This window comes from Mustela lutreola, chromosome 13 (genome assembly GCF_030435805.1).
Source record: "Mustela lutreola isolate mMusLut2 chromosome 13, mMusLut2.pri, whole genome shotgun sequence".
Taxonomy (NCBI): Eukaryota; Metazoa; Chordata; class Mammalia; order Carnivora; family Mustelidae; genus Mustela; species Mustela lutreola.
The window spans coordinates 73,564,744-73,708,922 of record NC_081302.1 but is presented as its reverse complement, the minus strand read 5'-3'; the positions used below and the strand labels follow the sequence as shown (position 1 = coordinate 73,708,922).

The following is a 144,179-nucleotide window of genomic DNA, read 5'->3' as shown; positions in this document are numbered from 1 at the left end:
TCCAAACTCAGTAGATTCTGCCACGCACTCCTGGGCCGCTCCTCCTGGAGGAGGAAGGGGGGGGTCTCCCCGGATCTGCCATTTCTGGGGTCCCCGCTTGAAGAGCCATGGTCCGACTGTGACTTGGATTACAGTTTAAGTTAATCCAGAGCTGAGTGCCCCTCCTTAGCTCTGTCTGTGCAGCCAGCTTCCCTGCCTGATACCTGGGAGCTCTGCCACACTCAGTCTCCTCCATTCTTTCTGTGACCCCGAGGGACCTGGGACCACACTGTTCCTCTGAGGGCTCCATCCCCTGCTTAGCCTCTGGAGTGATGTCCCTCAGCAGGGCCAACTTCTAAAACCTCCTATTTTGTGCTTCACTGCTTTACTGCTTGTCGGGAGCCAGGCCCTCCCCTTACAGTCTCTCTCTCCATATATCACCTCGGGTTCACTTCTCCACACATCCTACCTTCCTGAAAGTGGTCGATTTTCTATTCCTAGAATTGCTGCTTTTCTTCTCTTCAGTCTCCTGTTGAGTTTGTAGGTGTTCAGAATGGTTTGATAACTATCTAGCTGAACTCCTGGAACCCAACGATATTTAAGTCTCCTACTCCTCCGCCAGCTTGGTCTGGTCTCTAAAAAATGATTTTCATGATTCACATGTCCTCTTGTTTTGGGATACAGCTAAGGGTGCACCCAAGGGTGCATCTAACCATCACTTGTTTTGCTGTTATCTAACGTGGGGTCTCCAGTCTTGGCTGGAACTGACCAGGGTGGAGTGGGACCTTCTGGGAGCATGTGGACTGAGAGATAAAAAGTTCATGCTGATTAGGACTCCATTTCAAAAATAGATGTTCTAGGAGCCCCACTCTCTCATGAGGAAAGAGTGGTAGTGTCAGCACACTGAACTCCAACTCACAGTCCTATTAATGTTTTAAAACAGGCATTCCAGAGACCTTTGACTATTATGCATTGTAATATGAGATTCGTAAATTGGAAAAATTAAGATTTCCACTCCTTCTTCATCTTTGCCCCCAACAACCTAGTGAAGAGTTTTCCCCCTATGCTGTCTATAAATAGATTTATTTTTTTCCTTTCCAGAATATTGAACAAATACAACAACTTTTCATGAAAATAGACTATGACTCAGTGGGCAGAATTCAATGGGTAAGCTGGGTTATGTTTTGTGAATCAAATTAGTCAGGAAAACACATAAAATGTGGCTGTTCCTTTCTGGAGTATGCTCTGTCCTTCATTGCTTTGTCAACTTGAAACTGAACCAAGGGGATATGCATGTTCACAGTTTTCAAATTTTATAATGTCAGATTATTCTTGGAATAGTTTAACTAGGGATTTCAGTAGCTAAGGCAAGTTCCAAGAAGGGTTTCCTAAAACTAAGAAGTAAAGGATACACTTGTCATCTTACCCCAAAGCAAACATGAAACACCAGGGAGCAAGAAATTCTATGAGCAAAAATCACCTGATGATATTCAGATCAGTTAACACATGTAAAGTATTTAGAACAGGGACAGTCACAAAGTAAATTCTCAACAGATATCATCATCATTATTAATAATCCCCAATTTGAGTTGTGAATAATAATGAGCTGAGACATTGGCTTTAAACATTCTCTGCCATTGCGTCTGTCAGTGCCCTTCTACTGTCCCAGGATGAATTAATTTCTAAAATGACAACTTGAACAGTAAGATACCTCTATTCAGACCTTGGGTCAATTCCCCAGCAAAATCAAATGGAAGCATTTACATTATCATCTGACTTGAATAGGAAGTCAGGATGCTAGAGAAAAGGGGAGGCTCTAATGAAGTGGGGCTTTGGGGAAGTGGAGAGAAAAGAAATGTTCCAGACCCTTCAGTATCCCCACCCCTTCCCTCCAACCACAGACTTCTTTTCCCTAGAAGTACTGCTGAGATTCTAAATGAGGCATATACTGGTGGGTGGGAACTGTGCAGTCAGACTGATAAGGACTTCAGTCTCTGGCCAGCCACTTACTAGCTGTTTGATCTTAGGCAAGCTATTTAACCTTTCAAAGCTGGGGTTTCCAGATATGTAAAAGAGAAGAACAATAGTATCTATGTCATACAGTTATCATGAGAATTGAAGGGAAAGTCTATGTTGCATGGAATGTAGTATACTGTCAATCACAACCCCACTGCTATCATCATCATCATCATCATCATCATCCATCACCATCATTGTCATCACTATCACCACCACCACCACCACCACCACCATCTCCTTTAGAGAGAGACACCCTGGGAGTGGGGAAGGGAGCCCAAGTCGGTAGCAGACTTCCAACCCCAGCTGAATGGGCACATCCCAGTTATTACCCTTACATTTTTGGCATACTGATGAGCTGGTGAATAGTAATAATTATGGCATTTCCAGGGAAGGAGTTACCCTTACTTTGATGGTAAAGAGAAATTTTGAAACAAAGGAACATAGTAGATTTTTAATGAATTTTCCTTTATCCTCCAGGATGGCTTGTGCACGTATCTGCAGCTAGAGTATTCAGAGCAAGCGGCTGCTTTGGCCCGACAGAAAGAGGTTTCCTTCCAGCTGCCTGCTGTGCTGCAAGGGCTGTCATATGGGGGTCCCGTGCTGCGCATTCTCTCTATGCCTGACGACACCTTAATCATGATCAGAGAAGATGGAGCGATTTATTTCTGGTCCCTGCAGCTGAAGTTGAAAAGAAGAAAGAGAGTTTTTGTATGTGATTTTCATTTGATAAGGATGCTGAGTGCTCCAGTTTGATTTTATTTGCTATTTTAAACTGCTCTTCAAGTGGCATGATTACAGAAATTGTGTCCTTGAATGTAATATATTCATGTTGGCTTTTGCTAGTCTATAGAATGCAAATAAAATGTGATCTCTATATGTAGTACAAGATAATGCTTCATTTTGCTTCTAAAATCAGATGGAGTAATGAATTACACATGACTCCATCATGTAATTTATCATATGTCTTAATGAATGACAAATGGAAAAGAATTTTTTATTGTTTTTTTCCAGTTTTTTTCAGTTTAGGCAGCTATGCTAGGGTTTGGCTTCTTATTGAATCACAGAATCAGAAATTCAGAAGGCAGAAGACATTTGGGAAGTAGACTTAGGATAGGAATAAAAATGCCTCACCTGAGCCTGTCTTTAAAATCATTTCTTTTTTTATTATATCATTCAACAATAGTTGAGCCCCTGACATAGCCTAGGCTCTCTGCTGGGTACTGGAGATATAGAAGCCCATCTCAGCCCTCCAGAAACTTACCATCTACACTAGAAGTTACAGCTATCCTACATCCCTCAGGGTGCCAATATAAGCCCTCCCTAGAGAGAGGAAATAAAAGTCTATGTAGCAAGTTCTTTATACTTGAAGGACAGCATCATTTTTTTTAAAAACCTATAATTTTAAGCATGCTTACTGTCAAACTGTCTTTTCATTAAAAGACATATTTTTGTTTATTTCCACTCTTCAACACATTAGGACAAGTCCACAAGTCGGAAGCCCAGGTGGGTGACGGATGTCATCAGCATGCCACAGTACAACAAGCTGCTCATAGGGACTGGGTGAGTGTCTGCAGCTCTTCAACTGGGAGTAAACAATCGTTGTGTTATGAAATTCATTGCCATGTGTGAGTTTACACAGACACAGACACATCTGTGGTATTTAAAAGTCATGAAGCCCTTTTTAAAACATGTTAGAACTCATAATATCAGTCAAAGCTACTTTGCAAAAGTTAAGGCCTTGTTTGGCCCATTGCAGTGATGTCATTGTCTCCAACACCGAAAGAGGCCGTCTTCTGGAATAATTCCAGAGTGACAGTATGGGCCAGATGAGGGGGGGGGGGGGATCAGTCTTGTGACCTCTTAGCACATTTTATTTTATATTGAAAATAATATGCCTATTTTATTATTTACCAAAATTCAGTCCAAAGTGCTTTGGACTCATTCAAAAAATAAAATCTACTGTAAAAAGATAATGCTCACTGCTGAAGATCCTAAAGGTTTTGATCATGACAACAGGAGGAAAATGAACAGGCACCATCCCGGGCTGCTTAGTTAACCTCAGTAATGGGCCACAGAGAAGGGCGTGTGGCTTGGTGGGAAGGAAATTTGGAAAATTTCAAATCAAGGGTAAAGCAAAAAAATTCAACACAAGGGAATGGTGCGGAGGCAGGGGTGTGAACCGCAGTCCGGGGTTGGGAGACTGAGGAGTCAAGCTGCTAAACACAGGGCTCTCCGGGCATGGGTAAGGGAAGCGGCAGAGCTTGAGGGGAATTCCCACAGCCCTGCCTACTGGGCTTCCCCTGACTCCCCCTCCCAATTTAGGGGTTTCTCTTTTCTATTTAGTCTCCTCCAGTGGCCCCTGGTTCTCTAGTCTTCAACCACTTTAATGAACCAACAGTTACTCCAACCTCAGATAATAGAAGCTATTAAATATAATCAAATTTAATGTTAAATCTAATAATTAAAATATATTTCTTAATATATTAAAATGTATCAATATAATTAATACTAACTACTGAAAAGCAACAAGCCTGGGTGTGTGCATTCAGCCCAGTTTTGTTTTAAAAGCTGTGCCCAATAATTTAATTATTGTGTCTTTTGTGCACACAGCAGTTCAGTGATTGCTCAGGAGCCTACTAGAGACTCTCTGAGCTGACAAATCAGAAGATGAGGCAAGGCTTATGATACCTGGAGGCAGGGAACCACTAGAGCTACATGCAGGTGAAAAGAGGTGGGAAAAGAAGACATTTCACACTGAGGGAAAAGCAAGACTTTGGAATTTAGAGAGTGACCTCTATTTGTTCTATGCCAACAGGTCAAAGCAGTGAGTTGTGTTTCTCATACCCACAGACTTGTTCTTCTCTCAATCAGCTGCAAGGTGGACAAGCTAACACAGGAGGGAAGGGGTCAAGAGTGCAGGCTGGAAACGGGAAATTAGCGGAGCACTGAGTTAACCCCTTAGTTTCTAGAAAGAGGCCTCTGCCCTCCACTTGGCAGATCTAACCATCTTTAGTATCTGCAATAAACAACAGCTCACATCTATGGGCCCTTAGCAAGTCCCAAGTCCTGGACTAATCACTTTCTCAGGCGTCCTTTCAATCCTTGTAACCCTCCTGAAAGACAGAAGATCCCCATTTTACAGATGAGGGGACTAAATAGTGAGCTGGGATCTGATGACCCAACTACTGGCATCCAGAGCTCATATTTCTGGAACCTGTGCCAGCCTCCTGATGGAGAATAGGCCAGACTGATTTAGAACCAGGCAGAAGAGATGTCCCCAAATGGAAGAATAGGGGAGAGAGACCTCAGGTTCAGCCAGAGAGGTTGCTCAGTAGTGCAGGTGTTTCACTGGCCCAGTGTCTCCGCTTTGTGAAATCCATGAAATAGAAAAACTGTTCTACAAAAGTGAAGTGGGGAATTTAATTTACTCCAATGGTACTTGATCTTTGAACAGAAACCGTGAAATCCAGCTGTATGAACTCTCCAACCTGGAGCCTTACTGTCAGATTGGTGGCCTGGAAGCTGTTCCTTTGAAACTGGATTACTGGTAAGAGCATCTCCAGGGCCAAGCAGGCCTCACAAGGCACTTTCCCCTGGCCAGTGGGGCCTTCTCTCCTCTCTCTCCTTGGACAGTTCCATTCATGTTCAATCAGTAAATGTCAGGGCTTCCATGCAGCCTGTCTCCACCGTGTCGCACATCACAGTTCTACCCAGGAAGGAGGGACCTTCCTGCGTGTAGTCGGGAAAGGGAAGCCCAGAGAGGTGAAATGATTTTTAGAGTCATATAATTATGAATTCATCTGTTTAAATGTGACTGGATTAATTTTCCTGTAATTCGACTTTGACCATGCTACTCTGCTTTCTAATGGTTGCTAGTTCCCTCTCCAAAAACATCCATACCTTCAGAGAGCATCCAAACTCCCCTCTGCCTTTTCAGCTTTCATCCCCTCTGAGCCTTCAGGTCTCCCAAGCACCAGCATAGCTAAACCGAGGCCTTCAACTTGGGCCAGGCATTGTCACCACCACAGTATTCCCAGGGCTGCCCCCTTCCTCAAACATCTATCCATCCTGTTTCTTGAGTACCTACTGTGCACCCTTATTGTTGGATGTGGGACACAGACATGAATGAGACAAGATTCTTAGGGGCTATCCCAGTATCAAAGAATGAGTGGTTCCTGCTGAAATCCTACCATTCTTCATGAGCCAAACCTCCGTGGATTCCCCTGAATCTCTTCCATACCCAAAAGCTGACATCTCCTAGGAGTCTCCCCAACCTTTGGCATTGATGGTCCTGCATGTCACGGGGCACAGGTCCTGAGTAACTCTCAGGCAGTACCAGTTCCTTAGTCATTGCTGTGTGTTCTCTGACACCTACATACTGACTGGCAGGCTCACAGCAGGCTCTCAAGAAATGTTTGTTGAATGACCAAAACAGAAAACTCTCATGTAAGTTGACAAAAGGAGGCTCCGGTTTTATTTTGCCTTTCCTTCCCTGCTCTTCCTTTTTCTTCTGTGTGTGTGTGTGTGTGTGTGTGTGAAGGGCTAGGGATTCAGGAATTGAACGTACAGGACACCTAGCCCAAGAGGAGTACTGTCTGGTGGATATGAATGTGTTGGTCTGCTTGGGCCACCATAACAAAATATTACAGACTGTGTGGCTTCGACAACAGAACTAATTATCTTACAGTTCTAGAGGATGGGAAGTCTAAGATCAAGGTGCTGGCCTGTTCTGTTTCTGGCGAAGTCTCTCTTTCTGGCTCACAGATGTCCACCTTCTCACTATGTCCTCAGGTGACCTACCAGTGATACTATACATGGAGAGAGGGAGCATGTGCAATGTCTGGTGTCTCTTCTTACAAAAACACCAATCCTATCATGAGAATCCTCCCTTTACAACTTTATCTACCCTAATTACCTCCCAAAGGCCCCATCCCCAAATGCCACCACCTTGGGAGTTAGGGATCCACATAATGAATTCTGGGGGACACAAACATGCAGTCCGTAACAGTGAATATTTACGGACGTGGGTAGTGCTCTCTAATCATGTTATCTGTTCCTTGCTGAGGTGTCTTCTGGGTTGGCCATTCACCAGTCCCATCAGCTAATGGGATTGTCTGTCGATGATGGCATTCTCTGAGCGCCCCTCCTCTGTTGAAGGGCTATCCCAGGAGAGTAGGGGTGAGGTTTCAGATACATCTCTGCTCCTGTGATGTGGAGACTAGTTTTCTCTTTCTTCCTTTCATCTTTTGGTGTTTAGCTTCCAGAAACACCCAACACAAAAACAATGTGAAACAGCACTTGTGAGCCATTATAGTCCCCACAGACTGGGTCTGGGCCTGTATTTGAGGGAGATGACCCTATGTCACCTGAAAACCTCACTTAAGATTTGCTGGCTTGATTCCTTACTGATTTCTTGCTAAGCAACCAGAACATAAACTTTGCATTTTATCTCTATTTCATCTCACCACTCCCTCACACCCAGACCTAACAGCTTAGAGCAATATTAGAACCAACATGGTATTTATCACAATATCCTGGGAGAGTAGGTTTCTGATAAGTACAATGAGAGCTAGTTACAGGGACGGAATGCTCCAGGGAGCATTAATCATGGTATCTGAGTGCATTTGTGGGAGCACATTGTAAACTAATTGCCATGTATGGAGCTCACTCTATCATTACCTTTAATATACAATTTCACATACAATACAACTTCTGTTTTGTTGCTTTCACACTACTGTAGACACACTCTAAGGTATGTTTCAGCTTTAAAAATGTTAGATATAAAAGTAAAAAAGACAGGCAAGAGAAATATTTTTGATGAATGATAAATGTATCTGCCTAATAGAACCTTTGGATCATAGGAGATGTTCAATAGCTTTTTCCTGACTAAACAAATATGGAAAAAATAAGTATTTTTAAAATTCTGGCTTGATCTACTGCTAATTTGCCTGCTAACCAAGGGCAAGACATTGCCCTCCTTAAACATAAACTGACAAAAGCAGCAGCAGCAGGAGGAGGAGGAGGAGGAGGAAAGAAAGAAGAATAGGAAGAAAGGAGAGGGTAGGGCTCGGGGAGCAGGAGGGAGAGGGAGAAGGAGTATGAGGAGGAGGGAAAAGCTCCACTTTGCTCAGGATATAACATCAACTTACCTCAGAAAATTTCTTGGAAGAAACTCTTAAGTTTTTCTATTGTTAAAACAATATGTCAGTAAAAGACCAAGTAGAGATTAGCTTCACTTCTCAAATTAGAAATTCCAGCTGTTATGTTTAAAAAAACATGTTCGTCTCTTCAACACCACTTCTCCATGAAATGAGCTCTGAAATGTAGATTAAAAAAACACTCCTTTCTCATAATGTTTGCACCCCAGTGGGGGAAGTAGACAAGCCAACCAACCAATCTTTCTAAAATGAGAATGAAGTGCTGGATAGAGATGTGCATGAGGTGTGAAAGCAGGGTCCCACCGGTTAGACTGGAGGAGAAAGGGCAGCTGAGAGCCAAGGCTCCACAGGGAAGTGACCTTTGAACTGGAGAGCAAATAGGTAGTGGGCCAGAAACAGAAAGGCATTCCAATCCATGACAACGGTATGAGTACAGGTGGGAAGAGGAAGGAGTTGAAGATGTTGAAGTTTTTGGAGAAACCAGTATACTTTGGAATGAAGAACATCTTTTAAGGAAAGAGAGAAGAAAAGAACATCAGGAAAGACAAGAGGTTTGCTAATGAAGAGTCACTTGGGTCCTGCTAAGCACTTTGTCTCGCATCCTCAGCTCTATGTTGATTTTATTTTATTTTAATAAATATTTAATAGTCTACTTTAACTTAGTCTTAGAAAAAGAAATAGAACATATATTGTATACTACAGCCAGCAATGTATTTTCAGTTTTTAGGTCCAGCATAGTCAAATAATGGCAATTTCTTATCATTCAACCTGATCTATAAAATACACATGAAGGTCACAAAACAGAATTTTGGTAGATTATAAGTTTGGTCCCAAGAAATATATTAGCTCAAACATGTCTCTAACTTTTTATTTAATGACCACATTGCTTGCCTACTTTAGAAATGCTCTTTGGGATCATTTGGATGACAGTTTTAGAAGGTTTGGATTACATATTTTTTAAAATTTATTTTATTTATTGTTGTAAGAACACTTAACATGAAATCTAACCTCTTAACAAAATTTTAAATGTTCAGTAGGACTCTAGGTACAATGTTCTACAGCTAGATCTCTAAATTATTCCTCTTGCTTAAATGAACTCTATGGCCATTGATTAGTAACTTCCCATTTTCTCCTCTCCCCAGCTCTTGGCAACCACTGTTCCACTCTTTGATTCTGTGAATCTGACTACTTTAGATGCCTCATATAAGTAGACTCATGCAGTGTCTTTCTGTGACTGGCTTATTTCACTTCGCATAAAACTTTCATTTCCTTTGCTATTGGTATCCATGAACTCACTAACAAGACCAATGTCATGAAGCTTTTCTTCTAGGAATTTTATAGTTTCAGGGCTTATGTAAGTCTTTAATCTATTTTGAGTTGATTTGTGTATGACATAAAATAGAAGTTCAATTGAATTCTTTTGCTTGTGGATATCCAGGTTTCCCAACACCATTGGATGAAGAGACTACCCCTTCCCCATTGTATATTCTTGGCACCCTTTTTGAAGATCGGCTGACTGTTTAAGTGTGGACTCATTTCTGGGCTCTCTATTCTGTTCCATTGGTCTGTACATCTGTCTTCATGCCAGTACCATAATGTTTCAATTATTATAGCTTTGTAATATAATTTAAAATGAAGAGGTATGATGTCTCTAGCTTTGTTCTTCTTTATCAAGATTTACTTGGTAACTTGTGGTTCCATATGAATCTTCAATTTGTTTTTTCTACTTCTGTTAAAAAATGACATTGGGATTTTAATAGGGATTACTTTGAATCTATAGATGGCTTTGGGTATTAAGTCTTCTAACCCATGAACACATATCTTTCTTTGCATTTGTTTGTGTCTTGTTTAATTCCTTTCATCAATGTATTATAATTTCCAATATATAAATCTTTCGCCACCTTAGTCTTACTCCTCGGTATTTTATTCTTTCTGGTCTATTTTTTATTGCATTGTTTTCCTAATTTCCTTTTCAGATAGTTCATTTTTAGTGGATGGAAACACAACTGATTTTTCATGCTGATTTTGTATCCTGCAAATTTACTGTTTGTTATTTCTAGTAGTTTTTTGTTTTTGTTTTGTTTTGTTTTTGTTTTTAGTAGAGTGTGTAGGGCTTACTATATGTAAGATCATTATGTTTGCAAACAGGAACAATTTTAATTCTTCTCTGATTCAGATGTCTTTTATTTCTTTTTCTTGCCTAATTGCTCTGCCAGGTCTCCCAATACGTTGTTTTGTAGAAGTGGCAAAAGCAGGTATCCTTACCTTGTTCCTGATCTTAGAGGAAAACTGTTCAGTTTTTCAGCATTGAATGTGTTGTTAGCAGCAGGTTCTTCATAAATGGCCTTTATTTTATTGAGGTACTTTCTCTCCATTCCTAGTTTGTTCAGAGTTTTTAGCATGAAAGGGTGTTGAATTTTGTCAAATGCCTCTTCCGCATGTATTGAGACAATCATGTAATTTTTAATCCATATTCTGTTAGTGTAATGTATTACATTAGTTCATTTTTATATGTTAAATCATCATTCTATCACAGGGATAAATCTCACTTGGTTATGGTATATGATCCTTTTAATGTGTTGTTGGATTTGGTTTGCTAGTATTTTGTTGAGGATTTATGTGTTTACATTCTTCAGAGATATTGCCCTAGTTTTCTTTTCTGGTGGTATGTGTCTGGCTGTGATATCGGGTAATTCTGGCCTTATAAAATGAGTTTGGAAGTGTGCTTTCCCTTTCCTTTATTCAGAAATGTTTAAGAAGGATTAGTATTAAATCTTTTAAAATTATTATTATTATTATTATTACTATTATTATTATTATTATTATTATTATTATTTTAGGTTTGGTAGAATTCACCAATGAAGTCATCTGGTCCTGAGATTTTCTTTGTAGAAGTTTTTTGATTACTGGTTCAATCTCCATACTAATTGTACGTCTTGTCACATGTTCTATTCTTTCATGATTTAGTCTTAGTAGCTTTTATGTTTGTAGGAATTTGTCTGTTTTTTTCTAGGTTATCCAGTTTCTTGGTGTATGATTGTTCTTCGAAGTCTTTTATGATCCTTTTTATTTCTGTTTTATCAATTGTGATATCTCTTCTTTCATTTCTAGTGATGTTTGAGTATTTTCCCTCTTTTTAGTTAATCTAGCTAAAGATTTGTAAATTTTGTTAATTTTTTTGAAAAACCAATTATTAGTGTTGTTTTGTTTTATTTCTGTTCTAGTCTTTCTTATTTCCTTCCTTCTGCTAACTTTGTGCTTAGTTTGTTTTTCTTTTTCTAGCTCCTTTAGGTTTAAAATTAAGTTGTTGATTTGAGATTTTTCTTCTTTTTAAATGTAGATTGGTCACTATGAAGGTCCTTTTTACTACCACTTTTACTGCATCCCGTAAGTTTTGGTAGGTTGTATTTTCATTTTAATTTTTTCTATTTTCTTTTTTGATGTTTTTTGACCAGATGGTTATTCAAGAATATGTTGTTTATTTTCCAAATATTTGGGAAGTATTTTCCTTCTGCTCTTGATTTCTAATTTCATTCTGTTGTGGTCAGAAAATATACTTTGTATGATTTCAATCTTTTAAAGTTGTTAAGACTTGTTCTGGGACATAACATGTGATCTATCCTGGAGAAAGGTCTGTGTGTGTTTTTTTTTTTTTTTTTTTTTCTCTGTGTGTGCTTTTAAGAGGAATATGTATTCTGCTGCTCTCGTGTCAGATGTTCTGTATAGGTCTGTTAGGTCCATTTGGTCTACAGTGTTACTCAAGTCCTATATGTCTTTATTGATCTTCTGTCTCAATAGTCTGTCCATTATTGAAAGTGAAGTATTGACGTTTTTTATATAATTGTATTGTTATCTATTTCTGCCTTCAGTTCCAGCAATATTTGTTTTGTGCATTTACATGCTTTAAGGCTAGGTGCCTATGTATTTATAACTGTGATATCTTCCTAGTGGATTGACTGTTTTATCATTATAAAATATCTTTCTTTGTCTCTTGTGACAGTTTTTGACTTACTGCCTGTTTTTTTTAATGTATATATAGATAATATGTCTATCCCAACTCTTGTTTGTTTACCATTTGCATGAAACATCTTTTTCTAGTCCTTCACTTAAGCCTATGTGTGTCATTAAATCTAGAGTGAGTTTCTAGCAGGCAGCATATAGTTGGGTATTATTTTTTTGTTCATTGATGGAAGAGTTTAATCCACTTACATTAAGATAATTATTATAAGGAAGGGTTTACTATTGCCGTTTTATTGTTTTCTGTTAGTTTAATAGCTCTTTTGCCTGTCTTGTCTTCTTGCTGTCTTCCTTTGTGTTTTGTTGCTTTTTTGGTATTGATATGCTTTGACTCTTTTTTGTTTTTCTTTTGTGTTACTTCCATAGGTAATTTTTGTGTGTGGTCACCTCAGGGTTTACATAAAATATCTTATAATCATAACAATTGCTTTTTAGCAGATAACAACTTAAGTTCAATCACATACTAAATCTCTACACTTTAACATGGCCCTACACACAAACTTTGTTATTGCTACAAATTTGTTTTACTTAATACATTTTAGTTATAGTTATTTTAATAATTTTGCCTTTTACTTTTTAAAATATTTTATTTATTTGACAGAGAGAGAGCACAAGCAGGGGGAGTGGCAGCCAGAGGGAGAAGTAGGCTTCCCCGTGAGCAGAGAGCCTGATGAGGATCTCAAGCCTAGGCTCCTGGGATCATGACCTGAGCCAAAGGCAGACACTTAACTGACTGAGCCACCTAGGCACCCTTATCTTTTACTTTTATATTAGAATTGAAAGTGATTTACCCACCACTATTATAGTAACTCAGTATTCTGTATTTGTCTACATATTTACCTTAACCAACAAATTTCCATTTCCTGGATCTGGATGTCCATTCCCTTCTCTAGATTTGAGAAATTTTTAGCCATTGTTTTTTTTAGATAAGCTTTCTTTTTTTCCTTTCTCCCTCTCTCTCACTTCTCTTTCTGGAACTCCTATAATTTTTGTATTAGTCTACTTAATGGTATCTCATAAGTCCCTTCAGCTTTCTTCATTCTTTTTTATTTGTGTTCCTCTGACTGAATTATTTCCAATGACCTATCTTTGAGTTTGCTGATCTTTTCACCTGCTTGAGCTAGTCCGTTTTTGAACACCTCTAGGAAACTTTTCAGTTTAGTTTTGTTCTCGTCAGCTCCATGATTTCTATCTGGTACTTTTAATATTTTCTGTCTCTTTGTTGAGATTCTCATATTGATCTCTTGACTTGTGAGCACCTTAATGACAGCTATTTTGAATTCTATCAGGTGAATCATAGAATTCCACTTTGTTAGGATTGGTTTCTGGGAACTTATCTTATTCCTCGGTTAGGACTAGCTTTGCCTGAATATTTATTTCCCTGGGCTCTTTGTGTTGGTGTCTGCTCATTAGACAAGGCAGACTTCGTTCCCAACCTTTATAGACTATCTTCATAGGGTAAGATCCCCCTTAATCAGTCCAGCCAAGGATTCTGACTCCCTAGAGGGAAGCTGAGAGCTGAAAAGTTGGGATACTGGACACACTAACAAACCCTTTCCTCCCCTGGATGAAGCTGGGAGCAAGAGGGACTCTTCCTGATGATATGGCACTGTACCAGTCAGGGGTTCTTGTGAGAAGATGTCTTAACCTCCCTACCAGCTTCAGGGAGACTGCTTCATACTCTTCCGTGGTGCTGGAGGATTTCTGTTACTTTTTAGATTTCTCACAAAGGAAATTTGTCTGTGGATTGTTGCTGAATTAGTGTGCTTGTGGGAGAAGGAAGGCCCAGGGCTTCCTACTCCACCATTTTGCTGGCATCCTTTCAATGCGTATTTTATTTTATTCTATTTTTAAAGATTTTATTTATTTATTTATTTATTTGAGAGAGAGAGAGAGAGAGCAAGCGGGGAGAGGAGCAGAGGGAGAGGGACAAGCAGACTCTGCTCTGAGCTCAGATCTCATTGTGGGGCTCAGTTTCATGACCCGGAGATCATGATCTGAACTGAAATCAAGAGTCAGACTCTTAACCAACTGAACCTCCCAGGCACCTCCAATGCATATTTTAAATCAATATCTAAGGAGAAATAGATAAATGAAGGATGGATTAGTCTGGGTTCAGAGAGACTGGTAGAGTATTGCAGAAATTCAGGTGCCTCAAGATAATCATCTGTAAAATGAGTTTGTTTTGAGGATTAAATGAATGAATAAGTATAAAGTCTTTGAACTTGAACTAGTAACTAGCATATAATAAGCACTCAATAAATAGTAGCAGTTATTATTATCCACAAGACAAATGCTAAAGATAACCAACAAAAGCTGAAATAACAGATGGGGTGGAGAAGAAAAATAACTCCAGTTTTTCAGAAGACCATGTAAACTGGGCTTGTTATTGATTGGAGATGCACGCCTGAGAGCACCTGAGCAGAGAGGTCACTTCAAGTCTGGGTAGTTGATGGAGTCTTTCACCACTCAGGAACTAACATAGTTATTTGGTTTTGCTCAGTTTAAGAAGATGATTATTAAGATGTCTTGCATTCTCTCCTTACCTGCTCTTCAACACCATATCTGTCACAATAATAAAGAAGAACCAGGATAAGGGAGGGGGACAGAGAAGAAGGTCTCAAAAGTGCCCCCTGCTTTATCTCTCAGCCTACTTGGGAATCTCGGATATCCTGCCTTTGCCTGTCAGGCTTTCCTCTAAGTACTTTCCTTAACTACTGAAGATCTCAGTTGCAAATAACAAACATTGATTAAGCTTGTTGTATGCATCAGTCCTTAAAGAAGTCAAATGATGAGTAGGGAATGAAGATGAAAGGAAGTGAAGGAGTTAGATATGAGTATAGTGAAGAAAAACACACTCCAGTGGAGCTCACTTTAAATTCATGACCACGAAGCTCAAGTGATCCCTTGAGATCCCAAGTAGTCATCTACACATCCCAGGGGTACTCCAACCTTGTTCCAAGTCTATAATTTCATTCTTTTTCCTCTCTCCTCAAATCACCTTCAGCCCATCTCTTATCCTCATCTCAGCTAATGACCTTGCTTCTTACCTTACTATGAAAACTGAAGCAAATAGGAAAGAAATTTCACCAGCTTCCATCCCATCACATCCCCTACCAGCGTCTATACTCTGCCTTCTCACTTGCTATACCAAATAAACTTTCCATGCTCCATCAAAAGCAAATCTCTGTATTCAAATAACAGAGTTATTCTCTTTCTCAAGATATCCCTCCTACAAATCTCTCCTTTTTCTACCAACTTTTTATTCTCCACTGGATCCTTCGCATTAAGTAATAAAAATGCTATTTCTCCCATTGTAAGCAAACAAACAATGTCCTGCTCTATATCCCACAGGTACCGCCAGCTCATATCCTATTTTTTGGCAGCAGAACTTCTTTTTTTTTTTTTTTTTTAAGATTTTTTAATTTATTTATTTGACAGACAGAGATCACAAGTAGGCAGAGAGGCAGGCAAAAAGACATGAGGAAGCAGGCTCCCTGATGAGCAGAGAGCCCAATGCAGGACTTGATCCCAGGACCCTGGGATTGTGACCTGAGCCGAAGGCAAAGGCTTAACCCACTGAGCCACCCAGGCGTCCCTGCAGCAGAACTTCTTAAGAGAATCAATCTAGGGCACCTGGGTGGCTCAGTGGATTAAGCCTCTGCCTTCAACTCAGGTCACGATCCCAGGGTCCTGGGATCAAGTCCTACATCGGGCTCTCTGCTCAGCAGGGAGCCTGCTTCCTCATCTTTCTCTGCCTGCCTCTCTGTCTACTTGTGATCTCTGTCTGTCAAATAAATAAATAAAATATTAAAAAAAAATCCTTTAGTCAACTCAACTCATCCTTTTGAGCACATCTGACATAACCCATCAGCTATACTTGATCTAGCTGATCATTGATATATTTTCTTCACCTGCCTTTCTGGACACCATACTTTGGGCTTTTCTTCTATTTTACAGGTAATTCTTTTTAGTCTCCTTTACTGGTTCCTATGCTTCTCCCTCACCTCTTATACTTGGAGCATCCCCAGCTTCCATTCTTGCTCCTTTCCTCTCTATACACTCATTCCCTTTGGAGATCTTTAGTCTCTTGGCTTTAAACACCATCACTATGTTAATGGCTCAAATTTGTATCTTTGGACTGCTTTCCATCAAACTCCAGAGTCTTACATCCAACTACCTACTGAATGTCTCCACCTTGAAATCTGGTTGGCAGATGCACACACCAGAGCATGTTACTTTGGAGATCCCTTGACTACACTTACCCAACTCTCCCACAGCCCTTCTCTTAGACATCATGTTCTAGCCCACTGGGTGGCTTGCTTTTTCCTGCATGCATGAACTGTTTCCCACCTAGGAGCCTCATCACAGTTTTCTTCACCTACACACCCATTCAGTATCACTTATGACTGCTGATATCCTGCCAATTCCTGGGATCCAACTCAAAAATCACTCTTCACAAAGCTTTTACCAATCCTCTCAACCAGAATTAATTTCTTTTTCTGGGCTTCCATTGTATTTTATTTATATATCTATTCTAGGCCTTAATCATTCTCTGTGTTTTTTTTTTTTTTTTTTTTTTTTATAGTCCACTGTGTTCATTCACTCAACAAATACTATAGAAAGACTGCTGTGGGTCAGACACTATTGTGGGTACAGGGAACACTTCAGTGTACAAAATAATAAGATTTTCTGCCCTTAGGATGTATCCATTCAAGGGGAACCTTGGTGGTGCAGTTGTTTGTGTGTCCAACTCTTGGTTTCAGCTCAGGTTGTGGTCTCAGGGTCATGAGGTTGAGCCCTGTGTTGAGCTCCATGTTTGGCACAGATTCTCCTTGAGGTTCTCTGCCTCTGCCTTTCCCCCCACTTGCACTCTCTCTCAAATAAATAAATAGCCTTTTAAAAAATATGTATTCTGCAAGTTGGTACAACCACTTTGGAAAACAGTATGGCGTTTCCCCAAAAAGTTAAAAATAGAGCTACCCTATGACCCAGCAATTGCACCACTGTGTATTTACCCCAACAATACAGATGTAGTGAAAAGAAGGGCCACATGCACCCCAATGTTCATAGCAGCAATACCACAACAGCCAAACTGTGGAAGGAGATGAGATGCCTTTCAACAGATGAATGGATAAAGAAGATGTGGTCCATATATTCAATGGAATATTGATCAGCCATCAGAAAGGATGAATACCCAACTTTTGCATCAACATGGATGGGACTGGAGGAGATTATGCTGAGTAAAATAAGTCAAACAGAGAAAGACAATTATTGTATGGATTCACTTATATAAAAAACATAAGGAATAGCTTCGAGGACATTAGGAGATGGAAGGGAAAATGAAGGGGGGAATCAGAGGGGGAGGTGAATCATGAGAGACTATGGACTCTGGGAAGCAAACTGAGGATTTCAGAGGTGAGGAGAGGTAGGGAGATGGGGTAGCTTGATGATGAGTATTAAGGAGGGCATGTATTGTAACAAGCACTGGCTGTTATATGCAAACAATAAATCATGGAACACTACATCAAGAACTAATGAAGTACTGTATGTTGACTAATACAACATTTTTAAAAAGATGTATCCATTCAAGTGGGAGGAGTGAATTTACAATAAATAATAAATATTATAAATACACAAATAATATAGTATTGTTAGAAGATGATAGGTGCTATGGGTGAAAGAAAAGGCGATGCCGAGTATGTATGTGTATGAATTGATAGGGAAGGGGGCTGCCAGTTGCAGTATTAAGTAAGGTGGTCAGGGACAGCTTTGACATTCAAACAAAGACCCAAAAGAAGCAAGGCAGTGAGCCAAGGAAGCCAGGGGCATACCTGGAAGACAGCAGCCCAGACAATGGAACAACCAGAGCAAAGGCCTATAGTGGGACATGTCTGCTCACCCTGCATGTTCAGGGACTCACAGTAGCCTGTCCCTGGTCCTCTGCTATGTGCACATGACACCATCACTGCCAGGCTTCACAACCTCCCTATTTCTCGCTGGTCCTAATTCAATGACCTCCTAACAGGTGAATCTTTTCCCTCTTTTAAGTCTTCATTATATCTGTGACATAAACCATTTCTCTCTCCTTGACCTCTGCAATAGTGGCCTGTCTCCGGTTCGCCTCCTCTAACTGGTCCTCCTTCTCCCTTCTTCATCCTCACCCCACTCACATGTTGAGAGTCTCTCAGGTGCTACCTTGGTAGCACCCTTGGTTTTCTCCTTGTACCACATTCCTTAAGTATTGTCTTTCTTTTACTGGCTTGACCATTATTTAGAATCTACTTCTTGACACCTGCACTCAAAATGCTAGATTAAATTCCATCTGGATAGCTTGTAGGCCTTTCAGATTTGAAGTGTCAAAAGACATGTGCACTCTCTTCAAATCCTGCCATGCTCCCTATGTGTTCTGTCTTGATTTCCAGCTCCATTTCATCACTCAAACGGAGAACCTTGGGAATCCTTGTGGTCACTTCTCCTCCTCACCTTCCGCTTATAATCACTGGCCAAGTCTTGTCCCTTTTCTCCTCTCATTTCTGTGATCACTGCCCAGTGTACATCCTCTCAGTTTCTTACCTGTGCTAGTTAATTGGACCATGGCCTGCAGTCTCTCCCCTTTGTAACTTGGCCCACACACTCTGGGAAGACTGGATTATGCTTTGCTCAATCCTGAACAAAACCTGAATGGTATTTGGCTCCTATCCTATGGGCCAAGGTCGTTTGGAATAGTGATGGTTGCCATATAATCTGAACTCCCTACAACTTCCTCGAGGCACAAAAGTATGAACATCACTATTGTTTTCTGGTTTTCTTCCAAGATGACATTAAGACTTTGTCTGGCTCTCTCAAGACATGGTTCATCCCATAACAGCAATCTCCACAATGCTCCAGACGAACCTTCTCATCAAGTGACAGAATCACAGCTACCTTTCAATGCCTTATTGTAATCAGCTTGTTTCAGGTCAAGTATGTGCTAAGTAAAAATGGCCTGTATTCTCTTCCTAGCTGAATTATGAATTGGGAGCACTGCTCATCCATTCACTGTATTTCTGGAAGGCTGATGTCTAGAGAAGAATCCAACATCATAACTAGAGACATATTTTACCACCTAAAGGAAGGCACTTGTTGGCGCCTTGTGGACAGTTGTCATCAGTTTCAATCTCCTAGATCACCTTTCTTAACTGGGAGTCTGTGATTCTCCCCACTTTAAAGGGGAAAACCAGATTTTTTCTTTGCTTTATCCTACTGCACTCCAGACAGAAAAATATATGGAGTTGGTAAGATCGTTAGGATTTAGAATACCAAGACTCATCGGAAATTGACTCACTTATCGTTATACTTTGCAATTTAGGAAAGTTCAAAGAAACAAAATCTGGAACCAATCCCAGCACTGTGGGGGTACTTCCTATTTCCTGGCTCCCCTGTTCTTTCCAGGGACATATGCTGAGCTTGCCCTGGGTCTGGGGCCCTGTCCTAAGCACCAAATGAAAGCTGAAGATTATTAGATGTGACAAAATGTTCTCATGAATCTCTCAGCAGCAGCTGGTTGGATAAAACTCCTCTCTGTCACCTCTAACTCCCAAAGGAGATTGAGAGCTTTTGCTTCTTTTAGGGAGACTCCGATACACCCACACTGATTAGCCAGAGAAATTTCTGAAGAAGGAAGGAAATTATCAATCTTTGCATCTTAAAAAGAAATCAAAGATACCCTCTTTGTAAACACCATCTTTTTGGATTGTTATCACCGGTGTCTGTTGCTGTTACTGCAACAATGAAATGCTTCAGATGCCTTAATTCCAGGAATCTGGTCTCTTGCCAGAGCTGCAGAGTGATATGAATAATTTCTGGGCTCTGATACTCAGGATTGATGTGTTTCTGGGATTTTTTTTTTTCCAGTAATACCACTGGGGTCTATCTCTCTTAGAGAAGTCAGGGATTTCATGCCACAAGGCAGGCTCCTCGGCTCCTTTCAGGGTGAGCAACAGCAGAACAGAGATCTCCACTTGAGGCAACTCTTCCCATTTTTCCCAACTGTCTTGTTGTCAGAAAAATAGGTCAACACCCAGGTGCAAAAATTGTGAAAAAAAAGCCAGGATACACCCATAGTATATTTCCCCTTATTTTTAACGTACTTGTGATAAGGTAGCAAGTGTGAATCTCATTCCATAGCTTCGGGTGTGCAAGAAACATCACTTATTTTGTTTTCCGAAACTTGAGCTTAGTTCTATTTTGAGTTCCTACCACCCACAATAATATCAGTCACTTCAGGGGTTCCCCCACCAACGTCGTGGCACAGTTGGCGGGCCCGCTGGTGGGAAGTGCCATCGAGGCTACTCAGGCTCTGTGGTTGGGTGTCTTGGACACAAGACCCTATGGGACACTGCACACGGCCACTTCAGTCACGAGGAACCACTGCTCCCCCTGGCAGCCCTTCTAGGATGTGGGGCCTGGTACCCACTATGGGAGACCCTCAACCCTCTCTTCCTCCCCTGCTTGTGGTACTTCTCCTTTCCTGCTCTTTCCCCAGACTGTGGAGGCTCTCTTTTGTTTGTGGAAGAAATCTTCTTCCTCCCTTTCTGCTTCCTCCACCCCATTCCATCCCTCCTCTGACCCTCCTGCTTGCTTGGCCTGCTCCAGACACCAGACTCCCGGCTGTTTGTTGAGCACACTTGTGCCTCAGGGCCTTCCCCACTATCTCCTCCTGAAGCATTCTTCTCTGCTGAGATCCATGTGGCTCAATCCCACGTCACTCACTCAGAGAGGCCTCTCTGACCACAGTCCTTGAGAATACACTCTCCGTACTATACCACCCCCCAGACCCAGAATTCCTTATTGCCCCTACCCTGCTTTATTTATCTCCATAGCAATTACCATCACCTGACATACGATGTCCTGATTTGGTTATTTATTTATTATTTGCCTCCTAAATAGACTATAAGCACTATGATGGTGAGAACTTTATCTATTATATCCCATTGGCTAGAATAGTGTTAGGCATATGGTATATACTTAATATATATTTATACTTGAAGAATGAAGGAACAAATGGTTTGGGGAGAATACTTAGACTATGACAGACAGTGTCCTTGACACCAACATTCATTCAACTGGAAGACAAAGCCCAGAGTGGGTGAGGTGGCCCCTGAGTTTGGCTGAGGTTCAGAAATCAAAGAGGCCACATGTAGTGGGAACACTGGGACTGAGAAGGGAAGTCTTGTGACATCATCAACAGGCTTTGATATTGGCTAGGGCTGGTCACAGCATGGAACTTGGAGGCCAAGCAGCCAAGGCTGGATGGAGGTCACCCCGAGGAATCTGAAGAGAGTGTGCAAGCTAGACACAGGGCACCCAGCTAGTGTGGACTGTTTTCCAGTCACACACAATGATAACTTTATAAAGGATGTTTTCGAAGTAAGTACTTCCGCAGAGGGATGCAAGGCATGTTTGGGCTACCAGGACAGTAAAAGAGGCAGGTACAAGCTATGCTCTCAGGGAACTTCCACCCTAGTGGAAGAGAGAGGCTATATGCAAAACCAGTGGGTAGTATGTTAAGGAATAAGGACTAAGGAGAGCAAATGTAGCACAGAGGGGACTAAAGCATGGGGCAGGGGCAGGGCAGAGCTTGCCAGGTGCCAGTGGAGCAAGGACTTGAAGGTAGCATGCCAGTGAGCCACAAAGTTGGTTCTAGGCAAGGCTGTGCAGTGGGACACACCTGGTGCATGCAAGGACTTTGTGTGGCCAGCCTGGAAGTGTATGAATGCATCAACAACAAAGATCAGTGTTGCTCATTATGGGCCTAGCACTGTTCTGGGCAGTTGGGATATATTAATGAATAAAAGAGGCAAAAACCCTTGCTCTAGCAGAGCCTGGCTTTTAGACAATAAACAGTCAATATCTGATTACTTAGGGATGCTAGGAAGTGGTAAGTGTTATGAAGAAAACGGACCAGGTAAGGGCATCAGAAGTTCAGGGTGGTTGCATGTGTGCATGTTCTGTGGACTCAGATCATTGGCATAAAGAGACAGAGGTAAAGCCCTGAGGTTGATGGGCGTGCTCATTGCTGGCACACAAGCAGGTAGCAAGGCCCGAGCCCGGGGTACCCAAACCCAGGTAAGCAATGTCAAGTACAGCTGCTGGAAAGTTGAGGACCCAGAATTTCCACGAGAGGTCATTGCAGTTTTGCGAGGTGGGGCAAGAGCTTGATGGGAATGCCTTCACATAGGCACAGGAAGGGAAACAGAGGCAGCAGCATGAAGCCGTGTCTCAAGCAACTCTTTCGTAAAAGGATGGAGAAAACTGGGGTGATAATTGGAGGGGCAAAGCGATTAAGACAATTTTTAAAAATTTTCCCCAATGAGAGAAATAAGAGCATGTTTGTGTGCTGATGGGAATGATCCACAGCATTGATAAACCAGGGGAATCTGGTAGGATTTGGTGGAGGGCCTCTGTAGAGCATTTCCATTTTCTCGGAGACTTAGAAAGCAAGATCTTGATCTGATAATGGGAATTGGGAGCTGTCGGAGATTTTCAGACAAAGGAGGAAGTGGAAATGGTCTCGGAGAGTGGGAGACGACGGATGGCTGCCAGGAAGTACTGAGAACTTATCTGTGGTTTGTGGTCATGACGTTGAAGTCAGACCACTCAGCACAGTTGTGTGGTTTGTCTCCAGCCACATTTTCATGCATGGGGTGGGTGGAAAGTCAACATGAATCAGGGGTGTTCTTGTGCCAAGAAAGAACAACAAAGGAGAAAGTTGAGGGCACACATGAGGAAGTGGTTATCACTGACAGAGGAACCTAAGTCACCCGGGAAGGAAAGTGAGGCATGAAAGGGTCTTGGACAGTGAAAATGTGTTTGAATCAACAGATGGAAAGTCCTGGAATTAAATCTGTAGTACAATGTGAATAAGCTGGAAAGACTGGAGGTAGAATGTTTGAGATCGGAGTTTTCAACTGAAGGTTGCAGTTATTACTAATGACAATATCAAGGGTGTGACAGTGGCCGTGAGTGTCTGCAGTATGGTAGAAAACAAAACTGTTGTAAGGAAATGAGAAACTGGTAGACTGAATGGATTATTTATGATTGATATTAAATCCCAAGAATTATGAAAAGAGTAGTGTGGGGAGAATGACAATGTGCAAGGAGCTAAATTCTACATTTTAAATCTTTTATATAAATATGAGGGAGAGAGAAATTTGGTCCTAACAGGTCTTTTTTTTTTTTTTTTTAGATTTATTTATTTATTTGAGAGAGAGAGAAAGAGAGAGAGCAGGGGGAGGGACAGAGGAAGAGGGAGGGAGAGATGATCTCCAGCCAACTCTGCACTGAATGTAGAGCCTGATGTGGGGCTTGATCTCACAACCTTGAAATCATGATCTGAGCTAAAACCAAAAGTTGGATGCTTAACCAACTGTGCCACCCTGATGCCCCCAAACAGATTTTTTTGATATCTTAGCAGAGAGCCTCAGATCTTCATCTTCTTGAGGGACATGTATGACTTTTTTTTTCTTTTTGTAGTTTACTTTACTGGCCAACTGTTCTTAGCCAGTATTTCCAACATTGTATGTGGGCTCAACTGGTCTTTGCTGCGAAATTGTATGTCAGGAGAATGTCTGCATAATAAGTATACCTTGGCTATGGGGAACTTGAATCCTGACTATTGTTCTTATTTCTTCTCTAAGGAAGAAACTGACTGGCACATAATTGAATATTCCCAGAAAAAACCTTTAAAATATGTTAAGATAGAGAGATAATCTTCTAAAAACATGAAAGAAAGCCCAAATAAATGGGAAGCGACTGACTACCTTCCTGGATGAGAAAATTCAGTTTCGTGAAGGTGTCACCTTGCCCCAAGTTAAATGTCAGATTCAAAGGAATTCCAATCAAAATCTCTATGAGATTGTTTTGGAGCTCAACAGGTTGATTCCAAAGTTCATCTAGAAGAGTAAATATGTGAAAATGGCCAAGAAACTTTGAAAAAGCATAATGACTTAAGCTACCAGATATCAAAGTATGCTGCTAAGTTACAGTGAGTGAAAGAGATAAGATACTGGTATGAAGAAGAGACAAATGGATTAATGATAGACCCATGTTTATGTGCAAAATAGTATTTGATAAAATAAGCATTTCAAATTAGTGGGAGAATAGTCTAACAGAAAACTGCTAGCGATTTAGGGGGAAAAAATTAAGTCCTTGTATCACAATATACATAAAAAAAATTCCAGAGAAAGATCTAAGAGAAAACAAGAGAATATCTTAACAATAATTAGGGTTAAAAAAAAAAAAAGTCTATTGTGGGGTGCCTGGCTGACTCAGTAGAAGGAGTTCTCAACTCTTGATCTTGGGCTAATGAATCTGAGCCCCACTTCAGGTAGGAATTACTTAAAAATAAAATCTTTTTAAAAAAGTCTTTAGCAAAAGCAGGACTCTAAACATAGGTGTCAAGAAAAGATTAATAAACAGTTTTGACAACAAAACTCAAAGAACATTTCTTTTACTACAGATTATGGTAGAAAAACTTCAGGAGAGACAAAAATGCATTTATTGGTATTTTTGTTTATTAAAAACCACATGGTCTAAAAGAGGATTTGGAAACACTTATAGCAATGAGTATAGAATTGGATAAAAGATAATACACATGCACATATATGAATGGGGGTGAAGACAAAAAACATATATAGAAAGATAAAGTCAATAAGCAAAATATATTCTATAATACTCTAAACAATTTTTAGAAATGAATAACATATTTATTTTTGGACTTCCTAGAAGCAAGAAAAAAGAGGGAAACAACATCCATTAGCAGCTTCATATTGTCTATAAGATAATAATTAAGATGTTTAAGAGACACACAGATTTCTGGTACTGACACAAAACAGAAACGTCTCTCTAGGTCCCTTCTTGTCTTTGGAAATGAAAGAGAAATAAATCCAATATAAATGGACAAATTATTTGCCAGATTTAATGTGGCCACATAATGTCAAACAAGTCTTGCAGTTGTAACATTGATGCTTCCCAGATATGGGCGGGTGTCCACATCTTGCATCCACATAGCCATTTCACTGGTTTTGATAAGAAATCCAACTGCAGGACACCTGGGTGGCTCAGTCGGTTAAGCGTCTGCCTTTGGCTCAGGTCATGATCTCAGGGTCCTGGGACTGAGTCCTGCATGGGGGTGGGGGTGGGGTGGTCCCTGCTCAGCAGGGGGCCTGCTTCTCCCTCTGCCTGCTGATCTCCCTGCTTGTGCTCTCTCTGACAAATAAATAAATAAAATCAAGAAAGAAAGAAAGAAAGAAAGAAAGAAAGAAAAGTAGGAAGGAAGAAATCCAACCACACCAAGCATTTTGTGATTTTTGTAGATGAAGCTGAAGATTCCGGGGGTCACAGGGAAAAGTGGTCCACTCGGGATCTTGCTAGTTTCTGCCCACTCTCCTCACTATCTCCTCCTATTCGGCTTCTTCATCCCTCCTCCCTGCCTCCCTGCCCCTCCTGCCAACAACACCCATGCTCAAGCCTTCCTCCATGGGGCAGTCATTACCCTTTTCCTGGTACCAGCCAGTGTCACCCAGACCATTAGAACCAGCCATCTCAAAGTGGGGAGTTGCCACATTTTCCCATAAAAACCTGGCTCCTCTTGTAAAGAGAATGTCCGCACTCTTCATCTCACACACGTGGACTGGGAAGAGCCAATAGTCCCTCCATCCTTTCTCCAACTCCCACCTGATGGGAGGGATCCCTGCCACCACGGGTGTGCCTGCCACGCCTTCTAGGCTGGCCAACATGATTTAGCATCAGCTTCACAGAGGAGCACCTCCTTACAGTTATCTCTCAGCTCTGGCACTGACTTCATAAATAAGTTTCTTATTTTAATTACGAAGCTGCACAGGGGAAGTAGACAATTAAATGAAGAGAATCTGAAATTACTTCTGATCTGGGCGAAGTAAACAAGTGTCTACTTCCAAGACAGTTCTACAAATAGAACACGGGCATGACATAAAGGACACTTGTCAGATTCTCCCCACCCCCACCCCCATCCCTGAGCTTGTTCTTGATGTCTGAAGATGTTTTCTCTTCATGTTCTTTGCTTTAGTTATGAAGATCCTGACAAGTGCCTGATTCTCTATGGCGATGATCAGGTAGGTACGGAGGATTGAAGGAGAGCGGTAGGCGTTTACTCAAGGGTCAGACGGCCACCTGCCATTCTTCCAGGGAGAAGCAAGGGGGAGAAAAGGAGGGTGGGAGCATCTGTGTCTTAAAGCAGAGACGAAGAAGAAATACAACATGATGTCAAATAAAATAAAATACGAAGAGGTAACATGTATGAAGTGATGGTTCGTATGCCTGGCGTTGTGCTTAGTGCTTTCCATTTGACCCATTTAGTTCAAACCATGAGGTGATGTTAGATGGCCATTTGTGAAAATGGGGAAACTGAGGCACGGAGCAGTCATGCGATTTCTGAGTGTACATGCTCCTGGGAGGTGATGGACTGAGGCTGGAACCCAAGCAGTTTGGTCCAAGTCTGTGTGTTTCACCACGATGCTTTACTGGTTTCGAAGTAAAACAGAAGGGATGTTCTAGGTCAATGTGTGAAGAAACAGGGCCTGAATGAAGAAGCCAGTCTGAAAGCAGTGACATCGGAGCACCGGGGGAAGGGCACATCTGATTTGCCCCACATTAGGCAGGAGAGGGTCTGGCAAATCAGGGCCAGAAGGGAGAAGTCCCTTCTCTGTACTCTGTTTCCCAGTTACAAATAAGATTTAAATGCAGTTTCCAGTGGGAGAGGGGACGGAGTGCTGTAAACAGAACTAAGGTTGAATGCTCTGGTAGCCTAGGATCTGCCTGAAGAAAGTATTAGCACAGGGCAAAGACAGACCACCAGGAGGGCACTAGCTCCTCGAGGGAATGGAGGAAGCCTGGCAGAAGAGGAAGGAAGATGGAACCATCGCCGACACTGAAATCCAACAGGTTCCAATTTCTAATTTTGCTCTCTACTTCCCCTAAAGCCTTTTAATGCAAATTTAAAATGCACGCGCGCGCACACACACACACACGCATACATAGATACATACACATATATTTAAAAAAAAAAAAAAAAAGAAAAAGAAAGAAAGAAAGAAAGAAACGAGCAGCAGGGGAGACAGCTGACAGGCTCTTGTGCAATGACCTGGAGCTCAGAGGCCCCACGCAGGGGGAGCAGGCAATGACCTGCGCACTTCCCAACTGTAGGGGGCGCCGTTCACACAGACGACGAGGTGAATGGTGTCCTTGGATTTATGCAGCACCGCTTCCCCGCCTGGAATCTCTCAGATGGATTCTGGTCCGGAGATGGGATGGAAGAGGGAGGCATCCCCACCCCCACCCCTGCCGCGGGGCAGTCGTGCCCCTGTGGTCACCAGCCCCAGGCGCCTGGTAAATCGGGTCCCTCGGCTCCGCCTGTCTCCCTTGCTGCAGTCCTGGGTGCGGTGCAGCCGGGTGCCGGGGGCGGCGGCCCCGCAGAAGCCGGGAGGCGAAGCCGGGGCTGATGCGGGCGACCCTGCCTGTTCATTATCACGCAGGTTCATTGGTAAAAATGCAAATGCTCCGTTTCACTTCATCCTTCTGGCAGACTGTGCTGGGAGCAATAACTGGCTGCTCCCTACACCTGTCATCGCCGCAGCGCTGCTCACTTTGTGTAAAAGGCCTGCCACACTTCAGGTGTACATATAGCAACCAACCGGCGCGGAAGCCCGCCTGCTGGAAACTCGATCATTCACTGCCCCCTAGTGGGCTAGATGTGAATGAGCCGGTACACCCTGTGTTCTTTTGATTTCGCCTCTAAGGAAATCAGAGTCGCAGCTTAGGTCAGGAGGAGTTTGTGAGAGTCCTGCTTTGGTCATCGCTGCTGGTTTCTGTAGTTCTTAACAGCATTTTAATAACATAAAATGTCAGTCGTGGGGGACTCTTTGTGGAGCTGTATTTGAATGTTAAAAAGCCAGGACATTTTCCATCAGTGTTTGAGTCCTTATTTGATGTTTCTTTTTTTAAAAAAATCAAATTTTCTTTAGGCTAGAAAAAGGCTTACAGTGAATGCAGCATCTACGAGTTCATGGTGCCAACCTGGCAAAGCCATCAGTTGTGCCTGAGAGAGAAAGAAGTGTATTTTGAGGCAGAAACACTGGCTGTGCCTGTCTTGTCACCTAAGCATGTTCTGGCAGACTTCAAAGTCTTCACAATTTGCATACTTCTTGGAGATCACACACTGATAACCTGGAATTGAGGACCCAGTGACATTCAGCAGAAGGGAAGCTACATTTATAATATGCCCACGAAGGCCAGGGTACTGGGTTCACCAAAGTCATACCACAAAGGTTCTCTTGATGAGTGATTATCCTTGGGTTTCATTAGATGATTGCGTCTAGCCCAGGATCATGCACTTTCAGATCATTTGATAATATTCATCAGTGCTACTTACACTCGGCATACTGAGAAACTTGTTTCTTAAAATTAATAGTCTACTTTCATACTCTTTCTGAGCTATTTGCTCATTGCAAGGACTTGAGCAGACTTGTAATTATCTCAGAGTTGAGTGACTTCATTGCTCTGACCTTTTGGAAATATCTACTACTAGAATATTTTAGACAATAGAATAACTCCCTTCCCATAGCCTGGACTCTTGCCATAAAGACCTCCATTGATAGAGTCTAGGGCGACCACACCCAAAGGCTTCCCTTGTGTATGGATTAGCTTCTCATTTATGCATCTAGAGTAATGCTAGTTCAGTACCATCCTTAGGAGAACTGAAAAAATCATCCCACAAACCATTTTCTGGGCTTTGTGGTACAGATGAGGAAATTGGACTCAGACGGTTACAGAAGTGGAATCTAGGTGAGACAGGCAGAGAGATGATGCTATACCCATCTCTAGGTCAGCCCTGTTCGTTTGATGCATTTATTTCAGGCTGACTGTAGGATCAGCAGAGCCCTGATGAGAGGAAACTTCCAAGAGAGAAAAATGTTGGTAAGAAAGCTTTGGTGGATAGGCACAGAGCAGAACTCAAATTTTTCCACCCCATGTACATCAGAAACAGCAGGAAGTGAAATGCTTCAGAGTTCTTCCGAAGCAGACTGTAGTTTTCCTCAGACGATCACAGGAAGTGCTGCTGGTGATTCACCAGGTTAAACTTTTCCTCCCAGTCAGAATTAAGTGGAAGTTGCTGTGCACAGTGGAGGCTCAGAGGGCTAATGGGCATGGGGCGGGGAATGGGGAGGCTTGTTTACTAACTGGTCAGAGCTCCTAGCCGTGAAACTCAACGAGCCTGCTAAAGAATATGGTGAAACTCTCACCATGGAAACTTCCAATACAATTATAAAAATTAAATAGGCTTAGGGGATAACTTACCAGGTAGAAATAGGTCAATAGCGCTGCCTTCCTGTAAGTCCCCATTACAGCCCAACGAAGTCCTCTGACCGACTATTTTATTCAAGTTGGGCAGGCTGCCCATCGAATGGCTCCATTTTACCTGGCCTAGTTTCCCCCTGGTCATTCAACACATGTCATAGATCCGGAGGCCCCAGAATGGGGCGATCATCTACTCTATCCCCGGGCCTCCCCAGCCCATAGCTCCGAGATATCATCTCTAAAGAGGTGCATCTGCCTGGGGAATTTTACAACCTAACTGGGAGAATCAAGACGGAGCATGTGTGAAAAGCTTTAAAAAGTGCACATAAAGGAAACACATAGAGCGCTGCCTGTCTTTCTGCTTGGGAAGCTCAGCTGCTTCCGATGATGAGAATCACCTGGGTGCATGTCCCTTGTAGGCGAGGGGAGTGCTCCAGCAGGCAGACGTGTCCAGGGTCCCTGATCCGAGCTGGTCATCCTTCAGCAGAGGAGCTGGCTTTCCCCGAGGCTTCCCCCATGCCCTGCTGCTGCAGCCTCCCCTGCTGGTCTTTGGCCAAGCTGCCTCGGGGGTCAACAGGAGTGGGTTTTATCTAAGGGGTTCGGAGCTGTTGCAGCTGTGGCTGCGGGCCGCTGGGGCAGTGGCTCTAACCCGGCCTCTCCTGCGGCAGTCTAGACAGATTCATGATTGAATGAAAGATTCGTCCAAGTCCTGTGTCACATTGGCCATCTGGAAAGGAGCCAACCACTCATTTAGCAAATTGCTCTGTTTAAATGCAGCTGCTGTGTCTCGGCGTTTACACTACCAAGACAGATCGCGTGATTCCTCTTCCTTCATTTATCTAAGCCGTTCCTCTCAATCCACCAGGAACTTAAAAAGGCTGTTAATGCATGACAAGGCACTTGACCCACATGATTTCCAAACCGAGGAGGAGCATCGGTCTTGTGCCGGGTTGTCTTTCCCTCAAAAGCAAGGGCACCTTGCCTGTGCTCCCTGTCTTAATGAAAGCTGCCTTTATTAAGAATCCCATTAAGCTCCACAGTGTCCAGCTATCCAACACTGTAAATATTATCCTTTAGAAACACATCCAGAGGCCCCGCGCAGACTGCTGGCTTGGTCATGCGCGCTTGCCAGACAGTCTGACCTCGGACCTCAGCACTCCGGACAGAGCGTGGTGTTTGGCCCTCTGGTGCCTCTTTCCATTTGGAAAGATGGATTCCAGTCCTTAGCACAGAATGTCAACAAAGCCTCTGAGATGATTTGATAAGACTTGGAAGCAAAATGATTTCAGACTAGCAATCAGCTCTCCATTTTTGTTTTTTTGTTTTTGTTTTGTTGTTTTGTTTTGTTTACCTTGATTTCCTTTTTTCCTAAAGAAAATGGTTTAAAAAAAAAAAAAAAAGGTACTCCTGAGGCGAAGCAGTTTATTGTCTGGCTTCCACTGGTCCCCAGCACCTACTACTGATTATGATCTGTTATTTATCAGGCAAATAATCCTGATATGACCACTGGCTTCATCAACTGCTTAGTTTAATTGGGGTCGCGGTATCATTAAGTCTGGAAGCCAGAAGCCAGAATAAGTGAGTGTTAATTAAATTAAATAACATCCGATCAGCCCTTAGCTAGGCCCACTGGAAGAGAAACTAAGTAGTACAATAAATGATGTTTGCAGTTAAGTCCTATGGGGGACAGGGAGCAACACATACAGGCGTATTCAGCACAGGGTAGCTGTGAGGCACACCGGCTTGGAGCCCTATCAGGTGCAAGGAAGTTACCAAGAGGGACAAGGCACCAGCAAGAGCTGAGGGAGAGGGGATGTCTCAGAGGAAAGAGCTGCTTAAGAGCCGAACATCCAGGGAACTTGAGGAACACGAGAGCCCGAGAAAATTCCATTTGATTTATTAGAAATGGAACCAGTGGTGAGAAAAATGTCAGCGGAAGAACACGGAGACAGATTGCAGGGCTCTAAGGAGGGAGTGGGGAGTGAGAAAACAACACATTAACTAGGAGAAATGTGGAGAGAGGGGAACTGTATATGGTGGTTTCTTGAAATGAATCAAGGTTCTAAATGATACTATAATCATATGGAAAGTGACGGGACCTAAGGACGAGAACATAATTCTCATTAATAGATTATACACTGGAAAGATATTACATAAATCCCATGCCACAGAATTTTGGGTGTATGTCATACTAAGGTTAATAAAAAAAAATTAAAAAAAAAAAAACCAGCATAATGGGAGTCCAGAGATTTCCAGAGATGTGTATCCAGACCGAACAAAGAAATGACATTACAGAGCTAGGCATGCCACATATTGTGAACCCAACTAAGACCACAGCTGGTTCCACTGCTGATTCACCTGGGCTCAGAAACCACATGAAATTTAGCAGTTCAGTACCTGTGCCCCTTAACACTTCTGGTACTCTGGGTACACAGTTCAACCTCTCTCTGCCTCCATCTGCAGAATGGAAAGAATCAAAATGCCTACCCCCCAGGATTATTGTGAAGATTCAATGAGATGAGGCATAGAAAGCAGTGTGTGCAGGACCTGCAACTTGTTCGAGGAGATATTCTTTAGTCACATGGATCCCAGAGAATACTGTAGCAAGCTCCCATCCCCAAACCTGTAGCAGTTAGTTCCTACAAGAAAGCGCGTGTTTTGCTACTTTATACACCTGCTATAATGCCACTGTTTTCCTCTGTATCTAATGCTGTTCCAAGTGCAGGTCACTATGAGAAATGTCCTGGAGTGAGCAAGGTCCTCTGTGTGCAGTCACTCACAACACCCTGTGACCTAGGTCCGGGCATTTGGACCGTGTGGTCTGGCCATGCTTATGTCCCATTCAAGGTTATGGCAGTTGCACTTGCTAAATATGAAAGCCCATCTGCTCAGAAAGAGACAGAGAAGCCTGAAAAACTCTCTATTCCCTTTTAACTGGAAAAAAACATTGCTTGTTGATTCTGCCAAGAGAGCACAGCTATTTATTAGAGCATGGGAAATAAATGGAATGTGTTGGCTTCTTACTTCGGGAGAGAATTTATTTTTCTTTTCTTTTTTAAACTGTGTTGCAGGGATGTGTGAACATTCTGTCTTTGGCTTCTGTAGGTGAACTATTAAGGTAAATATTGAAGTTTAAATCTAATTCTGAAAGAAGGGGAATAATACATTTTTAAGCAAGGACATAGCCTCTTTATGTAACTATTGACACTGGGTAAAATAGCAAATGGGAAAATGTTCTTAAGACAGCTTAGGGTTTGGATTAGCTTTTTCTTCCTTTCTTAGACTGTGTCTTCACTTTCCTACCCCCTGATACACTCAGTTCCCTGCTCCAATCATGGATCCTCTATCATAGCTACAGTACCACTATGGCCCGCCAAAATTGGTACATTTATTCATTCCCTCAAGATACGCTTCCTAAGGGTAGGTCCAGCCATTTTGCTTGGTTCCGGGTAGAGAGCAGTGAAATCCAAACTAGTCACAGACAAAGCCAGGATGAACAGTTCAGCTAAACAGAAAATGTTCAGAGGCTCAGATGAAATACAACCAGTCTGCCCTATGTAGGCAAGCTGCTGAAACAGACAGCCCCCCCCCCCACCGCCCCGAATTCAGTGGCTTCTCACAATAGGAACGTATTTCCTGCTCACCTAACAGTTCACGGCATGCATTTGGTGAGTGGCCTCTGTGTGGTGGTTCGAGGACGCAGCCTCCCCCAGGACCTTGGACCCTCTACATCCAGGCAGCAGATGAAGGAAGAGAGCTGAGTGAGGGTCAGACAGGAGGATTTGGGGACCACACCTAGAAGTGCTTGGATCGCTTCTGCCCATAGTCCAGAAGTCAATCACATGGTCACCTTAATTGCAGTGGAAGCTGGGACAGGTGAACAGTCACCAAGATGACAGTGTGTGTGGTAAACGACCAGCCAGGCTTTACTACAAAGCCTGAAACTAGGGCCACCTGGGTGGCTCAGTGGGTTAAGCCTCTGCCTTCGGCTCAGGTCATGATCCCAGGGTCGTGGGATCGAGCCCCACGTGGGCTCTCTGATCAGCAGGGAGCCTGCTTCCCTTCCTTTCCCTTCCTCTCTCTCTGCCTGCCTCTCTGCCTACTTGTGATCTCTCTCTGTCAAATAAATAAATAAAATTAAAAAAAAAAAAAAAAAAGCCTGAAACTAAAGTACCAAAACCCCAACACACCGGGTGTCTCCCATGATACGTCTCCAGGGGGCATGGACCCCCTCCCCCATCCGGGGAATTCTCTCTCCCTTTTGCCCCTTCTTTACCTTCCTCTTTGCCCTGCCCAGCCTGCCGAACCCATCTCCTCACAGGCTCCAGTGTGGGCCATGCCAGAATCTTGCGTGCCTCCAGGTCTTGGCTTACAAACCACACATTCGAAGTATGCCATTCCTTCCATCCTGGCTTTTCAAATCCCTCTCCCACCCTCAGTGCATGGATGGAATCCTGTGCCTTCTGGAGCCTGCCCGATCACCACGTGCAGCCCTCCTTCTGGAAGTCTCACCGTCTGCGCTGCCCCTGCGGCTTTCTCACTTACCACCTAGTTGGGAGGCTCTCGAGCGACACCTCATCTTTTAGTAGAATGGATGCTGTTAGAGAGGACAGCACCCGTCCTCCAGACAGGAGAGCCGGGGGAAGGAGGCTGAGGAGATGGGAGATGTGCCGGCCTGCGGATCTGGTCTCTGTCCGTGTGTTCCCTGCAGTGTGGCTGTCTCCAGATCCTGACTTCTCCTCCCCTGTCCCTACTCATAACCTGAAAACACCAATACCCTCCCCACTTTTCCTCCCCGAGGGGTTTTGAGATTCGAATGAGGTAATGCAGGTGTTTCCGGTAGGAGGACAAGGAAGATGAGTGCCGGGGCTCATCTGACTGAGAGGCACAGCCCGTGAGTGTGTCCTGGGACTGGGGCTCAGGTGGCGGGCTCCCAGCACCTGCCAAAGGGCCAACAAAGCCCTCGCTGTGTCAGCCGGACAGAGAGGGGAAGGAATGACCACCCGGTGCTTCTTGGAAACTGGAGAAGTTTCATCGGAAGAGAATAGGAAGGGGTATGTCAGGAATGAACACCCCTGGCTTTTGGCTTTGATGTTCATCAAACACCTTCCTTCAGAAGAAGCTGGCTAAGATCACTCTGTGGTAGCTACTCGGAGGGACATTTAATGCCCCCACGATAAGTGTGCTGTACCGCTCAAGACCATCACGTAAATAAGCCTGTTCACCTGCCTCCCTGCAAGCTATTGCTTTGCTTGGGCTGGGTTCGCTCCTGGAATATTCCCCATCGCCCCCGGAGTGATCACAGGAGGGCCGGGGGAGGCTCGCTGAGGGAGGGCCTGGCGAGTCCCACACGAAGAAGAGCATCTCTGGGACCTGGGCCACGAAGGGGCTCCGGCAGGACTGCGACCTCCTTCCGCTTTGCATTCCCCATCTGCAAGCCCGGGAGCCAATGCAAGACGCATCGTGGAGCTACTGAAAGGACTTCATTGTTAATGCCGAACACCATTGCTACAACCATGAAACATAAATACCGCTTTGCCAACAATGGCCTCTTGATGAGGAGATGCAGGATTCCTCTGAATGGACGTATCATCGGGGAATTTGAAGCTGGCTGGAAAAAGTGAAAAACACTATTTCTGTAGGACATCTCGTTTTCTCCCTTTGGAGAAAAGTGGGTTGAAATTCAAGTGTCTCTTGCACTTTTACATCATTTTTGGAAGATGGCTAGAAGGAAGGATGTTGGACATGTGCCCTCTTCTATAGCTCCAGTTAGTCCTGGAGGTGACAAGTTTGTGCTCTTATCAGCTGAGGCCTCCCTCAGTACAAGGAGGGTGCCCTGGGAACAGGGTGAGGACGGCACAGCTATGCACACCTCACAGGAGAGAGCAGGAACTCACAGCTGGTCCTGTCAGGAGAGAGGGATGCCCAAGCCATGTTGTGCCGTCATAGGCCAGCTGTGTAAAGGAAAGGCGTTGGCAAATCACGGTTGGTGACAGGAGCGTCCCAACAAGAGCTGCCCGCTGTGGTCAGGGAACTGGGTCTGTCCCAGTCACACACTGGGGTCAATGAAACACTAACATAGGATAAGGTGTGCTTCTGGGGGAATTTTCTGAGGTCATTTTGCCTTCACGTATCATATCTTCCAGACACACATACCCGTCGAGGGAGGCACAAGAATCTGAGGACACCCCCACACCCAGCCACGCCATCCCAGGAACTTGCCCACAGATATCCCCACAAATATTTCCTAAGGCAAATGGACAGACTCTTCACAGATGCCCCCAAAATCCCCCTTCATGCTGCAGAGTAGGATACCCCTACCCACTCCTACCTACTCACATTCACCCCACAGATACCCGAGATACTCTACAGTCACTCTCACACACCCCACAACCCCACAGACACCCCACTGGCACCACATGGACTTTTGCTGTCACCCCCAGCATCCTCCACAAACATCTCAAAATATACCCTCCAAACCCTTGCAGACACCCCTTCACACGCCTGCTGCAGATTTCCCTTGCTACACTCAGCCAAAGACATCTCCTAATTTCACCCCACAATTTCCCACCCAGACACAGCTACCCGGACAGAACACCATCCGTTACCCTCTGACACCCACACGGGCATGACAGAGTTGTGCTTCAAAACTCCATCTAGAAATCCAGAGGCACACACACACACAGTCACTACCCCACATCGATCCCCTGTGAGTCACACACATGGATCCTGTGTGTACATACACACATACATGCACAGTCACACACAGATCTTGTACACACACACACTCACACATGGATCCTGTGTACACACACATACACACACACGCATGCACGGTCACACACAGATCCTGTGCACACACACACATAGTCACCCTGCACAGGTCCTTGTGTGCACACAGAGATAGACACAAGCCAGACATGCAAATATGTCCACCCCTCCACTCCTCGGCAATACTACCCACACACACAGACTCACACAGAGACTCATCACCTGCAGAGGCCTTTGCCAAGACCTCACAGAAACTCTCCCCCAAACACATGTAGCCCAGCCCCTCACAGGTGTAACAAACACAGATGAAGACACGGACACATTAGCTTCACTTCCTTGATTTGTCACTTCAGACAATCTGCCAGCTATAATCTTGGAAATCAATAAAAGTTCTGTATTGCAAACCACTGGGCATAGGGTGCACCCCTCCCTGGTCAAGGGGAATTGGAACAAAAATTTTCCATTGCCCTGGCTGGCCACTGAGAAAGCCAGGAAGGGGACCAGACATCTCGTTGTGCCCACGAAGAGTGCCGAGCGCAGCTGGAAGACCAAGGTGTGGCTTCTGGATCATGCCAGATGCATTTGTCCCCCTACAGCCCTGTCAGGGAACAAAGTCAGCTCTGACCCCTTTCATGCAGGAGGTTGTTGTCCTCCCCTTGGAGATAGCTTTTCTTCCCACACGTCCCTGCAGCTGGTTTTCCTTATAATACAAAAGCAAAAGCAAAAGCCAAGAAAAAAAAAAAAAGGTAATGCTCCAAAAAAATCGTCAATTTCTCTTAGAAAATAGGTGCTTCCAAAGAGGGGTATAATAGTATGGTGGCTGTTAGACGGAGGAGGGGCAAGACACGGAGATCAAAAAGAAAACCAGGAGGACGGATAAAGGGATTAGAATGCAAGAAATAGCCCAGACCAGCTGGTGGCCATCTGGGAACTATGAAGAAAGGGAAGAACAAAGTTGTTGAGTTTCTAGCAAGTGGGTACAGTTTTATCATGAGAGGAGGTTACTGCTTTGAGGAACTGGAGAGAAGCCAGAGCCTTGCCAGCCATTAAAAAAAAAAAAAAAAAAAAAAAATCTAGTGGTTTCCCTAAGGCTTGGATTACAGTGGGTTTGCTCCTGTTTCAAGTAAACCAGCTAAGGACATGATCATTTCAGGGAAAGTTAGAGAGTGTCTGAGGGTAATTGGGAAATTGAGAATTAACCTCTGGGTGTCAGTGTGGAAATGGACAATAGAGAAATGAGGAAAGGTACTCGGCTGTGCTTCATACAGAGGTTGTTTTTAAAGCATCAGATAAGACGTCTGGGTGGCTCAGTCAGTTAAGCGTCTGCCTTTGGCTCAGGTCATGATCCCAACAGTCCCACATGGGGCTTCTTGCTCAGCGGGGAGCCTGCTTCTCCATCTCTCTCTGTCCCTCCCCCCAGCTTGTTCTCTCTCTCAAATAAATAAAATCTTACAAAAAAAAAAAAAAAACCAACCCTCAGATAAGAATGTAGGGAAGGACAGTGGCTATAGGATAGGCTGTCTGGAGGGGAGAGAGACCATAAAACCCATATGTACACCATAATACATAGAGATAGGAAGCATCCACTCATCTTTGTCTTTGCCATCCACCAAAAGTTACCATCTCTTCTCTCTTCCTGGACCTCTGCGAATGGCGTCCCTAGCCCGGTGTGCCTGCTTCAGGTTGGTTATCCCAGTCACTCAGCTCTACATTCAAATAATTGGTCACCAAGTCCTGAAAATTCTCTCTCCTTAGTAACTACCACCTGTGCCCTCCTTTCTCTACCCTCAGCCACTTCTTGCATCCAACCTATCATCACTATCACAGAAACAAATTTCCCGCCGACCTCCCTAGCCTCCAATATCAAACCGCTGCAGATCATTTCTCATATATTTTTATAAAATCTTTCACTTATTCAACAAGGATTTATTGAGCATCTACTGTGTGCCAGTCTTCATCCTAGTTGCTTGGGACACAACAGTGAACACAACAAAGATGTCTACTGGATACCTAGTCAGATAACTTCTAGTGGGAGGAGAAAGACAATAAACATAATAAATTATATGATATCCTTGAAGGCGATAAGTGCTGTGGAAAAAAGGGAAAGACAAAGCAGGGCACGGGATATCATCAGTGCCGAGGGCGTGTGTGTGTGCATAGTGTGTGTGTGTGTGTGTGTGTGTGCGCGCGCACACACATGAGTGTGGGTTAAAATAGGATAACCAGTGTAGTCCTCTTTGAAAGTCTGGTATTTGCGCAAAGGCAATGAGGGAGCCACAAGGATATTGGTGGGGAAGAACGTTCCTTGCAGACAGAACATCCAGAGAAGGGTTCTAAGGAGGCACAGCAAGCGTGCCAGTGTGGCTGGAACAGAATATGTGCAGGGGGTGGAAGGCATGAGGTCAGAATTAAGGGAAGTTCCCTGAGGTCTTGTTGCAGGATGGAGCCATGGCAGGATTTTAAGCAGTAGGGGACATGCTCTGACTTCTGTGTTGAATGATTGCTTTGCTGCTGATGGTGACTCAGACCAGGGGGAAGCAGAGCGGACTGTGAGAGATGGTGATGTCTCTGCTCTGCAGAAATTCCTTCAGTGACTTTCTTTAGTCAGATAAAATCTGAACGTGTCAATGTAGCCACCAAACACTTCAGGATTTGGGCCCTGCTTATTTATTCAGATTCATCTCTTCCTGGTATTTCCACACTGCAATGGCCTCCATGTTCTAAAGCAGGTGGGCATTTAGTAAGCATCCTCTTCTCTTCTCTCATGGTCCCATGAGTCTGTGTAGATGACTTCCTCTGCCTCAACCACAGGGTCCTTCTGGGCTTTCACTAAACCTCTTTTCCTCAAGGAAGACTTTCTCTTCTCTCCATACGATGCATCCCAAAGCAGTCAATGGTTGGGAATATAGCTCTGAGACAAAAGGTTCTGTCCACAATCTGTCTCTTTCACTAAACTGGGAACTCCTAGAGGGTAGTAATTTATTTTTGAGTCCTTCGTAGACATTAAATAGACAGATGGACGACTGGTGGATGCATGGATAGAGGCAAGGATGATGGATGCATGGATGGATGGTTGCTGGCTCTTCATCAGGTCTTGAATTTAAGGGATTTTATTTTTAGTCAAAATTAGTTAAACATTAGAAAATGCACAAAAATGAATTATAAGACATTAACTTCTTCATTGTTGAAGAGATGGCTGAAGGAGTGTGCTCAGGTAACCACTTGTGGGCATATGTACTCATCAACTGCATGCAACAGCTGTGTTGCTGGAAAGTTGAATATAAGAGGAATTTTGATAAATGGCCTCTAATTTGTCCATTGATCAAATATAATTTCAGCCATGCTTTATTTTCTTGACACGCTATTCAGTTAGCAGTGGTTCACACTATAACTTTATGTTCCTTGATATTCAGCTGTTCTCTACCAGCCTCCATCAGACTCTATCATTCAGCTGAACGGATCCATTTCTGTTTGGCAAAATACGGAGGAGAAAACTTTTAGAACAGGAGGGGCCTTTTTGCAACACATAAGCATCTCGTAGTTCATCTGTTTTTCTAGTGTTGTCATCGCCCAGTTAGGGCTTCAGCGTCTTCTTCTCCTTTTTTTTTTTTTTTTTTAAAGATTTTATTTATTGACTGATTTGTCAGAGAAAGAAAGAGAGAGAGAGAGAGAGAGAGAGAGCACAAGCAGGTAGAATGGCAGGCAGAGGCAGAGAGAGAAGCAGGCTCCCGCTGAGCAAGGTTTTAAAAGATTTTCTTATTTATTTGAGAGAGAGAGAGAGAGGGAGAGAGAATGTGTGTGTGTGTGGGGGGGAGATTATGAGAGGGAAGAGGGTCTGAGAGAGAAGCAGACTCCCTCCTGAGGATGGAACCCAATGTGGGACTCGATCCCAGGACCCTAGGATCAGGACCTGAGCTGAAGGCAGCAGATTAACCAACTGAGCCACCCAGGTGTCCCAAGGGTCTTCTTATCTTGAGAAATGCTTTGACATGTTGGTTGTAAGGGTTATACCACCAGTGCATTCCTTCCCCACCTATTCCCTTTAGGAAGGCAGAGGAAACAGTTCCCTGACAGTGGCTAGAGACATATTTCTCATTCCCTGTAATCTCTGGAGGACAGAACCAGAAGGAGAAAATTCTCCCTCCAAGTGTCACTTCTTCACCAAGGCCACCGTTCTACAAAAGTACACTGTAGGCTGTATGGAAAATGAAACATCAGCACATTTTCTTAGATTTGAACATTGGAACATTATTCCAAGCCTGGAGTAACTGTAATGTAGTCAGAGGTTTAAATAATAAATGTGAAGGATTCTGAGTGAGGTCTCAGGTAGGCATCATATTTAATTTGTGACCTTCCAAATTGGCTTGCCCCCACCCCCAGAAAAAGGGAACTTCTATCTCAAGGCAGTCCCCCAAAATGAGGGTTATTTCTAAATATTAGAAGGCAAACCCTTCATGACTCCAAATAGACTTTACACCCTTCCAGGAAACAGGATAGGTTGAACCCAAGCCTCTACTTTTACTCCCATCTAAACAAAATTCGTCTGGACTGCAGGAAAGGGATTTTCCCCCCTTTGAAGGCACAACCCCACAAAGATAAGGTGAATGGAAACAGCAGCAGCAAAATCTGGAATTTGGAAAGTGGATAAACACATGGTAAGTAACTTAGGAGACCCAAAAGCTAAATGCTTAGGTCAGCCAGGGAAAAGCTGAGAGCCAAAAAACCATTCTGCAAGGAAGAACCCTATGCCCCTCCAGCGGCCCCAGGTTTGGCAGCACTAGCAACTAGATCACTGATCCCATACTTTCTCCTTTTAGGCAGGAAATAGCAATCCAATGTAATTATTATCTTTGGAGAGACAAGATAAAATTCATTAAACAAGAAGTTGCCATTACAGAGGAAAACTTGAGGAGTAAAAAGTTCTTGGAATTTAAAATTGCGACATTTTTTTAACTCAATAGAACAGTTAGAAAACAACATTTTCCCAAAACATAGAACAAAAAGACTAAAAAATGTGAAATAAAAGAGAAAAGATAAGAAAACCATAGGACTAGTCCAGGAAGTACAATATCCAAGTATTGGGCACACAAAAAAAGGGAAAAGAAAGGAAAGAAAAGAATCAAGTAAACAGTTTGAGAACATTTCCCAAAACTTTAAAGGCAAAAAGAAGATTCTAGAAGTGCCAAGAGGAGGAAAAAGTCAGTTCACTATGTACAGGGTTAATACTCACAATGGATTTTAACTTCACCACAGCAGTACTGGAAGCAAGAAGGCAATGGAGCAATCTCTTCAAAAAATCTAAAGGAGGTGGGCCTGGCTGGCTTGGTCGGTAGAGCATGTGATGCTTGATGTTGGGGTTGTGAGTTCAAGCCTCACGGTGGGTGTAAGGATTACTTAAAAATAAAATCTTCAAAAAAAAAAATCTGAAGGAAAACTATCTCCAGTGTTGGATTCTACACCCAGATAAACTATTATGGAAATGTGGGACTGGAGCAAAGTAATTTTCGACGATGTAAAGTTTCAAAATGTACTTCCCACATATGGATACTTTTCAGAAAAGTCCTGAAGGATTTTCTCTATAAAATGAGGGAGAAAACTGAATAGGGGAAGAACCAGGATACAGCAAACAGGAGACACAAAGAAGAAGAGGAGCAAATGGTATCCCCAGGATGACAGGAAAGAGAGGGCCCAAGATGGCAGCTGTGGACCAGGTTAGGGCAGCCAGAGCAATTCAGAAGATGAAGCCAATGAAATGAATGTTTTGTGGAGCTGGATGTCTTGAAAGAAGATTGAGATGGCGGGTAAAAAATGCTAAGTACTCAGAAGTCTAAGCAAGTGAAAGCAGAGAGTCAAAAGATAATACCCCAGTCTGAGAAACAAACAAACAAAAAAAAATGCAATGAAGGCATTTTATTTAAAGACATGGAATAGATACCAAATTATCATCAAAAATAATGTGGAGACCCTTGGGGATGGGAACAAGGAGAAGAGTTAAGCATCTCAAATTTGCAGAACTATTTTACTTTTTAAAGCAAGTATATACAGCTTAGATAGAGATAATAACTTCTAATAGGAAAAGAAAAACAAAATATGATTACTCACCCTGTCTGGAGTACTTGGACTGGACACCACAAGGCACCATTCCTCCTCGCACATTACCTCCTGCATTCAAGCCATGTATTCCTCATCTTTTTCTTATAAATTAATGTTTTGAACCTAAATCCAGAGCTTTCTTTCTTGCTAAATTTCACCTGATTGATTTTTTACATCCTTAATCCATTTGGTTAAAATAATTTTAAAGGCTGACATTGACATCCAGGAGATTCTCTCTTTTAGCTTTGTGCAGTCAATAAATTTAATAGTACTTCAGTGAATTCTTGCAGGTCGTAGAGAAGACCATGGAACAGGGCACAGTGAGAAGTGAGTCCTAGGGCAGGCCACTGAAACCTTCCCGTAGGGTGGGATTTACCTTGTATTTTTCATTTCACTTTGACTAGAGGTGTTCACTCATTTGCTCAAAAGATATAATCCAAGAACACCTTTGGGGGAACACCTTTGGAAAAGAACTGGTAATAACAATTCCAGGAATATTTGTTTCTCTCAAGTCACAGCAGGACAATTCACAGTATTCTTCAGTTGCACCTGGGTAAAAAAGAATGAATCTCCTGGAACTTTGCCCTGTAATGGATGAGTCATCTCCCCCAACATGCACAGGAATGTATGTACACACACACACACACACACACACACACGGTGAAACAACTTCTCAGTGTACCTACTGGGAACCAGAGAACCAGAGTCCCAGGGGATACTGGCCTTCTACAGCCGTGGACCTTCTGAAGTGTGGGAAGGGTTCTCATGTGTCACTGTGGAGAGCCCCACATTGCTTCTTAAAGGGTCCTGGATGGGGGGGCGGGGACTTGAGGTTCCAGACGCATTGACAGCCTCCTCCAGTCTCTGCTTCCTTGGAGATTCATGCTGGTACTTGGATAATGTTAGTTTGGTTTTGGGGTTTTTTTTTTTGAAAAGCTGAAAGATAAAGTTCAAGGTGAACAATGGGCTCCTGATACAAACATACTCAAACCTAATCAAGCCAGCACTACGGAGAACAGTTTAGAGTGGATGAAAAATTGATATAAGAAAGATTATTTAATTCTGTCCTGTAGGCCTCTTCAAACAAGAACAGCTTTTGTCATAAGTATCCCAAGAAATTTATCTACTTTATGCCTGGTGCGGATTAAAAAACAGATTATAAACCTTGTCAGAATTTTAAAAAATATAAGGACCGTACAGAAACTATTATCAAAATGAAATATAAATTAAAATCAAGTCCTTGTTCCTTATTTTAGAGACTTTGTCCCCATCAGTTAATTCAGCACAAGATACTTAACCAATGTTTCCCAGCAGAATTTAAAAGTTTTTTCTATAGTTTATCTCTTGAAATATGAATGCACATTCCAATTAGTTGCCTTTGAGTACTGAGCACCATCACCATCTCCTTAATCTCACCAGGTCTGTAAAATTGGTCAGTTTTTCTCTCCTGCCCCATTTCTGTCATGAAAATTCCTTCCAAGAAATTAAATGTATCCAGAGAAAAGTAACACAGAGGAGGAATGGCATTATGAAGGAGAGGTTAATGGAAGAAGGTCAGAAAAGTTTTTATGTGAGAGGAATTTAAACAGGAGATTAATTGACAGAAAAAGTGAGTTGAGGGACTCTCAAATACCACAAAGGAAGGTGAAGGCTGAAGAGACATACTTGTTATTCCCTCTATTGTTAGAGAATAGACACTTCATAAAGTAACAATTCCAGACATTTTAAACTGCTTCTTGAAAATTGTTTCTAAGAAAGATATTCCATTTAACCAGTGAGATAAGATTCATTGTTATGGAAGCCAAGTCAGAACATAAAATAAAATTTAAAAGGACAATTCCACCATTAAAATGGGGGTTGTCAGGTAACTAGCATTGGTTTCTGAAGCGCCATAATCTGAAAGCAGAAACAAGACAAATAATGGATCCGAATTCTGAAGTTTGGGAATTGATATCTACTCAATCTGTAATTTTCTGTACTCTTTGGCTTAGATGGGTAGGGGATGAAGGGTCTTGGGTAGAAAATTCAAGAAAAATCAGCAGCAAAGTGCTTCATTAGGTACGGATGGTTGGGAAGGCATGTGCAAGAGGTGAGGTAACCTGACAGGAAATTTGGGGAAAAGGTGAGTACAAACATAATCTCCCCTTCAACCCTTTATGACATGAGACAGTAAAGCAAAGTTTACAACAAACTCAGAGGGAGTGCTGAACGATCACCGATTTAGAGGGTCTCTTGTCATTCTGATAGAACCACTGCTCACAGAAAAACTCAAGGAATAATTTTTGAGTGGATTGGAACATACAACTTTACTGCTTCAAAATAATCAAAAGTAATGATCAACTTCAATGAAAAAATAAACTGCCATGCTAACAATGAAAAAGTACAGAGTAAGATCAATTAAAAAATAAACAATAAAATGAAAAGTGCAGAGTAAGAGAACTTTATTATGATGGAACTAATAAAATGGAAAAAACACAATTACTATGGGGGAAAAAAATCCCATATGGAGACTGCTTTGGGGGAAGCTAGCGTATTTCTGTGCTTGGTGGTGGTGTATGTAAAAATGGCTTACTTACAGGCTTCAGCGATACGGAGATCACCACTCCAGCTTATATTTCATTCAAGTATTTTCAAGGTCACCTTAAAGCATCCCTCGAAGCTCTAAACAGTCCATAACTCTGTGACTTCTTGAACTACCCAAACATCGTTTGTAGATTGTGGTGTACAGTCAGTCCAAGCACTAAGAACGCTTTCAGCTGTAATCCAGGCTGCTTGGGTTTGAAACCCAACTCTTCTACTTTTAATTTTGGCAAGTTAGCTAATCTGTCTGTGCCTCACATTCCTTATCTTTAAAAAGTGGACAATAATCGTGCCTATCTCATAGGCTTATGGTGAGGAGTAAATGGATTAATACATATAATGTGCTTGGAACAGTACTTAACACAGAATAAAAAGTGAAGTGTTTGCTATTTTTAAGTAACAGGAACAAATGACTAGCACAGGATAAAGGAATTTATCTTTCTTTCATTAACAAAAATGTCAAGATATAGGTGGTTTCTGCATTGGTTTAGCTTATCGGTGGTGTCATGAAAGCCTCATTCTCTATTATGTCACTTCACTATCTTCATTATGTTGGCTTTTTGTCCTTCAGCTTATGCCTCATGGTCTCACAATGGCTGCCATAGCTCTAGACATCATCTCACATATGGACTGTGTTTAAAAATCAGAAAGAGGGGCACCTGGGTTGGGTCAGTAGGTTAAGCCTCTGCCTTTGGCTCAGGTCATGATCTTTGGGTCCTGGGATCAAGCCCCGCATCGGGATCTCTGCTCAGCAGGGAGCATGCTTCCCTCTCTCTCACTGTCTGCTGCTCTGCCTACTTGTGATCTCTCTCTCTGTCAAGTAAATAGATAAAATATTTTTGAAAAATCAGAAAGAATGCTATCCAGGGAAAAAGAAAAATGACAAAGAAAAATGAGAGAGAGAAACACTGCCTCACACTATTTTCATGTTTTCTGAAGATGCAAAATGTTTTCCCAGTGCCCCTCACCGATTTTACCTTATCCAGTTAGCCAGAACTGAGTCGCAGGACACCCTGCAGTCAAGGGATCTGTGCCTTGGGTTTTGAAGAGTGGGAAGAAGTGGGAGAATACCTGTTGGGCAGACATGGGTCCCCCGCAGTGAATCATTCCTCTGTTTTGTTCCAAATGCTTTGTTCCTGCCTCAGCTGTGCATGGACAATCTGTCTCCCAGAACATTCATGTGAATTAATAATTAAAGAGTTTTTATAATATGTGAGGTCATTTTGGAAATGGTCCATGCCACTGCCAACTTTTTCCCATTTGACTTCATGCATGGTACCTACAAGCAAGGTCCACTTCTTTGTAAGACTGACTTCAAAAACCCTATCTTCTTCTAAAAAAACTGCTCAAACCTCAACTGGGTCACATAAGAATACCTGAGTCCTCAGCCAGTCAACACTGGTTGAGTCCTTATTTTCTGCCAGGCCCTGTGGGGCTCTGAAAGCCTCCTGGTTTTACAAGTCTGGGTGAGAAAACAGGAGCAGCACATATGAAGCATATCCTGGAGTCCGGGAAAGGGAGGGATCAAATGGTCTCGCACAACCAGAGGGGATCCCATGGAGGAATCAGAAAGGCCTCAGAGAATAGGTTGGAATTTGGTGGCCAGAAGGATAATTTGAGAAAAGGCTCCTCGTTGGGATAGCGTGGATGTGGGAGGGACCGTTGTTCTTACCCATTTGAGAATTTTTATATCTTTCTCCTTAGAACGTGGAAGAAGCTGCCCCAAATTGAGAACATGCCAAACATTAGCATTAATCATGCTGTGATCTCTCCAAATGTTAACTATATCCGCTGGAAAGTGCACGGAGACTGGGTTACTCAGGTAAAAGAAGGAAGGAAGGATAGGAGGGAGAGAGAGAGAGAGAGAGAGGGAGGGAAAAGGAAAAGAAAAGAAAGAAAGGTTTAAGTAAAAGTAAATTGGGATTTGCCAGACTGACGTCTCTCTCCAGGTGTAGCAGCCAAACAATCAAATAAATATACATATTCTTTAAGAAGTGACCACTGTTTCTGAGATAACTTTATTAACTTAGATGAAAGCAAATAAAAAGAAATTTTGCATGAAATACCAGAAGAGTACAAAGGATGATAAACATCTGGTTTCTAGAAGTTAGTGAATTTATTCAGTTTGAACTTCCAGGCATGCTTGTTTTTGCGGCCACTGTTTGGGTCTGAAGGCAGTAGATGTGTTTTCCTTCCTCTTTTGGGGCGAGGGGCGGGGAGCCAACTCGAGTGACCCAAGTCTTTAGGACCAATAATATGACTTTGGACATAACAGCCTTTTCCTTGAGATTTCTACTGGCTCTGAGAAGCTAAATGAGTGTTTCTTAAACACATAAACAAGCAAGACATTGTTCTTAATGTTAAGGCAGCCTAGAAACCAAATACAGAGTGGACACGCTGTCCAGAGGATTAGAAAGAGAAGAGGACTTGTTCAGTGTTCATAGAGCACCAGCTAGGAGAGGAGAGACTCCTGCCAACATCTTTTGTCTATTCCTAAACACATCAGGCTTAACACAAGAAAGAAAGTTGCAATATTAGCGGGTAAAAGGAAAACTAGGAAAACGACCAAATTTATTTGCTAAGTGAAAAGGAAAGTTTAAGGGGAAGAAAATTTGCGCCAAGAAAATAGCATTTGCTTGAATGATTAACACCAACAAGGTTTCAGACACAAAGGGAAGAAAATAAATACTGGGGTAGAAAGGAAATGTGAATTAATTAAGAATACAAAAAGGAAACAATCCAACTAAACAAACACATGTAGAATTACCATATGTAATCCCTATATGTTTCTCGAAGGTGATTGGCCCAAGATCCTTATCTTCTTCAGCTTTTTTGAGCTATCAACGTATCATAAATTTATTTACTTAAAGCATACAATTAATGACTGTTGATAAATTTACTGAGTTAGGCAATTATCCATAATGCAGTTTCCGAACATTTCCATCACCCCAACAAGACCTCTGTTAACCATGTAGAGTTAATCCCCATTCCTACCTCCAGTGCCAGGCAAGCATTAATCTACTTCCTGTCTCTATTGATTTGCCTTTACTGACCATGTCATGTACATAAAATCATACACTATGTGGCCTTTTGTGCCTGGCTTCTTCTACTTTGCAAAATGGAGCCGTGCTTAGGGTGTGGACATTTTGCCCTACTGAGCTGCCAGCCCCCATTGCCTTGGAAGGTAGAAAGAACAATACCAAAATCCAGAGTCAGTGCCACCCAAAAGGTGACCACACATGGAGGGGGTGGGTAGGGTGGAGGAAGACAAAGCGGGGCCTTGGCATTGGCTACGTAGAATGGGAGCCAACAGAGCGGGGCCATACCATGGGAAAATTCTCCCACCACTCCACAAGGTGTGTTCATGATCTCCCCACTCAGAGGCCGGCCTCCTGAGAGCCTCGAGGAAGCTGTTCCAACAGAGAAAAGACAGAGAGAGTTCTGAGCTCTGTGGGTTGCTTGGGACACTGAATCTTATTGTGCTTAGTTAGATCCCAAGCTCCAGAAACCCTCTCTTCACCTCCCAGACTTACTTACCCTTTGTCTTCCTGTGTCTCTGGCCCTCTGGTTTCTGCCCGTTGTGGAGGTTAGAACCAAGGTTTATCTTCCGTATGTGCCCCCTCTGAGCCTAGCATAGTGCCTGGAAGGTCTAAAAGAGAAACCAGTCATCCCTTGTAGCTAAAATGTTGCTCTTCCAACACTACTGTGGCTTTATCCATTTCACATGTTTATAGTCTTAAAATGGACTTCCTCCAGAGGGAGGTGTCCTAAAAGCAAGGAAATGTTGCAAATCCCATTGACTAGTTCGCTGAACTAGAGACCAGCCCTGACACCTGCCAGAAGGCTCTGGTTCCCTAATCCTGGCGTAGCTCCTTCAAGAGCCCGGCTCTCCATTTTGTTTTTGTTTTTATTTTTAAGATTTTATTTATTTGAGAGAGAGAGAGAGAGCTGAGCAGGGAGCCTAATGCGGGGCTCGATCCCAGGACCCCGGGATTATGACCTGAGCCAAAGACAGACGCTAAACTGACTGAGACTCCCACGCACCCCATGGCTCTCGATTTTCAAAGACAGGGGAAGAGAGCCTTTTACCCTTCCCAGTATGATCCTCAGCATAGCATTCAATTTAAATATGATTTATGGTGAAAGATAAGCTGTTTTCCCCGTGAACCCCCTGCAGCGATGCAGGCAGTGTTCCGATTTTCTCAGAAATATCTAAAATACATAGTAGAATCTTCAGCACAGTCTGCCAGACAGGATACCCAGGAATTGTTGTTCTGGTGTTAGCCTGGAGCGAGCGTCAAGGAGAGAGAACACCCACGTGTTCACACTCTGCCAGGCCACCTACACACGTCTGCCCACTCCCAAAAGTGGGTTTTTTAAAAATGTGCCTATCCTATGAGCAAGTGGTTCCTCTCTCCTTCTCAGAACAGTTGTCAAAAGAATGCTTTCGATATTGTCACAAACGCTTTCTTGACCTGGTGTGTGGTCTTCATATTAAGCATTTTCTCTTTTTTTTTTTTTTTTTTTTTTTTTTGGTCATTTCTAGCTGAACTACTATGATTCTATCAAAGCCGTCATTTCAAGCTCCAACCATGAGCCCACCGCTCTAGTAATAGGTACTGCTCACACTCCCCTTACGTTTGTAATGTTCTCTGTGTGCCAGATCCTTGGATGTCTCCCACCTTTATAATTTCTGCATTGCAACAGGCATCCCACACTCTGCAGCTCAAAATGTGACATCCTCCACTGTTCTGTTTGCTTTATAAGCCTCACACTTGGCTCCTGGAGAAGCAGAGTGTGGGAGGGCACTCCTATCACAGGGCTTCACACATACAGAGAGCTCGATCAATATTTGTTGATTTGAAATAAGAGCAAAACCCTCTTTGAGCAACCTCAGGCTATACCATTTGAGCACCTTTAATGTGTTAGAAGATATTAAATATACAGTAATATCAACACAGGACCATGGTCTTGGGGGATTTGCATGAAGTAGGATTGGGAATGCCTGCAATTCAAAGGCATGTTGGAAATAACAATTTTCAGTGATGGCAATAGGAAGACCCAGAATCTGAAGACCTTTGCATTTTCTGGAAGCCGGACTTTGACCAAGTGCATTCAGAGAAAGGCCAAGGGAGAACCCAGATCCCAATCCATCCCTCGCTTTTACATCCCCAAATGCACCACTAGTCTGGACATGGGCTAGGCCAGGCTGATCTTAGGTCCATGAAGTTGGGAATATGGCAGAACAATTCTTTGCTATTCACATGGGAATCGTTTTGTCTGGACCAGATGGAGGAGAGATGTCCTGATACAGAGTGAAGAACTGGTCTAGATCTGAACCAGGAATCCAATCCCTCTATAACGGATCATTCCCAAGATAACAGCTCATGGTTAGAAGTTGTTGCAATCTCTGGCCCTGAGCACTAAGTATCAGACACTGTACAAGCTCCTTCTATGTATTATTTTATTTAATCTCCATTAACAACCTTATGGTTTAGGTCCCACTATTAGTCCCATCTTACAGTTGAGTAAAGTGAAACACAGTCATTCATTAACTTGTCCTGGGGTATTAATGTTCAGGGCTTTTTTTTTTTTTTTCAGTATTGAAAAAAATGTAATTCAAATGCATAAGCAAAAGGAGAATTTTTTGGTTGGCTCATATAATATGAGAAGGGCAGAAGTGCAACCCAACATTGGAAAGTCCTGGAAGCAGGGACTCAGAGGGTACTCTGACTCTGTCTCTCTCTCTCTCCTCTGCACAGTAGTTCCCTCAAAGGATGAAGAGCCCATCTCTTATGTCACTGACACTAACAGAGACTGGTTACCACTCTTAGTCCCCAGTCCCGCTGCCCCTGGGAAGGTTCCCACTGGACCAGTTGGGCCCATCTTTGGGACAATTGCAAGTCAAGTGACCCAGGAAAGTCAGGGACAATAAGAACTTAGCAGTGCCCATTCAGCCACATGACGTAGGAAGAGGTATACTTTCCGGAAGTGGGGATGGGATGAGGGGGTTTACTAGTGACAAAAAAGTAAAGAGTGAAGACTGCACTGAGTCACACATTCATAAATGAAGACCAAGGACTGGAATCCAGGTCCTGTGTCTTCAAGGCCTGTGCTTGTCATCCTTGGACCTACAATAATGGCATTCCCTGTGCGTGTGCTAGAATTGCAGAGTCCCAGGTTCCTCTTGGAACAATGAAATCAGTCTGCACTTGAAAAAGAACTAAGGGTGACTTGTGCACATGTCCAGTCTGAGAAACATCCTTTAATCACAATAACATAAATGTTTCTATCATTTTTATATTATTTTAATATTTTTCAATTTTTTTTCTGCCAATTTGTCCTTTGAAGATCTTCTCAATTCCTCACATTTCCTTTATTAAACTTCATACTTACCTTGTGAAGCCCTTGAGAGTATGTTGGAAAGACCCAAACAAATATTCACCATCATGATCACCATACTTAATTTCCAAGATGATACTGATGGTGATTCCTTCCATGTGTTTAGCACTTACTAATTTATAAAGAACTTTCACATTCATTAGTGGTTCTCAGTCTGGGCTGCCTTATTGGATCATATGGGGACTTTATAAAAGCTGGTTGCCTGGATCTTATCCTCAGATATTCTGACCTAATTGGTCTGTGATAAAACCTAGGTATCAGGACCTTTAGAAGCTGCCCCTCGCCCCACCAGTGATTCTAAAGATTTAAATCCACTGTTCAAGGAGGAATGGCCTAGGCATCTGTATTCTTTGGACACTTCACAGTGATATTAATTTGTGGTCAAGGGCAAGAACCACTCACATGCATTATATTTCTTATATGATATTCATGATAGCCAGGTGAGGTATGAATTGTGTGTACACACTCCATTTTACCAGTGAGGACAAATAAACCAACTTTTTTTGACCCATTTAAGTGACCCATTAGGTCACTTAACCAGAAGAGGTGGAATTGGGACTCAAGTCCAGTTTTTCTGACCCCAAGGCTGGTTGACCACCTGCTATCCCCTAGAGTTAGGCTAGGAAAGTCTGTTCCTCGGCTCCTGGGACTTGTTTTAGGACAGCCTGGTTTCAAAGGGAAAATTCTGACCCTGGAGCAGAATAAATCTCTGCAGAGAAAAGAAATGTTATTGTCCACCATGGCATAGAGAGAAAGTTGTGGCCGATTAAAGCCACCTTCGATCATCTTAGTGTTCCCTGGATGGAATCCTCGCATACCTGGGCTCAGGAGCAGGCTGAGAAAGGAACGCGTGAAGGGCTCAGACACAGACACTCATGACTGCTGCCCAGCCAGGCTTGCTGCAGAGAGAAGGGGAAGGCTAAGGAGGCAGGAGGTGTGTGTTCTTCACCGAGAGGATAGGCATGACTTGTGGTATTTCATTTCATTTGCAGGTATTTCCTTTGCTGGGATGATCTTTACCTTTTTCTCTTGGCCTTTCTAACCGGCCCTCACCTCCTCTTTTCCTTCCTGCAGCTTCACCCCTGAATTTTCAGGACCTGCTTAGAACTCTCCAAGCAGTGCATTTGTAATGAATAAAATAGTTAACACTTTTTTAAAATGACTCAAAAGTCAACCACCCACATAATGACGGCAGCCGTTTCTTTCGTGATGCCTTTCAGCCTAGCTGTGCCTGAGCATTTCCGAGATTTGGAAAGGCTGAAATCCTAGGAGTTTCTTTTTCTTTATTCCTCCTTTCCTTTAGAATCTTGTCCTAATTTCACTGAGCATCATGGAAAAATCAGTCATGAGTCATGCCTGCGATCTCAGCCTCCTATCAAATACCACCTTGCTTCCGAGGCCCCTTCTACCTCTGATTCATAGACTTTGAGCTCACGTTGTCTTTCAAGGAAATCTTCCTTTATACATTTCTGATTCACTGACATTTAAATCTCCAAAGCGTTAGAAAGCGATGTTCAGTGGCTAAGAAATTTCTTGGGAATTTTCATCAGATGTTCTTGGAACTGGGAAATTGTGGTTTTCTGGAATGATCATGGATCTGAATGCTAAGAAACTAAAATTCAGCCTTCAGAAACTGAAGCAGCTAAAATTCAGTGTTTGTGCAGAACAGAAACAACAAATCCAGAATGAGGATCTCTGAGTTCTAGCCCCGGCTCAGCAACTAACAGAGCTATGGCCTCAGGCTTCCATTTCCTTCCTAGTTCAATAAAAATGCCGGATACGAGCTCTAAGGAGCCATCCTGCTCACACCCTTCTTCCTTCTCATGTTCCAGAAAGCAGGGACCACTAAGCGGCTCATACTCTGAACTGAGATTAATTGTCTCTAGAGATCTAGAGAAGTCTGTGATAGGAAAAGTCAGCGCCTTCCCCAACCCAGTTACCACCCCTGTAGTTTCTCGGACGTAGTACCAAGTTGAAAACATTGGGGCTCAGAGAGCCTTTGCAGCCAGACCCCTGGTAAAAGCTGCCTGCGGTTGCACTGTCCAAGCTCTCACCTTCCAATCTGTCTAAGACCCACTGCAAGCTGGCCTTTGTTCCTGCATGTCTCCATGACTTGCTGCTGGGAGTCCCAGGGTTTTGTCCTTGCTCTTCTTCTCTTCCATTTTCATCAACCTCAGTGATGCCCCTCCAGCACCATTGCTGTCCTTCCCCAAATTCATGTGTTCTAGCCTAACGCTACCCCCAAACTTCAGTCTGGCATTTCCAACTGCCATGAGTCTCTCTCTACAGGACCTCTCCATTGGGATGTCTCATAGACATCAAAATTAAATCCAAACTCAGATCCACATCTTTTCCCTCACACCACCTTTCCCAACTCAGTTAGTTCTAGGTCCATCCTTCCAGTAGCTCCAGCCAAAACCCATTAGTCACCTTCAACACTCACCTCCACAGTCCACATCCAATCCGTTGACTCTGTCTTCATACTGAATCCAGGATCTGGCCATTTTCCCCAGCCCCGCCCCCACTACCATCTAGTGGAATTCACTCTCTTCTCTCCCCTGGATTACCACAGGAGACTTATGATTCTCCCTGCTTCTATCCCTCGCCTATGGGCTCTTTTCTACACAGCAGCCAGAGAGCCTGGAAACTTAGATGTCATTAGATCCAAATCCTCCATTGGGCCCCCATTTCCTGCACAGTAAAAGCCAAAGTCCTCCAGGGCCCTGTGTGTCAACCCAGCCCTTACATCTCTGGCCTGGTTTCCTACATCTCTCCCTCGTGTACTCCATCCCACTCACACCAGTCTCCTGGAATATATTTAAGATCTTTTCACCAGATCTTCCCTCTGCCTGGAAGGTTTTCCCTGAAAATGTCTACATCTTTCACTCCCTTGTCTCCTTGAAGTCTTCCCTCAGGCGTTGCTTCTCACTGAGGCCCTCCTTCCCACTTCATTATACATATCCTGGAAGAGTCCAGCCCCCGCTCCTGGTGTTCCTAATCTTCCTTACCTTGTTCTACCCTTCTCTAAATCCATAAATCCAACCACTTTCTAATAGAATATGATTTAACTCTTGTTTGTTGTTTAGGGTCTGCCCTCCCCCATCAGAAGGTGAGCCCCACAAAGATAGAGGTCTCTGTTTTATTCACTACTGTGTCTCAAGTGCTAGGAATAGTGCTGGTACATAACAGGTGCTCATTAAATATTTATTGAATGGACATACCTGTGGTCAAAATTCAAACCACATTCCTTTCTCTCCCCAAGTGGTCTTCTGAAGCATTGCCTTCCAGGAAACGTAGAATTCTGTGGTGACAAGTATTTTCCTCCTGTACTATCTATCCCCTTTCCATCTCCCCATCTACTGCCCCCCCAAGCATGTCCCTACAGTGTCCTACACTCACATCACTGCTTCCATCAGCTATGCATGTGTTCACACACACACACACACACACACACACACACGTGCGCACACACACACACACACACTCCTCCACAGGGTGCTATAGCAATCCCATCCTTAAATGGGATTTACTAGCGGGCTCTGTAGAGTAAGAAGTGGTTTCAAGGGGCGCCTGGGTGGCTCAGTGGGTTAAGCCTCTGCCTTTGGCTCAGGTCATGATCTCAGGGTCCTGGGATCGAGCCCCGCATTGGGCTCTCTGCTTAGCAGGGAGCCTGCTTCCTCCTCTCTCTCTACCTGCTTCTCTGCCTACCTGTGATCTCTCTGTCAAATAAATAAATAAAATCTTTAAAAAAAAAAAAAAAGAAGTGGTTTCAAGTGCATTCGTTTACTTGAGATGATCAAAGATAAGAATCTCTGACTTCATTCTGGTTACGAGTGAACATCAAAGGGAGATACGTCTTGCCTGAGGCCATGGAGAAACCCAGGCTGGGCCTTGAATGTGTCCCCTCTGCAGACCTGGGCAGGGCTCCATTTGTCACAGCAGAGCTGTGGGTTCCAGCCACATTGAGGAAACTGATGGAAAGGAGGAATAAGATAAAAGGAAGGATGGGTAGGAGAGACTCCAAGATCTACCTCAAAAGAGGAAGAGTGAAAGTCTGAGCTTTGAGGAAACATGCCCACCTCGCTGCCAATCCTATGGGATTCTGGGAGCCCAGATCTGTGGATGTGGTTTCTGGGTCAGCTCTGGTGTTAGCAGCCACAGAATCCACCTTCCTGTAGGACTCCAGCACCCGAAGACTTATCTGTTAGCTAGTGTGCTGGGGATCAGAACCTGCCTTGAATCTGCTCTAGGTTTCCATGGTGATTGCTTTAAACTTTTCATCATCTTCCTTCAGACCTTGGGGAAGAGCTCTGCTCTCTGGTTTCCATGACAACCATTTAAACATGTATCTCTGTCTGGCTCTGTTGGAAGAGAACTGCTAGAGATCATGCAAATGAACTGGCTGCTCTTCTTTTACTTAAAAAAATAAAAATAAAGTGACACACCTGCTTAGAAGTTTCAGATCTTTGCTCATAACAAGAAGGGTGAAAGCATCAAACTGGTGTTTGAGGAGGGTTCTCTGCATTGCTTTGATACTGCAAGTGCTCACCCAGATACACAGGTTCACTCTGCCATCTTAAGTAATTATCTGCACTCAGCACTTATCCTCCCCTCCCCTCTGTCTAGCAGATGAAAGAGCTCTGAGTTCAAGGCTGTTTACCTTCCTGCTGCATACCAAAGGAGAAAGGGAAGGACAGGGCCAGTGGGACTAGCTAGCTGTCCTACCACTGCTAAGAGAAACTGTGGACAGCAGGGTGTCTCCTCAACTCACCGTCAACAGTCCTAGCACTCAGACTGTAGCCTCAAACAAGGTGGAAATCACATACCCCAGTCATTTGGAAATGGAATTCATGGACTGGAGAAGAGCCAGGTGACTCTGAGGGAAAAAGTTTCAGAAGAAATGGAAAGATCATGGCCCCCTTTCCCTTCCCAGACACCTTCCTGTCCTCCCCCGCAACAGCATGCTCCCAAACTAGAGGTCTCCAGAGGCAGCAGTGGGCCAGGAAGCCACAGACAGCTTAAAAACAGGATCCTGTTTTGAAACTGTGCATCAAACTTTAAAATTCTGGAAGTTTCTGATGAAAATAGACACATCCCATTTCTCCTGAAACTCAGCAGATCTGCATCAGAGTCCTACTTCAGGAGAGTCTGCTGGACTGAAGAAGAACAACCCTCTGAGATGAAGCAGGCACTGGCTTTGGTCCAGCTTTCCCGAATAGCAGACCCTTCTCCTTGTTCCTGGAAAACAATTGAACTGGTAACTTGTGATAACACACACGTCATCCAAACAACACCAGTCATCCCTGGAAGAGCCCAGCCCCTGATGTCTCTCAACTGACATCACAGACCATGAAAGAGAATTCTTATTTGGGCATGGGGACAAGGCAAGGATGGAAGATGAAATAGTCTTCCATCTTCTTCATCTGATGCCCTTCAGTCACCTTGAACACAGCTAAGGTCAGGGGTCAGGGTAAGTTAGATGGGGATTTCTTTCATGATCATCTGGTGAGACTATGTCTCATACAGACAGGAAGGCCTTTGATTGCTTCAGTATGCTGCTACTATTCTGATTTTACTGTTCAGTAGGTTTGTAAGCCAAAAAGTCATTTGGCTAAAAATATATGTCAAAATAATTGTAGCAGAAAGTTGGCTGGTTCGTGGATGAAACTGATAGGTCAACTCAATGAACCCTCATTTAGGATTTGAGACATGGTTTTATTGCCTTGTTAATGACAAGTTTGTTAAACCCCGTAGTCTAAACTTTCTTACCTGTCCCATGGAAGACAGGTGCTTGTCTCACTGAGTTTCTGGGAGGTTCAAACAAAATCATGTACAGAGAGACCCCGGCACAGTGCGTGGTACTCGGTACAGATTTATTAGAAAACAGTTTCCTTAGAATGAGTTGGCCCTCTTCACACTTCCTCCTTCCCCCAGATGACCCTTCTTGGCTCTCTCTAGAGAAGGAGGGGAAATGAATCTTGCTGTTCTTACTGACACCATTTTCATCCTTCGGACTGTCCACGGTGTAACACCAGGGGGTGAAAGAGAAAGAAAAAAGTAGTTCTCACTGAAAGCAAAACCAGGACCTTTAAAAATCAGCAACTTGTCAGGAAATTGATCATGTTAAGAGGCTGTGTTTTGTTTTTCTGTGAATATTTTTAGGGTGCACTATGGGAACAACAAATGTCAAGCAAAAGATGAAAGAGATAAGGGGCGTTAGAAAAGATGTCGAGGCAAGAAGAGAACAAGCATTCTTTGGTTTGCCCCAAAGGCGGGCAGAATGTGATCAAACTGTTTTTCACATCTACAAAGGAGTCAAGGCATTTTCATTCTGTAAGAGAAAGAACTTGCTGCTGACAGGGGGAATGGATCGAATCATTCGAGTCTGGAATCCTTATCTGCCTGGGTAAGTTTTCTTTCTCTCTCCAACCCTAAATGCCATTGATCTAATAAAGTACATGAGAGCAACATAGGGGATCACTAATTCCCTTTTAGGATAATTTACGAAGCCCTGTCCAAAACTGGTCTCCCATACACTCAGCCTGAAAAACTTCTGTTGGTACCCACTAAAGACTCATTCTTTGGGGTTAATAAGTAACTCATTAGCCCCACTTACCAATGAAGAAACTGAAGCTTAAAGGAGTTAAATAACTTTTTGGACGTAATGCCAGAACTGGGGTACACACACATTTTGACTGATTCTAAAATCCTATGTCATTTCCATTGGTAAGTGTTGAAGACGGAAGGAGAGTGGAAAATGGGGAATAGACCTCATGTGCACTGATAGTGGGGATTTGGGGGCATGAACAAGTCACCTAGGGTGCACCATGCTTCCTCGCTGAGCTTCTGTACCAGGCATCAGTGGAGGACCTGCAAGGTGACCCATGTCCCTCAGCAGGGACAGGCAGGGGTGGAGGCAACACCATGGGGGGTGGAGGGCACGTGGGATCTGGTGCTCCTCCTGTCACCTTCTAACACAGTGACCCAGCGCAAGAGATATAGCCAGTGTCCTCCTCATTATTGATGGTCACAGGAATCCCCCCCCCTTTCTGGTAGAAATAAAGGTCACAGATGAGGTCATCCATGTATAGGGCTCAGCACAATGTCTAAACAAAAAGAAAGAAAAATGATTTTCTACCTACTTCTATTACCTTAGACTCCCATTTGTCTGGTGATGGAGAGCAATTTGCTTACCTTCCAATAATGTGGTTATAAATTGACATTGTGGTCTCTCTTTCAACCTCAGACCTGCCTCTCTTCTCCCCAACTCCCCACCTTCTCCCTACACACCCAGCCCTGCGACCCTGAGGGCATTGCGATCCCTCAGAGCTCCTTAAAGTAAACTGACATTAAAAAGACAGTCCTCCAAGACCTGAATACTGTTAACTCTGGCCTGCATAAAGCAACCATGTGCCATAGAATCTATTCCCACACCACCCTGTGCTCTTCCTCGTTTATTCCTTTTATAGTGATATTGTCAGCAGTTGGAGAAACAAAGCCCAGAGCTTCATCTCACACTGAGTTGTGTTGCTATAACTGGGTATTATTTGCTTCAGTCCTTTTATCACACAAGATATATACTTGTGTGATTTCAGAAGGAGACATAACCCTCCTCCAGGCTGAATAGAACTGCCAGATCCGGGCCAAGTTTAGTCTTGCATTTTTATTTAGAAATAGCACTTAGAACTGCTTGGTGTTCATCTGTTCTTTTTCCATTCTAGAAAACCAACAGGTATGCTGAAAAGCCACACGGCTCCAGTGATCTACATCCATGTATCTGCTGAGGATAACAAAATATTCTCCATGTCCACCGACAACACTATTAAGGTCTTTGCCCTTTCACATTTTGGATGCATTGTCCAACAGTTTCCGATAGAGATTGTGTTTGTTTGGTGTTTTCTTTCCCCATCTTTGCAGCTCTAGAGGTCTCTGCATTAGCAGATACTCATATGGTGGTTACATTCGTGGGTTTGCTTTGGAGAAGGAAGATATGTGGGCAATTGAAGTGTAGTGTCTTAGAGAATTTTCTGTACCGGGTGTTTTGCTGGGATGAGTAAACCTTGAAACATCTCAGCGCCTGTTTGCATGCTGTCCTGATTCCCCTGGAGAAAGTGTGTTGGAGGATGAAGAGGGGGAATAAGGGATGGAATGGGGACATGAGGGAGGCAACTGGCCCTCGCTACTAGTGCTTATCTTATTGTGCAATACGCATAGGGCAAGTGGGCCCTTTCTGAAATGTTTCCTGTAAGCCTTAGAATTTAAGCACTTCTGGCCCTGGTAGAGGTCATGGTAACATCACCTGCATTGTTTGCCTTCACACCTCTTTCTATATGTAAGGTTCTACCCACCTCTAAAATTCAGCTGTCCCGTGACCTTTGTAATGCAGTATTTATATACCAAAAAAAAAAAAAAAAAAAAAAAAAAAAAAAAAAAAAGGAAAGAAAGAAAAAGAAAAAGAAAGAAAAGAAAAGAAATTTTATTGATTTGCTTTATCTATAATTTCATAAGCTTTTCCAAAGAATATGAAAAATTTTCATGATTTCATCCATCTTTCTTTCTCTAATATCATGGGGCCAGAGGGTGGGAATTTAGAATGGTCTGAATCAAAGGAATGCTGAAGCCTCAGACAGGTCAGTCATTGCTTTGCATGGGTACATAAATGAGCTTATCGATTACACACGTAATAAATGATTTATAGATGCTATGGGCTGAATCACGTCCCTTCAAAATTCATATGTTGAAGTCTTAAGCACCAGTACCTTTGAAGTGACTGTATCTAGAGACAGGGCCTATAAAGAATTAATTAATGTTAAATGAGGTCATATTGGTGGGCCCTAATCCAATATGATTTATAGTAGAAATCAGCACGTTGAGATGGAGGGACAATCATCTCCAACCATGTGAATACATGGCAGCAGGAGGTCATGTGCAAGCCAAAGAGAAAGGCCTCAGAAGAAAGCAGACCTGCTTATACCTCAATTAAGGACTTCAGTCCCTTACTTCACCCCATACACAAAAGTTAACTAAAAGGCTATAGACCTAAATGTAAAAAGAGCTACAATTTCAAAACTCTTTGGAGAAGACATAGGAGTAAATCTTCATAACATTGGACTAGGGAATGATTTCTTAGATGTGACATCAAAAACACAAGAGACAGGGGCGCCTGGGTGGCTCAGTGGGTTAAGCCGCTGCCTTCGGCTCGGGTCATGATCTCAGGGTCCTGGGATCAAGTCCCGCATCGGGCTCTCTGCTCAGCAGGGAGCCTGCTTCCCTCTCTTTCTCTCTGCCTGCCTCTCTGTCTACTTGTAATCTCTCTCTGTCAAATAAATAAATAAAATCTTAAAAAAAAAACACACACAAGAGACAAAAGAAGAAAACAAATGAGTTGGATGTTGTCAAAATCAAAACCTTGTGCCTCAGAAAACACCATTAAGAAAGTGGTCAGACCACCTATAGAATGGGAGAAAATGTTGCCGATCACACATCTGATAAGGGATTTGCCTCTAGAATACAAAAAAAAAAAAAAAAAAATCTGTATGCTCAACAATAAATGCACGAATATCCTAGGCATAGGACTTAAATGGAAATTTCCTCAAAGAAAATATTCAAATTGCCAATAAATACAGGACAAGATCCTCCACATCATTAGTCATTATGTAAATGCAAAACACACCCGCCATGAGTTACTACTTCACACCCATTGGGATGGCTAAAATCAGAAGATAGATGATAACAAGCATTGCCAAGGATGTGGAAAAATTAAAGCTCTCCATATCTTGCTAGTGGGAATTTAAAATGGTGCAGCCACTTTGGGAAATATTTTGGTGGTTCTTTAAATGCTAACCATGGAGTTACCATATGACCCACCAATTCTACTTCTAGATTTAAACCCAAGAGAACTGGAAACTTATGTTCACATAAGATCTTACATATGAATATTCATAGCACATTATTCATAACATCCAAAAAGTAGAAATAACCCAAGTGTCCATGAACAAATGAATGGATAAACAAACTGTGGCATATCCATACAATGAAATATTATGCAGCAACAAAAAGAAATGAAGCACTAATACGTGTCACCACATAGATGAACCTTAAAAAAGCTCATGTTATGTGAAAGCCAGTCACAAAAGACCATGTATTGGTTGATTCCATTTGTATGAAATGCCCAGAATAAGCAAATCCACAGAGGCAGAAACTAGTTTAGTTGTTGCTGGGGGGATGCAGTGAGGTGGGACAGGGAGTGGCCACTAACAAGTATAGGGGTTCTTTCTGAAATAATAAAAATGATTTGAAGTTAGACAGTGGTGATGGTTGCACAGCCCTGTGAATATGCTAAAACCCACTGAATTATACACTTTAAAAATGCAAATTTTGTAAGATGTGAATTATATCTCAATAAAACTATTATTTTGTAAAGGAGGGGGAAGGGAGAGATAGAGAAGTCAAGGGAGATGCCAAGGCTTTGGGCCAGAGCCCACTGAGACATGGTGGGGCAGATGGTGGGGAAGAGGAGCATCAGACCAGGAGCTCAGTTATGTATGTGTTGGATAGAGTCATCCTGAGTTGAGGGGAGACATCGGGGCTAGAGATATAAATTTGGAAGTCATTAGCATTTAGATGAAATTTTAAGCCGTGGAGGGGATGAGATGGAAAAGAGAGCAAGAGTGAGCAAGGGGGAGAAAAGCCTCAAGAAGTGTATTCTCACTGTATGTGGAGTCTGACATGGCTCCCATAGAGTGAGCTCAGAGTCCATGTCCTGACAACCAAGAGGTCACTTTACACAAAATTAGGTGTTGAGATCATGGTCAGTGATGTAACTAGGACCCAAACTCAATTCAGTCCTCCAAGCAAAATTGATTAAAATAGGAAGACTCGTGGACTTCAAATATTTGATTTCTTTTGAAAATTGAATCTATCCTAAGGTATCCTCCAAAACCATAAAGTTGGAGATTTCATATTTTTAATGAGTTTTTTTTTTTTCCTTAAAACTTGGCACCACCAGATAATCATAATTCTGTATGTGAGGACACGTCTCCTATCCTATTTTCTTTTCCTAGTGCCTCTCCATTTTCTTCCAATCTAAAATCATGATTACAAGATTAGCATCTTGCCTGTGATGATTCAGGCATATTGAATCACTTCCCAAAATGTGTTTAAAATATATTGAAATCCTATCTTGGAAATATGGTGTGTAATTTATTTCAGAATACATTATTCCTATCAAATAAAAAGTAATCAACCAGGAACCAAACAGCTAAATTTCTAGCATGCCTGATCAGATAGCCTTCATTCTTCTAATTGATTTTTCAGCTCAAATATTTCACTTTTCTATATCATGGGGACACATGAAACGTTTTAGGAGTCTGCTAGTTTCTGGCATTACCCTAAAGGAGAGTAAAGTGACAGGTTTGGTTTTCTGTTTTCACTTGTTATTTTCTGTGAATTTAATACTGCACACTACAAAGAGGGCTGTTTTGTGTCAACACGAATTAGCATAGAAAGAAAGTTATTTCCTGAAAGAAGATAGCATGTTAAGGTAAGGCTTGCCACTGTAACAAATAAACCCTGTATTTTCCATGGGTAGAGACAGTAGAAATTTATTTCTGTTTGCTGTCATACCCAAGGCCGGTACTCCCAGTAAGGAGTACTTTCTTCTCCCATTTAAAAACCATGCTGTCAGGACACCTGGGTGGCTCAGTTGGTTAAGCAGCTGCCTTTGGCTCAGGTCATGATCCCAGCGTCCTGGGATCGAGTCCCACATCGGGCTCCTTGCTCAGCAGGGAGCCTGCTTTCCCCTCTGCCTCTGCCTGCCATTCTGTCTGCCTGTGCTCACTCTCTCCCCCTCTCTCTCTCTGATAAATAAATAAAATCTTAAAAAAAAAAATAAAAAAAATAAAAACCATGCTGTCTTCATGCAAAGTCCCTAGGTTCTCAGAGTCTTCTTCATCCCAGGACAATGGGCATGACAGCAGATACGGCATATCTGCCTCTTAAAAATCCCAGCTATAAATGACCCATCACTTTCTCTCACACTCCACCAATGAATTCATAACTCTGGGTGAAGGGAAAGCAGGAAATCCCTTATTTTGGTGTGCACTCCCCAGCAACTCCTTTCCACTGTGGACAGAGAAGCCTGCATTGGGGGGTTGGTAGACAGCATGCTTTGGAGAAATACAGACTTGAGTCATGCTCTGAAACTACCAGGAACTAGATGACCTTGGACAAACTATTCAACCCTTCTGAATTCAGTGACTTAATTCTCTTGGACATCTGTCACTCTACTGTAAAATGGAAGAAAGACCCCCCTTGTAGGTTAGTTGTGCTCATAGAAGATAATGGGTAAATTGTGCTCACCTCAGAGTAGTTTTACTCGGTAAGACTCTTTTGAGCCAAAGAGACAAAAATCAAACTCGAGTAGTTTAAGCTAAAAAAAGGCGAATTTATGGGTTATTGAAACCAGATCATCAGACAGATGACCTCATGGACAGCTGGGTTCAAGCATGGCACTCTTTTTCCCATGCTCTCTGCCTATACTTCCTTGGTGCACACTGATATTGACTTCTAGTGCAGGAAAGCAATCTCCTTCTGAATGTGGGGACCATTAATATTCCCAGTCTGAACTCACAGCCCAACTATAGATTCGCTATCAGCTCCAGCCGGAAAAATCTAAGGGAAGACACAGATTGACCAAGTTTGGGTCTCTTGCCTACTGCTTGCAATCAGAGAGGCAATTCTCCTAACAGAAGACAGGAGGGTGCTGGACAGGCCATACATAAGTCAGTGATATCAATTTGTTATAACTACTTTGGGGATGTAATGCCAACTTGCCAACTCAACCTCAACAGCAGTAGGAAGAGTTCCTTCCTACCTTTCCCTTTCACAGACCTCACAGGGGTCCTTCTATGCATCAACTAAGATCACTCTGCCAGGCTCCAGAATTACCTCATCCTCCCCCTCATCAAAACTTCCTCTCTTTCAGTAACATTACCTCATGAAGTAAGAAGAAATTACCAGATTAATGGATTCCCCTGGTGGTATAAGTGACTGATAAAAACAAAACAAACAAACAAAAAAACTATGTGTGTTACTTTTCTATCTAGGAAAATCAGCATTTTCAAACAATTCAATACTCCAGAAAGGAGTGGGGGATGCCCCTTGAACAAGTACTCCTTGGGATCATGTTTCTATGGGATTATTTTACCCTGATCGCTACTGTCACCCCCATACTTGCCTCCCAGAGTGTATTGCTTTCTGCCTTTTACACCATGACCTAAAATCACAGATAAAAAAGGATGCTAGAACTTTCTAGATGGCTTTGCTACCTGCTGGGGAGAACTAAAGAAAATCAACAGTGTAAGTACAACAAGTAAGAGTCTGGCTTACTGGGTAAAGGCTTCCAATTTCTTGCTAGCTGTTTCGCTTCCGGGAGTCACAACGGAGGGGAAAGAAGCCCCAAGTACATCCCGCCCAGTTTAGTCCTCAAATTTCCCAGCGCACCTCTGGAGGGAAAGAAGTCTGAAAAGGACTCCTACTTTAGCTGTTCACTGTGCCTTCTCCCTCTCTCTGTGTCTGTCTCCGAATTTCCCCTTTTTACAAAGACACCAGTCATATTGTCTGGGGGTCTACTCTACTCCGGCTTGACCTCTTCTTAATTAGTTGCACTAGCAACAACCTTATTTCCAAAGAAGGACACACTCTGAGATACTGGGGGTTCTTCAACGGACAGACCGGGGAGGGGAGGGGAGAGACAGAATTCAACCTGGAACAGAGTAAATGAAACAGTGCATGGGAAGCAGGTAACGCAATGCTTAGCTCACTGAACAACAGCTGCCTCCATGATGATTCCTTCTTCCTGGTTTTACACTTGGCCCATCTGCTCTTCCCTGTGGATGAGGCCATCCCTTGCGCTCTCATCAGATTGCAGTACCTTAAAATAATACAAGAGCTGTGGCATGGCTTGCATAATAATCCCAATAAATGATTAACAATATCTTTCTAATCATTTACCATTATACCATGGCCCAGTTGTGATGGTAAACACTATTTTTTAATTAATATTTTAAAATCCCCAAGATTTTAAATCCTATAAGATAGGCATTATTATTAGTTTCCCTATTTTACAGAAGAAGAAACTGAAAGGAGGTATGGTAGTATGGCCAAGGCCACAGAGCCTTTAAGTGATAGGACTGGGATTCCAACCCAGGCGGTGGGGAGAGTGGGGGGTGGTTTGGACCTCCATGTCCTTACTCAATAACCATGCTGAGATTTGTTCCCAGAGCCCTCCAAATATCCGCCTCAGGGCTGGTTTTGAGGAAGTGTATTACGAAATGGGAACATATCTAGGGGATAGAGAGGTAGTCTGTGTGCCCATCAGACCCACGATATCAAAACTCCACGATATCAAAACTCCAGGAGCGGAGAAGACACTGGCGGCTCCTGGCTGGGGGGTGGTGAAGCTCAGCTCCAAGGTGGCTTGGCCACAGGTGTCTTGGCCCTTTGGGCAGCTTCAGCATAGCAGAGGGGCTCGGGAACAAGAGCTTCCTTTCTGCTTCCTTTACAAATGCAGAAGGGAAAGGAAGCACTTTGAACATTGTCCTTTGGGCGAGGGGAGAGTGGGGCAGTTTTTAAACTTAGGTCAGTCCTAACCAGACCCCCGCCACAGGTGACAGCTTTGGAAAGGCAGCAAAGCAGCCTGTTCAAGACCTCCAATTACTTTTTTTCCTCATCTTCCCGCTCCTCCCCCCCGCCCCCCGCCACAGATCTGGGATCTAGAGACGGACAGCTGCTTGTTCACTGCATCTTCCAAAGCCAGCGGTATTAAGGGGGACTTCGCAGCCTGCCTCTACCTCCCTGAATCCAGATCGCTGTGTGTGGCCACTGACACGGTCGCACTCCTACACCTGAGACTGAGGTATGAGGTTAGCCTCTTGGCCCCAGGCTGCTTGCAAACTTCTATAGAACCATCCATAGCTGAGATCTCTGGAGGAGCTCCTAAGCTCTATGGCCCCATGTCTTTATCTCACAGCATGTATTTGGTGAGCTCCCTTGAACATTTCCCATTGATTATTCCGGTACCATCTCCTTGGATTACCCAAAACTCCGGAATCTACCTCTTGAACATTTATTGCCCCACTGGCCCTACCTCTCTAGTGAATTGTCCAAGAAGTCCCGGAGGCTTTTAATTCAGTCCAAAAGCATCAGACCCACTTGCTGCAGCAGGGGCCCACATGTGAAACCCTGTCCCTACAGCAAGGTAGTCACTCAGGGACAGCACATGCTTCAGTGATGGACAGGTCCTTATGGAGGGTCCCCTAGTGGGCTTTTCCTGCCCGGGGCCTCAGTCTCAGGGAGCTCAAATGCCTTCAAGACCCATCTCCCTGATTCCTCTACAAATGAGTCCATCTTGATTTCCTTGGCACAACTTTGCAAGCCACATTTCTTTTCCTCCTTGGCCAGGAAAGTGGGTGCCCGGTTGTCTTTTTCACGCTCAGGGTAGTCATTGAGACGTTCATCTCCTTAGCATGAATGTCCACTTCAGTGCCCGTCCCCGTCCTGCTAGACTGAGACTGCTAGGTCTTACTGAGGAGTTTCAATCCTACCTCCCGGGAACCCACAAGTCACCCAGGGCAACGCTGCTGCCGATTTACAGATGAGCGAGCAGAGGCGGGGACTCAGGAGCAAAGCTGGGACTAGAATGCCTCTCCGGATGCCCGGCTCTCTCCCTCCCCCTGCGTGGTGCTCCTCCCACTGGAAGGGTAGAAGTCTGTCTGAGACACTGAAGGCAAAGGAGAGCTCAATTTGTCTGTCTGTTTGTTTAATTAGACTACAGGAGGTGCATTGTCTAGTCTTCCTTCTCCAGAGCCTGCAGAGCTCCTAAGAGGCACCTGTGAGGGGTAGAGAGAAGGCTCTGCTTCCTAGGCCCAGTGGCCTTGGGGTGAGTCACACCCCTGTCCCTGGTCTTGGCAGGGCTGGCAGGACGCATCATCTGCTTTGAGAACTTTCAGGCCCTCTGCGCACCACAACTAGGAGCATCATTACAGCCTCACGGTTCAAACCTGGCCCATGATTAGTCACCCCACTCCGTTACCCCCACTTACTGCCCTGACATAAATCCATCCCTCATTCTGCGCCTGCAGCTTTCCCTCTCACTGTTCAGCAAGATAACGGATTCCCGGAGTCTTTGTAAACTAAGGAGAGGAGGCAGAGAAGGATTAGGCTAAATATTGTGGTCTGCAGGGTTCACATCCCATCTATATGATAATGGCAACTGGATTTCCCGAGCCAAAAATGACGGCATACTGTCTCAAAAGGTGGGTTTTAAGGAAAAAATAAAATGTGTTTGGATGTCTGGGTGGCTCAGTTGGTTAAGTGCCTGCCTTCAGCTCAGGTTGTGATCTCAGGGTCCTAGGATCGAGTCCCACATCGGGCTCCCTGCTCAGTGGGGAGTCTGCTTCTCCCTCTGCCTCTCCCTTCTGCCTGCTGCTCCCCCTTCTTGTGCTTTCTCTCTCTCTCTTTCTAATATATAAATAAATAAAATCTTTAAAAAATTGTGAACATATGCCTAAGAGGAACCTTAAATAGGTTTATTTTGTCCAGTGGTTAAATCACAGATCAAGAATAACTTTACAGAAAAGTGATCAGATTTTGCAGCATCAAAACCCTACTGAGAAGTCCAGAATGTAAGGCTGCTGCCTATGCCTGGACTCACTCTTCCTCATGTTTCGCTGAGGCCATGGGAACAGCCAGTGAGGATGGGGAGACAGGGCAGAACAGCCATCCTACCACAGGCTACCGCCGGACCTGCAAGGGCACGTCCTCAGCTCAGGATGCCAGAGCAACCCTCTGAAAGATGGGACTACAGTCAGTCCAATGGCCATTTGTTCTATGTGGCATCTGTGGGTAGAAAAACAGCCTGTTGGATTGATTTCCTATTTTTTTTTTTTTTTTAAGCAAAGTGACTGAAATTCCACCTTGCAGTCAGAACAGCCCTCATCTCTTAGCGCCAACCCTTAGGCAACAGATGACATCTGCCCGTTCCTGCTCTGTCACAGGGAACTTTGTGATGTTGATCAAGTCACCTGGTCCTTCTTAGCCTTCTGGAAATGTCCTCATCTGTGAAGTGGGGGGAGAATCGACGCCTTCCTCCCCACATTGGAGAAGGGGTGTAGGTAAGGTCCAGAGGCTCTGGCTCCAGGCCTGGCACTGTCTCCCTGGGACAGCACCCCCACTGCCTGCCTCCTCCGTCCCCACAGGCCAGACTTCCTCCGGAGCAGTCCAGAGACCGTTCATGGGAAAGTGCTCCTCTCCTTCTGCCAAAAGCTATTCTTCCTTGAAAAGGATTCCACCCTCTGGGAATCTTCTGGAACCAAATCCCTATTAGGGTCCCAGCCTTGGGGCTGAGCTCTGGAAGGACCATCAAGAGAGAGGACAGAACAGTAGGTCTGGGAACCAACATTCATTTATTAAGTGTTCCCCCCACACCAGGCTTCTCCAGACATTGGACATCCCTTTCCTCACTTACTCCTCACAAAACTTCTATAAAGGGTTCCATTTTACAGATGAACAAATGAGTGCAAAGCAATTGGATTGCATAACTCCTAGAGCTATCCCTTCTGTGCCCTGTCCTCACAGAGGGGACACACAAGGCAAGGCCTGAGTACACAGAGGCGCCCTTGACCCCGGGTGCATGTGGGAGGCATGCTGCAGGGCCTTGTTCCTGTTGTGATGGAGAAGCACTGCCCTCCAGGCTTGAAGACTCAGGATGGGATGGTACAGTTGGTGTTTGTTTGAGGGAAGATGTAAATTCTTAGGGAAGAAGGTCCACTGTGTAGTTGTAGGAAATCACACTTCTCTTGCCCTAAATAAGAGGGATGTGGTATTGTTTTTCATGGTGAGCAGCTACTGCTTGCTGAATGCCAATTAGGTAGTATGGGGGTGTGTGGGAAGGATATTCCATAGGTTTTCTCAACAAATACTCAAAACAACCCTTTATAATAGATAACATTATCCCCATTTAAGAGATTAAAAAGGTTAGAGTTTTCAGCATTTAAACAATTTGTCCAGGGTCACAGACCTGTTTTCATCCTCTTCACCTTTTTTCCTTAAAGATTTTAATTAATTTATTTATTTGAGAAAGAGAGAGGAGAGAGAGAGAGAGAGAGCATGTGCACAGGAGGGGCAGAGCGGGAGGGAGAGGGAGAGAGAGAGAGAATCTTGAGCAGACTCCATGCTGAGCCCAGACCTAACAGGGTGTGGGACAGGGAGCCTCAATCTCATGACCCTGAGATCACAACCCTGAGATTGTGACCTGAGTCAAAACCAAGAGTCATAAGCTTAACCGACTGAGCCATGCAGGTGCTCCCTATCCTGTTAACTTTTCTTACTATGCAGCCATCACCCTTTCTGTTTTTCCTGAGCAAGATCTCCGTCGGAGCCATGCCTGGTAGTCTCCCACCAAGAGCCTGTGCCGTGCTGCCGCTACAACCCGGCCTTCAGGCAGGTGGTCAGCTGCTCTGAAGCATCTGTAAGTATCAGCTCTTGCTTTCTTTAGCAATGATGGATTTGTGAGCATGAGCCCAACCCCATTGTCCTCATCTTGGAGCTGAGCAGAATGTTCTGGGGACATTCTGGCTCCAGAGGTTAAGAATTCTACTAGACTTCTTCAACTCTACTATTTATCAAGTATTGTTTGGACACTCTTCTTTGAAAGCTGGGTGGAAGAGCTCACAGTTTCCCCAGTGGCTTGTAGTGTGAGCTCTTTGGAAGACCCATCGGGTACTAAGGAATGGTATTATTTCTTGATCGTGTAAGATGATTAACACAACCCTGTGACTTACCTTGTATCTCTAATCTGGAGCTGAGGGTATGGAGTATTCCACGTTCACTTTCCCGTTCACTGGCACTCACAAGGATCATGCTGGCCCCTAGATGAGTGACGCAGTGTCTGGTCCACAGGAGGGGACATAACCAGGGTTCCTTGAATAAGGAGTGAGAGCAGAGAAGCATGCACATCCCATAACCCATGTCCTTCTGTCCTTGAGCTAATGCGGGCAGGGCAAGTACATCCCAAGTATACTCAAGATGTTTAAGTGTTTTGAAATCTACATCATTGGTTCTTCATTTTCTGAATCACTGTCCTAGGCTCTTGCATTATAAGCCAGTGCCCCAGGCCATCTGGCTATGCCCTCTTTCCTTCTTCCTGCAGTTGCCTGGCACACCCTGTCTTTAGGTTTTATAGCCCTGGGGGGCACCACAGTCTGGAAGTCTGGACCTGTGCTCTTCATGTTCACACTCACGTTGGCATTGCTCCCAGTGAGACACAGTTGTCTTTGCATATGTTCTTGCCAGTCACTCAGCGATTAGTCATCACCATGGTTTTATTAAGTATTGAAAGAAATAGGTTATTTGGTCTGTTGATCAAAAGTTTTTTATGATGACTCAGTCTCAATTCATCTCAAGGAATGTAGATTCCTGCATAGTTGGGGCCCTTACTTATAAAAGAGCATTTTCCCTCCAGATTTATCAGAACAACCTGTGACTCCAAGGACGCCAACCTTCTGGTCTCAGCATCCTGCCCAAGCCTGTCCCTGGAGCTGTCCAACATTTTCCAATCTCCACCCTGGAATCTCCTGCTTTCTCCTCTTCTCTTACACTCCACAGCAATCCTTCAAGGCCCAACTCAAGTGCTCTCTCTTCCACAGATCTTGCTTTTACTGCCCTGGACTCACACAGGCACCTCCTTCTTCCTGAACCCCCAAGTTAGTTCCTCCCAGGGGGTGCTAGATTCAGTTCTCGCTTGTCCTGCTTTGGGTCCCCCGTGTGAGTCTTTGCATCTCTTATCATTCACCAGGGACTTAGGGCAACCTGTAGCTCATCTATGTTTCACTCCTCTTCCTTCTTGATCTGTCAAAGCCCTTCTTATTCTTCAATGCACAACTCTGGATATCAGTTCCTCTGAGAAAAATTCCTAGATCCCTCCCACACCCGGGCAGAAGGAAGGGCTCCATTACCATTTGGGCTCTTAATTCTATGCTAACACAGTCAGCCTCCTTCAATAGCATTGCTTTTGATAACGCATATCTTCCCTGCCTGTGGGTGGTAAGGAGATGTTGAATTGAGATATAAATACTCTCTCAGCTCTTAACTGTATTAGGGACATGCTGGTAAACTCTCAGATACTTACTGAATTGAGTTATTGATTTGAGTATTTGCTCACCTTGCAGATCTGTGTGAAATCTTTATAACCCATGCCCACTGTCACGACTCACAGTATCTAAGCCATATTGCAGCCTATATTTGTGGAGGAGAGAATGTAGTCCAAGGTCTTCATGATGCCTGAAGTTATTAATACCACTACACCATATTTTATTTATCGAATTGCCCAGCAGAAAACTAAGGACCACCAACTTTTAATGCTTGAAAATGGCACCACGTAAACTTAATAAATACTCAGTCAAATGTTTACAATGTATGACATTGGAACCACAACTTACTCACATCCATATTGATATATCCAGTTATATGTACTATGGAAGTTTACTTTTCAGGAATAATGAATAATTTTTCAAAAAAATAAAAAATTTAAAAATTTAAAAAAGAATAATGAATAATTTTTCAACGGAGTTTAAGGCTACAAATATTTTGTAAGTGTTTTAAAATGTAATAGCAAGATTACATTTCATTTGGGATATGGTTGCATTTTAATATGTTTAATTGAATGGGAACTTCAAAAGGAAGCCTCGCTTGGGGCAAGGAAGTTCTTAGAGGAGCCCTGCTAGGGCATGAAATCCCATCTACAAAATGCACCTAAAAAGTATAAATAGCACGTTTAGACTTTTTTTTGTTCTATAAATAGAACCCTAAAGTCATTTTTAAAGATATTTTAATTGCTCGCTTCAAACTTTTCACTCCCTTTTCCTGCAGTAGCTGGCGGTGTTCTTGGGGGAATTTCTTTTTAAAGAAACAAACGTGTAACTATTTAATCACTTAATGGGAAGACCGGTCCAAAGGAAAGATGTTTCTGTTGGGTGTCGTCCAGGGCTTATCTGCCCCACTCTGGGCCCTTCTGCTAATTTTTCCATGCCAACTGGTACTTCATTCAATTCTGGACCTCAACCATATTACAAATCACTGTATGTTGTGAAGCTTTGGGATGTTTGCAAATGTTGGAATAACTAAAGTAAAACCCAGTAATGCTAAGGTTCTATTGCAATATTAAGGAGAGCAAATGGATGTACCTGAGCTGTGGACATCTCCGGGAACCCTGACACTGTAAGAGGACAGAGGGGAAGGAAACAAAGTGTACACTACAAAAATCTGGTCTCAGGTATTTGAAATCAACAACAGTGAGAGGATGCCTTCTGGTTTGGGGATCAGAGACCTGGAGGTCTCTCTAGGTTGATGAAGCAGACTCTTTCACAAAGTGAAAGACTAAGAGGAACATTCAGTAGTTCTGAGAAAGAGTGTGTCCTCAAGCATTTTCCCTCTCTTCCTGTCACTGTCTTTGGGTACAGAATCCAGAAAGCCTGCCCCAGAGTATGCTCTCCTTAGGGTGGGCACTTACCTACCCGAAGTCATGAAAGATGCCTCCCCACTCCCTTCACAGATGATTCTCATTCAAAGTTTGCTCAAGGGATGGGGCTGAAAGAAAGCAATCCCCCCTAAAACTAGTTGGACTGAACAATATCTTAAAGCTGAGAGTTTAGAAGATATGTCCATTCCCCCCAATAGGCCGTTTTTCTCATTTGGCTTTGTTTTGGTGCCAAATAAATTTTGCTGCTGAAAGTTCAAACCATACTTATTTCTTTGATCCTCAGTAGTCAGGAGATTTTTATCCAAAGATTTCTAAATTTTCTCATCTTCTCACTGAGTGTTATGGAATAAATTGTGTTCCCCCAAAATTTGTATGCTGAAGTCGTCACCCCAGCTGCTCAAAATGTGATTATAAGATAGAGCCTTTAAAGAGGGGATTAAATTAACACAAGGTTGTTAGGGTGGGCCCTGATCCAATCTGACTGGTGTCTGTATAGCAAGAGGAAATTTGGACACATAGAGAAACCCTGGGTGTGCACGCATAGCAGAAAGACCATGCTAGAACACGATAAGAAGGTAGCCGTTTGTGAGCCAAGAAGAGGCATCTCAAAGGAAACCGAACCTGCCAACAACTTGATCTTGGACTTCCAGCCTCCAGAACTGTGATAAACTAAATGCCCATTGTTGAAGTCCCACGTTCTGTGGTATTTTGTTATGCAGCAAACAAATACACTGAAGTAAGCCAACTTGCATTGGACTTACAGATGGATACTTTCAGGGTAAATTTTCATCTTTCATATCCAAGACAATAGACTTCTAAATGCAAATTCCCTTTAATTTGATAACCATTCTCTCTGTGTCACTTGTTACCAACTTCTGGATACAGGTGGTAAAAGTGTGGGACTTCGAAACAGGAAGGCTGTTGTCTGGATTTACTGGAGCTCATGGCAATGCTGGAATCACATGTCTGACCTTCGACACCAGTGGAAGAAGGTATGTGTCTTCTTCATTCTCTTCAATCATTAGGCAGTGAGATCCTTGACATGATTTCCTGACAGGAGACTGTTTCCTAGGCTAATCACCGGGGGCAGAGATGGCTGTCTGAAAATATGGAGTTACAACAACGGACATTGTCTGCACACACTGAAACAGGGCAAGTCGCTTCCTACCAAGTGTTCCTATAACATAATGATGCGGGATTGGGCATTTGTTGTCAGTGTAGAAGAGACAAATGAGATGGAGTCTAGAATGCATGTAACAGTCCTGCATCCCTTCTCCCTGGTACTTCATTTTACCAATGACTACACGTCTACTGAGGAGAGCCATATGTTACATAAACATATGTGCTCCCAGCTGAGCCTCGTGCACTCAGTCCTTTATTACCTGGTATATCTATTTGAGGTCTCGAACGAGCTTAACTTTTCCAAACATTTTAAACATCACACAAGTCAAAATCTAGACAAACAAACTAAAAGCTAGTCTGTTTTATGCATTATGGTGATCCCCCCGCCCCGACCCACCCAAGGTGGCTTTATTTCACTAGTTCACATGCTGTGCCTGATCTTGGTAGAATTTCCACAATTCTGGCCTGTCACCCTTATATGAGCAAGATAAAAGGCAGATGGTTTTCAACTCTCAAGAGAATATAAATGAAGTTGAAGTAAGAAAGACAAAAATCACTCAGGGTAATGAATTTGTGATTCCCAGATCTGCTTTTGACTTGCATGCATTCACTTGTTCACTCACTCGCTCAGCAAGTGCTGGGCACCATGGAGGGTCCTGCCAGCAGAAGGCCAGCCTCCTTCCAGAGCTGAGCAGGGGCGGGGCCAGTCTTTTAGGGCAGTGAGTGTAGCCGGAAACCAGCAGTGCTGTGGGGCCTTGAAAGACAGCTAACTGTGGTCTGAAAACTAGAAAGTCATTACTGAAGTTTCCCCCAGTTATCAGTTTGTTTGAGTCAATATGTTCAAGCTGGTTCAAGAACCGGTGAAGAAAAATGTCTAATATACTTTGATAATGTGATCTTTCTAGATGAAAAGCAAAGTGAAGTCTGTGATTGCACCTACGTGGAGGTGAACCAAAATAAGTGAGTTTTATTTGGCTTGGATATAGAGAGGCATCTTTCTGATACAAAATCTATCCTGGAGGAGGACACCAAGAGAGTGAAGAGAATTTTCCAGAAGGAAATGGGTCAAAGAATTTCTAAGGATGCCAGTTGCTCCCTGATGGTAATTCAGGCGGCTAGGCTCTTCTAGAATATTATAAGCAATTCTCTGCCCATTTTGATGACTGCTTAGAGGTAGAGATAGGGAGCACTCTCTCTCCACCAAATGCTTTCTAAAGGAGTAAAGCAGATTAGATCACTAGAGTAATGAAATTTAGCACCCACAAGTCAAAGAATAAAAATCCTCTCCTGAACACTATGGGTGAAAACAATTCCTGATCAGTTTCTGTTTGTGCCTTACCTCCATGGTTCAACAAGGCTGTTAGGATAGAGTAAGCCTCGGGAGGGCAGCTGCTCACAGAGCATCATCTATAGATCTTGGATCTTGTTCTTCATAAAAACTCTCTGGCTCTCTCCATTTATCCACAAAGACATGGCAAAATTAAACCACAGTCTTGACTGCAGGCAAAAATTAAAAAGAGATAATAAGCTTAAGTATTGAAATGTGCTACTCTGTTACTGTTCTAGGTGTATCATAGCTGTTGGATGGGACAGAAGAATAAATGTATATTTTGTAAGTGGAATATACAAAATTAGGTATTCAAAACCCTGCTTTCGATTGCCATCCCCCCCCAACCCATAGATTCTTTTCCCACTGAAAACATTTGTAGTAATTCCTCATGCTTCTTCTCTTTACTACAAGTCATGATACAGACAGAAGAACTCCCCCCTCCTTCCCTTCCTCCCTTTAAAAAACCTTTTTTTAAACGTTTTTTGTTTCAGTCTCTTCCCTCTAGTTCTCTCCTCTGGGAAGAAGTGTAATGACTCTGCACACAGTTCTGGGAGGGGGTGGGTCCTACACCAAGAAGTAAGTGTCTGACACCAGCTGCTGTCCTATAATTCAGCTCAATCCTGACACCATCTCCCTGGAGCTGGTATTGGGTCCCACAGGTTATGGGCTTAATCTCACAAGCTGGTCCTTCTTGTCCCTCAACTTCAGAGACCTCCCATGCTCTCATCACTTAAGAAATTCCAAAGCTTTCGGGTGCCTGGGTGGCTCAGCGGGTTAAGCCGCTGCCTTCGGCTCAGGTCGTGATCTCAGGGTCCTGGGATCAAGTCCCGCATCTGGCTCTCTGCTCAGCAGGGAGCCTGATTCCTCCTCTCTCTCTGCCTGCCTCTCTGCCTACTTGTGATCTCTCTCTGTCAAATAAATAAATAAAATCTTTAAAAAAAAGAAAGAAAGAAAGAAAGAAATTCCAAAGCTTTTGGGAGCTATCTGCCAAAAATAGGGACCAAGACCGAATACTTGCTTCTTATCATAAACCACAATACCACAAATTGTTAGCTAGAATTGCTATCAGAGGCACAGAGGTCATCCCCGGGAATCCAAAGCAGACCATGCCTTGAACGCGTAGCTCTCCACACCTTGCCTCGTGCTCTTACCCCTTGTACAGGCTGGCGTGCTCCCTCCTTCCCTGCGTACAGGGCCTTCAGCTGTATCTCACATTAACATCCCTAACCGAGTGTTAACCTCCCTATCAACTGCGCAGCCCTTTATTTTTTTCCTTCTTCCTCCCACTTTGTCTTTCTGCCCTAGTTCCTCTCTGGAAAGTGGAAAGAGGAGATGAAATGCCATCCATAAGCAGCTCTATGGAGGAAAAATTCTTTTTTTATGGCTTAGAGAAGGGGAAGGGATTCAGAGACAGGGAAAGCTGAAAATGCTGACTGCAGCTAAGTTTTAAATCTACCTGTGACATTTTATTTCCCCTGCTTGCTATGCTGGATGGTCATGGATTTCCGACAGTCTTTAAACGTTGTAAGTTCTTTATTCATTTGAAGGTGTACCATATTTCACAGTCTAAGCCTTGCATCCCCAGATGATTTGAAAGATGGCTACCTGAGAAGCCCTGGCGTTGAATTCGTCCTTTGGTATTATAGGTTCCCGAGCTGAAGGCTTTTGTTTTAACACATGCAACCGCTATGGGTCTTATTACAAAGGCGAAGCTGTGCAGACCATCCAAGCAGGGTTTGTCAGTTGACATATGATTTGTTGAAATGCAATCACCCAAACGGCAGAAGTGGATTGCTTTTTATTCCCACCAGCACTAGGGGAATTTGCTTTGACATTTTGAAAATCTACATCACTGGTGGGGTGAGGGGTAGGGTTATAAAATGTGCCAACACCTTCTCTCTGAAGTTGTGAGTGTGTTGGCAGCTCATTTCACTGCTTATAGAACGTCTCCTCTTTGGCTTTGCATACAGGATGCACCACGTGACTTTCATCACTTCTGGAAGCCCCAGCCACACTGGCAGGATGACCTGGTGAGCCCCAGTCCACTGTCTGACTTCCACCCAAACAGGGGCACATGAGGCAGATACCTTTCAGTCCAAGGCTCTGCTGCAGCATGATTCATGATGGGTCCAGGTAGAGCTGGGAGCTTGAGCTCCAAGTATCCGCTTTAGCTCCAGGAAGAGTGACAGCTGGGGCATGGGGCCACAGAAACCAATCCGCGCAACTCTCTGTGAGCTCAGCCACGACTCATGTCGTGCTGGAATGGCAGCCCAAGATGTGGTGGGTGTAACTTTGCTCAAAGAAGCCTCTACTTCCTGCTTCTGCTTGGCATGCAAAATTATATGCAATTACTGTGTCATCCTTGGGCAGCCACAGAGCCTAAGAGCTTATATTCCTGCCCTGTGATTTGTTGGAGACCCATAAGCAGGGAGTTCTTGTGATTCTTATTAGCAAAGTGCCCACCCCCCCGCTACTTTCTATAGCCTCCCAGGCTGGAATGACCTTCCTCAAAATTGCCTGGATGCCAAGCCAATAAGACAAGTGCTAAGAAAGAAAAGTCACTGTGCCCAACCATCATGGCTCAACCCTACCTTATACCCCCATAAATATTCCAAAAGGGACAAGTCACTAGAATACAAACTCCAGGAAACCAGACCTTGTCTGTCTTCACCATGGTATTCCCAGGACCTAGCCCAGCATCCAGTTTATAGCAATGCCCAATTCATTTGTTTTCATTCAGCTAGCATATGCCAAAGGCCTGTTGTGAGCCAAGTCTGCTTTATTCACTGAAGATGAAGTGATGAACTTATTTCCTGGGGTTTGTGGATTAGTGATTATTGAGTGAAAGAACAAAGTTAAGCAGAAAATGCCCCGGAAGTGATGACCACTGTAAGGATGGGCATCATGCAAGTCCGTGAAGTTCATAGTTCATACAGTTACTCATTCAACTATTAATTCACTCAATACATGTTTCTGAGCTGCATGGATTGGTTCCAGGTGAGTCTTCGATGTGGGCAAGAACAGAAGGAGGAACCCATCTGCATCCTCTGTCTTAGGCATCAGATGAAGGGGAGTTAGCTGGCGGTGACTGGGGATTTGACTTCTTCCCCATCCCTCTCCATCTCTCTCTTTCTCAGAACCACGGGCACAAGGAGGACATCCTGTGTGTGGCTCAGTGCCCACCTTTTCTTCTTGCCACCTCCAGTTACGATGGGGAGGTCATCATTTGGAATGTCATCTCAGGCCACATATACTGCAAGCTGAACACTCCCCCCTGCTCTGATGATGCAGAAGATGGAAAGGGTAGGTCAGGGGTAGTACGCTCCTTGGCTGCTATGCGCAGGCCCCAGCAGCCTAGGACTCTGGCATGTCCTAAAGAGATCTCAGCTCTGGACAGCTTCCCAGATTGTAGGGATTGGCCTGGTTTCAGGTTTAACCTGTTGGCGAGAGATTCCCCAAGCTGGGAGGGAGTTTAAGAGTTTGGCTAGCTCGGTCAACATCCCCAGGCACTCATCCATCAGACGCTGTCTCAGTCCAGCCCACCACCTCCTGGAGTCTTTTCTCCTCTACTGTCCATCTAAATGATTCTCTGCCTTGTTGAGCCCCTTGGGCTTTGCTACAGAGCTGATTAACCCCTCTGTCTTCACAGGCTCCTTTTGCCCAAACATCATCTTCTGTTGTGTCACTCAGCTATATGCCCAGGCTTTATGCCACCTTCTCCATCAGCCCCCTCAGGTGGTACCCAGGGCCCCAGAGTCCTCATCCCCTACACTCTGCCACATGGGTCAATCCTTATTACTTATATATATGCATACACACACACACACACACACACACACTTGTACATTTATATATATGTGTGTATATGGTGTGTGTGTATGTGTGTGTATGCATATATATATATATATTTCACATATATATACATACTTGTGTGTGTGTGTGTGTGTGTATTAAAGATTTCATGTATTTATTTGTTTTGAGAGAAACCATACACAAGCAGGGTGAAGGGGAGGGCGGTGGGGAGAGAGAGAATCTCCAGCAGACTCCCCACTGAGTATAGAGCCCAAAGTGGGACTCGATCCCGGGACCTTGAGTTCATGACCTGAGCTGAAACCAAGAGTCAAACACTCAACAAACTGAGCCACCCAGGCGTCCCTTATTACTCGTACATTGTATTCGAAAACTTTTGCCCAATCTTCCACCCCATTCTCCCTTAATTTTCTGCCCTGGTTCCATTTCTTCATGACCCTCTTTCTCTGCTAATGTGATCATTGGCCCGTACATTCATGGCTCCATTCAAAACACACTGTTGAGTTCCTGCTATGTGCCAGGCCCAGTGCTAGGTGTTGGGGCTGGTAAGCACACCCCTCTCCCTCTAAGTCACAAACACTTTGAAAAACACACTTATCTATCCATTTCATGGCTGGCTATGTTGAATGGAAAACCATGGGAACCCACAGCCAAAGGCTTCCTACCACTCCTTGCCCTACTTCCAGAGTCCAGGTTCATCCTTCCCAAGTGGCAGTCTGTAGACACCCATCTGCCAACAGCCGAGAGACCTACTACCTCACACCTATGGAGCCCCAACAGGGAGATACTGGAGATTTTACATAAAACTGGGGGATTCTTGCATCTCCTGAAACCCAACCAGCAAACCCTCAGAAAACCCCCCCCCCACCATGTAATCTCCTGGTTCAGGCACCTGATAACTTAATAGCCAAAGAACAGCTCTAATAACTCATTTGATCAGAAAATATCTTTGAGCCATTCCCATCGACATAACCCTGAGGGAGATGCATAGAAAAGACTAGAGAGAGACTTGAGGCTTGATGCTGCCTTCAAATGGCTCACAGTCTAAATTAAGACACAGGATGTGCATGCCCAACAGATAAAAGAATGATAAAGCAATGCCCAAGACTGCTGTGATTGAGACACACTCTGGAAGGCAGTGGCTAGAAACTGAATACCACGTCATTAAAAAGAAATTATTACCTGTAGACTTTTTTTTAAAGATTATATTTATCTCTTTGTCAGAGAGTAGAGAATGAGCACAAACAGGGGAATGGCAGGCAAAAGGAGAAGCAGACTCCCCACTGAGCAAGGAGCCCATTGCTGGACTCGATCCCTAGACCCTGGAATCACAGCCCTAGCAGAAGGCATATGTTTAACCGACCAAGCCACCCAGCCACTCCAGCCTGTTCCCTTATTACTCAGTCTGTTCCTACCCTATAACATAAAAAAGATTCTTATATGAGGCTCTTTCTGCTAGTGCCCAAAACTTTTAAAAATCTTTGAGGGAGAAGTGGTGGCATTTCCTTCTAATGATTATTTTCTTTGCCATTAAAATGAAAATAAAGTCACTGGCCAAGAATGCAATGTTGACTTTTTAGCCAGCAGCTCTAATTTAAAACCCTGTTTGTAGCAGAATTTTTGCTTAAAGTTATATGACTGCTGGCTTTGAGAAACTCCTTTTCTCCCCCAAATATGAAGCCAGCCATAGCTACCAATAATTCACATTTCTACATTGCACAAATGAGATGAAAATATGGGAAAGTGCCCTACACTTCCAGGAAAGAGGAGTATTGGCTCTACTTGAAGGTCAAACCAGAACCCAGTGGTCTGGTTCACATGGAATTGGTTAAGAGGTCACCATCTTATTTGGAAAAACTGTCCAGACTGTTCTTCTGAAGTCATTTTGAGTAGAGAGGGGAGCTCAGGGAGAAAGGCAGTGGTGTAAGCCAAGCCAAGTGAGACCAAAACAAATACTTTCTGCTGGCTTTTTGACATTTTAGTTTCATTCTTCCTTATATTGGGGATTGTCGCATCTTCCTTGACATCAAAGAGAAAGAATTTGACAGGGAACGAGAACGACAGAGATTGTAACCAGACTAAAATCCAGGAGAGCAGTGGGCTCACCCCGAGACCGAGACTTTTCCTTTTTTCTCCTCCCTCTCCCCTCCCCTCCCCCTCCTCCTCCTCCCTCTTCCTTCTCCTCTTTCCCCTCCTCCCCCTCCTCTTTCTTTGTTTATCGTGGTAAAATACACACAGCAACGTGTACAGCGCAATGGTATTAAATACGCTATGTGGCTGAGTAACCACCTCCACCACCCATCCACAGAACCTTCCATCATTCCCACCTAAAATTCTGTCCCCGCTTCACACCAGCTCCCCAGTCTCTCCTCCCCGCCGCCTCCCCTTACACCTTCTGTCTTCAGGATTCTGACTCCTCTAAGTCCTTCCTGTAAGTGGAATCATACAGTATTTGTCTTTTTGTGACTGGCTTATTTCACTTACTGTATTGTCCTCAAGTTTCATCCCTATTGTAGCTTATTCAAGAATTTACTTTCTTTTTTTTTAAATTTTTTATTTTTTTATTAATATCTAATGTATTATTAGCCCCAGGGGTACAGGTCTGTGAATGGCCAGGTTTACACACTTCACAGCACTCACCATAGCACATACCCTCCCCAATGTCCGTAACCCACCCCCCTCTCCCTCCCCCCTCCCTCCAGCAACCTTCAGTTTGTTTTGTGAGATTAAGAGTCACTTATGGTTTTTCTCCCTCCCGATCCCATCTTGTTTCATTAAGTATTTACTTCCTTTTTAAGGCTGAATCATATTCCATTGTATGTGGAGATGCCACAGTTTGGTATTCATTTTCCCATCCAAGACAATTGGGTTGCTTCCACATTTTAACTATTGTGAATAATGTTGCTATAAACATAGGTGTACAAGTATCTCTTCAAGACCCTGCTTTTCAATGATTTGGGGTATATACCCAGAAGTGGAATTGCTTGATCATGGGGTATTTTTTTAGATTTTTTGAGGAACCTCCGTACTGTTCTCCACAGTGGCTGCACCAATTTACATTCCCACCAATAGTGCATAAGGTCCCAATTTTTCCACATCCTTGCCAACATTTATTCTTTTCTTTTCTTTCTTTTCATTCTTTCTTTCCTTCTCTCTCTCTTTCTTAATAGTCATCCTCATGGATGTGAGGTGGTATCTCCTTGTGGTTTTGATTTGCATTTCCCTGATGAGTGAAGTTGAGCATCCCTTCATGTGCAAAACTGCCTGCTCAAGTCCTTTGCCCACTTTTGAAACAGGTTTTTCTGTTTTGTTTTGTTTTGTTGTTGTTGTTGTTTCTTCTTTTTTTGTTATTGTTATTTTAGTTTTAGAGGTTCCCTCTAGTCTAGATATTAATCCCTTATCAGATATATGATTTGCAAATATTTTCGCTCATTCTATAGGTTGCCTTTTTACTGTGGGTGTTTTTTGATGCACATTTTTTAAAAAAATTCATGAAATCCAATTTGTCTATTTTAAATTTTATTACTTGTGCCTTTAGTGTCATATCCCAGAAACCTTTGCCAAATCCGATGTCCTGATGTTTTTGTCCTCTGTTTTCTTCTAAGAATTTTACTATTTTAGGTTTTACCTTTAAGTCTCTTATCCACTTTGAGTTAATTTTTATATGTAGATAAGCATCCATTTTCATTCTTTTGCTGGTGGATATCCAGTTTTCCCACACCATTTCTTGAAGACTGTCTTTTCCCCATTGAACAGTCTTGGCACCCTTATCAAATATCATTTGACAATAAATATAAGGGTTCATTTTGGGGATCTCTATTCATTCCATTTGTCTACATGTCTGTCTTTATGTCAATACCACGCTGTTTGATTACTGTAGTTTTATAGTAGTATTAAAATTGAGAAATGTGAATCCTCCAGTTTTGCTCTTCCTTTTCAAGATTATTTTGGCTATCTGGGGTCCCTTGAAATTCCATACAAATTTAGGATGGGTTTTCTATTCTGTAAAAAATACCATTGACATTGCTTTGTGTAGTTTTATTTTATTTTACTTATTTACTTTTTTGGGGGGGGGTTGCGGAGGCAGAGGGAGAAATGGACTCCCTCCCGCCCAGGGGACCTGATAAGAGGCTCGATCCCACAATTCTAGGATCATGACCTGAGCTGAAGACAGACGCTTAACTGACTGAATCACCCAGGTGCCCCTAGATTGCTTTGCATAATATTGACTTTTTAACAATATTAAGTCAGCTAATCCATGAACATGGATATATTCCCATTTATTTATGTCTTCAATTTCTTTCAGCAATGTTTTGTAGGTTTCATTGTATAAGTCTTTCATTTTCTTAATTCCTGAATATTTTATTCTTTTAGATGTTATTGGAAATGGGGCTGTTTTTGTAATTTCCTTTTCAGATGGTTCCTTGTTTGTATATAGAAGAGCAACTGATTATTTTGGGCTGACTTTGTACCCTGCTACTTTGCCAGATTCATTTATTAGTTCTTAGATACTAAGCTTTTTAATTAGGAAACTAATATATTTATTTATAACTAATGATATTTGTTTATTATAATAATATAATATTTAATGAATATAATAATTTAAGTAGTATTTAGTATTTAATAATGATTATAATTAATATAGTAATATATAAATATTTTTAAAATACTCTATTCAATCTTCTATGTCATTTTCCTGAATTCTTTTAATATTTTTTCTCATTTAGTGCTCACATTGACCCTGAGAGATAGGTACTATTGCACCCATTTTTATAGATCAGGAAACCGAGGCCAGAGAACTCAGTAACAATGATTAGGAGAGCTTGAGGGTCATAGTCTACCATGTCCACTATGGTTTCCTGAGTGCACAGCACAGTGCTGAGCTCAGAGGCCAAAATAAATATTGTTGAATGATTAACAACATGATACATGAGTGTCCTCACGGAGCAGCTCTCCTTGTATTTAACTCCAGTATCAACCCCATTTTTTTATATGGCCCCTTATTTACATGAGATCATTCATTGCACTTCTACTCTGGGCAACCTATGTACCCTGGAGCACACAGACTCAAGGAGGGCAATATAAAGGGAGTTCCTTGCCCACAACCTCAAGTAGCAACGTTCTTTGTGGCTCTCACAGCTTTGCTTCTAAAGAGCTTGTTGGACTTTTCTTCTGCAGCAAATAGTTGAGTTCTGTGTGCCAAGCACTGTGAGGGGATTACAGATAAGTGATAAACAAGACAGATGTGGCCCCTGTGTGGAGGTCCTGGAAGTCTAGCCAGGAGACTGGAAGACCGAGGCGAAGCAGGGTGGTGGGCTTTGAAGTTATTCCGACACTTGGCTGTGCTGTGAAGATCAGGGCTTGACATCTCTCCCTAGAGAGCCCTCTCTGCCGCCTGCCCATGGTATCTTTCGAGATTACAGATCGGATGCTGCTTCCCCTGAGAAGCCTTCATCCTGCAGGTGCCATCAGCATCCTGTTCATTCCTGGGGCTAGTTCTGCTTTGGTTCGCTCTCTGCTTTCCTTTCTCTCTGCAGCCCTTACTGCAATGCCTAGGCTGTACCAGAGATTAAACAGATGTTGATAAAACGAACAAACAAAGCGAATAGAAGCATGAACATCTTTATGGACTTGAGCAAAGCTTTTTACCCTTATAAGCCTCTACTTCCTCATCTGGCCATGGGGTTAATAATCCAATAAACCATGGGATTTCACATGGTTTTCCATCTTGGTAAATGTCAAAGGTGACATAAGATTAATTCGTATTATTCCAATCCAGGAATTTTTGGTGAGTGGGGCTTCTTGAGGAACACCCATAAAATCCCGGGCAAATTCTCCCAAATCCTTGACTCTCTCCAAAAGCCCTAGGGTCCTGTGCTGCCAGGGCCATTAGCCTTCACACCTGACTTCACCTGGGTTGGTTCTTAACCAGCACAGGTGCCTGCTTGCCTGAGCACCCCTGTATGCTCGGCTCCAGCTTCAAGCCCACGGTGGGGTGTGGAGGGAGCAGGGCTGCAGGAAGGGGGCAAGAAAGGGCTGTGAGCCTGATGGAGGTCACAACGAAACTTTCCCTGGTCACCAGGCTCAGACCGGTGTGTTTCCTGCCTCACCTTCCTGAAGTCTCGGGCTGCCAAGTTTGAATCAGCGGCTGCTTCCCTCATCACCAATGGGCCTGGAGGTGAGAATGGCATCCCCCAGTGCTGCTCTTTGCTAAGACTTGGTCACTCTAAGCCCAGGTTTGGAGAGGGGGGTCCCCAGTCACTCATTCCTGTTCCTCTGCAACCTCTCCTATCCCTCCCTCTGGCGGTTGTCTCTCCTTGGAACCCAGGCTGACGAGGCCCCCACCCTGGCCTGCCCTGGCCCAGTCCTGCCAGCCAGCGAGGTGGTCACATGGAGAGTGAGGGCCTGACTCCCCCTTCCTCCGAATCAAGTTTCCTTGCCCCGGCTGCCCACTCAGAGGCCCTCTGCAAGTGAAGTGGGCCACAGAGGACATCATTGAGTCAGGCTGAGGAAATGCCAATCATAGTCTGTAAGGGGAAGGCCACAAGCAGCCACAGGCGGCCTGACCAAAGAGCCTAAAGAAGACGAACAAAGAATCCTGAGTGGAGATCAGCTACGTAGCCTGCTCATTTTAGGACGAAGAAGCTGGGGCTCCCCCAAGAACTTGAGGATGAGCTTCTGAGTCCAGATCCGCCACTAACTAGCTTGGTGACATTCCACAAATGACATGACCCCTCCGGCCCCCCACCACGGGCTTTAGTAAAATGTAACAAGTGGGCCATAGTCCTGTTCCAAAGCTGTAGGATTTTAATTAAAATTGCGATTTGAAAGCAGCCAGCCAACTGTGTTCCGGTGGCAAGGGAAGGCTTGAGATATGTCTACTGGTCCCAGGGTATTTGGTCGTCTGTGTTCTTCTCATCATGTAGTGTCAGAGGCTGCGGACTCAGGGTCCCAGCAGCCCCCCAAGCTGCAGATGTCCTTGGATGTTTCTCTCCATCCTCCACCATGAGGCGTCCATGGCTTGTGCTTTACCCAGTGGGAGCACAGAGCTCCTTTGCTCCTGAGAGAAGAGGAGGAAAGTGCATCCATTAGGGAGCTCCCAAGAGGATGCAGTACACATGGGGACCGCCTTCACAAAGGCTTGCTCCATGAACATCCACGTATAAAACATGGTCAAGAATTATGCATAACTGTTAGGCCAAAAAGGACCTCGCCCACCCCTCCCCGAATTCCTTTGACTAGGCAAGTCCCACAGTGTGTGTGAAATAAGTGCTCATACATACAGGCACACAGATGCACGCGCATGCACACACACACACACACACACACACACACACACACACACTAATTATTGCTGTAGCCCAAATTTCTGGACCCTTTCTCTATGGCCAAAGCTGGAGACCTTCTCACCACAAAATCTGCCCAGATTAATGGAGAAAGAAAAGGCTACTGAACCAGTTAATCCAAAATCCATACAGAAGACCCCCACCCCAGTATTTACTGATAATTCTAACTGATCTGTTAGCCAAGGGAGAAAGAACAAGGCCCTGGGGTCATGAGGTTGCAGGGCTTGTCAGCAAAGGCTCAGACACTCAGCACAGGGGCGGGGGGAGTTTGGGGGGGATGGGGGCGGTGCTGCACAGCCACACTGCCCTTCCTGCTGTCCCCTCCTCACAGGTTCTGTTACCTTCTGGAAGCTGTTTGGTGGAGCCTGTCCCATTGCAAACTTCACTCCCGTAAGTTGGGAAGTTGGTTGGAAATCACTTCCAGGCTTTGGGTCTATTGTTTTTTGTTTTTGTTTTGTTTTGTTTTTTAAGATTTTATTTATTTATTTGAGAGAACGTGTGATAGCACACACAGGGGTGGGGTGGGGGAGAGGCAGCAGGAAAGGGGGAGGGAGAAGCAGACTCCCCACTAAGCAGGGAGCTCCATGCAGGGCTCTATCCCAGGACCCTGGGATCATGACCTGAGCTGAAGGCAGTTGCTTAAGTGACTCACCCAGGCACCCATGTTGTTTTTTTTTCTTTTTTGACACTAGCCTGGCTATGAAACATAGCAACTCTTATGGGCTCCAAGTTCTTAGCTTTATTTTTCTATACAGCATTTCCCTATCTCGCTGAAAGATTAACACAGGCACAGTGATTGGTTCTTGTTATAAATGAGATATAACATTCCACTTGCCGTTGTCTGACAGGCAAGATAAAGACATTGCTTTATCTGCAATGACCCTGACCCCATGTGTATCTCTGATGGACTACTTATGTGTGCACGTGTGTTTGTGTGTGTGTCATGGGCCCTATGTGTGTGTATGTGCGTGTGTGTCTGGCTATCTACGAGTGGCCCCATGCGTACATGTTTGTGAAAGGCTATGCTCGTGTGTATGTATGTGTGAGGGGCTATGTCTGTGTGTGTCTGGGATGCACCACGTGGGTGTCTCTGTAATGGGTGCTGTGCATGTCTCTTTCAGTCCAGGGACAAAGCGCAGGTCAGCAGCATCACGGTGACAGCAGGAGATGCCCTTGCCTACGTGGCTGACCAGGAAGGTTTTGTGCACGTCTATGACATCAAAGAGTACGGCCTGCAGGGACCTGAGCTGCAGTCCCCCAAGAGTAAGCAGTGAACGCTCCTTGTTAAATACCATGATTAGCACAGCTTCGGTTTTAATTAAATGTTTTCATTGGTAAAATGAAATTGTACCAGTGAGAATGGGAGGGGCTCTCTTCAACCCTTTACAAATGGATGTAGTAACAAATAGTTTTATGAAAATATTCACAGTTGGCAGAGATACAGGCAAATGGGCACTCAAATGCTCTTAGATAGCAAATTGGTATATACTATCTGAAGGGCAAGTTGACAGTATGTATCTAAAGCTTCAGACCAGTAGTCCTACTTCTTGGCATGTGGCTGAAAAGAATAATAAGACAAGTGTAGGGCACTTGGGTGGCTCAGTGGGTTAAGCCTCTGCCTTAGGCTTAGGTCATGATCCTCCTGGAATCAAGCTCCGCATCAGGCTTTCTGCTCAACAGGGAGCCTGCTTCCCCCTCTCTCTCTGCCTGCCACACTGCCTACTTGTGATCTCTCTCTGTCAAATAAATAAATAAAATCTTAAAAAAAAAAAAAAAAAGACAAGTGCCCAAAGATTTAGTTATCAGGGTGTGAATCAAAACATTATTTGTACGAAAGACAATCATTAGAGACAAGCTAGATATCCAACATAAGGAGAATTGGTTCAGTACGTGATGGTGTAACAAATACACTGGAATGTCATCTAGTCATTAAATAATAATGCTGTAAATGAAAATGTATTCACAGGAAAAATATTCATGGTAAATTATTAAGTGAAAAAATTCAGATTGCGAAATTACTGAAGTATGAGTCTTTGTTAAAACGAAGAAGTATATGGAAGACTGAAAGTCTGGAAGGACATACACCAAAGTTTTTGCAAATGTTAGCTCTTTGTAGATGAGGTTATTTATTTTTTATTTTTGGAAATGTGTATTTTCTAAATTTTCCAGAAACATATTGGTTTAGCAGTCAGAAAAATGTTTAAAAATTTAAAACCCTTTCAGCAATTGTAAAAGTGTTCAAGTTTGGAAAAAAAAAAAATTAGACAGCACAAAAGAATGGAAAATGGAAAATAGTAGTTGTTAACTGTGACCTCTACTGCCTCCTAACCTTCCCTTGCTGCATCTGGAGAACACTGTTAATGAATTTTCATTTTCTTCCAGAAAATTTCTATCCATATATATAATCCATATATATATATATATATATATATATATATATATATATATATATATATATATACAGGGGCACCTACATATACACAATACATAATTTTCAGGATTTGTTCATTTTTTACTTTGTGTCCCTTAGACAACTTTCTAACTAAGCATATTTAGCTTTGTTTAGCATATTTAATATCTAATATATATAAATGGTTATATGAAACCCCATATACATTTCTATATAACTATTCTATATAAATAGAATATAGCATTTCTATATTTCTATATGTATATATAAATACATTTCTATAAAGCCAATAGAAAGGTAGATATTTGCATACTTCCACTGAGTCATCTTTTCCTGTTCGCCACAGAAGTTTAAATGCTAGAGTAAGAGAAATTGGAATTTAAGAGTAAGAGCCACCTGCCTGGTCTAGGTCATTTACTCCAAGTACTGGGAACATAGCTCTTACCTGGCTAATTCACAAAATAATTCTCATTAGTTGTCTGCTTCTGCATGCTTACCAAACCCTAAGCACTGAGGAAAACCATAACATAAGCACCTTGCCCAGGACCCATTTTGTATGTCTTTGGACCTGGGATAGGATCTTATACATAGTAGATGCTCGATAAACACTTATCAATTAATGTAACAAAACCAATGACTGCCACACCAGTATCTCTCCCCTTGCAGGATACTCATCCAGATCTGACCCTGTCCTGTAGGAATGGTTGTATAGCATCTCACATTAACTCCAACTGTACTCAGGTGTGTTTTTACTTTCAATTTAGATGTGACATTCTGGCGGGCCCATGTCAGTGTGGTGACATCGTAAGTACCATCCATTTTAGAGTTTGAGAATTTGTAAGAGTTAAAATACTTTCCAGAACTTTAATCACATTAACCCTCTCAGAAGGCCTCTGAGTTACTTGAAATAGGAAGACAGTATTCCAGTCCTGCTGTTGGTGAAAGAAAATATAGGTATTGTTTGCACAAGACTGATTGGAAGTCTTCATTTTTCTTGTAAATGGGTGATTGTCTTCCTTGACTAGATGGTGACCTGGTATTTTACTATAAGTCTGGAAATTTAGTTAATTAATTAATTTATTTATATTTATTTAATTTTGTTACTGAGTTGAAAGGCGTTGGTGCTAAAGGCATGACCTGAACTCTGGCTGGGCTGTTTTTTACAACCTTGTGATCTACCCCCTAGGCCCATCATCTATAAGATGGTTTCCAGTGTATCTTGTTTGATACCTTGGGACTGAAGCCAGATGATTTGAAGAGTGTGGTATGGTCGAAGGCAGGGAAAGAATGGTACCAGGAATAATTGGGGAGATTGGCTTGGCTTCTATATTCCAACTGTAATTAATGGAGCATTGACATGTTGATCCAACGTGTCTCATGCTGGACAAGCCTTGGAGCATCTCTCCTCCCTTTTTATCTCATTAGTCTGGAGCTGATAGAAGAAAAATTTCTGCTGTCATCCTCCCTTGACCACACTGTGCGCCTGTGGAGTGCGGATGGGAAGTACATAGGTATGGAACATCTACCTGGCCATTACCTCAGTCCCAGTTCAGGGTTTCTGATGTAGCCTCTGTTGAGTCATGAATTCTCTGAGGCCAAGAGTATTAGTCAGCTCAAGCTGCCTAACAAATAACATCCACCAGGTGACTGAAACAGTAGACATTTATGTCTCACATGAGAACAGTTCTGGAGACTGGACATCTGGGATCAGGTTCTAGCACAGTTGGGCTTTGGAGAGAGCTCATTTCCTGGCTTGCAGAGGACTATTTTCTTGTATCTTCACATGAGAGAGACTGCTTTGGTATCTCTTCTTATCAGATCCCAGCCAGATCGGGGTTTTACCCTTATGACCTCATTTTCACCTTAATGACTTTCATAAGGGCTTTATCTTCAAATATAGTCACATTGGGGGTTAGGGCTTTAGCATGTGAGTTTTGGGGGAGAAACAAAATTCAGGCCATACCATAAAGTCAGCTTACTTTCACAAAAATTAGCAAAATCAAAGACAGTTAAACTTCTAGAACTCAGCCAGACTAATCTCAGTGAGTTTGGTAAGGAACCCTGTTATCATAGGGTCTTGTTTCTGTAGAAATGATTCAGGACTGGAGGGGCTATGTATGGGGAAAGGCCTAGCCAGGGTCGGCTGAAGTAATAAGATTAACCTGACTTACTGTGTAGAGAGACTCTGTATATTTATTTCAGCAGGTCATCTTGTTTCCCTAACTGATACACCTTGAAGCAAATGTTAAAACTGTTTAGAATTTATTCTGTAAATCCTCAGTAGATTACTGAGTAGTTCAAGCGCCCATGTGATGCATTTTGTAGGAGGCATACCAGGCTCAGGTTTCCAGAGCCAACTGCCCTGGAATTGTTTCTTAAGGAACTATGAAAGCAGAACTAAATTTGATTAGGTTGACCTAGCCATCTTAGCAGTAAGCTTTGCTCCAATTAGAAGCCAGGTTAGCTCCCATACTATGCTTATTTGTCTCTATTCTTCCAGGAACCTTTGGGCAACAAAGCCCCTGGGATATTTTCACTCCTGCCTCCTGGAGCCACCCTAGAGTGCCCTGTGAAATTTTGACAGATCCCCAGAGCACACCTGCTCACCCAGTGCTGGGAGGGGATGTGGCTGTTCTGCACACAAAGGAGGAGGAACAAGACAAGGTGGTGGAGGAAAAGGCTAAGGTTGGTCCCGGCACATCCAATTCACATCTTTGCATTTTGGAGTTTTGTGGCTTGGAATACAAACTGCAACCTGAAAGAGTCAAGGAATGACCCAGAGAACCAAGTAAATACAGGGATTAAAAGTGTGTCCCTAGATCACGCTACCGACCAGAGCTGTGTTAGGGGTTGGGAGGGTAGGGATTGTTGGTCCATCTGTGGGAACTCGTCTCCTAGGGTCACTTGACTTTGTCCTCCTTTTGACCAACAAAAAGGTGACTGTCTGTGGCCTTGGACTATAAGGAGAGACTTAGCATCAGGCTAAGCCCTGCAGTCACATCTGAGAAGGACAGACACTGACAATTCAGCCCCTTTAAGACATACACACTAAAGCTTGGCTTCCTAGCGAGTGATAGGAAGAAATGATCGGGTTAGTGCCCTAGTCTATGAAAGTCAAAATTGGAGCAAGAGGGCTCTGGTAGATGCAGTCTTGATTTAGAGCTTAGTGAAATATATGGATTTCCAAGAAACGCTTGCCCTTTAATAAATTGAAAAGAAGGTCATTTCATGAGCTATTGCTCACTGGTTATGTTACAACTCAAAGCAGAACACCTGCTCTGCCAGCAGAATGTGTCTCAGATTTTTCCTTGGCAGCCTCCTAGAATACTGATCACACAGTGTAACCTCGTTGCTGACTTTTCTGTAGAGCTTCAAACATACTCAAAATAGGAAATAAAGGGACCCGGCAAACATAGATCAAGAAAACCTTCTGTCTTGTCAGAGGCCTCTCAACATTGCCACGATCGTGTTCTCGTAAGCATTCCCAAGGTTATAAAGAGGTACCGTGGTGGCTCTCAGGAGATCAGAATGTGTCTACCCAGCACTATCGGTCTATTTAGAAATACAATAATTTCCATGTGCATTTGATATAGAGCAAATAAATGAGTTCATTAATTTTGATAGACCCGCAATTTGGAAACAAAAGCACAGAGGGAGGTGGGAAGAGAGGAAGGCCAGGATGAGGGAAATGTGCTGACGTGCGCAGAAGCCAGGCGGATGTTTGGCTGGAAGCAGTCCTAGGAGAAATTCTGACTGCAAGTGTAATGTAGGAACCGGAAGGAGGGAGCTGAGGGAGGAGGGCAAGCAAGAGGAAGAAGGAAGGGAGGGGAAGGGAGAGGCAGGGAGGGGAGGAAGGCTATTCGGTTCAACAGATCAAAATAGATAATTTGGGGGTATAGCTCAGTGGTAGAGCATTTGACTGCAAAATAGATAATTTACGTGATGTTTGTTTTCTGAGAGTAAAAGGGGGTGGGGCGGTGGACTCCAGGATTGACCTTGGTCTTGTGTAGATAAACCATTAGGTGCTTCTGTGTTTATTATCTTATCCGATTTGACTGCTATTACCTCAGGAAACAGTCTGTCAATTCTTTCTAAGAGAAATACATGGGGAAAATTAAGAAAAGAATCTCAGCCCTTATGTAGTGTATTTGGGCCAGTCAATGGGAATCCAAACTGTGAAATTGCAGAATAAAGTACAGCACTGTTTACAAGGTAGGGTCTCTTGAGTTCTGATCTCAACTTTACCTTCATTAGATGTGTAACCTTCACCAATCACTCCTATTAATCTATGAGATGAGAGAGGGATTAGCTGATCTGTGTGTTTTGTTCCAGCCCTAAAAACGTTATGTTTCTCTGAATGTCTGTTTTTGCAAAACTGAATGTGTTGATTGGATTCTGGGTGTCAGTAGCAATTCTTCCAGAATATCAGCATAGCAAATACAATCACAACTAAAGTAAGTTGACAGAATGCAGAAAATCATTCACCTGGAAAATATCTCGTATGAGTTGGTGGTTTGAAAACTTGAGTAAAATCTCAGGGGAAAATGTTCTTGTTTTCCAGCAGATTCAGCCAGGCTGGATCTTGTTCCAACATAGAAGATTCATGTAACTGACAAGTTATCCCTGTTCCCCATCACCAGTGTGACCTTGGGTTCTCAGTCCCATAACTGTTCCTTCTTCTTCCAGCCTGAAAAGACCCCTAATCCTCGCTTTCCAGAAGACCCCATCCCTGAAGTTGAAATGAAAGAAGACATAGATCAATGGTATGCATTTCGCAATGGCAGGTCAGCCTAATAGGAGTAGGCAGGTCGAAGTGAGGGCCCCCCTGAAGTAAGGCAGCCTTTTCTGGCTGAGGCATCTCACACCACTCTGTCATCAACATGGGTCACTTGTCCCTAAGCCCCCAACCTGTGACTAGAATGAGGTCACCATTCAAATCTCGCCAGTGTGATGTCCTACCTGCATGACTGGACATCCCGAGCCCCAGTTTTGTCTAGCCATCCCAGGTGGCCAAGGGCGACCCGTTGAGTTCTTCATCTTGAGCTCCATGGCTGATGTTGCTGCCTTCAAGGCCATGTGGGGCAGTACTCTCACTGTTCTTTTTGTAACCGCTCAGACTTCCTGAGGGTGTGGGGTGAGGATCCAAAGCTCTGAAAACATGGGGTACCCCAAAGGCCTTGAGTGCCCTCTAGTTTCCCTGCACTGGGATGTGGCTGGGTTCCACAGAGAAGTGAGATGAATGAAAGCGTCTCTCCAGTTCTGTGAGGTATTTTATTCTCCAGGCCCCAAACCAACTGTCCTGGGTCCCAATCATCAAGGGACCTGGAAACAGCTACTCAGTGTCACCTGCTACTCCTTTCATCATGGGATTTAGATCTAGGCTGTGGGGGTGCATGAGTGATGACACCACCCTGACTTGCCCATTTCCATGGTGCAGTGGTTCCAAATCATCAGGAGCCCAGACCCCTTCTTTGTACTTCTGCCCAGTATCTTGGTTCTGGTTTCTGTCTTCACTATCATCTTATGGTACAAATAGCTGCAGGGGCTCCCCACTTTCCAAATAGTCTGAAGAAACAGAAACATGGAGAACAGATGTCCAGGACAAAAGGGAGGCACATCCCAGCCAGATCTGCTCCCTTCATGAACTTTTCCAGGAGGTCCTACATACTTCTGCTTACATCCTGTTGGCCAGAACTTAGTCACATGGTAACACCTAGCTGCAAGAGAATTCAAAGGGACTTTTAGTAGGTGACTAGCCAATCTCTGTCCCAGTGGGTCAAATAGTAGAATGTTTCAGATGCTGTTAAAATCAGAAGGCATCACACATGGAAACCCTACCTTGTGTATCATGCCAGAAAAAAGTTGACAGCCATGAGTCTAAAGTTTGGTTAGAAAATGGCAAGGACAAGGGGTGCCTGGTTGTCTCAGTTGGTTAAGCGGCTGCCTTCAGCTCAGGTCATGATCCCAGGGTCCTGGGATTGAGCCCCACATCGGGCTCGCTGCTCAGTGGAGAACCTGCTTCTCTCTCTCCCTCTCCCTCTGCCTACTTGTGCTCTCTCTATCTCTCTGTCAAATAAATAAATAAAATATTTTTTTTAAAAAAAGAAATTAAATGGCATAAATTAGAGTTACAGGTCTGTCTTTGAAAACAGTGTGACCTCAGGCAAGGCATTTAGACTTCCTGTTGGTACCCAGGATCTCCCAGGAGGATCTGTGATCTAAGGAGACGGTGAGCATGACATTGTGTTTGGAGACAGAAAGGGAGCAGGAGTCTCATCCACAGATACCTTGGATCTTCATCATTGTCATCATGGGCGAGGGCAGAATCATCATCATTCTTTAAACACCTTTGCAGAACCAGCATGTGTTTTAGTTGCCTCTCCTTGGAGTGTTAGTCTGCCCAGGCTGCTGTAACAAAACACAAGACTGGGTGGCTTACCCAACAGACATTTATTCTTAGAGTTCTGGAGGGTAGAAGTCCAAGATCGAGGTTTGGGTCAACTCATTTCCAGGTGATGGACTTCTCACTATGTCCTCATGGGGTGAAACAAGAATCCCTCTCTTCTTCTTCTTCTTCTAAAGACACTAATCCTATCCTAAGGGTCCCATCTCATGACCTCATCAACCCTAATGACCTCCCAAAGACCCCATCTCCAAACAGCATCACACTGGGGTTTAGGGCTCTAACATCTGAGTTTTGAGGGACACCGCTCAGTCCATCTCCAGAGATGGCTCTGGGTGTGGGGTGGGACAAGGCTGCCAAACAACATAAACCAAGAGCACGAGGCAGCCGTAGGAAGATACCATCATGCTCCTTAGGTCCACGCCAAGAGGGGCAGCATGAATGTTGGCTCTGAACTCAGCATCGATTCTCTCTTTCTTTCTGCTGCAAGGCCACAAGAGTGGAACCTTAAATGGGGATCTGTGAGCTGTGAAGAAAAGAGGCCAGAGTGGGGCGGGTTAGAGAGTCCCAGCCAGGAGGGGAACCAGTGGAAATACTCTCATCCAGTTGGATGGACACAAGTTTGTTGGGCTACTTAAAAATCTATATTTTTAAAGGCAGAGAACCCTACATAAAATAGTAAATGTTTTATTTCAACTTGCAACAGTAAGATGTACATTTGTTCCCCGATCTTTGGATTTGGGGCCAAGACTTTCTCTTCAACTAAGAGACAAGTTCAGCACAGTCTTCCATAAATACGTTATATATGACTTTCAGTTTCTACTCTTTTTAAGTAGAGCAAGAACTGAAAGATACTTGCAAAGCAATATGAGCACAGTACCTCCTAGATTTTTAGAATTTTCCACACACTTTTAAAAGTTGTTCCATCTACCCTCAATTCAATATCACCCTTCTTCTTGTCTTACCAAAGAATTCGTCTTAGTTTTCACAAAATGAAAACTATTCACTCGAATTTCATTAAATTTCATATCATGTAAATTGATTTATATCCACAATAAAAGGTACCACTGGCATATAGGTTTGGGAACAAACACAGAGAGTCTTTGTTAAGCACACAACTCAACCCTCAACCATTGGGATCAGATGTGTCATTGACCAGCCATGACCGTTGGGAAGCTGCAGGCATCAGACATGGTGTTTACAGGTCAGTCAATACATCATTTCAGTTAAGAGGGCATCTACCATGTGTAATCCTTTGAGTATCAAGAATAAAAACAAATCAAACTGATGCCTTTCTCTGGACAGCTTGGCTGTAGCATTGAGGACGAGAAGAAGAGAACATGGGCAGGAAGGAAGAGGGGGATGACCCTGTCATTGGTCTACCCATCAGATACCTCACCTGGACTCTCTCAGTGGGGCCTGCCTTCTCAAACAGCACACACCTCATCCAACACCAAAAAATGTTGGGGATCTTCCAGGTCACCTCTGATGTTTAGGCAGGAATTATTAAATGATCTTGTTTCATTCTCATAGCACCCTGGAGATGGACTGTGCATTTTCCACACTTATAGATAAGGAAACTGAGGCTTGGGAGTTGCCCAAAGTCGAACCACTGGTCAGTATAAGGCTGGCACATGGTGTCACCGGTCTGTGAAAAGACCAGACCTCAGAGAAGGGCTTTTATATGAGCATAGAAAGAAAGTTGTAGCTTTTTTTTTTTCTTTTGAGGCAGTGGAAAGGGGGCAGAAGGAGAAGGAGAGAGAATCCTCAAGCAGACTCCCCACTGAGCATGGAACCCCAAGCGGGGCTCAATCTCATGACCCAGAGATCATGACCTGAGCTGAAACCAAGGGTCAGTTGCCTAACCATCTGAGCCACTCAGACGTCCCCCCAAAGTGTAGCTTTATAATGCTCCTGATAGGAAGCAGAAGCTGTTGGCAATGGGCAGCTGACCGTGGAATCAAGCACCTTCCCCCAAACGCAGGCCAGAGTGATCGCACTAGTATTAACTAGCTGGGGTTCACTTGTACAGAAAGGGGTGAGCAAGTGGCCAGGAGTAGGGGCTTTCCGGGCTGTGTGGGGTGAAGCAAGTCTGGGAGCCGCAGACTGGGAAGAGACCCTTTACCAGGAAGGTGAGTGGGTGACTCAGTGACCATGCATGGAACAGAGGGAGGGAGAGGAAACCCTTGGACTCTCAGAGACATTGGGGGGGGGGGGGCTACTGACAGAGGCCACGGAAGCCAGGAAACAGAGAAGGGCACCACAGAGACAAATGCTGCTCTAGGGAAGGGTAGGCAAGTATACCTCCTATCCCTGATAGATGCAGAACATTCAGGCTTGGTCTCAAGACTTTTGCCAGAAATTGTACATGGATACTTTCAGGGCACTTACACTGCTCTCGGTTGGGCGCGGTGAGAATAGAAGAGTCTGTGACCCGAAGGAGTTCACACTCGGGGAAACAGGGGGCTTGTCTCCAGGCTCTAGCCCTTCGCCGCTTGGCTGTCCTCTGACAGAAGGGGTGCAAAGCATCGTGGAAACAGTAGTGCAGGCTTCCTGGAAGAATGATTCGTACCCAGACCTGTAAGTTGAATAGGACATAGACATTTGCAAGGGAACCTTTAGAGAAGGAAGAGCGGCTACAGCCTGGATGACTACAAGGACATTAAACTGAGTGAAATAAGCCAGAGGCAAAAGGATGAATCCCGAGAGAAACTAGGAGGAGTCAGGCTCAGAGAGACAGAGAGGCCATGGCCAGGGGGCTGGGGGGAGAGGGGAACAGGGAGTTGTAGTGTAATGGGGGATCGAGTTTCCATTTTACAAGATGCAAAGAGTTCCAGATATGAACGGAGGCGATGTTTGCACAACAGTGTGAATGGACTTAATGCTACACAACTACCTGTCGTTCACAATGGCTAATATGGCACAGGGTGTGTTGTGCGAATGGCTCGGAGTCTGGGGTGGGGGAGGGGGCGACCATGACAAGGACTTGACTATGAAAGGATTCTGAGAGATGGGAGTTGGTGGCTTTCCAAGGTGTTGAGAAATAAACAGGAGGGAGATGAGCTGCTGCGGAGGGTGGATAGAGGGGTGAGTGGAAGAGACCAACCTGCCCCTGGTATTGCTAATGGAAGCCGTAGGATGATGGCAAGGACCACCGGGCTGAGCAGGGGACTTCCATTTCAGCAGGAGGCAGCAGAGGGCTGAGGAATCTGCACGCTCACCTGGTTCTTTCCCTCCAGGCTGCCGCTGGACTGGAACCCGCCTTCCAGGAGAACATGTGGGCCGGGGTGGCCGAGCATCTACCAGACCCTCCGGTGCCACGAGGTCGCCTGCGTGTCCGCTGTCGGGGAGAAGCCAGACTTGTCTATTATTGGCTCGGATTTGTTTAACGTAAATTTCCTCGCGAAGGAACAAGAAGGAGGTGAAGCTGCCCAGGAGCACTGATCACACAGCAGTTTCCCTGTCTGCGCTCTGAAGGCACCAGGTTGCTATTTTCTTGGCAAGTTCTTCTTTCCCAGTTAACCCAGATGTCTGAGCGAGAGCCCGCGTTGCCATCAGGGGCCAGGAAGAAAGACCGAGGAGTGATTTCGGCCAGTGTGGGCTTCCTCCCAAAGCAATTAGACCTTGAATTGAAGCAAACGAGTCAGATTCGAGGTGTTCCTTCCTTGGAAGCCAAGATTTCATTGAGGGAAGCCAGCGCAGAGCCGACGGGCTGCAGCTCCAACACACCGCAGATATCACCAACCACCGCCATCCGCCGGTAGGATGGGGCAGCGGACAGGAGAGGGAGGCTGCTGGGAAAAAACCGACAATTTTGAAAAGTTTGTCTTATACCAGGCAAGCCACGGTTAATCGCTGGAATGTATTATCTCCTTTATTCCTAATAAACCTCTATGAGTAGATACTATTAGTGTCCCGTTTCACCAACAAGGAACCTGAGGCTCCAGAGGTTAGACGGCTGGCTGATGGCTAGGAGTTAAGTAAATGACAAAAGAAAATCCAGAGTCCATGTTCTTAACTACCAACAATGTAGACCATCCGAGCTGAGAAAAGCAGGCTCTGGGAAAAGAATCAGGAGGCCGATTGCCCTCTCCTTTCCAAGCGTGGTCCTAGAACAGCTATTCGGAAGCTCTCAGCCCTCTCAGAGACCCTGACAGGAGTAGAAAAAGAATAAAAAAGCAGCTGCCAGTCACAGCAACTTGCTATGCCAATCTCTCCATGGGCGTCCTTCAACCCTGAAGCAGCCTAGGGAAGGTGCATCCGTGCTTTAGAGATGAGAAAACGGTCCTCAGAGAGATTATGGGGTTTTTTGCGCAAAGTCACACAAGCCGAAATTTTCAAACTTCAAACCTTAGGGTGGCCCCAGTCACCGGGCTCTAAATCTCCACCCCTAATTCAAAGCCATCACTTTGCAAATGAGGGCAGCAAGGTACAGAGTACCGCAAACACAGGAGGTCTCGACCCTGCAGTCCAGTACTGTCCAGTACTGGCTCACCTGCTCTTTGGTCAGTCCATGAGCAGCAGGCTTCTTAGAAGAGCAGGAGAGGTATTGTCGTGGCCATGCCCCCCCCCCGCCCCCACAAAGGGCAAAGAGTGTGCAGGTCTGAGAAGTGTCCCACCTCTGGACTGTGCTACAGGTCCTGGGAGCTGGAAATGTCAGCCCAGATGACCTTGAATCTGTGTCCAGAGTCATGCCGTGTCCTCAGGGATTTGTTCATTCATGGAGAGACCCACACAGTCCCAGCTCAGCAGGGCAGCAAAGGGGGCGGGTATGTGCTGGGGTGCACGCACACAGTGGACATGCGTTGGGGGAGGGTGCCCATACATGTCCGTCATGGTGCAGGAAGAAGCCAAGGGTGGAGGGAGCAAGAGAGTGAGCTGGGCGCTGGGAGCCAGAGGCTGCCCTCCCTGCATTGCCACATCCCTATGGAACAAAAATTCTACAACCATCCTGGCCTTCTGGGGCCTTCTGAATGGCCAAGGTAGGAGGAAAGAACACTCACCATCTGTTAAGATTTTAATGAACACTTTGTTAACTTGATATTTAACTTTTAAAGACTGAGCCTCCATTTGTACTCTTGCCCTGCCCCCAAACACCAGAGGTGAGCCTGCGCCTACTTCTCTTTCACTTCTAGACTCCTCTTGTCCCCCACCCCAAGGCTCCTGTGACGTTCTACCTTATTTCACCCTTGCCAAGAATGTTGGATTCTCACTGAGTGCTTTTTAGGAGCCCCCTCTCCCCCCACCCCCACCATGAAGGGCATTCCACAGGTTTCTGTATTTTCAGTAGCTGCCAGGGAGACGTTGCTCTGCTTTCTGGCTAAGTTGCCTGCTTGTTCCCTGACATTTTTCTGACCCAGCCACGCCGGAGTCCAGACCTCAGTAACTCCAGCTGACGCCAGTAGAAAACGCTCACATCAGGGAAGACTCCTGGTTCCCCATTAAATAATCCAAGCTTAGGCAAAATGAGAAATGTATTGATTCATAGAACCATGGGGAAAATGGTGACCGAGAACTTAACAACCCCGTCAGGACTGACCTTCTATCTTTGTCCCTGTGGTACTCTCCTCTTTTTCTCTGCAGACCAGCTCTGTCCTCCTTGCAGGAAACATGGCCACAGCGGTCTCTGGGTTTAATTAGTAGCTCTAATTCCACAGAGAGACTGACTTCAAGTTCTCTTGCATTCCAAGCCTCAAATCCCTAGCAAAGAGATTTGCTGCCGTATCTTGGGTCAGCACTTACCTTGGCTCAACCCAAGTGAAGTCTGGGGAGTGGTTCCTTTAAAAATGGCTGGTCCCTTAGATCCATGGTGATGCAAAGGCCCTGCTTCCCCTGGAGAAGAGAAGGGGGCTGGGTACACAAGGCTAGACAATGGATTCCCACTGCCTCAGACTGTCAAACTATGCCTCTCCGCCTGCTTTTCCCTTCCCCTTCCCTCCCTTCCTCCTTCCTTGCCTTCTTCCTGACATGGGTTTAAATCCTGGGTTTTCTCCAGGCCCCAGAGGCACAGAGAGGACCTGCTGGCTGCTATGTTACCAGCTTGCTGCTGGGCCAGAGCATATTATTACTTTATCCCGTAAGCCTTAATATCCTCAACTGCTGAAAAGGGAAGGGGGAACAATTTGCTCCCCACACAGGCTTTGCCCTTCTGTTTCTGAATCTTTGAGCCTCCTAAGTAACCATCCTACCTTGGCCAGACCACTGTTCCCACCCTGCTTTATGTAAACCTTTCTCCTTATTTTAATGAAGTACTCATTTTTAATCCTTTATTTTTGGACCATAACATTTAGAGTTTAATCCTCAGGGTTCTAGCCTGCCTACTTGGTACTATTTTAAATTGAGAGCTCTGCATTAATGCTGTTTTGCTGAGGGCAGTGTTCCTTCCATTAACTAATCCCTTGAGGAAATAATGCCATTATATGAAGTCAGCAACATTCAAAACAAATCCCATCTTATAAATCATGCCAAGCAGGGTTCCAGATACCTCCAGGTGCAACTTCCAATTGGTCTGGCCTTGTTGGAAGAAGATGGGGCAAAGCAGTGAAGAACATCAGACCTTTGTCTGACCCAGGTCTTCCCTCTGCCCCTTCCCACTCTTACCTCTGTAGCCAGAAGCCTGCTTTCTCAACTCCCTGCTGCCCACCACAGCAGGAGCAGAGACAACCCCAGCATTACCCCCAGGGCCTTGCAGGAATGAGTTTGGGAAATGCTGGATTAAAGACAGTTGAGCGAGTTTGTTTACCTCTGACCCCATCTCAAGCTAATCACCTCCCAAAGGCATCGCCTCCTACCACCACCGCATGGCAATTAGAGCTTCAACATATGGATTTGGGGGTGTTACCAACACTCAGTCTATAACAGAGAGTAATTTGTTCAGGATCATAAGCAAGAAGGTGGCAAGAGCCACGTTTGGGATGAAGTCTCCGGATTCCTCCATCTGTCCCATTTCCCTTGTACATAAAGGACAGTGTGAGACATCATGGACTATAGGGCATATGTGCTATGCTGGGCAGCTGGTGGGAAAGATGAGACTGGATAGAATTTGAGAGGCTTATGATGCCCGGCATCTGAACAGTGGCCCTGGGGAGTCCAAATCTGCCCCGCCAAATAACCCCTTCTTCTGGTGAGATCCCAGACAGAGACGCACAACAAGGAACAATGGAAGATGAAAGCAAGTGCCACTTTATTTCTAACTGAGATGCCCAGTAGTCCCTTGGATGGACTGCTCCAGGAAGCTGAGGTGGGGCTAGGACAGGCTCAGAGCTTGACCAGCTCTTTCCTTCTCCTATCCAAATCTTACCACTGGACTTTGGTGAGCTGAGGACTCTGGTGTGAGTGACCCACCATGAGTGGTGAAGCCCAGTCAGGCTCCCTGTCTCTCACCAGTGGCATTAGACAGTGATGGCACTGTCTTCTCTCCTCTGTTGGGTACAACCTAGCCTATACCACTTGGCTAAGCCTTGGAGCACAGTTTGTTTGCCTTTCAAGGTTGCTCTGTGGAAGGTAGGGGCCCAACAAAGAGGAACCACAGTTTTTTCTCCACGAGCTTAAGGGAGGCTAGCTACAGCTCCTAGACGCTTGGTCGGCTGCCTCAGAGATTTGACACCGAGGCAGGATCACTCTTCTAGACCCTGAAAGCCACTCTGTCCTACCTGAATCCTCACTGCTCCCAGGCCCCTCTCTGAGGCCAGCCTCTACCCTCCATCCCTCCAACCACCCCATGTCCTATCTGATCAGGTTAAACCTGGCTCTGTCCTCCCGTCACCCCCCGTTATAAGGTCCCAAAGAGAATATTCTATAGTTTAGATGCTGGTCTGCAATAATTTGGCCAGTTGGATATATCATGCCCAACACCCCCTTCCCAAGACACATTTTCCAGCCTCCCCTTTCACTTCTGCCTCCTGTTGTGGTGACTCTCATGAAGAAAGATGTCATTTGTGTGCTTCTTTATGACCATCAGAGCTATTACTAAAGGCTTACAAATTTTAATTATTCACTTAATATTCCTACACAACGACAAAGCAAGCACATTTTATGTGGGAGATTTCTCTCTGGTGAAACACAGACAGGAAAACGTGGTGAGGAAGACATAGGCACTATTTCTTCTTGTCCACTGTGGGACCCGGTAGTGGGCTGAGGGATGGCTGCCCAGACCCAGCAAGTTCCTATCCCCCAAAACCCATGAATGTGACCTTACTGAGAAGTTCGGCAGTTTTGCAGTTCTGATTAACCTCAGTATCAGGAGAGGAGGAGATAACCCTGGATTATTTGGATGGGTCCTAAATGCCATCCCAAGTGTCCTTGTGAGAGAGGCAAAGGAGAGAACAGAAGAAAGGGGAACAAGGTGGGGGGGAGGTGACATGGAAAAGAAGCATGAGGCCACACACCAATGGACACTTGGAGCCACCAGAAACTGGGAGAGGAAAGGAAGAATCCTCCTCACAGAGCCCTTAGAGAGAGAGAGAACCTGCCACCAACTGGATTTCAGACCTCTGGCCTCCAGACCCATGAAAGAGGAGCGAGACATGGAGAACCGTGAGCGCTACGGAGCCACCAGAGGAGATGAGGCCCAAAAGGTCTCCAGACTTAGCCCCCAGAAGGTTCCCTGGTGATTTCTGAGAGCAGAGCAGTTGGAGTGAATGGGTCTAAGGAAACAGGGGACATGGTGTTTGCAGAGCACTCCCCCACATGTAGACTTAGGAGAGTGAGGAGTAAACCGGAACCCTAAGTTACTTCCAGGACCTGTATGTCCTTTGTCCCACTGAGCAAACAGGCCCTGGAAATCAGAAGCACTTGTTTCAGCCACTGGCATCAAACCCAGAAAGAACCTCCAGGCATCCTGGTCCTCCCTTCTGTCCATCTTGAGGCACCCGGTTCTCACCCCATTGCCTCCACCTATTTCCCCCCTGGGACCCTCCCAAATCTCAGCTGCAGCCGAGAACTGACTTCGCATGCTATCCAGAGTTTTAGCCAAGAGTGGACTTCAAACTCTACCTCTCACAGACACTGTAAAGGTCCATGACTCAAAGATCTCTTTGGAGTACCAGGACTGGACACGGAAATCCACATGTGGCCAGTCCTGCTTTAGCTTTGTCTCATGGGGGCAGGGGGCTGCCATTGTCCCTGGAAAGAAATCTGCAGAGAGGTCTCACAGACCATTGGGACCAACTCCGGGCTGAAGCCTTCACAGACCATGTCCTTGACAGGGGGCATCATTTCTTACATTAGCTAATAAATCCTCATCTCCTTGTGTGGGAGAGGTCAGGATGTCCTAACCAGTTTGGGCGACCAGTGGGAGCAATCTGAGGCTAGTCTCTGGTAGCTGCCTGGGGAAGTCAGGGCTTGTCGAAGAAGGTCCTTAAGACCATGATCAGCCTCCCGTTGGAGAAGGGGAGGGCATGGGGATGTTGGAGCAGCACTGTGGCTTCCCCTGTGCACCTGTGGCTTCCCCTGTGGCTTCCCAGGGGCCCTGCGCACCCCCTACACTCTTTCACAGGACACAGTAGCCCTGCTCACCCCACCCTCCGACCACCCACCCTTCCCCCTGGCTCCATGCATGGTCCACTTGTTCATCTACACACAAAGCCTGAGGCATCGCCTCTGTGAGGACTGGTGGTTTGTTTCTGCTCAGCCCTCCCTCCTGAGTCCCGCAGCTGGGAGCCACCCCCTACCCCTCACTGGCTCTCAGCCCTGGTCTGTCCTTGGCAAGTATTTCAAACTCACCATGCACAAAGGTGAAGTCAGCCCTCCTCACCTCCTCCTCCATCCTGGTCTCCTCCTGTGGGCTCCATTTTGAGGAATGACACCAAAGTCAGAGACCTGGCAGTCAGCCTGTCCCTGTCCCTGCTGTTCACTGGGAGCCTGCAGCACAGCAGGGTGGAGAGGAGTGGAAGTGACAGATGAGAGCGCTGAGGTCTCAGGGGAGGTGAGCCTTCTTGGGCAAACCATCAGGGCTGAGTTCAGAGACAGGGATCCGTGAGCTGCTTAGGTTATTTGTGGTGACTCCCAGTGACAGGAAAGAAGGAAGAACTGCCTGCTTCCCTCTCAGCATGCCCACCCATCCTTCCTGTGCACAACTTTGGGACAGTTGGGGACAGGTGGATGTCCTCAATGCCACCACACACTGAAGAATCACTTCCTGGCCACTTTCCTCCATGCCCCACAAGGGTGCTGTAGAGATGCGCTGAGCTGCTGGGGAGAGCCCAGGCAGCCCCCAGGAGCTGGCAGATGCCGCAACTGGGTGTGTCAAGCATCCCTCATTCTTCCCAGAACAGCTCCTGTCCTGAGAAGTGCTCCTCCTGCCACACAGGACTTGAATGCAAGTGGTCATGTTCTTACAGAGCTCAGCTGTGGGCAGTTTGGTCCCCAGGAGGGCGCCCATCACAAGTCCTCCCTCCCCCCAACTCCAGGATACAGGAAGGTGTGTATCAGCCCTGGCTGCTGGGGGACTTCCCACTCTGCCCAGGGAGCAAGCATGTGTGCAGGAGACGGAGCAGACAAGAGCAAGGGCAGAAGAGAAGGGCGTGCCGTACTCATGCCAGTAACGCGTTCTGGAAGATGAGTCATGCCAGGTTACCCACATGCTGGTTATTCAGTGCTCTTTAATCACATGCCATCATTCTTCCTATAAATTCTCTCTTTGAACCAGCACACTTGAAGTTGGGTGTCTCACACTTGACAGCTGAAAAGCCTGATCAGTACCGCAAAGGCAGTGCCCCCTCCTGAGGGTGCAGCGCTCATGACCTCAACACATCAGCTGTGTGGGGGACATGTAGGGACCCGCAGTGCCCCTACCCGCAGGACACAAACCTCTGTCCCACTGAAACACAACAATTGTAAAGTGGAGCTCTGCTAGTCTAGATTTGATTTTTGTGGATGTTAAGCAGTAGGGCTGTTTGCTCTTGGATGTGTCTTATCTACTAACGGAAGAGTGTTTTGTCCCTAACCGTGAGCTCACCCCCAAAGCTTTTAAAAAGATGCAGTTGATCTAAGTGAATACAAGTACTGTCTAATTATTTCTAATTCTTCTAATTCCTCAATAAACCTCTCCTTTGGCCAAACACTTATGAACAGTATTGCGGCAAAATGTCCAACATTCTCGAACAAAACTTAATTGACATCATTTAAAGAGTTGGGTGGATTATGGGAACTAAAGGAAGTGTATACTCCTTGATCATATCCCAGATTCTAAAAAACAGCTGTAAAGGACATCGAAGGCACAAGTGGACCTGATAATGCTGATGTGCCAGTGAGAGGTACCCTGGGTGTGGCAATGGACTTGTGGTTTGGGAGGAGGAGGTCCCTGTTCTGGAAAGGTATGTGGAGAAGAGACAGGTGAGAGTTGCCATAATTGGCCAAGTGTTTGCTGCAATATTCTGTTAACGTTTCTTTCTTTCTTTCTTTTTTAATTTATTTATTTGACAGACAGAGATCATATGCAGGCAGAGAGGCAGGCAGAGAGAAGAAGGGAAGCAGGCTTTCTACTGAGCAGAGAGCCTGATACAGGGCTCGATCCCAGGACCCTGAGATCAGGACCTGAGCTGAAGGCAGAGGCTTTGTTAATGTTTCTAAGTAAAAAGGTAGGGGCACTTAAAAAAAAAAAAAAAAGAAAGAAAAGAAAAAAGAATGCTACTCTGGTATTTGTTGTTGTTGTTTAAGAGAAAAGAATATTATTTTTAAAGATTTTATTTATTTATTTGACAGACAGAGATCACAAGTAGGCAGAGAGGCAGGCGGAGAGAGAAAGGAGGAAGCAGGCTCCCCGCTGAGCAGAGTGCCCGATGCGGGGCTCAATCCCAGGACCCCAGGATCAAGACCTGAGCAGAAGGCAGAGGCTTAACCCACTGAGCCACCCAGGCACCCCTGGGAAAAGGATATTATTAAGGCAACTCTTTCAGAGGTTTTTCTTTCGTTTTGTTTTGTTTTTAAGTAGGTCACATTCCTGGCAAGGACCCCAGTGTGAGCCCTGAACTCATGACCGTGAGATCCAGATTTGAAGTGAGATCAAGAGTCAGACATTTAACCGACTAAGCCACCCAGGCACCCTCCTCTTTTAGATGTTTTTTTGTTTTTTGTTTTTTGTTTTTTTAATGCTAGTAAACAGGACAATTTACAAATCTTTGCAGCTGGAAAAGTACTGTCCTCTGCTTATGAACTATAAAGTCATGGTTCCCAAGAGCCATTTTTGGGCACCATCTGGCTTTTAGAACATTCCCAAATCTGGAAGTGGTTAGCAAAGAGGTAGTCCTGGGCACCCAGCATTAATAAATAGATTGAATTTCCACGAATCACACAGCAGCTGGTTTGTTCCCTGAGCAGGAAGACAGGCATGCTTTGACTGCCTATGTCTTATTTAAAGAGCCACGTTTTTTACAAAAGACATGAAAGAGAGGAAATTTTAAAATATTGATGTGTTTGTGTGTGTGTGCAGTGATAGCAACTGAGGAGTAAACAGTATATGCTGATATTGGAGAAGAAAACTAGCGAAAAGAGGAAACAACTTCCTCCTCTCCGTGTGGCAAGCCTTCCGGGTGCTCGGTGCTGGCTCTGTCCCCCAATTGCCAAGCACTTCCTGCATATAAATTCCTTCAATCCTCACAATCACTTTGTGGAAGGAAAAGCTGAGCTTACAGAGGAAATTGGTTTGGGCAGGTCGATGCCAAAGCCATGCTGATTGTAAAAATCGGAGCCAGAATGGAACCTCCAGTATGTTTGACTTAAAAGCTATGCAAGCACTTAATTTATTATCCAGTACAATTCCCAGCTGAGCCGCAGCCAGGACTGGGTACATAGGGGATTGTTTCCTGATTCCCTCTGCTTGGTTTATTTGATTTTTAGTAATAGAAGACAAAAGCATGTAAAAAGAGCACATTTGTAGGAAATCTCTGGGCTGGATGGAGTAGGAGTAGAACAGGCAGACGATGCTGGGGTGAGGGGTGGTGGTGATGCAAGAAAGGGCCCCCCAAGAGGCACTGGTGCCAATAACCATGACCATTCATTCAGTTGGCTGCACAGGGGTTCATTCTCAGTATGACTGAAGCCTTAAGTGATGAAAACAGAAGCCATGAAAATGACATACACAGACCTATGGAAAGGCGCAGCCACCATCTCACATCCATCCCCAAATTCCTCTCCTGCAAAGTGAGAACTGAACATCCGTAGCCCATGAGAAAAGCTGCATGCAGAAAAAGGGAGATGGATGAGCATCTTCGTCAGTTTGCAGAACAGAGTATCAATGCTCAGAAAATGAAACTTAGAAACTCTTAGGGCGGAAAGATGCCACATACCCAGTCAACAGTAGCTCAGTGGCTCTTGAGCCTGCACCTTAGCCTCATCTGGAAAGGCTTAAAAATCCTGATGCCCAGGTGCCATCCCAGACCAATTAAATCAGAACTTCTGAGGGCAAGTGGTTTTTCGTTTGTTTGTTTGTTTTTTAAGCCTCTGAGACAATGTAAGTTGGGCCAGTGTTGCAAATCACAGTTTCCAGGCTGGAGTTTAATGGAAGGGCAAACTTGGTTTTTGTTTTTTGTTTTGTTATGTTTTTTAAGGAATAATTGCAATAGCCTAACAAAAGCATGAAAAACAACTGCAGTTGTCTAAAAGAACCAATACTCATCTTGACTTTTTTTAATACGTTGATATTTTGCTTAATCCCTGGTCCCCTCTCCATTTCTCTCTCTCTCTCTCTTTTTTTTTTTTTTAAGATTTTTATTTATTTGAGAGAGAGATTGAGAGAAGGAGTGGGAGGAGGGGCAGAGTCCTGGGATCGAGCCCTGCATCGGGCTCCCTGCTCAGCAGAGAGTCTGCTTCTCCCTCCCCCTCTGCCTGCTGCTCTGCCTACTTGTGCTCTCTCTGTCAAATAAATAAATAGAAATCTTTAAAAAGAAAGAAAGAAAGAAAGAAAGGATAGAAAATACTGGATTAAGAGGCTGTGTTTGGTCAAGAAAAGCTTTGGTGTTTCATATAAACATGAGTTTACAAAGTGATGTACAGCCTGGTGAAAAAAACAGCAAATTGTAATATGGTTGAATTCAACAGACAGTTTCAAAAAACAGGATTCTGAGTCCTCTCATGAAGCATTTGCAATGATGATAAAAGTGTATTTTGACAGTGCTGACCAACTTTTACACCTGAGTAAATGCTCAGGTTATTCACTCTACTGCCATAGAACACAGGCTTTAGAGTCAGTCAGATCTAAGCTCTGATTAACATTGCAACCTGGTCACATTGTCTTCCCGCTCCATTTCTTCACCTGTAAACTGGGCGATACACACCCCCTCGGAGGACGGTGAAGCCAGAGTAGGAGCACCTCGCAGAGTTCTGGGACACTCCAAGGCAGCTAGGTGTCAATTTCCGACCTTCCCTTTATGTATGATTTTGAAGTTGTCACTTTTACTAGAGTGGATCTCAAGGGGCAGGGGTCAGTTTTGGTTGTCACAAAGGGGCATCTAGTGGCATCTAGTGGTTGAGAGATGCTGTTGAACATTACACAAGGCACAGGTCAGACCCCCATGACACAGTATTATCCTGCCCCAAGTATCAGTGAGGCTGAGGTTCAGAAAACGTACCACTGAGGATGCACAACTTCAGAGACTCTGCCGAGGGTATGTGATGTCACTTTGGATGAGGAAATGGGAGATTCAGGAAAGTTGGGTGATCTGTCTAAAAACCATAGTGTACTTGGGGAGGGGGCTGAGGTAGGCACGGATTGGACACTTGGACGGGAAACCAAATCCTTTTTTACCCCAAAAGGTGCTCTTTCCACTATATCATAGTGCCACCTGTCCTTAAGTAGAATAAGAATTGTTAAGGGACCCACACCATGTGACAAATCTGAGAAAATAAAACCACTAGAGACTGGAACAGCTAATTATTCTAAAGCTTTCAAATATGTCACACATGTTCATATTATTTACAAAACACATGCAAATACAGACTCAAAAATAACTAATTTTGACATGTTGTCTTTTAGGAAGTAGCCAAGGCTAGACCCCTGAGAGAAAACCATTGCACATTTGCCAGAGCTAGCCACAATGGCAAAAGGGACATGTCCCCATCACCCTAGCCCCTACAAGAGCTTCCCCAAATCCAAGATCCTCAGTTCTTTGGGGAAGTGAATCTCTCTCTCCAAATATCACTGAATCAGGACTCAATCTCTCCAGGGAAGTATGACGTGGTTGTTTTGTGCTGATTACATATAGATAGTGAGTTATTTCCGCACAGCAAATACTACAGGCAAGACAACAGTCTGGGTAGAAGTTGACAAGTGATAATGTCAGAAATATTGAACACTCCTGATAAAGGTGAGTCATTGGCAACTGCTAAAGTTGATTTTTTGGTTTTTTTAAAAGTAACTCTTGATAGCCATTTCTAAAAGAGCTATATTGCGCTTTTTGATGAGAAATCAAGGACAACAAAAATCGAGTACATATTAGGGATTTTACCTATGGAAGTTAATCATTGCTCAGACTTAACCAATGTTCATGAAGAACTGGACTCCAGAGGTCCATTATTGATTGCTAAAGTCAGTAGATATTTTTATTTTTATTTTTTCAAGTTTTTATTTAAATTTCAGTTGGTTAACATACAGTGTAATATTGGTTTCAGGTGAATTTAGTGATTCATCACTTACATACAACACCCAGTGCTCATCAGAATAAGTGCCCTCTCTAATGCCCATCCTCCACCTAGTCAGTCCCCTACCCACCTCCCCTCCAGCAACCCTCAGTTTGTTTCCTACAGTTAACTATCTCCTGGTTTGTGTCTGTTTTTCTTGGGTTCATCTGTTTTGTTTCTTAAATTCCACCTACAAGTGAAATCATATGGTATTTGTCTTTCTCTGACATATTTCATTTAGGACAATACCCTCTAGCTCCATACACATTGTCGGTAACAGCAAATTTCATTTTTTTGATGGTTGAGTAATATCCATTATATATACCACATCTTCCTTACCCACTCATCAATGGACACTCGGGGTCTTTCCATAGATAGTTTGGCTCTTGTTGCTGCTGCTGCTGTTAATATCGAGTGCATGTATCTCTTCCAATCAGTCCTTTTGTATTCTTTGGGCAAATAGCTAGGAGTGTGATTGCTGGTTTGCGGGGTAGTTCTTCTTTTACCTTTGAGGAAACTCCATACTATTTTCCAGAGTGGCTACACTAGTTTGCATTCCCACCAACAGTGCAAAAGGATTCCCCTTTCTCCACATCTTTACAACAGTGCAAGAGGGTTCCCCTTTCTCCACATCTTTATCAACACCTGTTGTTTTTTGTATTGCTATTTTTAGTTATTCTGTCTGACAGGTGTGAGTTTTGATTTATATTTCCCTCAAGATGAGTGATGTTGAGCATCTTTTCATGTGTCTATTGGCCATCTGTAAGTCTTCTTTGGGAAAATATCTGTTCATGTCTTCTGCCCACTTTTTAACCGGATTGTTTCTGGTGTTCAGTCTTTTAAGTTATTTACATATTTTGTATACAAACCCCTCATCAGATGTCATTTGCAAATACCGTCTTCCATTCCCCAGGGTGCCTGTTAGTTTTTTTTCCTTCACTGTGCAGCTTTTTATCTTGATGAAGTCCCAAGAGTTTATTTCTGCTTTTTTCTTGCCTCAGAAGACCCATCTTGTAAAGTTGCTACAGCCAGTGTCAGAGGTTACTGGTTATATTCTCCAGTGAGTAATCATTTTTTAAAATAATGGTCATGAAAATTAAATATAAAAATCAATACTTTGTTAAATAGAGAAGCCAAACTAGTCCCTGTCCTGAGGATTTTAGGTGATTACTAGATATATCTATCAACTGTGTGCACCTATGATTAGATATGATATCATGAAGTAGTCAGTGTTGATGTTTTATGCTTTTCCCCACACCCAAAAATGCAACCTCAAGGCCTGCAAACTATAGCCAGTTGAGCCATTTTAAAAAACACTTCATCTTTGCAGAAAAGTGATACTACAGAAAATTTCCAATCTTTATTATAAAACGGACTTAGAGCAGACTGTTAGCTCCTCTATCATGATCATTGGGTACTATTTTGGGGTAGAAGAATAAAAGTTTTCCCATCCCTATTTTTAAAAACCATTAATTTTTTAAGAGATTCCCTTTTGTACACAGAACACTAAAGTATCTTTACTTCTCAATGGGGGGCCATATCCTAGATGAGTATATATTCACATGCATTAAGAGAACATAAGAAGAGCCACAAGAGATGGGACTCTGAACAGTTTAAAAAAATGAAAAGTAGGGCGCCTGGGTGGCTCAGTCAGTTAAGTGATTGCCTTCGGCTCCAGTCATGATCCCAGGGTCCTGGGATTGAGCCCCACATGGGGCTCTCTGCTCAGCAGGGAGCCTGCTTCCTTCCTCTCTGCCTGCCTCTCTGGTACTTGTGCTCTGTCAAATAAATAAATAAAATCTTTAAAAAAAAAAAAGTAATTACAAACTGGGAAAATATTTGAATGTTGGCAAATGGTTAAGATCCTTAATAACAACATTTTATTTTAAAAAAGCAACAAACGGGGCACCTGGGTGGCTCGGTGGGTTGGGCCGCTGCCTTCGACTCGGGTCATGATCTCGGGGTCCTGGGATCGAGTCCCACATCGGGCTCTCTGCTGGGCGGGGAGCCTGCTTCCTTCTCTCACTCTCTATCTGCCTGCCTCTCTGCCTACTTGTGATCTCTGTCTGTCAAATAAATAAAATCTTTAAAAAAATATATTTTAAAAAAAAAATAATAATAAAAAAAAATAAAAAAGCAACAAACACCACAAATATGAGTATTTAGGAAAGAGGAACAGGCAAACACAATGCTAAAGTACACACCACACACACACACACACACACACACACACACACACACACAGAGACGAAGTTATTTAGTGCTTAATTGCTATTTGTAGTGTAGACTTTAAAACTTCAGTGACTGGGATGCCCAGGTTTTGAGGACTAGCCTCTGAAATACCTAGTACACAGTATACAAACAGTAGCTATTATAATAGACTTGCAATAGATAAACCTGGATTGCGCTGCTTGGTGAGGGAAAGCTGGCCCTCGTTGAAGGACCATGAAACTGTGGCCCCTTAGATGGTAGTATGGTTATTTGCTATCTATTGTTACCCTGCAGGTCTTGCCCAGCATGCCCCCAACACTTCCTGTCCTTAGGAAATAAGCAGATAGACAGGATTCCCTGCAACATTAGATAGCAAAACCCAGAGAAACCTCTTTCCACCAACACTGGGGCTGGTCAAATTTTTTTTTTTTTTTTTTTTTTTTTTGCATGGCTTTATGTTGGAACTCAGGAGAGCAGTGCAGTTAAAACACCTGACTCTGTACTTCTTCCCTTGGTTACACAGTTTTAAAAAACAAGACTACACAACAGTATAACATGCATACCTGTCCCAACAAAGCTCCATCATTAGGACAAGGCTTGAAGGATATACAACAAGTTAATGCTTTTTTCTACAGTGTTGGAGTTACATTCAACTTAAAAAAAATATATATATGTTTAATGTAATAAATATGCCATTTTTCTATCAGGAAAAAGCATATGTAAGGAGCAGCAAAAAAGGAAAACTGGATTTTCATAGAAAGTAACTTCATTTTTGCTACAATTTATACCTTCCCCCTCGAGCTGCATTTTTTAATGACAAAACCGTTTAGAAATGACACCATAAGATGAACTTTATTTTAAAGCTCATAAAAGGCTTCACAATATCAGTTACAAACAATCAACATTTCTTCCAATTTACACCTTCACATGACAATGTACTGTATAACAAGAGATATAGTTGAAAGTTTTTGTTCTGCATGCTGCTAACACATTTCACTAGCTTTTGCTTTACTCGTTGATTTTTAATATCAAAGCAAAAAGTCATACTCTATTGGACAGAATTAATATTAGAAAGCCCTTATGAAATCAGACTTAGTCTTGTTTATAAACATCCATACCCACACACATGCTGAAATGGAGAGCAAAATGCAAGAAAACTACCTTGGCAGGAACAATGCTTCAAGATTTTTAATCACAGCCCTCTTGAACAAGCAGTACAGTTTGTTTTATTTTCTCCAAAAGACAAAAGTCAATTTCATCCTCAGTGATGCAAATGGTAATACTGCACAGAAGCTTAGTATGAATTCACAATTCCACAGGAATCTGAAAGTTACCAAGGCAATTTTCCCTTTTAGGATCATAAAGACTACAGACTTAAGCTTTTTTTCTCTTTCCATATAATACACAAAATTTCTAAACATCCTTAAAAAAGAAAATATAAATAGTCTCAGTATGTTATGTAGAATCACATACTATGGCAAAAATATTTTATTCATTGAAGGACTAAGCCAACGTAACAGTATCTAGTCCAAGTCCATATTAATGGAACTCTTCTCATTAGGGTAACATTCCCCATTCTGATGTGGAGGCTCAGCACCAAAATTTTCTTTGCCTTCTAAATCTTCTTCCTTTTTATCAGTATTTGGGCCATTTGGAGTTCTTTCCAGCTTAGGTGATTCAATTTTTGGCTTGGGTTGTGTTACGACGGGTTCACAAGTGTTATTCAACTCCTAAGCAAGGAAAACAAAATTGGTAATCAGGTTAACTCTGGTCCATCCAGTCATTTTCAATTATTTTCCTAAGACACCACCTGAGCTATTTATTTTTTCTATCTCAAGGAATTCAATTTCCTCATGACACTTGCCCAAAATTATGGCTAAAGTCTGGTGAAAACAACAGTGAATAATGTTCTATGATGAGTCAGGAACCTGGCAAGGTCCTCACATACTTCATTTAATCCTCACAATAATATTAAAAGGTAGAAATTATGATCCCCACCTATGAAAGATGGTTCAGAGAGGATGGTTAACTTAACCTCAAGATCAGGTAACCTAGTAAGCAAAGAACTGGGATTCAAGATTATAGCCCCCTGACTTCAAAGGCTCACAATTCTTGGGGCTCCTGGATGACTCAGTTGGTTGGGCTTCCAGTTCTTGACTTCTTTGCCACAGGTCATGATCTCAAGGTCCTCATCAGACTCCGCACCTTGGAGTCTGCTTGGGATGTTCTCTCCCTCAGTCCTTCTGCCCCTCCCCCTGCTCACATGCTTTCTCTCCAAAATAAATAAAATCTTAAAAAAAAAAAAAAAAAAAAAAAAAAAAAAAAAAGGCTCACGATTCTTTAACTTTGTGTTTCAACATTCTTCCAGAGGGAAAGCATCCCTTGGTTTTCTTCTCAACTTTCTTCAAAGCCTCACACACTCAGCAAGGCCTTCCTTGATAAAATACCTGAGTCCTTTTCCAGTGCCCAGTATCTCCTAACCCTTTGACTACTTAATTTTTGCCCTCAGCACCTGACCTCATCTGATACACTTCCTCTCCTCGTTTGCTGTCAAGTCTTCCTCGAACCAGCAGGTTAACTGCCACAACGGCAGTGACTCAACAAATGTATTTGTTGAACTGAATAAATAATGAAAAAATGGAAATTTAAGAGAAACACATACGATCTTCTATATTTTGTAGTATCAATAATGAACTAATAAATCTGGTCTCAATCAGGATGAGGTTAAAGAATAGTCAAAGAAAGAGTTATATTTAAGGTTCACAGGATTGCAGCTTGAGTCCCTAAGGAAACACAGCACCAAACATTAGACAATACTACTTACCTTTATTTTTGCTTTAATTTCTTGAGCACGTACAACTGGATCCTGATCAAGACTCTTTTTAGCCTGAGCATTCATGATATTGTTCATCCACTCCATCACTTCATTAACAGACTTCTCAACCTTTTTCATCTCAGATTCATCAATATGATTATATTTCTCATCCTGAATGGAAAAAGAGGCATGGTCATTCGGTAGACTTAAGTATTTAAAAGTGGGGCACCTGGGTGGCTCAGCTCATGATCCCAGGATCCTGGGAAAAAGCCCCACATCAGGCTCCCTGCTCAGTGGGGAGCCTGCCTCTCCCTCTCCCTCTGCCCTACCCTGGGGCTCATGCTCTCGCTCAAATAAATAAATAAGATCTTTTTTTAAAGAAAGTATTTAATAGTAACCTCTAACCTGACCCCATTTCCCATGAAGTTCAAATCTATCTCTATACCAAATACAAATACCAAAAACAAATTTCTCATGTGTTCACAGTGAAGGTTCCTCAACTTAGTATCAGTTTGCAAAAATCTAGGGTAGCTTCCTTGCAACGCACAAAAAGACTTACGTTATTTCTGAAGTCTGCAGCTACCTTGGCATAGTGTTGCAGCCTCTGTCCCAGTTCTTCAAACATTTTTGGTCGTTCCTCAGCTTCTTGAAACCGAACTTTAACTGGAGTGCCAATTTTCTAAAACAAGATGTAATTAAATTAACACTTGTCTAACTGCATTTTGAAAGTTTGCAGTCTAAAACACAGGCACCACATCCTAGGGGGAGAGAAGGACCTACCATTAATTCTTCCAACTTGTCAACATATGCTTGTTTAGCTTGGTCCTCTCCCTCTTCATAGAGCCAGTTTTCAGTCTCCGTGAGCAATCTCAAAAAATTCTGGTGATCCTGTATATGGAACATTAAGAATCCATACCAGTGGCAACTTCACTTTAAATTCACAACAAGACGAGTCATCCTCAGAAGTGCTAAACACTAAGTCACCAATCTTATTTCTAAGAAAGGCACTCTGATTAGCTGGACTCTCTTTACTGAAAAGTATCAAGGAACAATCTACTAGTAAAATCTACTCGTAGATTTTACATGAGATTAACAATAATTTCTTGGCTTCTCTTTTACACGGAGACATTGTTAAGTCCGGTAAACCGCTTACAGACTTAACAATACCGTATCCCAGAGTCTATTTTTGGACAATCTATACACTGAAATGGAGTTATGGAAGAACAATTATCTTTCTGCTTTCCAAAGCAATTAGGTTTTGATGAATTAACTTTCTATTCACTCCCACAATTATCAAAGGGAAATAGGCAAGTTGACAATTCAATCACTGAACCTGAAAAGAAAAATCATTCCTAACCAATTCCCATAATGTATTTCTACTCTAGTCTTGGGAGGTCTACGCACCTTAGGTCATCTCTCCTTCAGAATTCCAACCACAAGAAATCCAGGAAATGTCAGGGCAGAGCCAAAAACTAATGCTTATTACAAGGTAGCCCAAGGAACTTAGAACTAAAATAGACCTCTAAGTTGAAATTCTTTTAACTTCAGAATTAATCCCGAAACCATCCCAGATTTGTATCTAGCCAATTGTTTTCTAAGCCTCATTTTCACAGTTCTGCTTCTGAGATTTACTCAGAGCCACACTGACTTTGGAAGCTTAGAAAAGAGCTAAAGGGAATAGTCTGCCTGATAAATTTTGGAATGACTGGATGAACAAGTCTTCCGGGATAAAACACTGACCATAAGTAACCAAGGGAACCAGAGTCACAATAACAACAACAACAAAAAAAAAACAAGAACAAAAATGTAAGAATGGAAGTCTTTAAAACCGAGCATTTTCTCCTATTTACCTGTCTAGCCCCCAACCCTTTAATGTCATGGACTCTAAAAATGTTTGATAGGTTCTTTCTTTTGGAAAACTAAAAAGTCATTGGACAAGTTTGAATAAAACTACATATTACTACTGAGCCTCTTTCAGGACTATTCAAACAATTTCAAGTTTTCAAAAAGCTCATTACATAATCTAGTAGAGATTTAAATGTCAAATTTTACATGAAGCACTTTTATTATCTGAATGAAACAGAGCTCTACACATACCTGTTCACATATAAATTTTTCATATGGTCCACACAGCTTGTCCCTGAACTCATACACATACTCCTCCACAGCATTTTTAGCATCATTTCTTTCCTTCTCCAGTTTATCCTGCATGATCATCTTGCCCTGCCAGAAAACAGGGAAGATTAATTCCAGCCTTAGTCTTCTGCTGTCTGTAACTAAACGTTAACTAGACTCTGCTTTTTAAAATCAACAATTATACCAAAAAAAAGTGTTTACAGTTCTAATTGATACCTCATAAGTTTATAACAGATCTTATGAAGTTCTTCATTTACTAAAATATACACAGTAGGTTGTGACTTTTTTTTTTAATTACATGATAAATAACATAGCTTTTGCATCTCAGACTTAATACAAAGAAGAAAAAAATTCAATTCACTACAATTTTCTTTCCTTTTAGGTAGTTATATGGTTGTCTCCTATTGGGAGTAATATTGGCCAATATATAATGGTCACAGGATGCTGCAACTGTATTTGAAATCAAGGACTGTAAATTTATTTATCCACTTATTAATGAAATATTAATGAGGTGTAATTATTAAATTTCAAAACACAATGCTGCCATCTCAATAAAACAAAACTATACCTCAATTATTTCACATATTCTAGACTACAAAGAAGCACAGTGTATTTTAACAGAAAATTTAGTATGAAAAAAAAACATTTAGTGTGGCTTGAGGTACCAACTGTATTGCGCCCTGTCCTAGAACACAGTGGCATCCAATTTCTGTCAAGACCTTGAGCAATCAAGCAGAATGATCTAGAGTATAGATCTTTTCCATAAGGAGGCAAAAATATAAACACCCTTCTTAAAAAAAATTAAACTGAGAACCATTAGTTTTGGATTCCTCCTATTCTTAAAACTGTATACAACGTGGGGTATGGGAAAGAAGCACGGCTATTCCTCTATTAGGAGTATGGGTAACTGGGCCAACCAACTAAATAATTCCAGAATGGAAAATAATTACCTGAAGTACTTACCTCTGTCTCAATATACATGTTAAGAAGGTCTTTCCCTAATTGCCAGACCAAGTTGGCTTCAATAGGCAGCTCAACATTCACCACCTTTATTTTGGGCTTTTTGGCTTCTGGAGGCTGGTCAACTTTCTTTTCATTTGCCTTAGGAAGGGGTAAAAAAAAAAAAAAAGGAAAAATTCCTAAATCTTCAGAACAACAAAAAAATCTCCCTATCATACTTTCTAAAAATAAACTCCCTAATATCCTGAACTGGAGGAGTGCACATCATCTAATTCCCACCCACCCATTTTAAACCAGGCTGCAGCTACAACTTAAACATGTCATACTTTCTCTCAAGAATTCACCAGGATATTTTTCTCTTTGCATATTGAACTTAAATTTAATCTTTCCTGCTAAAACTTTTCTTCATACGTCTTTAATTTTTAAGCCTGTATGCAATGCCTAGGACTCCAAAAAAAAGTCTAAACTATTATTAAATTACCACATCTTTAAATACTGTCTAGAATCTAACTAACTAAAACACACTGTGACCAAAGATAAACACATTAGGATCACTTCTATTCCTCCTTTATACTTCAGTCCCTCCGTCCCAACCAGGTATTATATCTGATTCAATTGCAATTAGCACTATACCGATGAGTGCCTTTTAAAGTTTCCTAATGAATTTGGGGATTCTAGACACATACAGATGTAAATGTATGTATACATATATAAATTATCTTTATTCCTACTATCTGCCTTGGAGTCATACTCCTTTTCTTAAGCAAACATAAGGTAAAAAAAGAGACAAAAGAACCTTAAAATAGAAAATGAAATGATGCAGCAAATGCTAACAGTTTGCTGCAGGTCTTTCAAAATATGTAAATACAGGGCTAAAGAAGTAAGTATCTCCCATGGCCTTTAATTTTCTAAGACTTTTCTATGTATTCCCCTTTCTACACGTTCCTACTAGCTGAGATAACAAAGAACACAACTTAGGAAACTCAGCTGTGGAACAGATTAGAAAATAACAAATGGGATAAACACACACCCTGAATGGCTGGGATAGTCAGATAGGAAGGACTAGCCTATCAGTACAATAAGCACCGCCACAGGATAATTCTGAGAAGTTAAAAACTTCAGAACTCTAGGCACTTCACAGAGGAAACTGGAGGACTTGAAAAAGGTTCAGTGGCTTGCCTAAAATGACGAAGACAGAGATGGGACTAGAACTCATGTTTCCCAGAGTTCAGTACTCCTAAAAGTCACAGGTTCAGTACTCCTTAAAGTCACAGGTCTCAGAAGTGTAGCCAGCTGTCTCACCAGTAAGGATCTAGTCAATCAGCCTGCAGTCCCAATCTCTAGCACACGAGAACCCCCCATTATACTGTGCATGCTCCGGGGCACACACCACAAGGAAAATGAACTAGAGGACACCCATCCCTCATACAACACAGGAGTACAACAGATATTTGGAAAACAAATGGATGACAGTACACACATAGCAGTTAAAGTCCGTGTAAGACTCTGACGGTACAACATTAAACCAACTACTGACTGAACCGATACATCACAAAATGGCACTCAACAAGGAATGGATGAAGAACCCTCCAAAGGGGTGTGTGAGAATGTTCCAAAGGGCTTGACACTGGCGTTCCCACCTACAACTATGAACATGAAATGGTACTCCATGTCATGTTCAAGACAGGCACTGAGACTACCAGCAGAAGTCAGTTACTACTCAACATTAAGTGAGGGGAGGGACGGGACATTAAGGAGCTGTTGTGGCAAAGAAAGCAATGCTGCTCCACCATCATCATCACGGAACTCTTTACGGGGAGAAAAAAAGCAGCTTTCAGAGTCAGGAACTAAAGCTCATATTAGGATTCCCACAGGATCAATCAGGGCAGGAGATTAAAAACGAAATGTTTACCAAGTATAAAACAATTCTGTGATTCATCTTAAGGTAAGAGAAAACCAAACCACTAATGAAAGGTTAATAATTTACATGCAACGTGTACAAAGAGTGAAGTTCTGCAAAGCACAGAATGATCTGGAAGAACAATGTCAACTTCCCAGTATCTACACGATTATGAATTTTAAAAGGTTTGATTAGAAGCTGTCATTTTTCAAGGGACAAGCACAAATATTTAATTTAGCTTCTAATACATACTGTGGAAACATGGCAAAGAAAAATGACTTTGAAGTACAATCTGGTTATTAGCACACTATCATAATTAATTTAGTTTTGACAGGTGATTTGAGAGGAGAAAAAAGTTTACTAGACTCCTATAGCCCGTGTATTTATCACTCAGACTAATTCAAGTGAAAACTCCTCACATTAGCAGATACCTCTGACATTAGAGAAAATAAGACATGTCATGCATTCGTCTCTTGTTGCTTGGAGTGGCAGTTAATCAAGAGAAGCTATCGTGTCTAAAACAGGATATTCAATTCCCTTAGGTGGGCTTGAGTACCTCTAACTCATTTTAATTGATAAACACATAAAAAACTGAAAAACCAAAACCCTATACAGAATAAGGTAAGTTGGTGCTGGCTCTTGAAACTGCAAATTTAATGATATCATTAATGATCACATGTTGCAACATTGTCTAAAGGAATGAACTAGAAGAGTCACTCACTTTGTCAGCATCTGGGATTTTGTTTTCTTCAGAGGTAAGTTCAGGTGAAGGGGGAGACTGTGAGGTTTGTTGACCATCAGTTTGTACCTGGGGCTGTGTTCCAGCTTCACTGTTGTCTTGCTGGATATTTTTCTGAAATGAAAGCCCAGGCACAAAGGATGTAGAAAGCAGGTGTACTTATATAAATTTAAAAGGTTACAGGGCACCAAAGACAGTACACTCAATTTCTGAAATCTTAATAGGTGGGTGAGAAAAGATACTGGATAAAATCAAAATAAATACAAAATACTTGAAAACTCCTTACAACTCTTAAACCTGTAAGAAATTATTTGAATGAGAGCAGTTAATATTGTTAAATAACCAAGCAGTAGGCATTTTGATTGATGTGATGACAACCAAGAACTCTCCTTTAGGAAACTTTGATCTAGCTTTGTAGAGCTATAACTCGCAAAAGCACAAGAAATAGATTTACTCCAGGCCTCTCTCCCAGAAACAAGATTCCAAAACTGAAATTCACCAGCAGCCATCAGCAACATATCGCCATTTCAATGAACTGAACATTTGCATAAAAAAGCCAACGATCAGTCATTCAGGGATTCCTCATTTCAGCTTACAGATACCCAAGGCTCCTCCTGTCCCCACCTTCTTTTTGTGATTTAGCTATTTCCACTTCAGAAGATCTCAGGATAAAGATACATGCTATGTGTTAGTAGACCTCAATCCCCAATAAATCAGTGCTTGCTCTAGTCCTTTCCCATCTTTGGGAGAAGCCTGAAACATTCTCATTTAACTACTTTCTGTCCACCCTGAAGGCTCTCAAATTTTTCTTACAGAGCTTCAAGAGTCTAAGGCAGACACTGAAATAAATATTCAGAAACAAGGCACTCATGATGTAAATATCCAAAAAGTACAAAGAGATTGATACAACAGGCATTAGAATAATGGTGTCCATAGCCAAATGGAAAAGTATACAGCACTGATCATTTAACGCATCATTTTGCAATTTTTAAAAGTGAGAACAAACCTTAGGCTCAGATACTAATGTTCCTTAAATGTTCCAGGAATAATAAGGATACGAGCTGTCTGACCACAGGATACCACACTTTCTCACATCTTAACTAAAACACTGTTCACTTGCCTCTCCATTTAAGCTATTTCTGATCATTATCCAGAAGTAAACTCTAACAGCTAATCCATCTTGAAGTTTCTTAAAATTTTTCTGTACTCATACTAATTGGAAGAACGTGAACAGTAACAACTTTCTATATTCCATGCAGATAGTTCTCTTCCTTCCCTCCCACAATTTAACAGATCACGCAAATAAAAGCAAACAAGTCCTGAAATACCAAAGCCAATTTTGCAGTATTTTTTTAAAAATCAGCTTTAATATTTGGTATATATTCCAAATTTTTTTTGTCTTTTTCTTTTTTTCTTAATCATCAGTCAAAACTGCCTTCTCATATGTGGTCAATGCCTTTAACAAACAAAATTAACATTTTAATTAAATTTGTTACATTTTGTTAATTAAAATTAACAAAACAAAATTATTACTTTGTAATAATTACACTCTTATTTTGTAATGTGCCAGTTCAAATTAGCTACATAGAATTTAACAATAATTCACCAAATTCTGGGCCATATATATCATCACCTAGCAATGCTATCATCATTCCCCAAAATTCTAGTATATATGCTGCCGAAGCGAGCACGTCATTCCCCAAAATTCTAAATAAAATTAAGAAAAATGTGTTTGAACCCTTCCCTACTCTTTTCCTATAGAGTTAACTCAACTATATATCCCAACTCAAAGGCTTATCCACAAACTTACATCAGTGTCTGAGTTTTCTGCTGGTCTCTGATTAGGACATTCCATGTCTGCTTCAACAGAAGACCCTTCATTCTCCTCAGTTGGGATCTTCTCCACCATGGATGCTGTAGAGATGGTGAAAATGCCATGCGTATTGACTCGCACTTTGACTTTCACTCTCGATTTTTCTCCGTCTTTCTGAGCAGAAACATTCTGAACTATGAAACGGCCTAGAACAAAAAGAAATGGACAATTGTGAAGTTAATCTAAATGTCTGTAAAGACGACAAAGCTTCAAAGTACTGCTATTCCCAAATCTTCCCATTTTCTCTACCAACTGAAATAAAACCTATCCTACTAACATAAAATAAACTTAGGTGTATGGTACTACTCCAATACTTGGAATTAGTGTTAATATCCTATAAAACCTTCAAAGGCATGGCACTTCTGTGATTGTTTTTATTTAAAACAGATTCTGTAAGACAGATGACAAGAAGTCCCTGCCTCCTCCAATCCTATTTCAATAAACATAAGCGCAAACTAAACATGAAAATCTGTTAGCAAGTGTAAGGCAGAGATCTCAAGTGATACTAAGCATTTTAATCCTACAGAGTCTTCAGGGAAAACTGTTTTCCTGAGGGAATAATCAAAACACTTTTCTATGTGTTAAGTAGGAGAGAGTCTGATAAAACCGGATGTCAAAGCCTGAAATTATAATGCAAAATACAGTAGTTGTAGTGCATTTCTGAGTAGGAGGTAAGAGTATGGACTCTGACCCAGTCTCTGGGCTTGAATCCTGGCCGTGTAACCCACTGCAAGTTATTTAACCTACCTATGCTTCTATGGATTGAGGTGATAAGTGTTTACAGTGAGCACATAAAACCACAGAACCAAGTGGTATATGTTAGCTATCATATCCACTAATAGCCTTATTATTCCAGAGGTCACTAAACCAAAATTAAGTATTTTGAACCTAGTATGCGCAAAGCACTATATGGGATTCGACACCTTTATATTTAAGGTGCTGTTTACACAAACACAAGAAGTTACAGATTTAATTACCAGGTCAGTGAAAGATATTAGAATAGACATTCAATAATTACCAAATCACTGGGGCTCAGGAAATAATTACTGTTAAGACTCATTTAAAGAAACAGCATTCACTATGGGGTATCCGAGATGAGTTAGGAGAAAGAGATGTAAGATTGTTCTTTAAGCATGTGCAAGCTTTTTAATTTTGGCAATAACATTGATTTAATGTCGTACTAAAAAGGCTTGGATTTTATCCTTTGCATGATGGGGAACTAATGCATAGAATCCAACCTATTAAATTTTTAGTCTCTATTTAACAATTTCTCAAGCTAATTTCCTAGCAATAAATTTGTAAAAACGGTTTAAGAACCAAAAAAAACAAAAACAAAAACAAAATACAAAAAAACAAAAAAACCACACACACACACAACAACAAAAAAATCTCTTCTGTGTTGAACATTTTTGGTGTTAAGTGCTAAGAAAGAAAACACACTGGTCAGGTTAGACCTCTACAAACAACTTTGTTATGAAAAGGTGTGGGGTAACAGTGAGTCCTGAACAGATCTTGCAATATTGGAAAAGTTTTACCCTCAGCCTGGGAAAGACACATGGCCACTCAGGAAGGGATCCATAGCTCTCCCATAAATTTCCAGTTACTAAGAGTCAAAACAGATGGACAGCACCTAACCTCTCAAGGAAAAATGTACCAAAAAAGATGTACTTTTAAAAGAGATTACAATAGAAAGGTCCATTTGAGAAGCTGCTGCAATGGTGTCTGAGCCAGTTTTAAACTGGAAGTAACATTCCACCTAGAAGAAAGGTTAGTATTAAAAACAGGTGGTGATGCTTTAAGCAGAGACTGTATCAGGAGAAAAAAGACTGACATGTTTCAAGACACAAACACATGGATGTGACAGCAGCACTAAGCAAGTCATTTCATCTCTACAAGCCAATTCATTCATCAATAAAAGGAAGAGATTTCTTCATCACCATTATTCTAAATTGACAATGACTTTACATGGAATTATGTCCCACCCAACGTTACGGAGAAGAAAATTTTTTTACATTGGTACACTATGTCTTTCAAATTAATCGCTTACCTATTTTTGCTTCTGGATATGGAACTCCTTGAGGATCAGAATAGAAAGCTTCTAGCTCAAAAGGTCCCCTTCTCAAGAAAGTGAGAACTTTGGAGAAAGGAGCAGCATGGTTTCGACTAAATACTTCGTGGACCCTAGAGGAAAGGAAAAGGCATTCAGTATTCCAAGCGCTTAAGATTATAATGCTACACAAAACAGAATAAATGATCTGAAATTACCAATTCTACCTCACCATTTATTAACACCAAAATGAGAAAACTATTTTGATAGGTTTGGTTGTTCAAAGACTCCAATTGGACTCATCAGACCCTCAACTGTAAAAGTCATTTGTTAATTTTTTCTCCTTTATGTTAAAATAGTTATCTGAATAAACTTGCTACATACCCTTCAGTATCTTCTGAATCATGGTTCCACACCAGAGATATTGCAAAAGGAACAGCATCTGTGATGGAAAATTCTCTAACTTTAAATGCCGGGGAAAGAATTGCACACTTTAAAAGAAAAAGAAAGGATTATCATAATATCATGAATAATTGCACTCATCTTTTAATATAAAGCTCAATTCAAATTGGATGGTAAGTTTAAATTCAAATTCAAAATTGCTTACAGTATATGTCATCGTAAGTACAAAGAACAGAACATCTAAATACTATGCCAGTCACTAAATATAGACCAGTAATACAATGGATCTCAGGATGACAACTGTTGACCAATAACAAGTTTCATAGGAGCTTAGTTAGGGAAAAAACCACTGGCCTTGCCAGGAATGCCCTGATAGCAATCTCAATTACAAGCTGTACCACTCTGGAGTCTGTGTGTGTTTCCACAAACAACTCTGTCCATATCACCTTTCAAATGTCTAAAAAACTTTTGAAAAAGATAAAACCCAAAATGTTCATATTTTCAGGTAATTTTATGAAGGAAACAATGGTAAATTCAAAGTTGAGGTGGAAAACACCCAAGTGACAGGTGGATTTAGAGAAGTCACATAAAACTGAACAAATACACAAGTAAAGTGAAAGTCAATCTCTGATTAGCACAGGATCCTTCAAAAGAAAGGCCAAAATAAGCTCTACTTCTAAAGAATTGATAAACTTCCAATGTTTTGGGGAATTAGAGCCTTAGTTAAGGAAGTACACTCCATTATCAAGGAAAAAACAGAAACAAAAACCCCAGATGCATCATGTGGATACAATGGACTACCAGCAGTAATGAGTACATATCCTTCCTTTTTAAAGGAAGGTATAGTCCTTCTAAAAACCTTTGTGTACAGAACCTCTTGCTGTTTTGTATTAAAAGTAACTGTGCTAGCTAGATTAAAATTTAAGCATGGTTATCTTGAAACTTTGGTTAAAACTACTTGGTGACTATAATATTATCCTAAAAATAAATACTAATTTCCTTATCAGCAACTTCTAGTTTTGGTGCTTTCACTTTGCCAAATGAACTTAAGCCTCTGAGTGGCCTTCTTACTTGATATGTAAGTTACAATCAGCTTGAAGGAGGAGGAAGAGCTGTTTCCTAAGACCACTTGTTAACTAACACTCTCAGCAAATTCCCCCCCACCCCGATCACTTCCTCCTTACACCACACTGCTGTTCCAAATGCCCTCTCTGTGCCTGGGAAGTACTGCTACCACCACACAGCTAATTCATGCTTGATTCTTGTGTTTCCTGGGTCTCCTCAGAGTCATGCCTGTTCCTGACCCACAGTTTAAGAAACAACAGCTGCAAATTTCCTTCCATCAAAAATTTCCTAGATGTTCCAGATCTGAAGATCCGTTTCCCCAGAGCCTTATGGCTGTTGTTTGGAAGTGCACTCCCTCAGGCTAGCTAATTAGACACAGGGCTCTGCCTATTATACGACCTCATCACAGTGAAACAAAGCAGAAATGGTTAGAGGCATGAACACCAAGAGAAAAAAGGGCTGAGACAGCAGTACCTGTAGTGCACATCCTCTAGCCACGGCTTCATCTGCATTGAGTGTTGTGCTAATGTCTTTTCCAAAGAATCGGGCAATTTTTTCTTTCACAGCTGGAATTCGGGTAGTGCCTCCAACTATCTCCACAGCACTCACATCTTCAACTCGGAGCTGAGTCTGTTCCATCAGTGAGTAAAGGGGAACTTCTATCTTTTGCAGGAGGTCGGCACAGAGTTCTTCAAATTGTGCCCTTAATAAAGAAGAGGAATGCTACTAATCTTTGGAAACATTATCTTAAAGCCAATATCCTGACCAATTTTTTAAAACAATATTAACCCAATGAATTTCCTTTTCCTTTGACAACCTCAATTCCACATGGGTCAAGTTAAACTGTACTATAATCTGTAATTTTTAACATATATATAAATATACAATACAGGAACAGAAAAGAGATGGGGGAGAAAATTAGTTATACTGGTATTCTTGGAAAAAAATCACTTTTATATTAAGACTGCCATTTTATTCCTTAAAACTTTTTTGGTGTGTAACCATTATCACTAACTGGCCTAGAAATACTAAGAAATGATAAATACCAAAAAGACTCCACCATAAGGGCACCTAGCAAAGTGCCTGTTTTAAAAAAAAAAAAAAAAAAAAACTTTGCATGGGGTGCCTGAGTGGCTCAGTTGGTTAAGCATCCAAATCTTGACCTTGGCTCAGGTCATGATCCCAGGATCGTGGACTGAGCCCTATGTTGGGATCCCCGCAAGGTGTGGAACCTGCCTTAGATTCTCTCTCTCCCTTTGCTGCTACCCCCACTTTAAAATAAATAAAAAATCACCTCTCTGCCGAAGTGACCCTAGTTTCTAATGATGTGAATAGTCCTAGCGACGGTAGCACACCGTCTTGAAAATGGAGGCCAAGACTCTCAACACCATAGCTAGACAGACACCTGAGCCATAGTTTCAGCAGGAAGTTTCTTCTATTTAATCAAGAGAATTCAAGACGCACCTGTTCATCTTTCCCGAAACATCTTTGTCATTCATAAAGCACTCGATATTCAGTGGTAGGTCTGTGCTGTTAGAACTCATTAACTTTTTCAATTTTTCACACTCTTGATACAGACGAAGGAGTGCTCGTATTTTGGATTTTGCATCCAACTTGTACTTAGTTTTAAATTCTGCACAAAAATGTTCCACTAACTTTTCATCGAAGTCTTTTCCTCCTAAGAAAGGATCGAAGGCTGTTCCCAGTACCTAATTTAGTTAAAACAACATATAATCTGGTTATTTTCATATTTTTAACTAGAATCTTAAATACTGCTACTCAAACAACTGAAGACTACAGATCAAGACTGCTACTTAAATTACAACATGAAATCCAAGTCAAGAGAAATGTTACTACCAAAGCCAAATGAAATGCTAAATCTCTGATTTACTTTTAATGATTACATAGGATAATCTTTAAAAAGCTGCTCTTTCTTAAGCCAGAATACTTAGAAGTATGCGAAGATAATTACATCATCTTTATAGAGAACAACTTTAGGAATAATTCTTTGCTAATATCGTTACCCCAAACTCTTCATTACCAAGAAGCAAAGTTAAGAAGCTCGGTTGATTGAAGTAAAATGATAAATACAACACATTTAAATATGTTTTGGTCACTGAGTTCTAATTTATGACTTTACCTTCAATTTTCCCTTGTTAAAGGCACAGGCAGACACTTGAAAAGCTGAGTGTCCCATATCAACAAAAACTACTATCCGAGGTTTCTCATCCAGGCCTGGAAGATCCTGCTTATAGATCCCGTAATTCAAAGCAACTACCAAAAAAATTAAATTAAATTAAATTAAAAAAAAAAATCAATCAATTCTTTGGTTCACATTTTCTTACCAATTTCATCATTACCAAAATAATTACACATGCAGGAAACCTGACTATACCTCAAACGCTTAAAGGTGAACACATTTCTTTTATACCTGACGTCAAACTAATTTTCATGCCATCAGTAACTTGCTCCCTTTCTGATTTCCGAACAATGCTCTCTCTATTCACTTTGCAATGTATGAAGAGATACCACAGAGAAAATGTACAAGGTGCAAATACAATGAAATGTAATCACAAACAATAGCAGTCTCGTCACATAATACTTACATTTGAACCACAACCTTGCTTATCCAAAAAAATTAAGAATTTAATACATGACTACAGCAACTGCAGTTCCTACCAATTTCTTTTTAGATTCAACGCAAAAAGCTGATCTACCTTAAAGAGACTGTTAGCTTTTTCTGAACTTCTAAACCACTGTATTTCTAAATACATATAACCTTAAGAACACAACTTTATTGATACTTTTAGGAATTTTAAAACACATATTAGATGTGAAAGACATACATGTATTAGATATAAAACACGTGTATATTAGATATACACTGGAAAAAAGTCTTATTTGCTTTGTCTGAATACACTACATTGTATAATTGACTTTTTGTTCACCTGTAATCTTAAAAAACTAGTAAAGGCTCTAGGAAGAACAGTCATTGCTTTGCTTACCACTATATCTGTAAATACAATGCCTTACAAATGATACAGTTTAAATCAATATTTGCTAGAATATGAATAATCAATAACTAACTGCATATATTCAGGAAATATAGAAGGGAAAACTTTTTTTTTTTTTTTTTAACTTAATCAATACTTATAGTCAAGGCAGTTGTAAAGCCCCAAATCTTTAGGTTTTGGGAAAACTTAAATATAAAAACCACATAAGGAAACAAAGAACTAAATTCAATACCCATAATTCAAAAGATTAAAATATATACATAGAATTTAATGAAAACAGAACCATAAATCTGACAAAGTGTCAATTTCTCATTAGATAGAAGCATCTGAAAAGTTGGAATTCTTTAATTTCAAATCTAACCCTTTTTTTTTTTAACTAGGCTACGTTTCTACAAGTACATGAATTATATACCTGATATGTCTTAACTCGAGTTTTGATAGTATATTCACTACTACACAAAAATAGTTCTTTTCCCTTACCAGCTGTCATGTCATTCATAAGTCTCAGGCAGTTTAGACCAACTATTTGTGCAGCATCTAAAACAGATCGCCTTTCAGCATCTGTGAAGAAAGAGGGAACCTACCAACAAGAAAGGAAAGAATTTTAACTTGTCTAAAACACACACATCCGAATTCCTCACAACCACTTATAATTAAATAAAACAGTACAGCTAAATAGGTGCCTAGCAAAGTTACAGAACATAAACAGAACTTCCAGACTTCATTTCCAGCAAGTTCCTTAACTTTCAGAAGAATAATTACTTTTTAAAAAAAATGTCCCAAAATTATATTATCAAAGTAATTTTTATTATAACCAAATTTTAACCCAAAATAAAAATCAGGAGTATTCACTAAGACATACTGACAATTACTTTTTTTTTTTTTAAAGATTTTTTATTAATTAATTTGACAGAGAGAAATCACAAGTAGATGGAGAGGCAGCCAGAGAGAGAGAGATAGGGAAGCAGGCTCCCTGCTGAACAGAGAGCCTGATGCGGTACTCGATCCCAGGACCCTGAGATCATGATCTGAGCCGAAGGCAGCAGCTTAACCCACTGAGCCACCCAGGCGCCCCCTGACAATTACTTCTATGTAATAAAAAGCTTCAGGTGTAGGAAATACCATTTCGGAACCAGTCTTAAATTTCTGACAGCTGGAAATCACAGCATTAAGTCAAATTCTAATGTTAAATATAACTGAACTACAGGTAAATACTGAAGGAACTTAAAGATAATATGGAACTAATACTAGCATATGCAACTGCTCTATAGTTTTGCTATTCATTGCATTTAAGCATTAATAGGTGATGGGGTACCTTCTAATTCTATAGAACTGTTAAGATTACAAAAACATTTTTAGGCAAAGCCTGTTGATATTCTTAAAAGAAGGAAGAGCAAAAAACAGCTCAAGGGATGGGATGAAGTTTCTTATGGTGCGGACTTGTGCTTCCAGCTAGGTTAATTCTTTTGATCGCTTTCTAGGACAACACTCTAACTAGGACACTCTTCAGGAGGTGTGTCTAACAATACAGTCATAGAATCCTTAACTAACAAAGTACCGAAGGGAAAACTTAGTACAGTGGCTTTCATTTTTCCCCCAAAGTATTTGTAGCTGCTTCAGAAAGAGAGGCAAGAGCAAAAGTGGGTCTGCTCACCTTTCAAATCGGAACACCGCTTTCATCAGTTTTCCATATTGCTTATTCAAAAAAAAAAAAAAAAAAAAAAAGGAAGAACCACTAACTTGTAACTTAATTCTTTAATTTTCCCAGAGATTAAATACTATTTTTCCAAGCGACAACCAGACAGTCTTATAGAACACCTTCTGTCTTTTCTGTCTTGCAAGGACAGTAGGAGAAATTTTAGGCCTCTGAATCTACTCTTCCATTTCCCAGGATATATTGCCATAAAAGCTTTTGAACCGTCTGGGAAGGCCATGCTGCCCATGTTATAATGCAAAGACCATGCAAGATGCAGGGAACTCCATCACAGACTGTCTTGGTCCAGGGCATAACCACAGAAGATCAAAAAGTGACCCTAGACATTTGGGAGAGAATTTCCAGCTGCCTTTTTGGTGTCCAAATAAAAGATGATTTTTGTCCATTTCAAATACACCTTGATAACCTACCAACTGCCCACTGAAGGTAGTGGGCTTGTCAGTGTTAAAAAATCTTCTAAGTTTTGTGATACCTAGGTGTCTCAGTCAGTTAAGTGTCTGCCTTCAGCTCAGCTCATGATCCCAGGATCCTGGGATGAAGCCCCATGTTGGGCTCCCTGCTCAGCAGTGAGTTTGCTTCTCCCTCTGCGTCTCTCCCCACTTGTGCCATCTCTGTCCCTCAGGTAAATAAATAAAATCTTTAAAAATCTTATGTTTTATCACTACTAGGAGGTGACATTATAAAACTTCTAATGAACTGGTTGTCAGCTGATGGCAGAATTCTGAAAATGTCCCATTAAGTATACAAATAGAAAATCTGTTCACTGACTGTATTAGAACATTCCCCATTCAGCCAACCAGTCTCTTCCAAGGAGCCCTAGAGGAGACTCTGATTTGCACCTCCAATCAAGAACCTCTGCAACTTCGGCTAAAAATATCACTCAAACATACTCTGAAATGCTCCTGAGCGCTATGCTAATACAGTCCAGTAGGATTTTGATCTCTAGTAATAGAACAGTTTTCACACATTTAATACTTAAGAATAGCAAAAAAGGCAAATTAAAATAAAACACACTGCCTTGCTGAATTGTACTTACTGAAATAACACAATCTGTTACTGGTTTCTTGAGATTGTTTTCAGCAGTTTCCTTTAACTTCGTCAACAGCATAGCTGTTATTTGCTCCACACTAAAGAGATGTTCTTCATCCATGTACATAACCTACATTGAGGAAGAAAAATGTTTTAAACATTGTAGTACTTAAAACTACATGCTAATACTAACTTCCAAATATTATTACATTCTCTTCCAGAAAACCTTTATTGTTACAACTGTTAGAAAAGAAGAAAACGAAGAAAAAAAAAAAAAAAAGAAGAAGAATTAAAAAAAAGAAAACTTTTCTCTAGAGGTAAAGGGAAGGAAAAAAGCTAAGACAGATTTTTTTTCCCTCTACCCAAAGTACTAGTCAAAACATTACAGAAAGTAGTAAATTTCCACTCTAACTAAAGAGATCAGTGTAGCCATTATTATTTTAATGGTGACCCTAAGATAAAAATGCTTCTGCTAATTTAAAAATAGATTTCTGGTTTTGTTATACTACTGCTCTCCAAACAACTACAACTGGGCTGTCAAGGAATAGACTTTTGTATGATAAAATAACACAATTGAGATTTTTTTCTAACCAACACTAAGGAATCCTAAATTTTAACAATTATAAAGAACTTATGAGACATAAATTAAGTTACAGCAATATAATTTGAATAATTTTCAGGCATTAAGACATACCTACAGTTTATAAGAACTTGACAAAAAATAACTCATCTAATTAAGAACTTTAAATATTTACTAAGAATTAAGTGGTGTTTTGTTTTGTTTTTTTTTCCTATTTCCAACTAAGGACTCTAAGGTTGACCAGTCCATATTACCTTTATTCCAACTCCACCATTTTTCATTGGAACCAAATCATAACTTAAGTTTTCCTTCTCCTTCTGAATGAAGGGGTCACTGAATGCTCGGCCATGAAACCTTTTGAAGTTAGACACTGTATTGTTTGCATGAGTGATTTGCTGCAAAAGAAATTATAAATTTAATTTTTTTTCTAATTTGAACACCTATCAGCTATTACAATTTTACAGAAAGTCAAATGTACAACCCAAACCATTAATAACATAAATAACCTCTCTGCAACCCCCGGAAAATGCCAGAAGGTAGGCAGTGAGAGGGAACAGGAAGCAATACTGTCACCAGACTTTAATTTTAAAAAAGATTTCAAAATCTGCAAGATAAAATAAAAGATGGTGAAACTATCACTAAAGCCCTGAACAAACCAAGAACTGCACCCCTTTATTTCATTTCTTTTTCCCCACTAAACTTTTAAGTTTTATACCCAATGAATAAATAAGATCTAGAAGCACTACAAGTCAAATTACTTAAAAAAAAAAAAAAAAAGTGAAAAGTTGTTACAGTCTAGTAAATTGCTAAGTGGTCAGCACAAACATTTTGTGTTACAAAATACATGGGTTGGGACAATAATGGAACATTAATTATCTATACCAAAAAGAAAGAGGCAAGGATAATTCAAGAAGTTTCTAAGTGACTTAATGCTTTCAACTGTGTATTTTTGATGATTAGGCTCTGGATTGAAAAGTCCCACACTTCAGTGTACTTCACTCACAGAAGTCAGCAGTGGGAACTTTATTTAAAATACATAAATAATTCAAAGACTAAAAACTGAGGCTTCTGAAGTAACGAAAATCCCAAAACAGTTTCCTGTTTTTCTCTGCTCCACGTCTTTTAAAGGGAGGAATACAAGTTGACAGCACTAGTTTTTCAAACAATACAGAACTGAAGCATGTACTAAAATACATTTATATACTAAAATATGACTTAAAGTATATCCAGTAACTTAAAGACTAGATCTGAGCCTCAACTGATTCTCCTCATATAACTACAAAAGACTGCCATAGTTTTAGGTCTGAAATTATCAATATTCTAAATGGCCATATTCAGGAAGATAGTTACTTCACTAACGTGTTTCTTTCGAGTATATTATTTTAAACATACAGAGCTATTTTTCTCTCCCTTGTTTTCTTTTGTATCTTGTATCTCTTCCAACTAGCTTTACTGTAGCATTTCAGGGATTAGAATTTTGTTTCTCTTTCAGCAATGTTATTTTCTGTATTTAAATGAACTTTTCCAGTTTCTCTTTAAAAGCCTCTCAGAAGAGATTTGATATTTCATGTTCTTTTGCTTTAATTTTTCCTCCCCAACCCTATGGGCTCACCAGTTTTAACGTGAGGCCTACATGGAAGGGGCATACATAAATTTTCTATCACATTAATAACAGGCAAAATTAATTTCAGTAACTTATTTTAAAGCCTAATAGATCTAAAATACTATCATTTCAACATGTACTCAATATAAAATATTGAGGAGATACTTTATTTCCTTTCAAGACTTCAAACTCTCATGTGTATTTCATACTTACTCCACATTTGTACATTTCAAGCATATCTAATGGTTACCCTTAAGACAGCACAGGTCTATATAGAACATGCTCCCAGTCTTCATTATTAAATAATCTGAAAGTGCTTCTAAATACAGAACTTCTAGAAGGAATCTTTAACTCTTAAATATACAAGAAATTCCACATGAAAGAACTTCAAGTGTCTTATTTGTAATTTTTAAAAATTAGATAAATTACAAGGTGACAAAATTACTAAAAATTAAGGTTGGCAGATTAGACTGTTAAAGTGGTTCTTAGGAGAAGAGGCAAGCAACAGAAGGAAAAATCCCCATGTAAAGGTTCATAAAGAATACCTGCGTTACATTTCTAAAACTCAAAAATATGTAGGCTTAGATATTTCATATTCTTGTATGCCCTTGAGATTTTACCTTCAAAGACTCTCCCTTTAAAAAAATGACCAGAATTCTCTAAAGAACATACCTGATTTTTGGCTGCAACTCCAATTGTTCTGTTTTTTGATCCAAATGATATGACTGATCTAGAAGATATACAAACCACATGTCTCAAAACTGTTAAAAGGCATAGGGGCAGACATCTTTAACTGACAAGAAAATATAAAATTTCTTACCCACAGCGGGTGGTGGGGTGGTTTGAGGACAGCATAACTATAGCACAAGTTTTGGTCAGATACTCAGTGGAAGTCTGCTTAATTGCTACTCTGAGAATCCAATCTAGGTAGCCATCTTACCTAAAAAGTCTGCTCTTGGTTCAGGGGGCATTTTCCAATAGCTCAAATACCAATATAACTGTCCAGGTCCCCAATTATTAGGAAGTGCACATGAACTCTGAAAATACTTTGAATAAAAGGTAACATTAACTTGACCTTAGATACATGATTAACAAAATATATGGTGTTAATTTCACTTCTCGGTTAGCAACTCTGTACAAATCTAAGTTATCACTGTCATACCCACTGCTGTTCTGATACACCATTGGCCTCTTTAGGATCCAAAGGTTTATATAAACCCAAACAAGAGGGCCTGGAGGTTTCTGGAGTTTCAAAGCTCAAGAGAGGGTCTTATAGGGAAGACTATATTTGATGAAACCAAGTAAGAATGACACAGAGCAACTACCACAAAAGGAGGTAATAATTAGTTACATTAAGTCAGCCTTGAAGAGATGAAAAACGACTTCTGTGAGATAACCTTCTCGGCAATAGAAATGGAATGGTAGCACAGAGAGAAACTCAAAGTCTTGTCAGGAGGAGGTAAGCAAATTAGGTTTTCAATCAGAGTGCAGGTAGGAGTAATAGATGAACAAAATGGGAATATGCTGAGGGCATTAAACACCAGGCTAAATCAACTTTAAATTGGCTATTAAGGAGACCCCTAAACCTAAATTATCTGAGCAAGTACTAAACAGCATTCTAAAAGCCAGAGAAGTGTTCAAGCAAAGGCCAGAATCTTCCAAAAAAACAGTTTATCATTCTAGACTCAGAGTAACTATTCACTTGCAGAACGACTGAACTCATTTTCCACACTGAAATTAATACTGCCAACCCAGAGGAATCAAACATCTATTCCATCTAAAGATTAAAGGGCATTCCAATGCTGCCCTCTGCTTACCCTTTATAAGGACATATCTGTTGTTTCTAGTTTCACAATGGTCACTACAACCACATACACATTTTGTTCCTACTCTCATCTGAACAGCTTTTCTTCCTTTTATTGGATCAAAGAGAACAAAGATGTAAACTGTACCTAAGCATGAAAGCCCAACACTCTGTCTTTCCTACTATACTCCAATTACAGAGCCTTTTACACAGCTGAAGAACAGACTGTAAATTTGCAAATATGTGAAATCATGGAGTAAGTATTCCCAAGGCTATATTCACTGTCAAATATTTGCCCATTTTCTGATTTTCCATTCACTTTCAAAAATAGCCATCTGTACTCAAATTGTGACATATACAGTCATTCTACAGTCATTCGTTGTACATTCTACAGTCAGTCATTGGGCCTTAATGTCTCATTCTATGCTTTTTATCTTGGATTTAAGGCACTTAAAAAATATCTACATTAATTTCCCCGAGAAGTAAGCAATTGTTTTCATTAACATACATGCAGACATGTTTCATGTATTAGCTTCAGAAAATAAGCCCCTCGAAAAAGTTGCTTTAATAAAACGTTACCTTTGCCCACCTCCTGCCGCTATAGAATATGGTATTTAATTCAGTGACAACATTTATCCCCGAGTTCTAGCACAAAACCGTGCAATTCTCATTTTATCTCCTTTATTTAAACGGGGCAAAATTAATAAACTAAAACACGATTTAGGATTTCCCTCGAATGGCTCTCATAAAACGAGCAAAAGGACGTTTACATCCTCACAAATGATCCCAGGCACTAAGGCTGACAGCGTTAGCAACCACAAGTGCGCAAGAAGAGAGGGATCTGTGAAAGGAGTGATTCTCTGGTCGCTAACAACAGTCCACCCGCTCACTGGACAAGCAGCAGCGCACAGGCTCTGGAAGCTTCCAGTTCATTTCGAGATTCACGATGCGGAAGAAAAATGCTCAGAAGCCCCGCATCTGCGGTGCGCAAAGATCTGCTCGGAGGGAGGGGGACAAGCTGGGGGCGGCAGAGGCAGCTCAGAAAAGCCACATGGGGAAACGGGGGCGGCCGCGGAAAGGGCGAAGAGAGGCTTGCCAAGAAAACGAATAAAGTCGCGGGCCTGGCAGTAGGAAGACCGACCCCGAAGCGACGACCCTGGGCCACTCCACTCTAGGACTTGACTTTGGCCCCGTGAATCGCCAACACCCCCACCCTCCCCGCTCCTGGCAAGCCCCCACCCCTACTCTTGGGCAAGCGCCCTGCCCGACGCGGCCGCCGGTACCCAGACCCTACGGAGGAGCGCAGCACTCCGCACGCCGCCCTCCGATCGGCCCGGCGCTCGGAAGCCGGCCCGCAAGCCCCGGGTCCCCACGCTCCCCAGCCCCCGCCGGCTTTCCCTCCCCACTCCAGAACCCTTCCTAGCGCCCCCGCAGGCTCCCACTTACGGGGTGCACCGGTCACTGAACTCGTTGGCGATGGTCTCGATGCCCCCGGCCCGGGCCACGGCAATGTAGCAGCTCTGCGAGCCCACATCCAGCCCCACCACCGACATGGCCGGCTCGCGGTCCGCCTCCGCCCGGGCTCTGGGTCTGGGTCTGGGTCTGCGTCCGCGTCCTCCGGCCGCCCGCCCGCCCGCTCCTTCCGCAGCCGCTTCCTGCCCCGGCCGCGCCCGGCTCCCGCGGAGTCCGACCGCTCCTCTGTGACTCGGGCGGACACACGGAGAGTCGGCCTGGCTGGCGCCTCCGGCTTCCCGGGGACAGTGGCAGCTCTCAGAGGACCAAGCACGGAGGAAGGCGGCCAACGGTCTCCGCAGGTCGCTCCGCAAGCTCGGGATGGCGGCCTCGATCCGCACCCGCAGCTCACCGGCGCGGCGCTGAACTACCGGCCCAGAAGGGGAGGTCCCAGTTCCTCAGCCTTATGTATCGTACTGATCAGAACTTTCCAGAATCTGCGGCATTTACTCACCGGCGCCTCCACCGGCCCCTCCACGTGCCACTTCCGCTTCCTTCTTCTCGAGCCTTCTCGAAAGATTCTACCCAATGGGTGGCTGGTCCCTTTGGGGACGGCCACGGTTGCCATAGTGGCAGAAAAGCCGCTCCGGCGCGATTGGCTCAAGCCCGCCAGGCTGACCCACCTACGTCCCCGCCCGCCCTAGCCACGGACTCTTCGCTGTCCCAGTAAAACAGACAATGAAGAACGGAAAAATGGAAAATCGTAATCCACAATTTACTAGTGGGTGATGGCGTCCGACCCTGGGGAGGCTGATCGGGCGGAGACAAACCCCACTTCTGCGGAGACCCTAGACCCCCTAGACCCTGAGGAGGCCGACCCGCGGTTCACAGAGCATGTCGGGAATCGTAGTCCAGCTTGGGAGATGGAGTGCGCCTTGCGTGCTGGGATGTGTAGTCCCGGCCGCAGTGCGTGTCGGGACCGGCTTTGTCTGGGGAGACTCGCGGGAGAGGCTGGGTGCTGCTAGTGCTTTTGCGCGCGTTCTCCAGCTGCGGTGTTTTGTTTGCTGTTTGTTTTGCGTTCGCTTCTGTTGTTGTATAGGTTACGCCACAACTGGAGAATTATGAATTACAAGAGGGAACTTCCGCTTAAGGCGCTAATAGGCGCCGTGTGTGTGTTAAATATTCTTGTATTCGTCAGCCCGCAGGGTAGTCTTCGGTGGAACAAAACGTGGAAGGTTTTTTGGTGGTGGTACTGATTTTTTTAAGGGAAGCATTTTTAGATGTGGCGTAATATGGAAAGCTGTCTGTAATATCACTTGGTGCTTATTTTTGATGTCTGTCTTCAGCGGACCTTGTTCTACTCTCACTCCTAGCCATAAATTATTAAGTTTTGCTTCTCGGGTTGATCAGAAAAAAAACTTTTGTTTCTTTTCCGGAACAGGGATGTTGCAATCAACTTATTTTCGGTAAAGAGACAACTATGAAAAAAGTTCGCACGCTGCTGCTATTGTCTAGTCTTTTAAACACTTAACGTGTCTTTCAAGTTTTCCTGATAGCTCTCTGATCACTCACCCTAAGGCACAGAGAAATACGAGCACAGTCCAAAGGTGTGTAACTGGATAAGTTAAGAGTGTGACCCAAAGATACAAAAATCTGTCTCTGAAGAGTATGACAACTCTTAGAAGGTTGTATGAGAGACAAGTCTAGGAGGCCAGCTTTTGTTACACGTGAAGTAAATTATATGTGTTTTATGATGGCTGGCCTGGCGCTTAGACAAGCTAATAAACCTTAAAATGCTTCATTAGCTAACTAAAGGTGATTGGATCCTTACCTTTGAAAATATTGGTAGCTTTGAGGATTTTTGTTTTGCCTTACAAAAACTTCCCTTGCCTCCACATTGTTTGCATAAGAAAATTTTATATATTACCATCCATGGAATCATAGCATTTTTTAACAGAAATAGAACTTTGAGATTTTTTTGGTCTTCTCACATTTTTGTATATGAGGAAACTTATGCAGAAAGGAGAAAGGAACAGTTCTTGGTCTTTAAAACTAGACAGATTTTAGTCAGTTTCAAATCCTGGGCAAATACAAAGATAATTTATAGCAGGGCTTCTAAGATTTCATGGGCTTTAATTCTGTCTTTAGACTTAACTATTTTGCCAGCTGTGAGGCCTTGAGATAATTACTAAGCTTTCTTGAGCTCCTCCTCATAGGTTGTATATAATGACTGAAACTGTATATAAGCCACCAAACATACGTCACAATTATGTGATAGCTGTGTAATCTTCCAATTCTTACTTGGGCCTTGGTTTCCTCATATGCAAAAATGGAGATCATACTATCACTTGGAAGTTTGGAAGGATCACATATAAATAAAACATCTACATGGTAGCAGGCACTCAAATTGTAGTGACAATAATATTCAAGAAAAGTCAGTATCAGAATTTATATCTCCGCTCACACTGCTGAGTGAATGCTGAGTTCTACATTTTTTTTTCTAAAGATTTTATTTATTTATCAGAGAGAGAGAGGGGGGCAGAGAGAGTGAGCACAGGCAGACAGAATGGCAGGCAGAGGCAGAGGAAGAAGCAGACTCCCCGCTGAGCAAAGAGCCTGATACGGGACTCGATCCTAGGATGCTGGGATCATGACCTGAGCCGAAGGCAGCTGCTTAACCAACTGAGCCACCCAGGCATCCCTGAGTTCTACATTTTTGTAACCCCCTTTTATTTAACCTTATCTAGCATTTTATATAACCTTAACTAAGTATTGGGACAGGTGAGTAGGGGCCATATGAACTACCACATTTATTACCTAATTAGATAATGCTGCATTTGTTATCTAATTAGAATCCTTATTTTTATTATTTTATCATATTTTATTTGTTACATTTTTAATACACATAATTTCTGACACTATGTGTCATAGTGTCAGAAATTTTAGTATGAAACTAAGAATAGACAAACGTAATCCCATCACATCATTGGTATGTAATTATGGAGCCCAAAGTAAACAAAAAATTAAGGTAACTTCATCTTAAATCTGCTAGCTGTTATCATTGCAGTTACTGGGGGGTTTTCCACCATATTTGTCTTGGAGAACGAGAGAGTCCTCAAAATCAGAAGCAGAAACCGCTCCCAAAGTAGAATAAAACAAAAACGCAAAGATAAAAGAAAAGCCCAAACCAAAATGCCATTAAAAGTGATAATGTGCAGTCAATATAAAAAAAATTGTGATGGGCTTCCTTATGAGGAAGGAAGAGATGGTCAAAACTGTGGATATGTAGGTAGAGTAATGAACTTGGAAGTGCTCAGGATCTTCAGCTTTTGGTGTGAATCAGTATTATTGTGGCAGCCTCCGTTTTCAGCATGGTGTCAGGTGCTGGGGGTTACAGAAGTAGATAAAACTTATTCTAAATCAAGATGAGTTTTGTATAGCTTCTCCAGTGTACCCATGCATCCAAACGCTCAAATATCTGAAATCTCATCCATTCGAGTTTCTTTCAATACTTGCTTTCTAAAGGATTTTTCCCATATATTAACTTGAAAATTATTCTTTGAAAGCTTATTAGTAAAAAAAAATTTTAAAAAGCTAATTAGTTTTGATAAAACCTATTTTGTCTTCACTTTAAGTGACATTAGAAAGAATGATTACCTGAAAGTAGGAATGCATGGAAAAATCCTTAAGGAAATACTGGTTTTTTTCCCCAACCTAAATAGAATCACCTTACTTTATAACAAATGTAGTTCACAAAAGCTCAAATTAGAAGATAATGTAACTATCTGCCCCTCCAAGCTTACTATGGACCACTTTCCCCTTGGCACACCATGGCCTCCTGACCCCATCTCAAAGCTTTTGTGCCCCTTCCTTCCCCAATCGCCATACTCTTCCCTGGGCCCCTCACTAGGCCAGCTCCTTCTCATCCTCCAAGGCACAATTTGAATCTCTTCTTCTACAGAGAAAGTTTCCGAAAGTCACCCAGTAAGTACCTCAATCTTCCCACCATTTGTTTAATTGTTAAGGAAAAGCTGACGCCAGACCCTGTGCCAAGGGTAGGCACTGGTTGGCTTAAGCCAGTCTGTACTTTCCATTCCCCTTCGCCGCAGTCATTGGTTCAGGGGTGGGCACGTGACCTACACAGTCCAATCAGGTGATTCTCAGTGCTATTGCTTAGAGCACTGGGATGTGACTGTCTTTTTACCTGTGTGCCCCATTGCCTTCCTTGAAGTTCCATTTTGTGAGGTTATGAGACCTCATGATTAGAGCCAACCTTACTGCCATCCAAAAAAAGAAGCTGGATATAGAGACTTGGATAGAAATTGGAGCCTAGGCATTAACCCAATTCTGAGACTCATCCTGCCTCTGGATTTAAGTGAAGCCACATTTTTCCCAAATCACCTTGAATTGGGAGTTTCTATTATTCAAAGCTAAAAACATCCTCACTTACTCAGCAAGGTAGGTCTTCCTTGACTATATTATCAAAAGCATCTTCTAGTTATTCCCTATTTTTATTTATTTACTTCCTTTGCCACATGTGCCAAACTCTGAAATTATGTTGTTTATCTATTTAGTTATTTGTTTATTCACCTATTTCCTCTCTAAATTGTACGGCTCAGGAAGGCAGTGATCTTGTTTTTCTTCTTCACAGTGCCATAATACATGCTCAATAAATTTTTGGTGAATGATTTGGATGATAGAAATATATCACAAACTTACTGGGGAAAAGGGACATTGGTCAGCTTTCCTCTAATACAGGGTTTCTCAGGCTTGGCACTGTTGACATATTAGGCCAGATCATTCTTTGTTGTGTTTGGGCTGTCCTAGAGTATTTAGCAGCACCCCAAGCTTTTACTAGTAGCAGAAAAAAAGCAAAAGTGTCCTTGACTGAGAACCACTGCTATGCTATCTGTAAGATTTTATTTAAGCTTAACTGGCACAAATAGAGCATAGACATTTTTGAGAGAATATAGAGTGATGTTTGATTCTGAAACCAGAGGCTAAGAGACGGGAGAGCCATAACTTCACTAGGAATAAGATAGCCAGCTCCATCCTGTGTTCCATGTAGTAGGTGTGGAGGGATGGTGTGCCTCCCAGTTAGCTACAGACACGCTTGTGTTGTGAACACTTGCCCTGCCCATTCCGAGGAGTTGATTTTGACTGTGATTGAGAAGTACTTTTGTGACTATAAATTAATTCGGATGAATATATGTAACTCACCACTCTTCTTTGCCTTATTTTTCCCACCTACAGACTAATAGAATTCCTGCTCTGTTCCTGAAAATTACTAAGCAATTCTTATATCTATGGTTACCTTAACCATTCTGTGATAGTAGAAATAAGAGATTTCATATTTGGATTATAGTGATCATTTTTGCTCTACATAATATTCTGATTTTTCATCCTGAAAACTAAATTTGTAGGCCAGGAATAGGTTCTTTTTTTTTTTTCTCTCTCTCTCTTTTCTTTGTTTCTTCACATTTGAGAAAAAAGGAAAGGAAGAAGAATTAGTATCCTGTGTCTTCCCTTTTCCTGAGCTATAATGGGGTAAATCCAAAGTCCTCGTACACAAAGATGAGTCAATTCACTACACAGTATTTGGATTTGCCCTGTTGAAAGCAAGCACCTCCATTTCAGTGGGAAACAACCACCAAAGTGTTAATGTTTTTTGGGTTTTTTTTAAAGAAATCAGGTAGATTCTGAGACTAGCATGTGTCTGAATTCCAGGGATGTCAGTGTTTTTAATGGACGCTACTGCTAGATGACAGCTTAGGTTGATGGAACCCATGTATGTATATTCAGTTTCCCAAGTGAATTAATAACCCAGTAAGGAGGGTGGGAGTGCTGGGATAACTAACATATTCAG

The 144,179-nt window shown here is 42.7% G+C and overlaps 2 protein-coding genes and 1 long non-coding RNA gene across 4 annotated transcripts in view; 2 read left to right on the top strand and 1 right to left on the bottom strand.

Moving 5' to 3' along the window:
- Positions 1-1,147, top strand: part of LOC131813698 (uncharacterized) — a 13,268-nt gene extending 12,121 nt beyond the window's left edge. Inside the window, exon 3 of the long non-coding RNA XR_009346896.1 lies at positions 1,081-1,147. This is a non-coding gene — a long non-coding RNA (uncharacterized LOC131813698). The remainder of the gene's footprint in view (positions 1-1,080) is intronic.
- Positions 1,148-57,569: 56,422 nt separating this feature from the next.
- Positions 57,570-98,798, top strand: LOC131813634 (WD repeat-containing protein on Y chromosome-like). Its single transcript, XM_059143995.1, has 18 exons — positions 57,570-57,801; positions 59,117-59,222; positions 66,161-66,312; positions 69,822-69,924; positions 73,819-73,925; positions 74,006-74,085; positions 74,961-75,015; positions 75,622-75,667; positions 77,356-77,415; positions 78,523-78,688; positions 85,278-85,373; positions 86,873-86,931; positions 87,663-87,804; positions 89,716-89,755; positions 90,377-90,462; positions 91,452-91,636; positions 93,638-93,714; positions 98,594-98,798. Exons 1-18 carry the CDS (start codon positions 57,593-57,595, stop codon positions 98,796-98,798), a joined length of 1,974 nt encoding a protein of 657 aa, XP_058999978.1. The 5' UTR covers positions 57,570-57,592.
- Positions 98,799-114,005: 15,207 nt separating this feature from the next.
- On the bottom strand, positions 114,006-138,771 carry HSPH1 (heat shock protein family H (Hsp110) member 1). Of its 2 annotated transcripts, XM_059144142.1 has the most exons (18): positions 138,308-138,771; positions 135,730-135,787; positions 133,709-133,849; positions 132,882-133,004; positions 130,612-130,711; positions 129,258-129,391; positions 128,582-128,826; positions 127,592-127,820; positions 126,035-126,141; positions 125,651-125,784; positions 123,541-123,749; positions 121,713-121,844; positions 119,095-119,232; positions 118,093-118,218; positions 116,776-116,883; positions 116,555-116,674; positions 116,005-116,166; positions 114,006-114,910 (listed from the first exon to the last, which is right to left on the bottom strand). In XM_059144142.1, exons 1-18 carry the CDS (start codon positions 138,412-138,414, stop codon positions 114,704-114,706), a joined length of 2,580 nt encoding a protein of 859 aa, XP_059000125.1. In that variant the 5' UTR covers positions 138,415-138,771; the 3' UTR covers positions 114,006-114,703. The 2 variants fall into 2 exon arrangements, with proteins under 2 accessions (XP_059000125.1, XP_059000124.1); XM_059144141.1 differs by lacking the exon at positions 121,713-121,844 and having other exon boundaries at positions 138,308-138,549.
- Between the last annotated feature and the right edge of the window lie 5,408 nt (positions 138,772-144,179).

Bases quoted from the DNA above. Each gene is read 5' to 3' on its own strand.
- LOC131813634 (XM_059143995.1), top strand. From the start codon at position 57,593: ATGAAAGAGATAAGGGGCGTTAGAAAAGATGTCGAGGCAAGAAGAGAA. The intron at 69,925-73,818 runs GTAAGTATCAGC...TTCTGGATACAG, and splicing joins TCAGCTGCTCTGAAGCATCT to GTGGTAAAAGTGTGGGACTT. The intron at 75,668-77,355 runs GTAAGTGGAATA...CTTTGCATACAG, and splicing joins GAAGAATAAATGTATATTTT to GATGCACCACGTGACTTTCA.
- HSPH1 (XM_059144142.1), bottom strand. From the start codon at position 138,414: ATGTCGGTGGTGGGGCTGGATGTGGGCTCGCAGAGCTGCTACATTGCC. The intron at 123,750-125,650 runs GTAAGCGATTAA...TTTTTGTTCTAG, and splicing joins ATATCCAGAAGCAAAAATAG to GCCGTTTCATAGTTCAGAAT. The intron at 118,219-119,094 runs GTAAGTACTTCA...GTTTTCTGGCAG, and splicing joins ACATGTATATTGAGACAGAG to GGCAAGATGATCATGCAGGA.